The sequence below is a fragment of the Olea europaea genome, chromosome 1, assembly GCF_002742605.1.
Source record: "Olea europaea var. sylvestris chromosome 1, O_europaea_v1, whole genome shotgun sequence".
In the NCBI taxonomy this organism is placed as follows: Eukaryota; Viridiplantae; Streptophyta; class Magnoliopsida; order Lamiales; family Oleaceae; genus Olea; species Olea europaea.
In genome coordinates, this window is record NC_036237.1 from 34,480,320 (window position 1) to 34,623,977 (window position 143,658).

Below are 143,658 nucleotides of genomic sequence, written 5' to 3' on the forward strand. Positions count from 1 at the left end.
CAACTATCATAAGCCTTTTCCTTAATGTTTTAGGATCAGAAACGAACTCCCTCCGCAGACAAAAGTTTCTGCGAAAATAACGAATGTCCTGATCAGAAGACAGAAGTAGAATGGTTTGCAACCAAATTAAACATATGTATTTCTTTTACGGTCAAACAAGACTAGTCCAACTTGACACCAAAATAACAGATACTAATCATCATCATTTGCCAACATAATGCAGGGGAGGATACTTTTTCTAGAAATACATGAGTGTGTTAACCATTCTGATCTATAAAAATTAATCTCTATTATCACCTCTTTTCCATGTATCAAAAGCTCACACAACTTATTAGCATGGTAGGGTTGTGTATTGTAATTCGTAAAGCATGTGTTATATAACCTAATTGGAAATTCATGATCTTAAAATGCCAAAACATTGACCGTCAAAAACAAAGGGTCTCATCCATTTTCTTAACCCCTCCTCCCCAACCCCAAATAACCCTGCAAGAAAATGATGATAATTATTTGGTTTACAGATTCTTTTATGTGCTTCGGGGGTGGGGGGAGCTCATAATTAACCTGTCAAACATGCTCTGCAATATGCACCAATTCAAGGTCCATTCAAGTGTCTTTGTTAGCACTAGTCGATGTTGCACACCATTTGTATCAACTCTCACAGTTGGACCAGCACCTGGGACCCACCCAAAAATAGGGAAGGCGAGCACCCCTTTATTAACCATTCCAATCAAATAATTCTCCTTCCGCATCAATCGCGTCACCACATCGTGAACTGAAAGATCCTTGACCACACATAGTTGTTGCAAACTTATTGCCTCGATGACTTTTTCAAGAATCAATGCCCACGGCATAGTTTTTATTTCATTGTCAGTTACATGGAGACTGCACAAAAACATTAAATTCTTTTAGTGATTCAAAAAACTAACGGATCCTTTCATTCTAAAAGACAATCATAGATTAATGTCAAGTTGTCAGATGAATTCCATGTGCAATCCATGACTCACACTTCTTCCCTCTCCTAAAAATAAGTTTACTTATACGCAAATAAATAAGTGTCATAAAATATAATTTTTTTATCGGTTAAAATTAGAATTAATTACTTATTTTGAAGATAAAATAAGAATTACCTTCAAAATAAGTAACTCTTCTTACTTAAACTAACTTCCTCAAATTTGTTTGGAGATAAAAAAATTACTTTAAGGAGTAACTTTTACTTTCTTTTAAGCTTAGCCAAACATGCTCTCAGTTTTCACTTACTCTCAAAAAAAGAAAAATCACTTTCTTAAGCTTAGTCAAACATGTAATTTATCTGGGTACGAACCCCATTAAATTCCACATCAGATCAAGACATACCTGTTGTAGAAAAACTGACGGATCTTAAGAGTCTCCTTTAATTGCGCAAAAAACCTCAAGAAACAGAACATCCAGTATATGGAAAATATTCCAAGGTATCCTACAATTATAGCTTTGGGAAGAGTAAAAGGAGTCAATGGATGCTTATGCAAAGCTTCCTCAGAAAGATCACAAGGCTTAATTCCAGATTCCACTGCATCCATTCCACACTTTGCATTTCGAAGGCCATTCCAATCAACATATAACAAGAAAAATCCAGAGAAACATATGGTGAAAAGCAGGCTCAGAAGCTCAAAAATCCACTTGATAATAATGCACCAAAGCCCTTTCTCGCAGTAGTAGGTGTAAATCCTCTCGATAAACAGGTCCAAATCGTCGATGGGCTCTACATTTGAAGTCTCACCATCAAGTAGCCCAGACGGGCTTTCACTACAGGGGCTTGGAGCTTTACGATAGTCGGACAATTCAATTTGAGTGGGTACATCTTTAAGCAACCCTGCTGTTAGAGATGATGTACTGTGCCATTTCCATTGGAATATGTTAAAAGAATGAGCACTTATTTTCCCACTGAACATCGCTCGTACACTCTTACAGCAGGCAAAAACAACCAGTCCATTCCTAGAGTACTTCAATCAGAAAATTGTGCTGAAAAAAAAAAAAGAATCAGCGTAACCCTTAAACTTGACAAGATATCCATGCAAAATAGTACACAAATGCACTATTTTTCATTTCTTTTTCACTTAAAAAAATAAGCAATTGGCAGTTCATTTTACTGAGGGAGAGTGTAAACCAAGTAGATGCTTGATAACAGGCTTAACAGCAGTAATCATTTTTAATTTGAGTAACTAAACTATTAGATCATGCCGGTCAGTCACAATTTTCTTCAGATGTAGTAAAGGTGTAGAGATTCGATTATATTTACAGGTACTGTCAACAGTTGAAAAATCAAGATGTTTGATGCCTTAAGGCCTTCATCTTACTCATCATATCTGTTAAACTCGTATGTCTGTTCTTTCCAGAGATTTTATTTATTTATTTATTTTTATATATAATGACCTCATAATGGACATATGTATGCATAGCCACACAGTTGAATTGCTGAATTTATCCAGTGCCAATTCAAGCCACATTAAACATGCTCTATTTTGCACCAGCAAGTAGGCTCTCATATCTGAACATTGCATCTCAAACAGTCTTTTCATCTTGAAAATCGAAATACATAGGTACGCCAACTGCATAAAATATCTTATTGCCCAAACTATCTATAAAGGATTTGTAGCTTAACTTTCGTATGAAGAGTTCAATGCCAAAATTTCATTACTTCTAAAAAATAAGAAACTCATTGATATGCTTACCGAGAATTATCACTAAAATGACTTCCAAATATGATTGTTTATTCACTTGTTTTAGGTCTTTACATCTGATACAGTACATGTTATCCAGTAAAACATAGCACAAAGTAATGATCCATCCTGTTAAACTTGGCTAATGACTCCACCATAAGTTGATTCTCCCTCTTCCTCGTCTTCTAACCTTAACTCCCCTCTCTTAATTAATCCAAAAAAAAAAAAAAAGGAGAAAAAGAAAAAGTTGAATGCTCTAATCAAACATATGACAATATGGAGTATAACCTCAAATATATAATAAAATTTTCCAGGCCCAATCTTATTATTTATAGAGGTTATACTGTAGTTATACTACTGTTTAGTTAACAAAACATGCACACTCTCTCACTATAAACACTACCCATGCTCTAAACATCATATAATGAGAGCAGCACCATAATATACTAAAAGCAGTTTGAATTTAGACTATTTAGGAGATGCAATAAAACTCCTTTCTGTCCAGTGACTAAATAGAATATATTAAACTAAGATGATATTCCAAGGAAAAGCATGTAAAAAGCTTAATGCAGCAGAATTGGAAAATTATTCTGAGTGCTAACGAAAAATAAAAGTGACAGGCAAGAAATAAATTGGTTTCTCAATTGGAATTTTAGTATGCTAAATAAATTAGAAGTTCATAAGTCTTGTTTCAGGGTGTCCTTGGTTAATCAAATTTATAACTTCAGCACCTATTAATATAAAAACTCTTTATATGTGCCTATGCAAGTTTGCATTGAGAAAGTCATCACTAAAGAAGGCGTTTAAAAAGCTCAAACAAAATAAATTATACAATGTAATATTTGTGCTACATCAATGCGACAAAAACGCAGACAGATTGAACAAGTAACTACAAACAGCCACTATAAATGTGAAACTCATTTGCGGATACAAGGAACCGTAAGTAAATATCTTTTCATCATTATCCAGTTCTTCTAAAACATGTAGTCAATTTTACAGATAAAAGGACTGAAGTAAATAGTTATGATTCGGCTGCCTACCAAGATCCAAATTATAACTTCAGTTGATCGGATAGTAACTGGATATTATTTGATCCAGATTCTACTTAATAAGAACTTGTTTTTGTATTCTGAGCATAGAAAACCCAGCTAAAACAGATAATGTTCATTTAATATCTCACAGGTAATAATAATAATAATAATAATAATAATAATAATAATAATAATAATAATAATAATAAAATTCCAAGTAAATAACCATAAAACACAACGGAAAAAATAATTTCTAGTCCAGATTGTTTGGAATTTCGGATATTTTAAGTAAATAAAGGCAGGAAAAGATAAAATTTACCTGCGACCCACAAAAAATCTGGGTCCGATCAAGCCAAAACTCACCGCAAGAAATGAAAGAATAAAAAAAAATTACGAAAAAATGAAAATTATAAAAAGAATTAAGAAATTTAATACGCAAGAACAGGATGCAGACGACAAGCCTGAAGTTTTTCTTTAGAGCAGAAATCCATAGAAAGAGAAGAAGGGGTTTAATAATGTTTGCGTATGGAGCTAAGAGCAAAGAATTTTTTTTCCTTTATATATATATATATATATATAATTATTATTTTTATGTATTTGTCTGTTGTTTATTGGGTCTTCATCTCCTTTTTCCCTTTCAGTTCCGTATATTACTGTGAGTAGACGTCTTTACTGAGGATGTCTCTCTCTCTCTCCTGCAAAACGATAAGAAATTGTATCTTTCTAGCGTGAGATAGGCTGGGCCTGCAGCTGGGCCCAAAATTATCCGCTATCAGATTTTAAAGGCCCGAATTTATAGAGGTGCCCTCTCAAAAAGGCCCGAATGATGGAACCAAGCTACATGCAGAAGCTCATCTCACAATGTACTAAAAATGACGAATCGAGCCTGCTAATCTACGGCATTGTCGTGTACACCGAGATTGCTCTATATGTGTGTACGTAAATTTATTCAAGGGTACTTTTTCAGTATAATTTTTCATTGTACATTATAGTCGATTTCATATTTCATTTCATAGCATTATTAGATTGTCACAATTATGAAAATTATCTCTACAATTTATACCATTAGTGTTGAATATGATTGGTGAGTTCAAGAAAATATTTAAATTGTATACGAGATTATGAGAAAATAGTATTTTTTTAGATTTTTTTTATCAGTAAATGTAAATTTTATTGATCACTCTACATGTTTACAAGTACTTTAGACATACCTGGGCAATCATGAACAAACGATGCACAAATGAAAATGATCCAAAGACCAGACGCTAATGATTCAAACTGAATCAAAACATGAGAATACAATGAAAATATTACCTTGTAAATGTATGTTTTGATCCATCTTACAATGTTCCCAGATTGCATTTTAAGATCTTCAAAAGGCAGCTTATTATGGGTTGTCCATATGTGGTGAACGGTGCTGGCCAATGCAACTCTTTTTATCTTGCTTTGCCTAGTAGTCCCTCGTCCCTTCTCCTTCATCCATTTCAAGGCACTAGCATTGTAGTCATGGTTCTTTTGATGCCCAACCAAGCTCTAATTTGTCCCCCAATCTCCCAACTTATGACACAGTAGAAGAACAAGTGTTGGGCAGATTGAGCTTAAGTTTGACATAACACGCATGTATCGTCAATGTCCATATATTGCAGGTAGTCTCTACTGAGAAGTTTTTTTTTTGCACTAAGCCAGAGGATGAATGAATACTTGGGGGTGATACACAAGCTCCAAACGTCCTTTGCCAGCTCATAGTAGCCCTCTACGGATGAAAATAATCCTAAGCCATGGTAATGCTTATGTTATCTCCTAGAACCCAATTTGAGATTTTTAGGTTGGTTGCCTGTGATGTTCCCTAAGATTGCTTCAAAAAATCTGCAATAGAAATCAGTTTCTTGAACAATGGTGAATCACCCCCTTTTAGATGAGCATTTCCATATAGCCGCGTTTCTCAAATACACGTGGTTGATCCACCGAACCCAAAGTATATCTTTCTTATCATAAATATTCTAAAGAGATTTGGCCAGCAACGCTTTATTCCAGCATTTGATGTCACGTAAACTCGGTCCTCCTTCGATTTTGGGGAGACAAACATCAGTCCAAACAACTAACTGTTTTTTTGAGTTCTAAAGAAAGTTTCGGCAAAGCCGTGTGATTCCATCCTTGATGGTGGCTGGAACTGGGAAAATAACCAAAGCACTCAACTCCTTGCAAGACCATCCTCGCCAATTCAGTCCTACCAGCATAAGATGAAGCGCTCGTCCATTTATTTATGTACACAGCTATCTTATCCAAAAAAATGGGGCGTAATGGCTAACTTTCAATTTTCCTGCTGCAAGTGTATACCCAAGTATCTAAACGCATAGTTCTAGTTTGAATTATAATCCAAGCTTTATGCTCAATTAATCAAATCTTGTTGAAGAGACTGGGGACCCAGACTTTCTAGGGTATGGGGTCAAAAATTAATGTGTAATTGTTCAAAATAATATAATATTAATGAAAATAAGTTAATACGCATTTCAACACCTTAAAAATGTCTTATAATTATATCATTATCAATAGTGTTAAATGAATTTTGCTACATGTATAATTTTGTTTACCACATCATTTTTAGATGTTGAGTTAACGGCGAATAAATCAAATTGGGTGTAGGAAATAAATGAATTGAAATAAAATTCATATTTAATTTTATGAAGTAAATGAAATTTAATTTTAACAAAAAAATAATTTGAAAGTAATTCAAATTACATTTAATCCGTAACGATTTTAGAATTTTTGACGTCATCTTCCATGTAAAATTTCCTAATAAAATGATGTAAATTATATTGAAAAATTTACCTCACGAAAATAATAAACGTTAATGAAATATTGAATTTTTTTAAAAGGAAAACGAGTGAAACGTCTTTTCTAGTACATAGGTTTGACACGTGTTTAGCTATTTTCAATATTCATTTGGACCATTCGATATGACTACAATGTAATTCTCGAAACAAGCTTCTAGATGATGCAGGCAATTTGTGGATTCGGATAATATACGATCATTGGCAAATTTTAAAAGTTAGCATATTATCAAACTTTTCGAAATACTAATTTGGAGCGACTTACTTTGATACATCGTAACTTTTGCTACGGTTGATCATTTCACACGCCATTAAGAAGCAAAAAATTAGGTTATGAACACTTCAAAATGATATTAAAAATACAATGTTCCAACTTCATTTGGCATATATTAAAGTAGATCATAAAATGGCTAAAACAAATATATTCTAAAGGAAAAAATAATACCAAAATTTTGTGGGGTCATTTGACCCCACATGACCCCATGTGGGTCTACCGCTGGAAGAGACTACAATTATTGAATAGTATTTTTATGGCATTTAAGAAACATGAATATCTTATTTTTAAGTGACATTATCAATTTTCTTCGTATAAGTAAACACTTCTAATACCTTTAGAATACAAAGTTTTCGATAGTGCGTCTAAATTAAAACTGAAATGAAGGTTAAATAATTACTTTTGTACAAAAATAAAAAGTTTGACGACCATAGTAAAAAATATATGCTATAAATTCGATGGCTAATAGGATTTTCAATCATCTCCCCTTGATATTACATTGACTTCTACCATAAGAACTTTGGCTCTAGTGGTGTTCGAATATTTATTTTCTCTTTTATTTATCTAATAATAAAATTGACATATAGGTAGGGTTTATGTTTCTTATTTACTTATTCCCTATTTGACAATCATTAAAATGAGTTTTCATAGAAAATAAGTTTTGAAATAATGATTTTCTGTGATCTTTTTATTATTTTTGTGGAATTTTAAGCTATTTTCATTATTTGCAATTTTAAATTTATTGTATGTTTCATTTTTAAAATTAAATTTAACTGTTGTATGATTTGATAATCAATTCCTTGTGGGATCGACAACTTAGACTCGTTTGTTCACTTTATTACTTATACGCTACATGTGCCCTTGCGGAGCACTTTTTTAACGAATAATAGGTCGACTTTTTTTATAAGCTTAGTGGCTAAAATTCGACAACTTTCAAAGTTCAATGAGCAATAAAAGATATTTTTCATATTATAGCGAGCAATCGAAAAAAGTTTTCTAAAGTTTAATAAGTAATGTATTAAGATTTGAGGTTTTATTTTAAAAGGTAAACTTTGTTAAGATGAATAATCATAGTTTTTATATGTTGGTCTATATTCAGTATTTAAATGATGTGGATTCATCCCTTAACATGCCGCGTAAGATGATGACTCATTTGAGCAAATTAATCTTCAAATTCATATGCTCATGTTTCTGAGTTCTAATCGGGTCCAATTGCTCTTTGGAGTTTAATAGGCGCTCATAACATATTAAAATTTATGGTTCTATCTTAAAAAATCAATCTTGTTAAGAGGGGTAATCTAAGCAATTATGTGTTGGTCAATATTTCAGTAATTAATTGATGTAGTAACATAATGAAAGATGCTTTTTTATGTGACAATTTGATAACAGTGTGACAAAGAATCACTTATGTACTCTGTTAGCCATGTCACCAATTTCATTAGAGATTTAATACGAATGTTATACCCGTGAGTAATGTCCAACGTTTGAATATCAAAACTCAATGTTTTAAGTTTTAACGAGCAATTGAAAATACGAATATAAGTTCAATAATTATTGGGACACCAAAATTCAAAAACCAACTTGCTAACAATAAATAAATTACAAGCCTCTCGAGCATAATTCAGTGGTACAAAGGATGGGAGTGATGTAGTTTCAGCCTTACCGACAGCCGCAGTGTGGGGTTTTAATTCTTGAGATATGAAATTGGACTCTTTGTGGGCACCAGTGTATGGGACAACTTCTTGTTCTCTAGTCTGTTGGGGCACATTCCGCGATTTACTTTCCTCATGATGTTTCAGGGGTGGGACGGTGTGAGTCTTCAAGGTTGGGTTCAACCTTTTTTTTTAATAAATAAATTACAAGACAATTTAGGGTGAAATCAGGTTCCTTGGTGGACAAGCAATTCATGGTAACAATTAATTTTCCACCCCTTCCCTCCGTTCCCTTCCCTTTCCATTCCTGCGTAAAATCAACAACCCAACAAATAAGACAAAACTTTTACCCCCAAACTGAAAAAGTAAACACACAGCAAAAGGTGAAAAAGAAAATTACTTAACCCTGGAAATGGAATTCGCATGCTCTGTCATTTTCGGAGACAATCCTTCTGTACTCCCATCCTATCATCCACTGGTAAGATGACACGTGGCGAGGAGATGCTCTAAATGGGTAGATGTTGCTTTCAATAAAAGGACCAAACCGCCGAAAATACGGCGGTTGCCGGCGATTTTCTGTCGGCTTTTATTCGTAGGTCTGGTGGCCTCCGGGTTCCGCAGTAAACACTCTTTTTGGTGTAGGTAGGATTTGCAGGTTACTAGAAGAGGCTAGAAGGCGAATGAAAAGCGTCTTTTTCCCGAGTTAATTGCTTTAATGGCAAATTGAAGAAAGCGTGAAAAGCCGAGTTTTGCATTGGACTCCGACAAGACGGTGGCTTCAATGCTTCATGCAAAACATGTAGGCTGCAAGGTCTGTCGTTGATTTTGTTTGCCTTTTCTTAACCGTGGAAATTAATAATTCCAATGGTCAAGATCTTTTATTATTGAGCACAAATGAAGACATATTAGACATATTTTACATGCGAATAATGTTATTCATCAGTGCAACTTACATACAATGATTTATGTGACAGTGGAATCAGGGACGGACCCAAACTTTTTACATCGTGGAGTTAGAAATTAAAATGTAATTTTTAAAAAAATAACATAACGTTAATGAAATAAGTCTATACACTATTACAATTGTAGTCTACGCATCTTGATTATTTAAAAACGTCATATAATTATATCGTTATTGATTTTCTCAAATAAATTTTGCTACTTGTATAATTTTGGTTACCACTTCGTTGACAAATGTTGAATCGACAGCGAGTAAATCAAATTGAATGTAGGAAGTAATGAATTGAAATGAAATTCAAATTAAATCTAGGAAGTAAATGAAATTCAAATTTAATTCAATCACAAAAAGAAGTTGACAAGTCTTTTTGACTCTACTACATATATTGACCGGAATTTTGACTTTTTATCACGTTCAATCCTAAATACTACATATCGATTCGTTGGAGATGACTTCTATTTTTAGTGGATGAAATTCACGAAGAAACTATCCTAGGTCATCTTCGATCAAAAACTCTTATAATCCAACTAAGCACTTCTAAAATATTATCAAAATATATTAAAAATAATATTTAAATATTAGAAACAACTTTTAACTTTTGAGAAATTTCGCCAATCGAGTTCTATATAGTCAAACTTATAAAACATTTTCTCTTTCTCTCCTTTTAATCACATATTCTCTAATAAAATAATAGTATACATAAATAAAAAACTTCTTCATTCTTTTTCAACCACACATTTAAAAAATATATATATTATTCCAAAAATTATAACTTCAAATAATAGAGAACAAACATGGGTTAAAGCAAAAAATGGATAAGGCCACAATGGTCATTTCATTCCGTTGTCACAAAGCAATGGAACACGCATCTTGCAACAAATTGTCCTTTCATATATTCCTTTTCACATTTCAAGACAAACATCCTTAACCCCTCAACCTACCACTACGCTACTCTACCCTACACCACCTATCCCATCCCCCTTTAACCCTTTTATTTACGCCCTCTCCCTTTCAAAATCATCTCCACTTCATGTTCCTCTGCAAGCACTCCCTTCCACCAATGGCACAGTTCACTCTCACTTTCATCTTATTCTGCATTTTAACATTCTCTTTAATGTCCAATTCTGGCCTTTCACAAACAACACTCGACTCGGCCGAGGAAGAATCAGTGTACCGAGTTCTTGAATCCATCAACTCGGATATCCATTGGCGTACACTTTTCCCCGACGACCTTTGCATCTCCGCCCCGCACGGCGTTGTTTGTGACTACTTTTCCGACTCCGACTCCGCCGCCGCCGACAACTCCTTTACAACCCACATTACTGAGCTGAGCTTTGGTTTCGTTTCGGACTACTCTCCAAACCCACCTTGCAATGCTAACTCTACCCTTGACCCTTCTCTTCTCTCCCCACTTTCTCACCTCAAAAAACTTTTCTTCTACAAATGCTTCAGCCAAAAAGAAATCCCATTTCCAGATTTTTCACCATTATCTATTCAAAACTCTATTTTGGAAGAGCTAGTTTTCATTGAAAACCCGGCATTATTTGGCTCGCTCAGTGGCAAACTCAATAATTTGACGAGTTTAAGAAAGCTGGTTTTGACTGGAACCAATGTTTCTGGGACAATCCCAGGTGAGTTTGGTGAATTAGTTAATCTTGAACAACTTACACTTTCGAGAAACAAGTTTGGAGGTGAAATTTCTGCAAGCATTTTCAAGAATATAATCAAACTGAAGGTTCTTGATTTGAGTGAAAATGGGTTCAAAGGGATTGTGCCAGAATCCATTGGAAATATGACAGAACTATTGAAGATAGACTTAAGTTTCAACGAATTTTCAGGGAAAATCCCAGAAAATTTGAAGGGACTGAAGAATTTGGAATTTTTAGACCTGGGTTACAATCATTTTGCCAACTGTGGCGTGCCATTGTTTTTGGGTGAAATGTCTAGTTTGAAGGAAGTTTATTTGAGTGGCAATTTTCTGGGAGGGCAAATTCCGGAAATATGGGAAAGACTCGGCGGTATTTTGGGAATCGGATTGTCAAGGACAGGACTTATCGGTAATATTCCGGCATCAATGGGGGTATATTTGAGAAATGTATGCTACTTAGGGCTTGACAATAACAAGCTTGAGGGGATTGTACCTGAGGCATTTGGAGCATTAGAGTTTGTGAGTGAACTGAATTTGGAGAACAACATTTTAAGTGGGAGAGTCCCATTTTCTTCAGTTTTTGCATCCAAGCTTGGAAAAAAATTGAAGTTGGAGGGCAATTCTGACCTTTGCGTTGATTCAGACTCGGCTAAAGCTAGTAGTACCTTGGGGAAGCTAAAGTTGTGCAATAGAACAGAGATTCCCAAATTTGCCCTCTTGTATCGTGGGAGTTCTTGTCCAAGAGTACATGGTTCTTATGCATTAATGTGCATTGGGATTTTAATTTTCTTACGAGATTTATTTTAGTTGAGCAAAATATTAGGTGGAAAAGAAAACACAGAATAGTATATACTACTCATGTATATGATATTCAATTTCGATACATGTTAATTTACTTCGTTGAAGTTTGTATTTATTGAAGTTTGAGTAGAGAAAGAAATTTAAGTGAACTTTAGAGTTTAATGTGTTAGACTCAGTCATTGGGGCGTCCTTCATCCTCTGCTTGGAAACAAGTTCCGTATCTTCCAACAAACACGATCTTATATGTACAAATGTAGAATTGGTTATTTAAATTGTCACAACTTAGACTTTGAATCAATCAAATCACAGCATCTAGACATTCGAGGTGGAAAGAGAGACAAATGGGGTAGTAGAACCACTTGAATGTCGATGTATCGTGATTCGATTAGTTCAAGGTGCAAGATGTTATGATTTAAATGGCAAGTTCATATAAAATCCTCATAACAAAAATTTCTCCATCAGAAGTGACATTGCATTGCGCTGCAAATACTCGATATGTTTGGTATATAATATTAAATAAGATTCTTGGAATATAAAGCAAAAGGAGAAATGGAAAATTTTGTTTCAACCGAGAATGTTTTTCTAGCTACCAAAGGGGAAAAGAGGAGAAAAAAATAACATCATTATCTTAGAAATTCCCATGTTTTTCCGTGTCTTGGTCTTGTATAAATGACTCCAATCTTGGAGTTTTTGACACAGCTCATTGCTCTATTGTCGGTATCCAATCTTGAAGTTTTGACACAGCTCATTGCTTTATTGTTGGTACTACTGATTCAGCATCAGGTCCAAGATAAGATGCTTTGGATTGTGATCGGCTCGACCCAACATTGATCGACTCTTTTGACTTCTTTCTCCTCGACTTCTTTGGAATGTCCGGAAGGTTTCTTGATGTTGACTCGCCTTTGTGATTTTGTCGATTTGATTTAACATTGTCAGACGAGTCCTTGGAATGGTTCCGTCTTTGTCTTGATCTGGTTGATCCATCTTTCTTCTTTGGCGAATCATTTGCACCCTCTAATGAAGTATGACGCCTAGAGGATTTTGGCGATTCAGGTAGTTCTCTGCTTCCCTTTTTTGAATCTGCAAAAGAAAAATATGTTCAAAGGAACAAAAGTATTTGATAAAATGGTCCTAAGTCGTAGCCGTCATCAAATTTATTTGAAATAACTTTAATTTATTCTTGTTTTACTGAACAAAAAATTTCATTCGATCTATAAACAAAAGGCAGGACCAAACCTTCAGAAACCCATTTAACTTCAGGGTTCTCTTTAGAGGCTCCAGGTTCCCCTAAAGGTGCTGACTGGAATCCTCCTGTTGCTGCTTTGTATTCTTTCATCTGCGAACATAATCAACATATAAATCCCAATTAAAACATTTTTTTTAATAAATTAAACATCATTATTAATTGCTATTTTTTTCATTAAATTTATGGGATTATTGATTATTATATTATCATCCAATACAAGAAGATTTTGATGGGAAATTATACCCAGCTTGGTGCATTATCAACTGAAGCAGAAGGGCCATCCCATCCGATATGAGCGACATGTTTTACATCTGTGGGATTCCCAATTTGCATTTCTGCTTCCTTTTCCTCCTCTGCGTTATATAATTGGGAATTAAATTGTACATATAATAGGATCCCAACTCAAGAATTTCTCCATTTGACAGATCAAGATAAGAAATAGAATCGTTTTTGAAAAGAAAATATATCAAATAAAATACAGACACTCACCGAATATCTGAGAAATGTATCTAAGACCTTTCAAAAGACCCTTAATCTTCGTTCCCATTTTATTATTATCTCCTTCTATTTCAAGAAATATGCAAAGATTGATCATGGATGAATTGAAGCTAGGAAGCCATTACAAAACCAACCCTTTGGAAGAAAAATGAGTGCCATCCCATGGATTTATTTATGCCAAGAAAATCTTGTTCCAAGCCTATTATATGAAGTACAAGAGAGACTCCAAAATAATTATAAACTAGCTTTTTTCACACATATAAACCTCCTTTTTGGGTTGTTATTTTTGTATTTGTATATCCAAATGATGAGAAAAAAGATACAAATATTCCAACCAAATTGTTGTGAAAACAAAACCTTTCAATTCAATGGCATTGCTTAGTTGGTTCTTAATGGCTGTTAATGAAAACCAGAAGCGCAGAGAAAATTTAGGTGTGAAAACTTATGTCATACTTCTAATAATAAATATGGTTCTAAAAATAATTACAAAACCTCATGTTTTTATTTACTCGGAAAAGTTATTACAACGTGAGGGTTTATTTTGTTGAATTTTGCTGGAAGAACTGTCACCATGGGTGGGGTTCGGTCGGGGGGTTGTCAGCACCTGTTTTTGTAGCAAACCCCTATTTTGTTTGCTTGTTTATAGCACAATTTACACTTATACCATTTCAATTTCTAACCATTTTTATTTTAAAACTTATTAGCTTATTTATAAGTAAAACTCAAAACGATAATTCTACATGTACATTAGTGTCTATAAAGATCTCAATAATGTACATATGAAATTCCATGATTGGAGGGTTGAAAAAACTGTTTTTTAATTCTCCAATAATATTGTGATACTTGTACATTGTAGACATCCTTATGGACATAATAATATCAGGGTTGACAATGGATCGGAATTAGATCTATTCAAATTCGATCCGATCCAATAATCCAACTGATATTTGAATGTTAAATCTAAATCCGATTAGCTATGTTATCGAATATCCGATCCGATAACCCGATCCGAAATTGAAAAAATTAAAAAAAAAATTAAAATTTTATTTATTTTTTCTTAAAAAATTATAGTCTCAACAAAATTTTAATTATTTATTTATTTTAAAAACTATTTGAACTATCTTGATGGACTCGCTTATTAGATTAGAAGGCTCAAATCAAATTTTTTATCCAAGTAATGCTCTTGTTAACTCCTTTTTAAAAGAGACTCTTCTTAAAATGTTTTAGTGATATTCCAGTGTAGGATACTAGTTTTTTAAAGGATTTTCCTCTTCGAATATTTAGTGATAATTAAATTGGAATACTAATCATAATCATTTGTCAATTCTAAGTGTTTACTAGTTTACTTTATTTTTTTCATTAAAAATCATAGTCTCAATAAAATTTTAATTATAAAAAATATCAATTTGAACAAAGTAAATTATTTTGGACATATTAATTGTTAGTTTTTATGCCATAAAACAAATTACTATAGTAAATCTAATCAATAAATTAATTATCAGTTTTATCTTATTTAATTAATAAAAAAATTAAATCTCTTCAAATTTTTCAATTAAAGATATTATATTATCATATTATACTAGTTATTATTTAAAAATTATGTGTAAAGTACAATGCTATTTTCAAAATGGAAACACAGTGTCATTATTATAATAAATCGAATCATTATCGGATCGAATTGATCTATATCCATATTTGATTCATTTAGGCAATAGATTATCGAATTCGAGTCTCAATTAGGTTATCAAATTGAGACCCTAAATCCATCTATCATTAATTTCATCGGATTCGGATCAAAATCCAATCCATTGACAACCCCACATAATATACATGTTGTATAACGCAACTCAGAATGCTTTCTCATCCAGCATATTTGGTTAAACAAGTACCACAAAATCGAGAATATCCACAATAAATCAACAAACTCTCGATTTAGACTTTCCTTCCGAAGCTCATAGCTTGAGCTTCCTCAAACAAAAAACCTTATACTGTAAATTCTCATGTCGTAAAACAGGTACGCAGTACATCATTACATATGGCATAGCGCGGATCCCAGTATAATTAAGTCCAAGAACTATTGTCGAAAACATTATAAAACGACCATCTAAGATGCTTTAAGATCATCCATTCCAACGCTAGCCTGCCAGGAGAAAAAACAGCAAATTACCACACTTTATACCTGCATTATTATATAATAGAAACTTAAGATTCTGCCAGCTAGAGATCTTACCAAAAACTTGTGATTCTCCTCGAGAAATGGTGAGAAAGTCGTACAAAATTTTTCGATGTCACTATTAATATCACCTGTGCCACCTATTACATCCATAAACTTCTTCCTATCAGGAGCAAGTTTCATGGCAACCTGTAATTGCAATTTTAGGATAAACATTTTAAATGATACGTGGAACTTAAAATATTGAATCTAATAGCTTGTTTCATATTGAACATTAAGATAATATATAAAGATTAAAGTGTGTGTATTAACATTTCAACTACTGTTTGCGTAACACTCCCTTCAGAAGAAGCTAAAATCTGGCAATCACTTTTCCTCTTAGGTGTGGGGTGGGGGTGAAATATGTTGTGAATACTTGCTATATGAAAATTTCAACTGAGGGGAAAGATGATAACAATATACGCCCTGAGAAAAGATGAATGACGCTGATAAAAACCATGAATAAGAAAAGATGCTCCTGCTCTTTGGTCTATGAGCTCCAGAACTGGCACATAGAACGGCATTGCTTAGTTGGTTCTTAATGGCTGTTAATGAAAACCAGAAGCGCAGAGAAAATTTAGGTGTGAAAACTTATGTCATACTTTTAATAATAAATATGGTTCTAAAAATAATTACAAAACCCCATGTTTTTATTTACTTGGAAAAGTTATTACAACGTGAGGGTTTATTTTGTTGAATTTTGCTGGAAGAACTGCCCCCATGGGTGGGGTTCGGTTGACAGCCCTGTTTTTGTAGCAAACTCCTATTTTGTTTGCTTGTTTATAGCACAATTTACTAGGGTCGGGCAAATCTCCCGAACCGAACCGAATCCGACGATTCTTGTCGAATTAAATATCAAAACGGATATCTGAATTGAGAACCGACGGGTACGGTTCTGTTCTCGATTCTTGGTTCTAGACCAAAAATCTAATAACCGAATCTTTCTAATTTTTTTTTTATATTGAATAAATCAAATATTTTAATTTTAATTTTTTTAGACAAATTAACAAATTAAAAATTTCTAAATCCAAATTTTTGGCCCAATAATATGTTTCGTTTCTAATTTTTTAATTTTTTGCCAAATTACCCATTTTATTATTTCATTTCTTAGCCCAACAAATATCCAACCCACTAAATAACTCTAAATACCTACATTAAAGTGCATAACGCTAGCTCGACTCTCGCATTCATTCTCACAGCCTCCATGACATTCCAAAACCTATACAATCGTCGACCGACACTGTGACCTCCAATCAAAGCTTTGACCTTCGCCGATCGAACCTTTGACCGTAGCGATCATTTGAACAAGGTAGTCTACTAGTCTCTGATATTTCAAAATCATTGAATGTGACATTAGTTGTATTTATAAAATGTTGTTACAAATATTAAAAAATTTAATTATAGTACGGAACTGAACCCGAACGATTCCATAATTATATTTGGACCCGATGGTTTCATTTACTAGATACTCAAAAATTTTGGTTCGCTTCGATTCTCGACCCGCGCCCACCTCTACAATTTACACTTATACCATTTCAATTCCTAACCATTTTTATTTTAAAACTTACTAGCTTATTTATAAGTAAAACTCAAAAAGATAATTCTACATGTACATTAGTGTCTATAAAAATCTCCATAATGTACATATGAAATTTCATAATTGGAGGGTTGAAAAAACTGTTTTTCAACTCTCCAATAAAATTGTGATACTTGTACATTATAGACACCCTTATGAACATCATAATATTAGGGCTGTCAATAGAACGAATATGGATCAGATCTATTCAAATCCAATTCGATCCAATAATTCAACGAATATTTGAATGTTAAATCTAAATCCGATTAGCTATATTATCGGATATTCGATCCGATAACCCGATCCGAAATTGAAAAACTTATAAAAATTAAAATTTTATTTATTTTTTCATTAAAAATTATAGTTTCAACAAAATTTTAATTATTTATTTATTTTAAAAACTATTTGAACTATCTTGATGGGCTCACTTATTAAATTAGAAGGCTCAAATCAATTTTTTTATCCAAGTAATGCTCCTGTTAACTCCTTTTTAAAAGAGACTATTCTTAAAATGTTTTGGTGATATTCCAGTGTAGGATACTAGCTTATTAAAGGATTTTCCTCTTCGAATGATTTAGCGATAATTAAATTGGAATGCTAATCATAATCATTTGTCAATTCTAAATGTTTACTAATTTATTTTATTATTTTCATTAAAAATCATAACCTCAATAAGATTTTAATTATAAACAATATCAATTTGAACAAAGTAAATTATTTTGGACATATTAATTGTTAATTTTTTATGTTATAAAACAAATTACTACAGCAAATCTAATCAATAAATTAATTATTAGTTTTATCTTATTTAATTAATAAAAAAATAAATTTCTTCAAAATTTTCAATTAAAAATATTATATTATCAAATAATACTATTTATCATTTAAAATTTATGTGTAAAGTACAATACCATTTTCAAAATGGAAAAAAACAGTATCATAAATTATGCGATAATATAAAAAATATAATATATTATTATAATAAATCGAATCATTATCATATCGAATTGATTTATATCCATATTTGATTTATTTAGTTAACAGATTATCGAATTCGGATCTCAATCAAGTTATAGGATTGAGACCCTAAATTTATCTACCATTAATTTCATTCGGATCAAAATTCAATCCATTGACAACCCACATAATATACATGTAGCATAACCCAACTCAAAATGCTTTTTCATCTCGCAAATTTGGTTAAACAAATACCACAAAGTAGAGAACGTCCACAATAAATTAACAAACTCTCGATTTAGACTTTCCTTCCGAAGCTCATAGCTTGAGCTTCCTCAAACAAAAAACCTTATACCGTAAATTCTCATGTGGTAAAACAGGTACGCAGTACATTATTACATATGGAATAGCGCGGATCTCAGTATAATTAAGTCCAAGAACTATTTCGAAAACATTATAAAACGACCATTTAAGATGCTTTAAGATCATCCATTCCAACGCTAGCCTGCCAGGAGAGAAAACAGCAAATTACCACACTTTATACCTGTAATATTATATAATAGAAACTTAAGATTCTGCCAGCTGGAGATCTTACCAAAAACTTGTGATTCTCCTCGAGAAATGGTGAGAAAGTCGTACAAAATTTTTCGATGTCACTATTAATATCACCTGTGCCACCTATAACATCCATAAACTTCTTCCTATCAGGAGCAAGTTTCATGGCAACCTGTAATTGCAATTTTAGGATAAACATTTTAAATGATACGTGGAACTTAAAATATTGAATCTAATAGCTTGTTTCATATTGAACATTATGCTAATATATAAAGATTAAAGTGTGTGTATTAACATTTCAACTTCTGTTTGCGTAACACCCCCTTCAGGAGAAGCTAAAATCTGGCAATCACTTTTCCTCTTAGGTGTGGGGTGGGGGTGAAATATGTTGTGAATACTTGCTATATGAAAATTTCAACTGAATGGAAAGATGATAACAATATACGCCATGAGAAAAGATGAATGACGCTGATAAAAACCATGAATAAGAAAAGATGCTCCTGCTCTTTGGTCTATGTGCTCCAGAACTGGCACATAGACCATCGGATGCCCTAGGCCTTTCATGTCTGTTTCAATCTATACAGCTGTATTGAATTTATAATTATCAAGTTCCATCTGTTACAGGCTTGTTGGATGGAGCTCTGATGCTGTGGCGAACTAACCAAATCCTTTTTGAGCTATTGAGTATTAATGTCAAAACATCTATTGGCATTTGGCATAAATGACAATATCCATTAATTACAGGTACCAATTTAAGTGGCTAACATTAAATAAATCTCGATGTGACTTGTCGAGAGTAAAGAAAAACTTAAGGCAATGCATTAAAATTTAAAACATCATGACATATAAAAGCATTTACCGTAAAGCTTGAACTGGCCAGCCAACCATGCCATTTTTTCAGTGTCTTGCCATAAGAATCACTGCAAACTTGAGACATGGACCAATCCTGATGTTCCAATATATTCCGAAACAAACCCATCAAGAAATCCATGGCCCTGTGGAGTTTATGGACTAGTTAATTTAAGTCATATGAGAGTAGTATCTTTATGCAGAAACATTCGTACTCATGCTTGTAAAAATATTCACAATGTTTGTGAATGTATAACATCTATACACTTTATCATGCATACACATGTTAGAATTGGAGTTCTGGAATTACTCAAGTTGTGATGCCTTGTCAAAAATTTAGTTTCCTGATTTTCCCTCTGGACACTTCAAATTACTCAAGTTAGTCACCCAGTAAGGAATGTTTCTCACTCATTTGTAAAGTGGTTCGTGAAGTCATCAATGGGACGTAGGTATTGATTTATCCATGAAAGTACTTGCCATGTGGCTTTGGAAGAGGTTATCCTCAATATTTTCATTTTTCATGCAATGAGTGAATGGCAGCTAGTAGGCATTCCCCATTATACAGGTGAATACTAGGACAGAAATCAACCGCAAAGCTAATAGAAGCTATACCTGGCAGTGAATAGAAAATGTTGTAAATTTATGCTTACCTTGTCAACCACAAAAGACCATTGGTGCAACTGGATGAGCCTTTAGCTGTCTTAGCTTCAACCTCTTCTTGTACCATGCTGTACAAGTGGTTATATTGTGTAGGGTTGGACAAGTACTTATTTTCTAACCTCTACAGTACATATGAGAAGATATAAGTTGGTTAAAGAATATACTCAAGAAATATTTAGAGAGAAAAGAATGGGTAAACAAAAAGTTGACACGAACATTAGTTTGTTAATTTCAGTGGAAGAAATCGAAGAACTAATGCACTATTTCAAGGAAGATATCACCAAGATAGATCAATCCATATGCATAAAATCATAAAAGAAGACTAGACCACATTCAGGATGTTACATATGAGCAGCCTCCACTAACTGATACTTCGACTCCAAACATTTCTAACTAGGGTACGCAAACAAGTTTAGCAGAAAATTAACCAAAACCCCGCATTTGAAAAAGGTTTATCTAAATAACATTCAATTCAAAATATAATTCGCATGTGAACACATTTGTCAATTGGCAAGCTAAAGAAACAAAAAGAACCTCTATTTTCTATAAGTTTGGAGGGAAAGAGTCTCACGGTTATATTGCCACCAATATCAGATTTGACAAGTGTCATCGCAGCTCCAAACTTGTCTGCATGGTGTGCATGATAAAATTAGCCAAACAACATAATGCAAGCTAGAAGGACCATGACCATACATTTCAATGGAAGAGGTATTATAATAACACTTAAACTAAGAAAATTACCATGATATCTGAGATAGACAAAAGACTGAAAATAGCACCTTTAATTAGCATAAACGAAATAACATCCATCCATTCACCAAAACAGTCATTTTTTGAATTTTGAAAAGAGGTTGCAGTTGAGAGAAATTATGGGAGACTATAACAAATGGCTTCATACATGTAGAATCTCACAGCCGAACCTCTAGGCTTTTACCCAGGTTGAGAGTACAGAATGCAAACTTTCTTGTACCATTTACCAATCATGGAATGATAGTCATTGTATTCAAGTAGGTACTTTGACACTAAAAATTCCATGCATAGAGTCAAAGAATTTCGGAAATTGACATCCTTAAAAATCATGCTGTAAGAAGACATGGAACGTCATCTTAAGCATTAATGAGTAATGGCTAAAAACAGGTGACATAATTTCCACTGCCCAAACAATTGTATCCACCAGGATGAAGCATGAAAAACTAACATGCAGAGGTTATGAAAATGCCTGGATAGTTTGAATGTTAAATTAAAGATAATTAATGGCCAGTCTGATTGTTCAATGAAACAAGACAAACTCCAAATCAGAAACACGTGCTGATAAAAGAATTCACATATTATACCTATAATAGGTAAAATTTGTTTGCAAACATCCAGGAAAGGTTTGGTAAGAATCACTCCGTCTTCCGACTTGATGTGCTTCATTCCTTCCAGAGCCGGGGTGAAGACTGTCCCCTCCATTTTCTCACTTGACTACATTCACATAATTTTTGCAAAAATAAAAATCAATACTTGCAGAAGTAATAAATATTGGGACCACGTAACCTTCCAGTATTAGTCACATTGTGTTTATCTAATGACAAACCTTAGAATAATAAAGCAAAATCTAAGATACACCTGTCTCTTTGAGCAAAAAAAGGATAACTAGAACAAATTGCAAAATAAAGAGATGTAATGAAAAAAGAAAATCAAATCCAAACTTGATCAGACCATATAAAACACTTTCAATCTCAGTGCCTGGGAACTTGAATCCCAAAATCTCAATCATTAGATACGGAGATATAATTCACATGAGAAAAACAAATCGAAACTGGAACTGCTAAATTATGCACCATGCAGTGGAATTGATCCACTCAATTGTCTTAATCATTGCATCCATTTACGAACTTATTCATGCAAAATGTAGACAGAGTAACAAGAAATTGCAGAATAAATTTTATTAGTCAATCCAATAAATATAAATTAATTATAAGAAAATCAACAAAAATGAAAGAAAAAAAAAATATATATATATATATATATATATATATAGAACTAGATCGGTTTAACCATGCACAATTCAGTGAAACTTCACTTAACTGTCTAGATGATTGAGTTCATCTACGAACATAATCATAACAAATGTAGACAGATTAACGAAAATCTTAAATTGAAATAAATCCATTAAATACAAACTACATACCAAAAAATTACCCAAAAAAAATAATAAATAAATAAAGTCCATACACTGAATCAGAAAACCACGTTAGTATATATCAATCGTTAATATATTGCGAGAAATATCTGGAAGTACCTGAAATATTACTGGATCTGCGGGCTGTGTTGACAGATGAAGAGTAGAAAAGAGAGAGGCGTCTTTTACTATTGACCGCAAGCAGTTTTGGGCTTTTATTTACTTTTGTGTAACGCTACTCCATAAAAAGAAGAGAATAAACCGATTCTTCCACGTGGAAATTACATGGACGCAGATTTTTTAAATTGAAATTGAAAAAATTTAAGTTTAAATTTTGTTAATAGAAAAATCAGGTAATAATTATGAGGGTGTTTGGTAGATATTTTTATGTAAAAATGTATTTTTGAATAGTAAATTGATGGGAAATGCGTGGTTGAAAAATAAGGAAAAGTTTTTGATTTACGTGTAATATTATTTTAATAAAGAATGTGTGGTTGAAAAGAAGAGAGAGAAAAATGCATTTTCAAAAAAAATGGGTACTAAACAGGCTCTATATGTTTTAATAACACTAATAATAATAATAATTATTATTAAATTAACTTATGTACCTACCCAACCTCAATTCACCCCAAAAAATTTCCCTTTCAAACCCTACTCATTTTCCCCTTTCCCTTCTCACTCTATATTTCTCCATTAGCTCTGCTTTTTCCATCGTCGCCTTTATCGTCACTCTTTTCCCTCTCCCTCACACATGGACCGCCATCGCCAGAGACCACCATTCTTCACTGTGAGTGCCACTCACAACGATTGCTGCACAGCGATGTTGGACAAAGAAGTCACTATGCGGCATTGTGCAGTGTATAGAAGCGGAGCAGCGACACTTTCAAATCACTGCTATGTGCAGCTGATCTGAGCACCACAACTGTGATTTTGAGATTATAATTTGAACTACTCAAATCTCTTAAATATGAAATTTTCCTTTCTTCTATTCATTTTGTTGTACTATTCAAATCATGATTTTAATCAATATTTTGAAAATCAAATCAAACATGGATCTCAGAAAGTGAGGATCAAAAGATCAAAGACGTGAAAAGAATCGAACTATGCGAACTCTACCCGATAGAATTTTGTTCTTTCATTAAGCAAAATCCATTATAAATTTCATTGAGTTCAATTCAACTTTTCAAAAACCATATAACAACCATTCTTGGACATCACTAAATAAAATATTTATGTTTTTTAAGTTCAAGTACTGAGTCCTTATCAATATTTTCTAATTTAAATAATATTATGTTCATTGTAGCATATAAAGTCTCTGTGTGGCGTGGATTAAAATTTTCATAAAATTTTAAGTCAAAAAGTTAAAAATTAAGTTTAATCATCAACTTTTATCAAAATTTTTGAAAAATTTAATTTTTCACCACACCCAAAACGACAAAATACGTAATGTAAATTAGGCGATGGTCAAAAAGTTTCTTTGTGGATTGATATGCATTTGAGGTGACTAACATAATAACATTTTGGAAAATTCGTAGCACTAGTCCTATTTATTCACTTAGTAATAGATAAACCCTCAACCAATGTTTCTTTAGTTTCACTTAAAATAACAGACTGAATTTGTTGTAAAAATTGTAATGCTGCATTATACTAGTAGGTTTTTTTTTTTTAGTGTCTCATTTTATAGTTTCATTTGAATTACATTTATTTGACGTGTATGCAAATTTTGTTTGTGAGTTTATAAAAGTAATTCAAAGACTTAAAAAATAAATTAATCGTGAATGTACGAACGCTGATTGGACTTCAAGCAAGTATACGTGAACGGCGACTGATAAATGTAATATTACACTTATCTTGTCCATCAAAGGTAGCATTTGAGAAATATTATTATAAGTTTGATACTTAATTATGCTTGTTTATTGATCATATTAGGAGAAATTTTGATATTGAACGAGAATAATGTAGCTTAGATTTAATGTTTATTTAATTTATAAAAATTGATGCAAATTTGATTATATGTTAATTGCTTATTGTATGTTTAATTGATATTCAATTGCTTGATTACCAATTGTTTGATTTAAGAACAATATTGAGACTCATGTGATATATATTTGTCTAGTTCATACAATAAATGACATGGATTTCGATAAGAGATCGAAATATGATTATAGCATATACAATCTTGATTGAATTCCTACGAAATACTGTTTTTAGTTTTTACATACGTATGAATTTGCATAAAGACATAATAAATTTGGGCTTATGAATATGAATATTTTTGCTCGAAAGAGGCTATTAACTAAATTTGGTTAATTCGATTGATAATGCATATGAAAAAATAAGCTTGATGAATGTTAATTGATCTAAGCGAAATTGAAATTCCTAACTTCTTAATTCCAAAAGCTCTCCACAAATTTGCAAATAATAGACGGATTATAATATAATTAGAGTCCCAACTCTTTATTTGATAGTTGGTCTCCACGTTAATATAGATTGAAGCGAAATTAGGATAAAAACTAATAGTAAATACTTAGTCTCGGTGGGATGATAGTCGGACTCATAATCCACTTTATTAATTTCCATGATCCATACACTTGCGAAATCATGCGATTAGCAACTAATGATTTCTTACATAAACTTGGACCTTTCTCTACCAAGCTCACATGCGACACTTAGCTTCTCAAATCCTTGTCTTGTAGTCTTAGCTTAGTTAGCTTCACTTGATCAGAAGCATTGGTAACTATACTAGGTACTAGGTGGGACGAAAATATGATGAGACAATAATGAAAAAAAAAAAAAAACAGCAAATGGACTAAAGGATGCATGGAGGAAAAATATACAACTTTTGTACTGAAGTTCTTTAAAAATTACAATGTGCCTACAAGACTTGACCCACAATTAATAATTCTCAAATTAATTTGTTACTTGTGATCACCCTTAGCCCATTTACACTTTCACCTCTTTGAATGGACGGTGAAGAGGATGTCAATTTAGTGATGGCAACGGGGGGGGGGGGGGCGGGGACGGGGGAACTTTTTGTCCCATTCAATTTTTTTAATTTTTTTTTTACATTTTCAAAATTCCAAGTCATGTTCTTATTAGAGAATAAAATACAAATTCAAAATGAATTTTTAACGGGTGAATTGTCTACAATTAAAATTATTTTAATCCCTTCATGGAGCGGGTTCGGGGCAAGGCATCCTTGCCCCACCTCGCCCCGCGATAGGGCAGCCCACCATGCCTCGCTTACCCGTTCATGACGGATTTTTTTGCCCCATTTGGAGTGGGACGAGTTTTATAGCCAGCCCTATGTCAATTATATGATTACTGTATATCGTCTTGGACCTTAATAAGACATTTTCATAGAATCATTGTAACGATAATGACTTAACAATTTTCTAGATATGTTCTACAATTTTCTGTGCTATCTATATGGAATGTTTGAGATACAAGAAATCTCTAGACTTTCGCATAATTAATACTTTTCTCATAGTTGTCTATCAATTCTAAAATCTTTTGCAATCCTCTACATATTTTTAGAGTTTTAAAGTTCCTCCTATATTTTTCGAGAATTGGAGATTTAGATGCGACAAGTTTTCAGGAAGTAAATTCTCTTAAATGCCATGACTACTGTAAAGTGGAAAAGATGGAGTTGGAAGTCGTAATTGTGGTATGGGCATTGGAGATTATGGCGGTTGGGGTTGTTTTTAGTCATTTCTTCTTCTTCTTCTTTTTTCCCTATTTTTTATTAGTTTTATAGAAAAATAAAGATAACCTAGATTGCCCCTTAAAAATGTACGGCATGTTTCTTTCAATGTATGTGTGCAATTGTAGAGGATATGCATTGGCAGATTCAGGTCAGGGCTAGAACGGGCTATAGTCTGTGTCAACCTCAGCTTAGATCTAGTAGCTGCTCCTTTTATTTAAACATTGTCCCAAGCCCAAATTAATAATAGCCTGTATTGACATTAGCCTATGCGCAATACGAAAAAAGTTAAATCCCATTCAATAACCCCAGATCCAATCGAGACATTTCATCCTCTCTCTCTCTCTCTTCCTTCTGTGTTGACTCTCACTGTCTCTATCCTCTCTTGTACGCCTATACAAGTATAAAGTATACAAGCCCTCAATTATGTATAAGATCGGCTCAATTTCTAGGAATCTGCTTCTCCATTGTTCCAAGATAGGCTCCTGTAAGATTTATTTTTGATCCATTGTTTTTATGCTTTTTGGTGGTGAATGTGGTTCTGAATTTTTTTTATGCATTTAGAGGCGAGTCATTTTGCAAATTTAAAAAGAGGGGGAATGGCCAATTTTTAAAGATTGCAGATGGTATGTGGTTGTTAAACTATACGTGAGTGTTATTTTCTAGGATAAGGTTAGCAAAGATGTTACTTCTACTGATTTTGTTGTCCTTCAAATATAACAATCTAACTAAATTCTAGTATATGGTTGTTTCTGAATTATGATTTCCAGAATTTAAAATTCCTTTTGATTTATGTTTCTGCTGTAGTGGAAAGATAAAGCTAACTAATGACATGTTTTGACAGTATTCTATCTATTTCAAATTGATCTTTGTACTTTGGCTTAATTTATATTAACTAAAATTTAATTAATCCATAGGCGAACTGGAAAAATGCGTGAATAAGGTTCATTGAGATGAGTTAACCGGTGAAATGGTAGGAGAGCATATGGAATTTTGAATCATTGATGCCTCTGGAGTCTTGTCATTTTGCGAATTGGGAAAGAGGGGGAATGGCCAATTTTTAAATGGTAGAATCATTTTTGTATTGAAATGATCTAAAGACATAGATAATTAGAGAAACTGGATTCTTTCTAAATTGTGATGTATAGGGAGGGGTGTCACACCCCCCAAATTAATGTTGATATCTATATACAACATAGACATAGAATTTTATATATATATTTTTTTTCGAGTTTGTTAACTTCTAATCACCTGTGACACGATCATATAATTTATCGAAACCCAAAATCATAATGTCATAATCCAACATATATATTCAGAGCTTATAAACACGTCTACAGACCATTTCAAAAGTACACTATATAGGATTCCAAAATATAACCCTACGGATGGTAGCCTACAAAATAACCCTACAGGTCGTCATCCATGTACATCGAACTCTGGAATCCTGTAGGAGCTCCACAGCTAACCATGCTCTCTATGTAGTTCCATGTTCACCTACAATGCAAGAACTACATAAGCCAATGCTTAGTAAGCAAAATCGTGCATATCTTGAACATGAGTAATAACGACATATGACACCATGCCATTTACTTTAAATATCACGATAAAAAGTATCATATTTCAATATTCGTCAAAGTCGACTAGAAATCATTTCACTTGAAATCTTTCATTTCATTGGGCCCTTGACCCACCTACTATGCACCGGATAGAGCTCTGCATAATATCAATAATCAAATGGCCAGTATGAAATCGATACCGACAAGTGGACCATCCTCTCGTGACCACTAGAGGTCCATCCCTTGACTACCCCTATGATCACCCAAGAAGTCTCCCACCCGGTAGCGCCAATAATCATAATATCACAAGGGCACAGTCGAGTGGTTCGCCCTCCCGTGATCACCAAAGGCCCATCCCCTATCTACCTTTGCAATCACCCAGAAAGTAACACCCGCAATGCCAAACATATCACATAAGCATGCCTTCCAAGTCATGTTCTTATTAGAGAATAAAATACAAATTCAAAATGAATTTTTAACGGGTGAATTGTCTACAATTAAAATTATTTTAATCCCTTCATGGAGCGGGTTCGGGGCAAGGCATCCTTGCCCCACCTCGCCCCGCGATAGGGCAGCCCACCATGCCTCGCTTACCCGTTCATGACGGATTTTTTTGCCCCATTTGGGATGGGACGAGTTTTATAGCCAGCCCTATGTCAATTATATGATTACTGTATATCGTCTTGGACCTTAATAAGACATTTTCATAGAATCATTGTAACGATAATGACTTAACAATTTTCTAGATATGTTCTACAATTTTCTGTGCTATCTATATGGAATGTTTGAGATACAAGAAATCTCTAGACTTTCGCATAATTAATACTTTTCTCATAGTTGTCTATCAATTCTAAAATCTTTTGCAATCCTCTACATATTTTTAGAGTTTTAAAGTTCCTCCTATATTTTTCGAGAATTGGAGATTTAGATGCGACAAGTTTTCAGGAAGTAAATTCTCTTAAATGCCATGACTACTGTAAAGTGGAAAAGATGGAGTTGGAAGTCGTAATTGTGGTATGGGCATTGGAGATTATGGCGGTTGGGGTTGTTTTTAGTCATTTCTTCTTCTTCTTCTTTTTTCCCTATTTTTTATTAGTTTTATAGAAAAATAAAGATAACCTAGATTGCCCCTTAAAAATGTACGGCATGTTTCTTTCAATGTATGTGTGCAATTGTAGAGGATATGCATTGGCAGATTCAGGTCAGGGCTAGAACGGGCAATAGTCTGTGTCAACCTCAGCTTAGATCTAGTAGCTGCTCCTTTTATTTAAACATTGTCCCAAGCCCAAATTAATAATAGCCTGTATTGACATTAGCCTATGCGCAATACGAAAAAAGTTAAATCCCATTCAATAACCCCATATCCAATCGAGACATTTCATCCTCTCTCTCTCTCTCTTCCTTCTGTGTTGACTCTCACCGTCTCTATCCTCTCTTGTACGCCTATACAAGTATAAAGTATACAAGCCCTCAATTATGTATAAGATCGGCTCAATTTCTAGGAATCTGCTTCTCCATTGTTCCAAGATAGGCTCCTGTAAGATTTATTTTTGATCCATTGTTTTTATGCTTTTTGGTGGTGAATGTGGTTCTGAATTTTTTTTATGCATTTAGAGGCGAGTCATTTTGCAAATTTAAAAAGAGGGGGAATGGCCAATTTTTAAAGATTGCAGATGGTATGTGGTTGTTAAACTATACGTGAGTGTTATTTTCTAGGATAAGGTTAGCAAAGATGTTACTTCTACTGATTTTGTTGTCCTTCAAATATAACAATCTAACTAAATTCTAGTATATGGTTGTTTCTGAATTATGATTTCCAGAATTTAAAATTCCTTTTGATTTATGTTTCTGCTGTAGTGGAAAGATAAAGCTAACTAATGACATGTTTTGACAGTATTCTATCTATTTCAAATTGATCTTTGTACTTTGGCTTAATTTATATTAACTAAAATTTAATTAATCCATAGGCGAACTGGAAAAATGCGTGAATAAGGTTCATTGAGATGAGTTAACCGGTGAAATGGTAGGAGAGCATATGGAATTTTGAATCATTGATGCCTCTGGAGTCTTGTCATTTTGCGAATTGGGAAAGAGGGGGAATGGCCAATTTTTAAATGGTAGAATCATTTTTGTATTGAAATGATCTAAAGACATAGATAATTAGAGAAACTGGATTCTTTCTAAATTGTGATGTATAGGGAGGGGTGTCACACCCCCCAAATTAATGTTGATATCTATATACAACATAGACATAGAATTTTATATATATATTTTTTTTCGAGTTTGTTAACTTCTAATCACCTGTGACACGATCATATAATTTATCGAAACCCAAAATCATAATGTCATAATCCAACATATATATTCAGAGCTTATAAACACGTCTACAGACCATTTCAAAAGTACACTATATAGGATTCCAAAATATAACCCTACGGATGGTAGCCTACAAAATAACCCTACAGGTCGTCATCCATGTACATCGAACTCTGGAATCCTGTAGGAGCTCCACAGCTAACCATGCTCTCTATATAGTTCCATGTTCACCTACAATGCAAGAACTACATAAGCCAATGCTTAGTAAGCAAAATCGTGCATATCTTGAACATGAGTAATAACGACATATGACACCATGCCATTTACTTTAAATATCACGATAAAAAGTATCATATTTCAATATTCGTCAAAGTCGACTAGAAATCATTTCACTTGAAATCTTTCATTTCATTGGGCCCTTGACCCACCTACTATGCACCGGATAGAGCTCTGCATAATATCAATAATCAAATGGCCAGTATGAAATCGATACCGACAAGTGGACCATCCTCTCGTGACCACTAGAGGTCCATCCCTTGACTACCTCTATGATCACCCAAGAAGTCTCCCACGCGGCAGCGCCAATAATCATAATATCACAAGGGCACAGTCGAGTGGTTCGCCCTCCCGTGATCACCAAAGGCCCATCCCCTATCTACCTTTGCAATCACCCAGAAAGTAACACCCGCAATGCCAAACATATCACATAAGCATGCCTCACATGCATCGGTGCCCTAGTAGTGGTCAATAAAACATTTATAATGAAACTCACTTTGAAATCATATTTTGCACGCAGGATTTTCAACCATGTTACATGTCGTGCATGCATATGAAAATACTCATAAATGACGTATTTAATAAAAATTGGTGTCAATAGGTTACGTAACCTCATACTCAATGATCGTAACCACCATATGATGTGCTATAAGCCTCTTATCAAATTTATGTAGATATTTCAACATTACTATGTCACATATACTAGGTTCTTGCATCGTAGTTGCAAATGAATTTTCACTTACCTTTCGCCTTTATGTGTGTAAGCTCTTATGGAGTGTCTATCAATTTCCTTTTTCTCTCAACGTCGAAAAGTCGCTTGTATTATCATCTAATATTAAATACAATCCTCCATTTAATAATCTTAACACACACAATCCCAAAATACGTCCATTCACGCCAAAACAATTTAGACAAAATTATTATTTCAAGTTATCGATGGCATTACAAATTAATCCCATAAGTCTCGCTATCTCTCGAGTCCAATTATGAACGTCAACGTCATCCAATTGTTTTCGACAACCTAGTATTCCTTAGGATATATTTTCTAAGCCCAAGAGTTCATTAGGGGACATCTAAATGTTGAAATCACATTAAATACCCAAATGGACAGAATCTGTTTTCTAGGTTTCCATCACCGTCCACTCATTTTTCAAATTCTTTTTCATGTCCTTACCTACATTTAACGGCTCCCAAACTTTTACCACACACCTATAACATATATGTGAAGATAATCAGATCATAACGTTGTGACAAATGAAGTGTTTGGAGCTTCAAAAACAGTCCATTTTCCATTGCACAAAATCAGGCAGTTTTTCCCTTTGACTGTTTTCGGTTTCCATTTTATTATTATGATACCAACAGAATTTTAAGCCATTAAAATCATTTCTACACTCCCTACTTACATATAAAAACGTTCATATTGATATATATAAGTTAAACACTAAGTATCATCTCAAAATCAAGGTATAAATCACTCAATCCAGCAATTCCTCATCTCTGTCCAGATTACTTTCTTTCAAATTCTTGCAATTAATTATCCATATTTAGGCATCATAACATCATTAACAACACTCCAACTTAATCACAAACAAGTTCAGATGTTCAAAAAATCATAAACCCCTTAAGAAATAATAGAAACAAACCTCAAAACTGTGGAGTAACAAAACTGTTCAGAAATTCCAGCTTCTTGTTTCTATTTCTCTTTGACTGTTTCACCCTCTTTTCACTTGGAATCATTTAGGGACGAGTTAAGGGAGTTAATATATTATCTAGGAGGTAAATGAGTGGTCTTTAAATGGTTGAAGTCGTGCATATTACTTAAGGATTGAGAATATCATGGGCTGCAGCCACCTCAAGCAATCAAGGTGAGTCACTAAGCAGGAGCTGTCATCTTGGCTGCAATACTTGACTTTTCTACCATTATTTTTGTGTCCATTTATGATATTTAAGATATATATTCATCCTATATTAAGTCCTTGGGGATTAGACACGAAATTTATGCCTTAAGGTTGAAGCAATTATATATTAAAGTGAAAAGTCTGAAAAGTCCCCTAGCATGAGCTGTGCAAGTAGGAGGTGGCTTCTTGCAGCCAACTTTGACTTCTCCCTTGCACCACATGGAGCCATATGTGACTTAGAAGAGTTATAAATATCTTGTGTAAAGTTCTAAGGACTTATAGGACGTGTTGGAGGCTTAAGGTTGAAGGAATTAGAGGTTAAAGTGGCAAGTCGTCACATGTTAAGTAGGTGTTGTCTCCTTTGATTAAATTCTGATTTTACATCTATCCTTGCAGGTATAAATCAAGTGTCATTGGTTTATTTTGACGTGCTTACAATCTATTTCACTTACATTAAGATCCCAAAGTATTTTATAGATCTAATTCCTCAACTGTTCATTTAATTTCTTACCCGATTCTCAACCGATTTCAACAATTCGCACCTCAATATTTATAATGTCATATAAGACATATATTATTACGTTGTGATAATGTCACTTCATCCCTCATGTCCCAAATATGTGAATTACCTATCTAGGGTTTAAGGTGACCTCGATTAGCCGAATGGAAAGCTCGAACCTTCGTTGATACAAAATTCCGGCCTTTTAAATATTACATTACTTACCAAGCCAATCTCCAACATTTAGTTAATCTAACTTTCTATCATAGCTCAATATAAAATTCACCACCTAGATCGAAGAGTCGAAGGTTATCACCGTGTAAAGATTTTTAAAACCTTGATGATCAAATGCATCGTTTTAAGAGAAGGCAATCAGGAAATTGATACAAATGACAATGTAATTAGTATAAAATGCATGAATCATATTGGCCAAATGTAGAACGTGAAGTTCGGGGTATTACAGAGGGGTCGTGATGAGTATGTTATTCATTTTTGTATTGAAATGATCTAAAGACAAACGTCGGATAATGGATGAAATTGCATCTATTTTCTTTGGAATTTGAAATTAAACTCTTGAATAAGCTTGTTTGGCTGTATTTAAAACTCTCTATGAAAAACTAGTTAATATTTATCCAATATTTAAGTTTGGGAATGCGGTTAAACAGTAAAGTGAAGTAGACTTTCTTAAATTTTAGCCCCTATTTCCTTATTTCTTGGATCCGCCCCTGAGTATATGAATATTTAATGGCAAAATAGATTAATTTCATCCATTGGGAATCTATGATCACGAAAATGAAAGTTTGAGAATGTATATGCTTGAAATTTTGAGTGAATTGTCTAAATGGTCACTGAATTTTGTAAAAGATTTCTAAGGGGTCATTGAATTTTAAAATCACCTAAATTGTGACTAAACTTTGCAAAAGATTTCTACGGAGCCTTCGAAATTTAAAAATCACATAAATGGTTACTAAACTTTGCAAACTAAAATGAAAGTTTTTAATTCTTTACAAACTAAAATGCAAATTTTTTATATGTGCCACTTCCAATCACAATTATTTAGAACTTTGTTTTTCACGTCACCCGCTTCTTTTCTTCCCTAAAAATAAAAAAGAACCTCACCACCGTCAGCACCACCATCGCCGATTGGCCACAGCCACCCAGATTCCACTTCAAATACAAATTCATAAATCCAACAAGAAATTGTCCACATCACTGCGCATTTCCCTCCCCTAGATTTCCCCTCATTCTCTTCCTTATGCTCCTCCTTAATCTTCTCCAAAGGCAGCTCGAATGCACGCGATAAAGATAAGGAAGGCAGACGTCGACCTAAACCATTTCTTCGGCCTCACTGCAGTTGAGGCTGAAGAGGCGGCATCGAATTTAGGTTATTCAATAATTGGGTGTAACTGTCTCCTCCATGATCAGAGAATTATGCAGAATTTTAATGACTTTATGAGTAGTGGGTTATTAAAAAAAGGTCACAAAATACTGCCTAATTTGACCCATTAAATAATTTCGAAAATAAATAAAAAAATTATTTTAGTCAAAGAATCCCAAGAGCTCAAGGCTCCAATCAAAGACTTTTTAATAATTACGTGGGGAGTGATTCGAACCCCCGACATCCCACACAAATGTCACATTTTCTACTACTTTGACACTTTATCTAAATTGATTATTTTTTTCACTTTTTATATTTATAGTATCAATATATAACAACCCCTACATTAACACAATTAATGTTGTTTTGAAAGAAAATTTACACAACAGAAATGAGAATGTTCCTCAAGAACAGAGCTTTTTTTTGGAGGGGAGGGGGGCGGCAAGAGAGAGATAGAGAAAAAGAAGGCATTTGAGTCTTTCTTCTTGTTAGATATACGAAAATCAAAGTATTTAAAGGGGGGAAACGTTTCCATTTCCATAGGTCTGTCCACTACTTATTTCTTTCTTTCTTCAACAATAAAGGTGAGATGTGACCCTTGAATTTCAATTTCAAAATCTTAACCTCAAGGTATGAATTTTAAATTTGTGCTTGAAACAAAATTTGGGTGGTTATGGCGGACCGATGATGGTGCTGGTAGTGGTGGAGGTTTAAAGGGAAGAAATTTTTTTTCTTTTTAAATTTTTGGGGAAGAAGACAAAGTGGGGTGGGGGTGGAAAATGGAGTTTTAAAGATTTGAGATAGTAGGCGGTACATATAAAAATTTGGATTTAATTTACAAAAAAAATAAAAAGTTTGGGCACTGAAATTGCAACTAATCATTTCTAGTTTTGGAAATTTTTTATTGTTTTTAACATCAAATTTGACCGATCTTGATGAAGGTGAATTTTCTATGATTTTCAATAGGTAAGAGATATCGCACATGAAAACATCTCTAGGACGTTTTCTACTATTAATCCTTTCAGAATATATCCAAAACTTTCGTTTTTGGTTTGATAATTCTGAATGAGGTCCCAACTCCAAAATTCAATCCAAAATTGTAGATCATTGTGTATGGGTAGAGTTAAAGCCTCTATTTGGTAATAATAAAAATTAGATTTTCAATAAATTTTGATAAAAGCTTATGAAATGTGTGGTCGAAAATTTTTGGGACTCATGAAATACGTGGTTAATATTAATTGTTAAACTTTAATTTAAATTAAAATATGAATTTAATCAATACCAAACAGAAGCTTAATATCTCAATTCTAAGATTCGCCTGATTTGCGTTTATGTTTTAAATTCATTATTAGTTTTTAAATTTGAGAGTATGTTTTAAGATTGAAAAAATCACGTTAAATTTTGTCATTTTGGAAAACAATTTCTCAAAACAAAAAATCGAAAAGCATGTTTGATTTCTAATTTTATAAGTCGTTTATGATATTTTATTCAATGAATTTGATTATTGTAAAATAGAGCAATTTTATGATATTACATTCTCAAGTAATATATATATTTTTAAAGTTGATAAATTCAACAATATATTATTCCTTCTAGAAAAATAAAATATAAATAAATAATAAATTGACTCTGCAAAAAATAGAAAATAAAAAGGTTCACAATAAGAATATTTTTGGTGCCATTTGCGTCAATCGTAAAGGCCCACAAGAATAACGTTTATTTTATAAAAGCCCAGTCATAATCAAAACCCTATTCCTCGAAACCCTAAATCGTATTCCCCTCTCTTACGCACCCTCCTCCTCTGGTGCGCTCTCTCATAGATCGCCGAAAATGGTGAGCTTCACAAAACTCATTCTATCTTATATATGTGTATTTTTATGTATATTTCGATTATTTTATGTTGAGAATAGGTTTTAATTCCCTCATGAATGATTTATAGCCGTTCAAGAGGTTCGTAGAGATCGGAAGGGTGGCTCTTGTTAACTACGGCAAGGACTATGGGAAGCTTGTCGTTATCGTTGACGTCATCGATCAGAATCGGGTTTGTCGACATCTATTTTGGCCTTCTTCTATTCACTTTATATTTGCTTAAAATCAACTTTGTGTGTGTGTGTGTGTGTGTGTGTGTGTGTAGTTCTATAATAATTTGTCAAGGAATAGCACTTTATGATTTCTCTTTTTCTGTACCATTTTATTTCTTTCTGTATCGAATCTTTAATTGATATTGATTAAAATTTACTCTTGCGTCATTCCAATTACTACCCAGGTTTTGGTGGATAGATTTTTTTTATTTGTGAATTTTTTAATCTCAAGCGTAATGAAGTTTATTGTGCTCATAAATCGTTTCTGTTTGGGCTTTTGATATTCCTTTTTATCTTCAAGGGAATATAATCACTTGTGTGGCCTGTTGAGTGATGACAGGCAACAAGTGTAATGGGGTATGATTGATCTCAAACAATTTCAATTAAGTTATTTATGTCACACTACCGTGTCTAGTGGCACAATTTTCCTTAATATACTTCAATAGTTTGTTAACAATCCACTCCGAGGCTCCATTTAACGTATATCACAAGTGAGGCTCTTGTGATTGACTGACGGGTCCATCATTAGAGCATATTTGTCAGAGCTAAAAGTTACTTAATTTGTCAAAGGGTGCTCGGGTGTGCTTATAAGCATCTTAAGCACTCCCAAACATGCTCTCGATTTCAAAGTTTCTTTTTCACTAATAAAACTTACTTTTCCAAAATGTTACTTGTAATCATAGCTAAACACATTCCAGGTAGCTTCCTTTCTGTCTTTTCAGTTGCAATACTGTTATGCTGAGATTTAGACTTTATTTAAACTTCGTAATGTGATTCTGGAATTAAACTTAATGCAAAACTTTTATTTCAATTGTCCATTTGATTTACAAGTAGTTAGAATGTTATATTAGGTAGTTTAGTTCACGTTACAGAAATTAAGTGAAGATTCGGACTTTGAATCTGTTCATCAAACTATTTGTGAATTGGCAGGCTCTTGTTGATGCCCCAGACATGGTGCGGAGCCAAATGAATTTTAAGAGGCTGCAACTTACCGACATCAAGATTGACATCAAAAGGGTTCCAAAGAAGAAGACTCTTATTGCTGCAATGGAGGCTGCTGGTTAGCATTGAAATTTTAGAAAACCTTGCACCACATTATTATTTGACATCTTGAAATTGAAAACTTATGACTTGTGGCAGATGTGAAAAACAAGTGGGAAAACAGTTCATGGGGAAGGAAGCTGATTGTGCAGAAGAGAAGGGCCTCACTGAACGATTTTGATAGGTTCAAGCTAATGTTGGCTAAAATCAAGGTATGTTATGGCTCATGGCAGATTATTTATTTTCATGCATGCTTTCATGTGTAGGAGGATTTTACCTTTGTATGCTCTCTATAAACAATAAAGGGTTTGTTTGAGATAGATTTCTTGAGAATAGATTTTGTGAAAAGTGATTTATTATTGTTGTTGTTATTATTATTGGAGAATGTGGGGTTTAAAATGTCCACTTGCAAAATTGTTTTATTGGGAGAATGTATGGTTGAAAATAAGTTTTGAAGAATCTGTACCTAGAATGGGCAAAATGGATGCTTAGCCTCCGTTTGGCCCCCATTCTCCTCCTCAATCTTTTTATCTATCTTATTTTCAACCACACAATCTTCTATAAAATAATATTATATGTAAATCAAAAAAATTTTGTTCTTTTTCAACCACACATTTTTCAAAAAAACATTATTCCAACCATTAAATTTTGGAAAGAATGGGTCCAAACGGGGGCTTATTTTGAAAGGGGTCCTTGTCTTGTCATAGGAATAAGATATCTCGTGTTCGAAAAAAAAAAAGATGATTGAAAGTAGCTTTGGTTACCTTCGAGCTTAGCCAAACATGCACTAACTCTAAATACAATACCTGATTTATTATCACATCATTTAATATTAAGATCTAACTACTATTATTTCGATATTTGCAGAAAGCTGGTGTTGTTAGGCAGGAGCTTGCAAAGCTTAAAAAGGAGATCACAGCCTGAGAAATTTTAATCTTTTGATGTTAAGGTTTTCACTTGGTATTTAAAAAGTTGTTTTGGTTTATTATGCAAGATTTCTTCTACTTATTGATGACTTTATGGGCACATGAAAAACAGTGTTATCTTTAATTGTGGGATCAATTCGAAAATCTTGGTGATTTTTGTCGAAGGACAACATGAGCTCAAATTTTGGTATATATACTGCGTTGTCTGAATGAGTATGCTCGTGAATTCCACGACATATATGGATGTGTATGATTTTCAGTTCTTTTCAAATATGAAATTATTTCCCATTAATAAAACGCTATGTACACTGTACATATAATTTTAGGGATCCAACTTTAAGGAAAGTGCCATCAACAGTTGATTGGTGTTTCGCTCTTCACATTCATAGAGAACCATTCAGTAACTCATTCAGTTTGCTGATCGAATTTTCATGTACAAGTAGACGTGCACATTGCTTGGCTCTCACCGTGAACACCAACTAATACAACCATGGAAGCAGCTACTTCTTTGGTATGCTCAAAAGTCACACCTTCCGTGGGTAAATTCCATTTGTGTAACTGTACATTCACGTGTATTCAAATTTTAATCAATTGGATAAATATATTTATTTTGATTTTAATTGTGTAATCCTGCCTAATTTCGTTGCTTTACTTAACGAAAATCGATAGTGTGGCAAGTTATAAATGGTTGTTATTTGAATTATTTCATTGAAATTGTATATATTTCTGGTAATAATTAACGTATACGTGTGGTGTTCGTAGTTTATTACCTCAATTGAAATTTAATCAAAGGGTCGTTCGATTGGAATCAAGTTAAAAAGTATTCCAATCAAAAAGTAGTTACCTGATTGTATCCCGTTGAACAAAATTAATATACAATTACTTAATTAACACGCTAAGGTAGGCATAATATCACTTGTATTTTGATCATATACGTCTTTAAATATGTAAAGAGAAATTAAGATTTGGCTTCCTAACAATTAGTGTGGTTTTTACTCATCAACCTTTAATAGTGAGATTCTAGATCCCCAATCTATTTAAATTCATGAATCTTGGTTCTCACGTGACAGAAACAATTTAAAATCGCACTTGAAAGGTCATTCTAAATTTGTAAAGTTGGGCCATCACATGAATTTTTCATGATCTTATCCTCCAACTTTAAATCAGATGAAAATCATGAATGATTTTAACATTCATATTGACGAGTTTCATCATGTGAGGAATCATATTCAAATAAGTAAATTTAGTTTTTAAAGGTTAAAAGAGTCAAATCCACTTATTGAGATGTTATGTTGCGAAGCTAGTGATGATAACGGCTTGGGTTGAACCAATCAATGTGTCCAAATTTTAGACTCAGTTCGACTAAGCCCAGACATTTTGGCCCAACCAAGGTTGGTTTGTTGTCCGAAGTGGGCTCGATTGGCTCATAGCCTGGCTCGCTAAGCTGTAACATGGGCCTATTCGTTGTTTTTGTGTATATGTATGAAAGTCATCAATTTCTTTTTTTTTTTTTTTTTGGCCAACAAATACTACAAATAACGTATTTGTACAACAAAGTACAAATACAATGAATCAAATATAATGAATAGAGTTACAACAAAAAAATAATTATTACGACAAATTTAGTGTAGAATTTGGCGAGCCTGCTCGTGGGTCCTCCAAACGTGTAGGCATGTCTCGGCTCGTTGAGCCTTTGGAAAATTGGAACTTGGAAGTCTGCCTGGCCAATTGTCACCCCTATGTAAAGCTCCAAATTTTCATATATAAATTCGGGGAGGTAAAAGTAATTTGACCAAACTTGAAGGGGGGAATTGAAATTCTTGAAACGTCACGCGGCCGAGGTGGAAATGTAATAATATTGAAATAAACCTGCGAAATTCCGGGGTACTGACCTTGGACGGTTAAATTTTCGACACGTACGCAGATAGATACGAACAATCTCAACTTCAACGCGTATGGAAATATTCAATATTCATATGTACATACTGATTTCCTTTCCGTTGATCCGAAGAACATTGAATCCTGGGTTTTACAGCTCCATAATTCTACTAAAAAAATGAATATATTCTCCAAAAAACCTACTGCCAAAGGTTTGTTCCGTATTTATTCATACCGCGAAAATTGCTTCTTCTTTTTTTTTTCCAATTTATTAGTTTAATTTAATTACTTGATTGAATTCTCTATTTAGATTCTTATACAGCATAAAATTTTTCAATTTCGTTTTAATCAATTTGATCGTGGATGTTAAGATTAAGCTCTTTGATTACAGAGGCGCTTCGGGAGAGTAAGAGGGAAATGGCAAATGCTACTAGAGGTATATTTGTTTTTAATTTTTTTTTAATTTCAGGGTTTTATTGTAAAAAATATATTTATTTGATTGATTTTTCAGTTCAATTAATTTTCTGTGTCTGAACTTTTTGTTAGAATTAAAGAAGGGAATTATGCCTGTTTATGATTTACCTAAATAAGAGCTATAGTTGTGATATACTCAAATAAGTTTGAAATAAACAAATACGAATCATCAAATATGTTAAAGAGTATAATGTAATTCTTGGTTTTAATGCCGTAAATAATACTCACTCGTCCCATAAACATAGGCTTGCTTCCATTTTCACACAAATTAAGAAAATGTAATGAATATAATAAATATTTCTTACATTTATTCTAATATATCCCTCATTAATTAATGATAAAAATATGAGGGATTCATATTTGTTGATAACAAGATACATTAAATAGTAGCATATTAGAAAACTAAGTCAACTATATTCTTAGTAAGGAAAATGATCTATAATTTGGGATAGGCGAAGAAAAGAAAGTTTATCTTTATAAGACGGAGGAAATATGTACTTTTGGTAGTGTTTGGAAGACCCTAGAACCAATTGTCTTATTGCTAGTTAGAAGACAGATAGATTAAAATTAACTTGACATGTGGTAGATGCTAAGGATCTCTAAGTAGTTCTATCAACGAAAAGAATAGACAGACAAAGAAGAATTCGTATATTGGACCCCAAATTTATTGGGAATAAAGGCTTTTTTATTATTGTTGTTGTATATTGGTGTTGTTGTTCAATTTTCAAGCAAACTCGAATTCCATTTTATATCAACCCAATTTAAGGTTGATTCTGGTTTGTATGTATTCTAGATAGATAGGATATGGATAGCCAAAACATGCATGTTTTGATCTGTTAAAAAATCACTAAATATCTTATTAAGCTGCAATCCTAAGGTACTTTAATTTTGAGAAAAGTTGAAATAATGACATGACTACTTTCCATGCTACGTTTCCATTTTTTGTCACAATTTGTTTTGGCTCAGTTAAGATTTCAAAGAACTAATATACGATGGTCCCCGATATTTGATGTAGGTGTAGAGCGGGAAATCCATGCATTGCAATTAGAGGTATTCCCAATCTTTTTCATACATTTCTAAATATGGTTTGTACAAATAAAAATAGGATCTAAAATGGGTTTGCTTGTGATACAGGAAAAGAAACTTGTTGCTGAGATAAAGAGAACTGGGAAAACTGGGAATGATGTATATTTTCTTGGATTCTCCTCAGCTCCAGAAGACTTGAGTTTATTGTGGCTAACCTTTCATTATTTTTGCATCTCTTAGGCAGCCACTAAAATTCTTGCACGCCAACTTGTCAGGCTTCGACAACAAATAGCCAACTTACAAGGTAGCCGAGCTCAGATGAGAGGCATAGCTACTCACACCCAGGTAAATTGTAAATTCTCTTACTGGATTTGATCTTTTGTAACTTCAGTTGCCTAAGTTCATTTTGGTATGTGGGAGTTAACTAGTTTTTTGGCAGGCAATATCTGCTCATTCGTCTGTTGCTGTTGGTATGAAAGGTGCTAACAAAGCAATGTCAGCCGTGAACAAGGTTCAAACATACTTCTAATTGTAATTTATTGTTTTCATACATTAGCTTCATGCAATATCTATCATAATAAATAAGAAAAATATTGCAATGATTAGTTGGATCACATTTAAAGTAGAAATGATTATTAATCTAGACCATTGGATCATTTAATTGATAAGCCAAGTGTCCATTAAAAATAGGGAGAAGTCGATTTTTCTTGGAAAAGAGGCCAGAGTCTCGTTGAGCAGATACTAACAAATCTATGAATATAGAAAAGTTAGTAGCCAAGGGTTCAATCTTTTCCTTCTTCATTTGTCTGTTCCGTTGAGTGATCCTGTAATGACTCGGCTTATGTGGGTTCTCTTTGGGAGAACCTAGCCCATCTTATCGCTCACTGATTCTTGTCGCATCCCAAGATTCGAACCGTGATTTTTCCCTTAAGAGAGATTTAAGTTAGTAATTCATGAGGAGTAAGGTGGGTTAGACTTTATCAGAGTACACAGTATATAAGTTAACGGCTTGAACACGTCATTATAGATCCAATCTTGGCTTTTCACACTTAGTTTTGGTGTAGCAGCAATATTTCAATTCATCCTATTTTTTCAAGAATTTCATAATTGGAAGCTAAACTTTTCCAGCAGTACGAATTGCTACGTCTTGCCTCTTTCTATATGATAATATGCACTTTGGTTGTTGCGTTCCTGCGGGTAACAGCAAGAGAGTGAAGAACAAATATCCTCCAAACAAAAAGAGTTATCGAGCCTGAGTGAAGAGAGTGAGTGAAAGGCGTGGCAAGAGAGCAAGTTTGGTAAATACTCTTATGTGAACATCCATTGACAGTTACTACCTACTCCTAACTAATATATTTACCTTTTTGGCAAGCACTCTAGGAGACCTATAGCAGTTTCTTCAGCCCTTTTCTATGTGTTGGTGTTCTATACTTCTATATGACCGACCTAAGACTTGACTTGATAGATATTATGGAGGTTCACTGAGCACCATGCCAAATCTCCCTACCATTTTCTTCTCTTCCACTTTGGAGGCGTGTTGTTTACCAGGTCTTGCTTGAAAAGATTGGTCGTTTGGTTTTTTGATGTAGCAGATCATGGTATTAAGTATATTTATACTTCTTGTCACTTTTTGTGTTTTTTATGCTTTTTAATTGGACTTGATGCAGCAAATGGAACCTGCAAAGCAGGCAAAGATGATTCAAGAATTTCAGAAGCAATCGGCACAAATGGATATGACTGTAAGTTCATAATTGGCATCATATTTTCAAAAGATATAATACTTTTGCTAGTGAAGTTAACAATTCTGGCTTTCATCTCTGTCCTCGTAGACGGAAATGATGTCAGACACCATAGATGATGCTTTGGATAATGATGAAGCTGAGGACGAATCGGAAGAGTTAACGAACCAGGTATTATTTTGGCTGGGAAACAATTTTTTCTGGCGAGATGCTGAAAATTAAAGTTTCATCAAGTTAAATCCTGTTAGTTAAGTAGATCACCAAGATTGGTTAATCCAATAACTTATTTAAATGGGAGTTCAGGTGCTAGTGGCTGTAATTTGATTTTCTGTCCTGGATCAAGTTCACCATGACTACTTTTCAGAAGCCATAATTTCAAAAAAGAAAAGAAAAAATATACATTTTTAAAAAAAATTAAGATTGTTTATTTTGTTATCTCAAGATTGTAAGATAATTACTAGCAAAGATTGTGAGATCACTAAAATCTAGAAGTCATAATGTTACTTTGCTCTGACTTTTATACAATTACTAGTTGATTGTCATGTTAAACATAGAAGAATCATTAGGATCCAAAGATACGTGACCCGTAGAGTTTTGTCTCGGTATGGGTTCTTCCTGTATCAAATTTTTATCGCAGATCACTGTATTGTAGTGTGACTGGAAACTGATTACATTTTTTTTTTTTTTTTCCCAGAATGTAGAGAATTTATACCTTTCCCCCAAAAAAAAAAAATAAAAAAAAAATGTAGAGAATTTGTGAATGCAGATATTTTATTGTCATGAGATGTATTTTTCCATGCAATACATTCACTCGTTTATGCCTAACTGATGTTTACAGGTGCTGGACGAAATTGGTGTAGATATTGCCTCACAGGTTTTTTTTTTTTTTTTGTGGAACTTTTACTTTGACGCAGTGATAAGTTTCCATGTATTATATTTAAGTCGATATTCCATTTCTGATTCTTGGCAGTTGTCAGCCGCTCCCAGAGGAAAAATTGCTGGGAAGATGACCGAGGATGTTGGAAGGTACAACTTTTCAGACACAAATGCGCATTTCATTATGATACTGTAGTGTTTTTCTTATTACAAGAATAAATTTCAGTACAGTTCTGCAGACTAAATATAAAATCAGCCCCGCTTCTTACATCAAGATTAGTTAGAGGCATTTACATTAAGGAAGTACTGGTGTCTTAAGCGAGAATAAACCAATAACTAAAAATGGGTTTTGTTAATGATCTTAGTATCCTTGCTTAGCTGTGTCTAGAGATGTGAATAGGCATCGGCTATCCTGGCAGGGCTTGTGTTGGGCAGACCCATGCAGGTCAATGGTACCTAAATCTGGGCCCGAACGGTCCAGTTCAGTATTGGGCGGCTTGGTACATTTTGGCACCCACTTTCTCCCATTACCTATTTATTCTGTCTCCGTCTCTCTCTCTCTCTCTCTCCCACACACACACGTGTTACAGATTTTTGAAAGCCGAAGAGTTAATGGTTGATTGGTCACAGAACTATAACGTTATTCCTTCAACATTACCAGTTACTGACAAGGTTATCATGAGATATCTCTAGTTCTAAGTTTGGTTTATTAAAGCGTCAAAAACATAAGAGCAGCTATGATGGGTTTGTTTCTGAAACTGATTAAAGCAAAAATTGTTTCTGCCAAATTTTTGGGTATACACCTTTCTGTTATCTACCATCTGATTTTCCTTTGTTCACATTCTCTGCAATAGAAATGTAACCTTTTTTCTTCGAGTTTCCATTGATCATATTCATAGCATTGATGTTAAGTTGCACGGTTTTCATTGTCGCATGGGAGCCATGTTTTCTTATATATTGTCAGGATTAACATTTTCTACAGTGTCGTCTAGTTTTGTTCATCGTGTGAGTCACTTTCTCTTACATATTTTGCTACTTGTAGTTCGGGGACTGACGAATTGGAGAAGAGATTGGCTGCCCTCAGAAATCCTTGAGCCACGTGCGTTGTGAATTGTCAATGTTGTCCTTTCCGATTCGACGATCATTGCTTCTCCACGGTTTGAATTTCTTGAAGATATACTATCTTTGTGCATAATTCGCCCCATTAAAATTTTGCAGTTTGTCATCAACCTTGTATTGTACCTTCCCTTTCAAATTTTTGTTCTCAAGTGTTTGGAAGATCGTATTGTGATCGACATGTGAAACTATCAGGTTATTAATTTGCTCATATAGGGTTCTCTGTTCCTAGGAAAATTGAAACATATAGCTCTAAATGTCCCATTTAGCTAGTTTTACCACACTTCTGTAAACTTTTAATTGTAATACCTTGTTTACATCATATGAACTCTAAATTTTCTGCCTTGTACAAGATGCTACGAAGTAAGAAGGGTCGGAAAATGTGCTAGAATTATATTTTTTTTAGGGAAAATTGCAGTTGAGATACCAAACCTTTTGTTTATTAGTAGTTTTGACCCAAACCTTTCATTTGTGCCAACTATGATACCAAACCTTTCAAAAATTCGCAGTTGAAGTCTAAATGTATGGAAACTGTTAATTTAACAGTTAGTTGACCAAAAATTTAACATTGACAATAATTTTGACTAATTTTAGAATGATAAAATAGTAACTCTACATTTTTCAACAAAAACATAATTACAATATATTAATAATTAAATCAAGAAAATAAAATCACTATTCATCTTCTTCTCCAACCACCCCCCCCTACACCCACCCACACAAACACCAAAACCCACCAAAATCAGCACCCATAATAGCTAAGTCCTTGTTTGAGCCACATTTTTATAAAAATTCATTTTCAACCACATATTATTCAATAAAATAATATTACACACAAATTCAAATTTTTATTTTTATTTTTAGCCTCACATTCTCCATTAAATCACTATTATGAAATGCTTTTTTTTTGGGCTAAAAATGAGCATAAAGAAAGGGGATTCAAACAAGGGCTAAGTGATGAGAAAACAAAATACAAATAGAGAAATTCCTAATTTCTTATGGGAAGAAGGTAAAACAAATGCCACATTCTTTGATAAAGGTACATTGATAAGAACTACCTGAGGATAGATGAATAATTGTAGAAATTATAGGCATGTATTGATGGTAAGATGAATTATAGAAATAAAGGAAATACAATCAGCCTTTTGAGAAAGCTGCACTTTTCATAATATGGTTTTCAGTCACTAATTTGCATGCATATTCTCCTCCAACTCGTCCCTATTTATAAGCTACATGTAACTGATTTTCCCTTCGCATTCTACCCCTCCAACCGAGTTTGTTGCAGCCGCAATCTTCACCAATCTTCTTGATCTTCTTAGAATATATTTATTTAATGGGGGCCTATCATACATCTTGTGATGTCCTATGTTTGTGAATTGTACTTGAAGTATGTCTTCTGGAAAAAGCCTCAACGGCACCTGAGAATCTATCTCGAATATCTTGCCCCACTGAGAACAGGGAAATCAAAAGAGTCAAGTAATCGTCCTGGAATTTCCATGTGAAACTGAATATGCTAATTCAATTTAGGGAAACATTGAAATCAACTCAGAAATTTGACGTCTGCAAAAGCAGACAAAAAATGTATTACAACAGGGTGAAAGTCCACATGAGCTATAGTCACGCATTATCGATTCACAAGTCAAATTGTAAAACTCTTTTTTAAGTACCAGGTCATGTTTTTACCTGATGTTCTCCCTGGTCTTTCACCAGAAGGTCCAGCACTTAACCCTGCACTCCCACTGGGATTCTGGAAGCGAAGCCATGAATTAGTAAATCATTAAATCAAAGAAGATGAAGCTAACAGATAATTATAAAGCACTTACTCGTGCCCTAGAACTGGCACCAATCTGAGGATACTTCAGCATAGTCCAGTTGAAAACATAGTCAAATTGATAACCTGTGCCAGTATTTGAGTCAAGATGCAGAATATGGGAGATATGCACAATGAAGACAAGATACTTGAGGTACTCGGGCAACCAAGAACGCAAAATATTGATAAAAGTAAATCTTTGAAAAACCGAAGATTTGAGGATAAAAATTACAGGCATATCCAATAATTAATAATTTTGATAATGGTTATAAATTATAACAGCTACAAATTATATATTGTTTCCTTTATTTCCATAAACAACTTTCCTCGCATTCGTTATTACGCAAGTACATAATGCATGAACAAGGGTTATTTTTTTCTATATCCTTCTTTGACCAATGTTCTTGAATTAAGATTTATAATGCACACTATGAAGCAAGTGCCAACGATAAACTCGTCTACGCAGTGAAATTGCAAACTTTCAATGTCGCCAAGACAAAACACCTAAGTGAGACAAAACACCTAAGTCACGTAATTTTACTGTTTCCTTTCTTTTATATTTTCTTTTTTTGTCTTCATGTTCGTTCTTTTTCCTTACCTTTATAAAGACAAGAAGGCATTGTTGCAAGTGGACACTGAGGAGAAAAAATGACAAAAAATGAGCATATATTGACGATGCTCTCAAAAATCCTATTGGCAGTATTCATAAGAAACACTTTAGCCTTTTTTTGGGTGCTGACAGTAGAATACAATTTGTTAGGTGATTACTAGTTTGATGGTTTACTATTTACTACTTAAGACATATTTTTATGTATGTTTGCAAGTTAGACTTCTATTTTTGTTAGATTGTTATATTTGCAACAGTCTATGGTTTGAGCCGTGCTAGGTTACCGAGTAGGGAACCCCTACCCAATACACACAAACATGGCGGCAGGTTGGGAATTACTGGGTTAATTTTTTAATAAGGCGTGTCCTGTATGCGGCCCACCTCATGTGAGGAACCCGTGAAAGCCCTGTGAGATTTGACCCTGTACATATAGATAAATTCTTTTGGTTTTATTACAAGAACGTTCCTTGTCTCGAAAAGCTAACATGGGTTGTTACAAATTGGAACGGCCACTGGTTCCTCAAAAGAGCAAAAGACAGAAAGGAGAATAGATAACTTCTGCAAAATATTACAGGGGACCTATTGGCAGGAGGTTCGGAGGATGAGCTTGACATTTGGAGGACAATGCCATAATCCCGTAGCTCATGCCAACCCCAATCAAGGTGGATTAGAAGAGTAGTTTTCAAGATTCAAGAGCTCATGAAATCAATTCAAAGAGTCCAAATTGAAGTTTCACATTTCCATGGAAGAATGCACTGAAGCCTTCATCTATTGAGAAGCAAGCTTAGGGAATTATTTCAAATAAAAGCCAATGCAAGAACGGAAAATACTTTGCAAAGATGAAGTTACAAGGAGTTCACTACAGTGGTTGAAAGGGATATGAGAGTAATGGACTAGATAACCAAACCAAACATTCACGCTTGGGAATTGATCAACGCAAAATTCAGATAGCTTGAAATTGATGGTATTGATTTCGTAGACCCTACTTGTGGTAAATATGGTCTCATCCAACGTCATACTTAAACTCAAAATGGAACTAATTTTTATAGCCTGTAAGGTGTACGAAAAGAAGGTTGGAGTAAATGAAGCATTTTATGTACCAATGTGGTAGAGATAACGTGTGGTGTGTTCATTTACAATAGTATCCCCTAACCAATTTATTCACTTTCCAAAAATGCACTTACATAAAGCAAAACAATTACCACCATGTTCATGTTCATAAATTGAAGGTAAAGGTAAACAAGATTATCAATTGCTCATTTTCCACTGTAGACAGATGAGAGTATTAGAGATTTTTAATCTATTGAATTTCAATGTTACCATCATTACTGTATAACAAAATCACATGGTTTAGATCCTCAATTCAAAACAGCTACTTCTAAGTTAGATCCTCAATTGCAGCATTTCAAGCATAATTCGAAAACATGAACTTGAAAAGCAGACTAAATTGCCTGAATAAGCTATGCATACATGAAACCAAATGTATACTAATAAGCCCCCCATACGGGTCACCTATCAACGACGTCACAAGAAGAGCATGAAAGGAAGTTAGAAGGAATATTGGTTGTTAGATTTGTTGAGTCATGTGGTTAAGAGTCTATAAATAGTAGAGGCCAAGGTTGAAATAACCATTCAGAGAATAGAATTCTGGGTCCATTGGAGAGGAGGCAACTCTCGAAACTTGCCTTGTTACTCTCTCATTTCCCTGTAGTCATCGAGTCTGTAGTTCAATTCCATAAATTCCCTTTAATTCCAGCTCCTATGTGATTCATTTTAACAAATAATCGAACTATAATACATCTGGGCTGTTTAATTTCAGCAGGTTCTACCAAATTGGTATTAGAGCACTTGAGATTTTGGGAAACGAATGCCGGTTACAAGGATGGACCACCGAATTGAAGCATTAGAGAGTGTGGTAGTACAAATTCAACCCTTGGGTAATGCCGTGGTAGGATTGAAAGGAGATTTGGAGCACTTAAACGCACGGTTGGGAATGGAGCTGAGCAAATTGAATGATAAGATCGAAGCAAGTCTAGCAGTGGGTCGAAAGGAATTAAATGAGGGTCTTCAGATATTAGCGAAGATGATTAAGGGGATACCACAAGAATCTACCGGCGTGACCGACGCAGGTAGCGAAATGAAGTCTACTGCCTCTATCACCGAACTCACTGGATCGAAGCCCGGAGCCACTGAGAATATAGTCATTTGTGCTGCGGAAGGTAACTTTCGGAAATTGGAGCTACCACTATTTAATGGGGTCTATTCGGACTCATGGATATTTCGAGCTGAGAGGTATTTTAGCATGAACAAGTTGTCGGACGCCGAGAAGGTGTTGGCGGCTGGGGTGTGTATGGAAGGGAGTGCCCTATCTCGGTTTCAATGGGAAGATGGAAGACAGCCTATACGCAACGGGGGGGAGCTGAAACGGAGGTTATTAGAAAGGTTTCGTGATACCCAGTATGGGACCCTGCACCAGCGGTTCCTTGTGATCAGATAGACAGGAACGGTTGCAAAGTATAGGGAAAAATTCGAAGTGATGTCTGCTCCCCTGATGTATGTAAGTGAGGACACGCTAGAAGGAGTCTTCATTAATGGGCTGGAAGAAGAAATGCAGGCAGAGGTGTTAATGGCGAGACCGATAGGACTTTCACAAATCATGGACATGGCACAAAGAGTGGAGGACAGGAACAATAGGATCAACAAGGCGAAGGAGCGGGAACGCCCTCGAATCCTGGGTGCAACTGCTCCGATTCCAACTAGAGCTGAAACTCGGACAATTCCTTGGGCTTGAGTAAGGGAACCACTTTACAGGACAGAGGTGAAGGAATGGGTTTGGCAAGCCCTAATACAGGGTTCAAAAGGCTAACCCAGGCGGAGATTCAAGCAAAAAAGGACAAGGGCTTATGTTTTTGATGCGACTAAAAGTTTCATGTTGGACATAAGTGCCGCAACAGGGAACTACAAGTGCTGTTGGTGGATGAAGAAGAGCAAAACGGGGCAGGAGGAGAGTGTTCCGAAGAGGTGATTGATTGTAACGATCTGGAGAGTGTAGAGCTATCAATGAATTTCGTGGTTGGGATAACCTCTCCTAAGACTATGAAGGTGAGAGGAACGGTGGAAGGGCATGATGTGGTAGTGCTAATTGATTATGGTGCTATGAACAGCTTCATGTCATGGGAATTAATTAGGAAACTCAATCTGTCAATAACGGAGACCAGTGGATATAGGGTATAAGTGGGAACGGGTATGGCAGTCAAAGGAAAAGGAAAATGTAGGGGGGTGGCATTATACATGCAGTCCATATTAGTGGTGGAGGATTATTTACCAATAGACCTGGGGAGCTCGGACATAATACTTGGAATGCAATGGCTTAGCACCTTGGGCACGGTTCAGGTTAACTGGAAGTCACTAGAGATGAGAATCCCTTTGGGAAATAGCACTGTCATTCTGAAGGGGGAAGAAGGGTTGAGTAAATCATTGGTCTCACTAAAATCAATGATCAAAACGTTACAAAAAGAGAGAGGAGGGATCATAATAGAGTTGTGCTCAGTGCAAGTGGATGAGCAGCCAGTTGAATTGAACATTCCACTACCGGTGAAGGAGTTGATAGTGAAGTATAAGGCGGTATTTGAATCACCAGTAGGGTTACCTCCTCTGAGAGGTCATGAGCATGCAATTACTCTGAAGGAAGGCAGTGAACCCATTAGTGTAAGACCCTACTGATACCCCCATGCACAAAAGGCTGAGATTGAGAAACTAGTCACTAAAATGCTGAAGGCAGGAATAATTCAAGCAAGTAATAGTCCTTTTTCTAGTCTGGTACTATTAGTGAAGAAAAAGGATGGGGGATGGAGATTTTGTGTGGATTATAGGGCCTTGAATCGAGCTACCATACCTGATCGCTTCCCAATTTCGATTATTGATGAGTTGTTAGATGAACTACATGGCGCCACCATCTTTTCCAAACTGGATCTAAAGTCAGGGTATCACCAAATACATCTTAAGGCTGGAGATGAATACAAGTCTGCTTTTCGAACTCACGAGGGGTATTACGAATTTTTAGTAATGTCGTTTGGGCTTACTAATGCCCCAACAACATTCCAATCCTTGATGAATAAAGTGTTCACGGGGTTGCTAAGGAGATGTGTATTAGTTTTCTTCGACGACATCCTAGTCTACAGTTGAACTTTGGAAGAACATTGTGAATATTTAAGGACGGTATTTGATGTCTTACAGGAGCAGCAATTGTATGCAAATCGTAAGAAATGCGAGTTTGGTTGCACGACCTTGGAATACTTGGGGCACTTAATCAGCTCGCAAGGGATGTCAGCTGACCCAAGGAAAATCTAGGTCATGCAGTCATGCCTGTTACCCAAGGACCTAAAGGAATTAATAGGGTTCTTGGGGTTAACAGGATATTACCGAAGATTTGTGGAAGGATATGGAAAGATAGCTGAACCACTCACCAAACAACTGAAGAAAGATAGCTTCCACTCGGATCAAGAAACTAATACAGCCTTTCAGAAGTTGAAGAATGCCATGACAGAAGTTCCAGTTTTGGCACTACCAAAATTCTTCCTTCCTTTTGTAGTGGAAACTGATGCTTCAGGAGTAGGCTTAGGGGTTGTATTATCACAACAACAAAGGCCTATAGCCTTTTTTAGCCAGGCCTTGTCATCTCGAGCTTGGCTTAAATCCATTTATGAAACTCATGGTTATAGTGCTAGCAATCCAAATATGGAGACATTACCTATTGGGGAGGCACTTCATGGTGCGAACTGATCAGAAGAGTCTGAAATTTCTGTTGGAGCAGAGGTTGGTTTGTGTTGAGCATCAGAAATGGGTCACGAAGTTGTTGGGCTATGACTTTGAGATACAATACCGGCCGGGTCTTGAGAACAAGGCAGCAGACGTCCTGTCTCGACTTTCGGGATCAGCAGAACTTTCAGTTATGATTGTACCGAAGGTGCTGGACTTGGAGGACTTATAGGCTCAGATACGGATTGATGAAAGGTTGGGTGGGATTTGCAAGGCACTACTTAAGGATCCCTTGTCTATTGAAGGTTGGCCTTTAGCTGATGGGTGCCTCCTGTACAAGCAAAGGTTGGTCTTACCTCGAGGATCAGAGTTAATACCCAAGTTACTTCATGAATTCCACAGTAGCGCCCTAGGCGGCCACTTAGGGGTACTGAAAACTTATAAAAGATTATCCAAGGAGCTATTTTGGACAGGGATGAAAAAGGATATTCAGAAATTCGTAGAGGCCTGTTCGATTTGCCAGCAAAACAAATATTTAGCCCTATCACCAGCTGGGCTTTTACAACCCCTGCCTATACCAGAGGCAATATGGGAGGACATAACTATGGATTTTATAGAAGGACCGTTGAAGTCTCGAGGTTGGGATACCGTGTTGGTTGTGGTGGATAGGCTGAGTAAATATGCTCATTTTTTGACACTAAAGCATCCTTTTAATGCTAAGACGGTAGCCGAACTATTTATCTAAGGAATGGTTAGACTTCATGGATTCTCGCGCTCCATAGTGATAGACAGAGATAAGGTTTTTCTCAGCTCATTGTGGTCTGAACTTTTCCGGCTCCAGGGTACTAAACTGAAGCGAAGCACGGCCTATCACCCTCAAACTAATGGGCAAACGGAGGTGGTAAACCTTGTTTGGAGACCTACCTAAGATGCTTTGTTAACAGCCATCCCCGTTCATGGTCTGATTGGATTCCTTGGGCAGAGTTGTGGTATAACTCCTCGTTTCACACATCCACTAAAACTACTCTGTTCAAAGCCGTTTATGGGGGGGATCCTCCACCAATCATACGTTATGGAACACAACATACACCCTTGGCTGATCTTGACCAACAATTGCAACAACGTGATGAGATGATTGATGTCTTGAAGTCCCACCTAGAAAGGGCTCAGTCCAGAATGAAGAAGATGGCAGATTGTGGGAGGAGAGAAGTTCAGTTTCAAGAAGGCGATTTGGTCTACCTGAAACTACAACCATACAGGCAGAAGTCCTTAGCTAAACGTGTTAATGAAAAATTATCTTCCAGATTCTTTGGTCCTTATACTGTCATCCAGAAAGTAGGGGCAGTGCCTTACAAACTCCAACTACCAACAAAATCTAATATACATCCTGTGTTCCATGCGTCACAGTTGAGGAAGGCGGTGGGCTCTACTACTTCAATCCAGCCTCTTCCCGCACTTCTCAGCCCAGAATTAGAATGGAAAGCACAACCAGCAAGGGTGTTGGGAATTAGGCCAGCAAGTGAGCCAAGTAATGAAATGCCAGAAGTATTGATTCAGTGGCAGGACCTTCCCCCTTTTGAGGCATCATGGGAAACCTTTGAGCTCATCAACTCTCAGTTTCCGGAATTCCACCTTGGGGACAAGGTGCTTGCCTTGGCGGGGGGTATTGATAAGCCCCCCATACGGGTCACCTATCAACGACGTCACAAGAAGAGCATGGAAGGAAGTTAGAAGGAATATTTGTTGTTAGATTTGTTGAGTCATGTGGTTAAGAGTCTATAAATAGTAGAGACCAAGGCTAAAATAACCATTCAGAGAGTAGAATTCTGGGTCCATTGGAGAGGAGGCATTTCAAGCGTAATTCGAAAACTTGAACTTGAAAAGCAGACTAAATTGCCTGAATAAGCTATGCAGACATGAAACCAAATGTATACCTCTATTGTGGTTGACATCTTTTCACTAATCTTGTCATATTTCTGCTTCTTTGTGCTGGCTTTCAACCCCTGCCAGGGAAGGCTGAGACAAAAAGGGAAAAAATGAAACAAGAAGAAGCATCCATTAGAAAGAATTTTAAACCATAAAGAGCTAGTAATTGTGAGGCCCCAATTCTTGACAATAAGGGACACGAAAGGTGTGTTGGCGCAATCTAAGGATCAACAAACTAAGTCTTATTCGAATTAGAAGTAGGCTACATGAATTCTTCACCGGCGTTCCACTTGATCCAGTGCTACATCTACAAGAAGATTCATCGAATTCGGATTCTTTGCAATGACATCAATTCATGTCAACTTAGGTATACCTCTATCTCTACACTTTGATTTACTAGGACTATATCACTCTTATGAACTGCTACGTCAAAATCTGGAACAGAAATTGTTTCACAGTTGAATATTCTAAATGACCCTGATTCCTGCCTGAATGGTGATCATGATACCCAATTATTTCCATTTTCTTCCCCAAACAAACAAACCTATCAACTTGCCCAGTTCAAATACTAAGCTGGTATCTCCAGATAGACAACATAAAGAGTTCGAAAATAATGATTTTCTAGAAAAATAAAAAGATGAACATAATCCTGTAGAAAAATAATTGAGCAAAAGTCAACCATGCGAGAATGCTGCAAGAACTTTAAGAAATATCGGGAACGAACCTGTAGGGTATATGCTTATGAGTCTGGAGATCCCTATATTTTTTGGTAAGACCAAAGTCAATGGCGTAAACCTGCAATAATACTAAGCATTCACTAAAACGGCTACTCAACCCCATGCATGAAGAAATCATCCACGATCAATTAGTTAACAATCTAATGTTCGACGTCCCAAGTACATGAAAGATGAGTTTTACCTTTGAGTAATTGAAGAAAGAATACAGAAAGCAATAATTTAAAAACTAAAGAATAGTAGCAACGAAATAAATTTAGAAGATGATAATATCGCTCATTCAGAGACAAGTGACTGCAAAATGAAAGAGTGCATTCATCTCAACCCTAGCTAAGAATTGTACGTTGCCATTAGATTTTGAATGTTTTCTACCATGCAATGCTTATCATTCTCTCTACTCGATAACCACCTATAGCATGCTGATATAATCCAAGCGCGTGGGAGCAAGCTAACAAAGTCAACAAATTTAGCCTTCTTCCCTATATATTTAAGATCAGCTACTTGAATCCTTTAAATAAACTGGATTCTTAGTAGTTACTGTTTGACCATGCGGGAGATATGTTTAGGATTCAAATGTGCCAAAAAAACAAAAATAGAAGTGAGATTTGAAAATGTTTAGTAATTCTATATGTACAGCATCCAAATTAGTAGCAGAACAAAGCTGGTCCAACTTCTCATATAGAGCTGCTTTCTTTTGCTCTCTTCTATTCATCTTTCCTTCCTCTTCTTTGCTCTCTCCGTCTCACTTATACATACTCACAGAAACACACAAACAATGGACCATATAACAGGATTTGAAGGCTTTTTTAAAGGAAGACGGAGCTCTCAATCAATCTATGATTTATTTGTTTGTTACCTGCATCAGTAGTACCAGAATGGTCAAAGGATATTGTGATCTGCAGCCATGTAACAAGTGGGATCGAGTTCTGAAGTTCAATATTTCTAGTTTAGTCCACATTATTTGGAATTCTCTACCTTGCTACTTCATATGAAACAACAGACAGCACTTAGGATTCAAACTCTATCGTTAAGTATTATGGATAACAGAATGATTAGCACGAATCTGTTAGCATTGCCGATCCATTTGAAGTATCCCATCTATATTAAAATTAACTGCGTAACAAAACAAGCAGCAGTGAAACCAACGATAGATAAAGCCTTAAAATAAAAGACAAGCAAACCTCCGCAGACCATATAAGAGGGCGGTGAGAGCATGCAAAGGGTTTGGTTAAAATAGCTAGATTCCACCAACTATACAAGTGGAACCTGACCATACATGATTACGTGTCCTCTGATTATATATTCTAAATTGTCCACACCAACAATCTATCCTTTCCCGCCAAAGGGCGATTTTACTAAATAACCAAATATTATGGAAGTCCCTTTACAATGAAACTAGCCCATCAATCGATCCAAGAATTACACTCAAAACTTCATAACAAAAAAGATAAAAGAACAATAGTAAACATGCATGCCAGCTTGATGGCAACTTCTTCCCCATTTTGAATATTGACGCCTATATCAATAGAGTAACAGATTTATTAAAGATAATACGAGCAAAATCACCTCAAAGATAATCCATAAGAAAGAACAGATAAAATGAAAACAGGATCTGTTAAGTAAAAAATCTAACTAAAACTCTACCTAAATGGAGTTCACCAAATGAGCCGCTTCCAATTTTCCTACCAAGCTTAAATTTGCCACCCACAACATGATCCATGATAGATAATTCAACACAATTCGACAACCACCACTCTTCCATGAAGACTTCTGCAAATGTCAAAAATACCCACAGCTCTCACAAGCCAAATTTCCAATTGCAACAGCGATCCAAAGCCCAACAGATAATTACTAACAACTGCCTCCCGAGACATAGCCTAGTGGTGCAAATGACAGGAGTGAGGTTATCTCACGTCTTGCTGGCAGCCGCAGTGTGGGGGTTCGATTTCTGAAACATGGAATTGGACTCCTTGTAGGCGCAGTGTACAAACAACTCTTGTTCCCTGGCCTACTGGGGCACATCCCGCGATTTACTTCCCTCACAAAACTCTAGGGGCGGGACGGTGGGGGCCTTCAAGGTTGGGGTTCAATCTTTTTTTTTTATTATTATTATAATTACTAACAACTACGAAAGCAGAATCAAGAAAATTTACCATATTACCCACATAAAGGATCCAAGAAAAATTGATCAAGAAAATTCTTTGATGCTTAAGCTACATCCTTGAAATAATAATCGCTACAAAGCTCAATTTCGAGTAAATGAAAAATTATGCTCAATATGACCCTCAAAAAATGAAAATTGGAAAGTCATGTTCATCTTTTCACCACATATACAGGTCTTTTGAGTAATTTGAAAATTATCCAATTGAACTTGATAATCCATAAGATTTTAACATAACAAAGATTGGATAAAGTGATTTTAATCCAATTTAAAATTAACTCATTGAACCCATCTCCGACTCCCCTTCGCACCCTACATGAGTTTTTTGAATCAAATTTTTATCACTAATCATAGACATAACTTTTTAATTTGTCATAATGCAGACAATCCATAAAAATATATTGGAGATATTATAAGTTGTTCTTTGAAAATATTAGCAGTAAGAGTAGTTATTATTTTAGTTACTAAAATTATAATGTGACAAAAGTAAGTACTGAATAAATAAATAAAAATAAAAGTTTTAATTTAAAAATAAATTACAAGTTAATTTTTAGATTTGTCAAACGTAGGCTAATTACTTGCCCAACCCTTCAAGAAACTCATATTTTTAGATAGTTAAATTGTCCAAAATCTGACCAAATCAAACCCCCACCGCCACATCAAACACCAGGTAGATAGGGAGAGAGATAAACCAATAGAGGATTTCATAAATCTCGTCGTCATTACTTTTAGGGTTTCTCTTGTGGATTGATCGATTTTTGGAAAAGCTGAATCCCCTCAAAATTTGATACTTGAGTAAAAACCTCAAATGCATGTACCAATATTCTAATTATTTATTCCAATCGCTATTCCATTACATGACTAAACCGTATATCGTGTTTCCATGGATGCGATATTTGGATGTAAATGTCGGTTACTCTTTGTATTGAAATTGGGCGTCAGCAGTGTAATTTGTTGATGGGTTACCTTATGAGACTTTTTTTTTGTAATTTTTTTTTCTCATTATTCGAAAATTTAAAGGTTATTCGCTAATTGTGCCGTTCTTATTGTAGTTCATGGAATTTCTTTATGGTTCGGTTAAAAGTTTTATAAGCTTTCATTGTAGTTATAGGTAAGCATTTGTTTGCGTAATTGAATTGCATTAATAAATTTAATGAGTTTCTGGTTCAATAACATTGCTCTATAATAGAATTTACTCTCTGCTTTTTGGAAATTTTGTTGGCTGGATGTTTGACTTTCTTTACTTTTATAAACCCCATGTGTTGGTAGAGCATGATTCTTCGAAATCTCCCTAAAGTTGCATTTCAATGGCTGTAAGCCTCCTGAATAATGAAAGGCCAAATTCTGTAATTGCAGTTGGCATTTTTGTGAAAGCATATATGATTGAGTTCGATGGAAGAAGAGGAGGAAGATATGGTTTTGCTCAGCACTTTAGGTGTTACGTCTGCAAATCCTGAAGACATTGAACGTGACATTTTAGAAAAGGTCAGCTTGGCCTTGTTACCTTTGTCTTCGCCTAATTTATTGCATGTAATTTGTTAAACCTAACTCAGGGTGAATGAGTTTGATGGATGAGTTCTATTAGCTGCTTATCACTCTTTTGTAGTCATTTTTCACAAGTTGGCTATTTTGTAACCCTGTGATCTTGATCCAGTTTGGCTGGAAATGTGTTTGGACATCAAGAATGTGCATGTTGGGCTTATTAGGCAATCACTATATTTCAGTCACTTTATATGAGAATGTCTGATAGACCTTTCTCACGTGTTTAAATTTATGCATGAAGTTTGCATGCTTGGTGGTCTTGTTTAACAGTTAATTTGATGGTAGCTTGTCTATTGACAGGCAGGAAAAAATGCTGAAGACAAAAGTGAAACTGGAAGGGATGGAGATGAGGAGCTTCACAATCAAACCAAAAGCAACAAAACACTATCTACTGTTCATGAAAATTTGTACAACAAATTGAGAGCTGTTGAAATTGAAATAAATGCTGTTACATCTGCTGTTGAACAATTAGAGAGCTTCAAAAGACATGATGATATTTTCTCTGAAGGTGAAGACGAAAGGAAGCAGGGACCTGCAGATATTGAAAAAGATTATCTTGGGGCATCTCCAAATGATGTGACCCTTCAGCATGCTCTCGCTGCAGATCGATTAAGAAGCTTGATAAAAACAAAGGCTCAACTTGAGAAAGAAATTTTGGATTCTTCCAATGACATTAAGGATAACAAGTTGTTAAGAGATCTTGTCAAGGAAGAGCCTAAAACCACACGAAAGTTGAAGGAGATTCAGAAAACAAGCAAGAAAAAGAACAAGAACAAAAGGTTGAAAACAGTTTCATTCGTTGAAGATGATGATTTTGATGCTGTTCTAAATGTGGCCTCTACAGGGTTTGTGGAAACAGTGAGTGATTTTATTGTGGTTATTACTACTTTGCATAAACATATCTGTGTGAAACTTCTATTGTTATTAGTGTATAGATAAATCAGGAAGTTGGATATCGGGGCTAACGGTACATTATTTATCTTAGGAAAGGGATGAGTTAGTTCGGAAAGGAGTTTTAACTCCGTTTCACAGGCTTCAAGGCTTTGAACGCCGTATAGAGGAACCAGAACCATCCAGCAGGCACAGGGTAGCTGAAGATGTAAACAGTAATAACAATCTTGCTTCATCTAGCGTAGATAGAGCTCTTCGGTCAATATCAGAGGCTGCACAAGCTCGCCCCACAACTAAGTTGCTTGATCCAGAATCAGTCCCAAAACTTGAGGCTCCCACCCATCCTTTTCAAAGGCTAAAAGCTCCCTTGAAAATCTCTCAGTCCCTGGAAACTGAGACAGTGAAGGATAAAGACGGCAAAAGAAAGAAGAAAAGACCATTGCCATCAAAGAAGTGGCGAAGGCTAGCTTCTCGAGAGGAAAACGAAGAAGCTGGTATGTCAATGCTGTTAAGATTTGCAATTTTGTTTCCTGTAGCCTGCTTAAATTCTTGGAAAGACAGAATATAAGGGTTATGTTGAAATTAGTATACTTTGTCACTGCACACCTTTACGAATATGCTACTCTTAGAACATGGAAATGTAAGGATGATGGAAGTTTAAACCCCCCCAAATAATTATTTTGCCAGTACTAAGCTTGTTATTACATGAAGATGCAATCACCTCTAGTTTTGAAGAAGACGATTTGGAAGCTATCGAAGATGTGGAGGATGAAGGACCCTCATTTGTGACACTTGAAGGGGGGCTGAGAATCCCAGAAACAATTTTTAGCAAGCTTTTTGACTATCAGAAGGTTGGAGTACAGTGGTTATGGGAACTACATTGTCAAAGGGCAGGCGGAATAATGGGAGATGAGATGGGTCTTGGTAAAACCATCCAGGTTTTAGCTTTCCTTGGATCATTGCATTTCAGTAGAATGTACAAACCAAGCATTGTTATTTGTCCTGTTACCCTCTTGCGGCAGTGGAAGAGAGAAGCTATGAAATGGTATTCGAGATTTCATGTGGAGATATTACATGACTCTGCTCAGGAAATGACCAGTAAGAAAAAGCGATCAAAATCAAATGAAAGCGATAATGAAAGTGATGAATCGCTTGATAGTGATAGTGAAGGAAAAATATCTTCTAAAAGTCCCAAAAGATGGGACGCTCTGATATATCGTGTTTTGACGTCAGAATCTGGTCTGCTGATCACCACTTATGAACAACTTCGGTTGCTAGGTGATAAATTGCTTGATATTGAATGGGGATATGCCATTTTAGATGAAGGACATAGGATTCGAAATCCAAATGCTGAAATCACTCTTGTTTGCAAACAGTTGCAGACTGTTCATCGTGTAATAATGACGGGTGCACCTATTCAAAACAAACTGTCTGAGTTGTGGTCCTTGTTTGATTTCGTCTTCCCTGGAAAGCTGGGTGTCTTACCTGTTTTTGAGGCCGAATTTGCTGTTCCCATATCTGTTGGTGGTTATGCTAATGCAACTCCTTTGCAAGTTTCTACTGCTTACAGGTGTGAATGTTGATGTTTTAGAAAATCTCATTTGTTTCCTGATTATACAAAATTATGTGGAAGTCAAGTGGGGGGAGGGAATGACAGTATTCTGCCCGGTTCTATCTCTATCAGCTTTTGCTTTATAATGTTCCATTATTAAATTGGTAACGACAAGTTATAGGTACAGAAAAGAATGCACCATAAATAGAAAAGACGAACCTGAAATGGAAACACAGAGAGTTGAAATTGGCTGGAAGAAATGGAAAAAGTTAATGAATATGAAAAGATGCTCGTGATAGCAACCCCAAGGATTTTGCATTTGATATTTTATTCCTACTTGATGCACTTTGAGAAAAATCTTCTACAGTTATTGTCGTAGTGGAAGATTTTATTCTTGAAAGTATGTCATTAAGATTATTTTGTCCTTCACAGTTTTTCCCCTACTAAATCCAGATTTTTGCAGATGTGCTGTGGTTCTACGTGACTTGATCATGCCTTACCTCCTCCGGCGGATGAAGGCTGATGTGAATGCTCATCTTCCAAAGAAGACTGAACATGTCCTCTTTTGCAGTCTCACTCCAGGGCAGCGATCTGTATATCGTGCTTTTCTTGCTAGCTCTGAGGTTGAACAAATTTTTGATGGAAACAGGAACTCTCTTTATGGAATTGATGTGATGCGTAAGATTTGCAACCATCCTGATCTACTTGAGAGAGAACATTCTCAAGGGAATCCAGACTACGGAAATCCTGAACGTAGTGGAAAAGTGAAGGTGGTTGCTCAAGTGCTTAAGGTGTGGAAGGAGCAGGGACATCGTGTTCTTCTTTTTTCACAAACTCAACAGATGCTTGATATTCTTGAGAATTTTTTGGTTGCTGATGGATATAATTACAGGAGAATGGATGGTCTCACTCCTGTAAAACAGAGAATGGCTCTGATAGATGAATTTAACAATTCTGCGGATGTGTTCGTTTTTATTTTGACGACGAAGGTTGGTGGTTTGGGAACAAACTTGACTGGTGCCAACAGGGTGATCATTTTTGACCCTGACTGGAACCCCTCGACTGATATGCAGGTCTGTTTTATTCGATTGTGAATTTTGTTAACAAATTTCTCCAGATGAATTTCGATAGCTTATCATGAGTTTAGAACTTTGAGACTTCAATAACATCATCCAATTTTTGTAAATTTTACAAAAACTGTATCTGTTCCTTCTCTTACCTTCTTCTTTGGGTTCGGGATGGGATGGGATGGGAATTATCTTTTGCGACTGTTGAGGGTGTATTCAAATGCTTTTATCCGGTGATATGCTTATTATGATGCTACATTGCTTATAATAGCAGTTGTAAGACAGGCCCGGGAACGTGCTTGGCGTATTGGTCAAAGAAAGGACGTTACAGTTTATAGATTGATTACTCGTGGAACAATTGAAGAGAAGGTGTATCACAGGCAGATCTACAAACATTTCCTTACCAATAAAATATTGAAGAATCCACGTCAGAGAAGATTTTTCAAAGCTCGTGATATGAAGGATCTTTTCACGTTAAATGAGGATGAAAATGGTCTCTCTACAGAAACATCTAGTATTTTTGGTCAGTTGTTGGAAGAAGTAGCTGTTGTAGGGGCCCAAAAAAATAAACAGGGTAAGCCAGATTCTGAGAAAGCTTCCAAATCAAATCCTAATGGTTCCACAACTGACTTGGGGCATAATTCAGAGGCTAATGGTGAAGAAACAGCCGGTCCTGGTGATGTAGATGAAGATACAAGCTTTCTGCGGAGTCTTTTTGATGCTCATGGGATTCACGTACTTTTCTAATTGCTTTGTCATTTATTTTCTTTAAATATAAAAGTTATTGCATGTTTCTTCTGTTGTATCCCGTTTTACTTGGCTTACTTGGTAGCGTAATGGACGTAAAACGATATTTTTAGCTAGCTGGTACAGATAACTACACTATATATGTTCTCAGGTTTTTCACATTTGTTTAATGACTTCTGTATGTTATGAAAACTACACGGAGTTGAGGCCACATAAAATTTATCTAATGTAGGATCAATTGTATTACTGATCACTAGACCTAAAAATGAGCGTGTGCTTTAGATAAATTGTTTTTCCATTTTTTCTTGGAAAGAGATGACTCTTCTTTCTCACTTTCGTGGTTTATCCCATCCATTTCCTCTCCTTTCTATATATGTACACACACACACACACACACACACACACACACACACAAACACCAAGATTATCCTTGCAGAATCTAGAAGTCAGTACAAACCATTTGCTGGTGATATGCATACTTTTGCTTATTACTCGTCTTTCTGTTCCCCGCCACCCCAGGATGCATATGTAACCTCTCTGTTATGGTCGTGTTTTGCTTATCCAGAGTGCTGTGAACCATGACGCCATCTTGAATGCTCATGATGAAGACAAGACAAAGCTTGAGGAAGAAGCTTCCCAAGTTGCACAGAGAGCTGCTGAAGCACTGCGCCAGTCACGAATACTTAGAAACCAAGAAAGTATAACAGTTCCAACCTGGACCGGAAAATCAGGTGCTGCTGGTGGACCACCATCTGTCAGAAGGAAATTTGGGTCAACTGTTAATTCCCAATTAGTAACCAATTCAAGGCCATTGGAAGACGTACCAAATAATGAAGCCAGCAGGCCATATCAGATTACTGCTGGGACATCGTCAGGTAAAGCATTGTCCTCAACTGAGTTGCTGGCTAAGATTAGACAAAACCAAGAAACAGCAGTTGGTGATGGGCTTGAGCATCAGTTTGGCATGGCTTCAACTTCTGGTGGCCGTGAAAGATCTGCAAGTAATGGGCCTTCTAGATCATCGAACACCTTCGGATCGCAGCCAGAAGTTTTGATTCGTCAAATTTGTACATTTATCCAACGGAAAGGTGGAAGCACAGATTCAGTCAGCATTGTCGAGCATTTCAAAGACAGGATACCATCAAAAGATCTACCACTATTTAAGAATCTTCTAAAGGAGATAGCTATTTTAAAGAAAAACCCTAATGGGTCCTTTTGGGTTCTGAAGGCGGAGTACCAGGAGCAGTAAACATTCAAGTATGAATTATTTTTTCCCCTTCTCTAATTGCAGAACATAAGGTGCTGTCATCATTGTTATTCACAACTATTGCTTAACCAGAGGATCTGCTATACAGTGCTGTACAGGGTAAATTTTGCATGTCGTGGGTACGGTATCGATTCGTGTTTGTTTTTTTGAAAAGATTTAGAATAGTTGAAAACCTTTTCTTAAGGTGTGCTACATACAGGTTTGATATCTATGAGAAGCCCCTTGCAATTTTGCAATTAATCGAGTCGTAATTCCATCAGTGTATTGGAGAAATTGCTAATGTTAAGCAATCGCCTCTGAAGTGCAAATGGTATTGCCTTCTCTTGCAAATTGTGGTACCATGACTTTTGTTTGAAGGCAAGGTCAAGAATGGTCGTTTATAACTCTCTATTTTACCCTTTTTGACATAGAAGCTTTGGGTCGGCTTAACCCTCAACTCAACGATCTGTGTATGGGTATGTATTTTCCTGTTGTGTTTATTTGTCTTCATATGCATACAAAAATTCATAGATATAACTTTATGAATTTATTTTTAAATTCTTCCTTTCAAGTCTGTCGAATCTAATGTCATATATGATGAATATTTTGTGTAGAACTTTGAAAATTGAGGAAGGAAATCCTAGGGGCTATATGCTATTATTTATACGGAGATATTGGTCATTAATGATGGGAAGGGATTAATATTATTCATATACAGAGCAAATTGTGAAGGGTGAAATATTTGTCTGTTCTTGGAATTACAGGCGATTGCTCGAAAATGGTAGTTAACTTTTAAATTTTTAGTGTAAATTGTACATGGGGTTTCAAACTTCTGAAGGTCGTGACTATGGGATCTCGAATTTTTTATTTTAAACTTGGAGTTCTAAGCCTTTCAAACATTCGCACCAGAGGTCATTTTTTTCGGAAATCAGACAGTTGAGATATCAATTTTTCAGTAAAATGATGATTTTATCCCTAGTTTGATTTAAAATATGATCCATTTCTTTCCTGATTAACTATGGAGATTAAAAATGAATGGATGTTGCCAAGGTTATTATTGCTGACAAGGTGGTGGTGGTTAGGTAACGATGTGAATGGCCAAGTTTTTGGTAGGGTCTAGTAAGGTAGTGTAGGTATTGATGAAGTCTAATTGTTTTCCCAATTTTATTACAAGTACAAAAAAAATTTGACAAAATTCTTACAGAAAGACACTTGTAGTGTTTCATTGATTTTTTACACCACCAACATAGATAATGAACCATTCAGATGTTGCTAATGCAACACCTGCATCATTTTTATCAATAATTCTCTGTATCTATGGAATTATTCTTGTTTTCCCTTTTCCTTTTTTTTATTTACATATTTTTGTTACTTTTCCTATTTTGTTATTTGTAGTTCTGTGTTTTAATTTATTTCAAACTAATGGTAAAATGGACATTTTCAAACTACAGTTTTCATAATAAAATGACCTTCAACGGAGACATTTAAAATGTTCGGGACTCCAAACGCTAGTAATGAAAGATTCAGGACAACTAATGTTTATTGTCTTATCAAAGGTTTATTGTCAACATAAAAAGGTTAGTCAAATTTTATTGAGTTTGACTCATAGCGATTATTTATTAAAAAATGACTCATATTATCAAATGACTGAACAAATGAAAACAATTTACTTACGATACTTAGTTGACATTCGTAAAAAGTATCTATTAAATTAGCCAATTTAATATCGTCAAGTAGTTTTTGAGGACGGAATCAATGTTAGTGATGTAACCATTTGCAAGATTTCTAATATAAGTTCATGGACAAAGCCGGTCTCTATCTCAAAATATGGCAGAAAACCATGTCAAACGCGCATATTAACAATTTCTGAGAATCATTATTTTCCAAAAATGGAGCAAACGATGAATTTCTTTGACATAACATTTATTTTCATTCTCTCATCTTTCTTCATACAACAACCAACAAAAGTACCATTCACATTATCAAAATGCTGCCCAGCCGGCTGCAGAGGTTTTAGCAGACCCTGATCCAGCACTGGCAGGAAGGTTCCTCTGCAGATGCCAACACGAAAGACACTTAATATTTTGTTCGCTTAAAAGTTCAATGATATCTTGCATTTTCTAACTAATAGTGCACAGTAAAACAAGAAAAGATGCCGATGGAGAAAAATTTCAACTCCTAATTATGCAGAGAAGAGAATCATTTCATACAACATAAAACTAGTTCAGACAGACAGACACGAGATGCCGATAGCCACTTGAAGAACTAGCACTTATTTGATATTGGCAAGATGCAAGAACCATTTCTGGAAACTCTCTTAACTAAGTGCATGCTTGTTGTACAATATTAAATCATCACGACAGTATGATAAACAAACTTTTATCTTCTCTTTCTTGTTTAATAATGTCCAATATTGTCCAATCTAACTTGGTTAGTAGGGTGTTGTTCTATATGGTTCCATTCTTATGTCTACTTTGTTTTTCTAAATAATTCATGCTCAGGAGTATTCTTGTAATTTCTCTTCTTTGAGCCAGCTAGATGGGGATCTATGTTTTTTACTTATCTTAAGGTGTTGTTTGGGGTGCTGAATAACGTTGCTTTAAGCCTCACTTTCAAATAAGTACTTAACTTGCTTATTTTCAACTTGGACCAACAATAAATTATGTATTCTAATACTTATTCACCTCCAGGTTTACACTCGGTAAAAACTGCACGGAGTGCTTAAAGGCGACTCAGAACTTGGGAGGTCTACTTGGAACACCAAGACTACTTGGTCCCAAATTCTGTCACTCATTAGATGGAGGTGTTTAAGCCTTCATTTGGCTAATTTACAAATGACTTATATTTATAGATGGTCAAACTTCTTTTTCAACCACACATTTCAATAGACCTACAAGTAGTATCCACTTATCCACCACTCATTTCTATCTATTTATAAATCATTTATAAATCCTTCCCAAACGGAGGCTAAGTTTGTTTTGGACATGTAACGAAGAAGTATTTCAGTTCTTTTTTAAGGCGTTCTTTTTTAAGGCACAAGGGAGATGCAATAAAGTCCAATTTGGAGCATAACGTGGGGTAGCATCCAGAGAACTATCTCCACCTTCCATCTTCATTTGAAAATCCTGGTTAGTACACTTCCAACTTTACCTTTACACAAACTAGGTCCCACCTTTCTTTCAACCCCAACATATTCATCTCTCCATTTGCTATTTCGTTTCACATCACTTGGAGACCATCCCAGCTCCCTAACCTAGAGATTGCTGCCACTGCCCTTGGCCCACTGCAATTGCACCAGTAAATTCCAAACAATAAGAACCGAAACTTCAATATCACTTCCTCAACCAAAAGAAAACATCATCTCGATCGCAGGAAAATAAACACTCCTAATAGCTAAAAAAGCCACTACAATCACCAATCCTCAGCTCCAAAAGTACATCTTCATCACCATTAACATTGTTACCATCTATGCAAAATCTAAAAGATAACTAATAGCAATATGAAAAAATCCTACGAATTGCAGAAAGAATTAAGATAAAGAGAGATAAAAGCATCCAATCCAAGAAGTGCTTTGAGAGTTAGATGGTAGAATTGGTGAAATAGTTTATTCCTAGTTGCGCAACTCTATTAACAGTGACTTTAATTGAGGAGGAAGAGTAGGTGAAGATCGAAGGAGGGAATTATGTCAGTGATGGTCCCGGAGAAAAGCAGCAGTGTTCTTTGGTGTATCAGTTGGCAGTATGCTGAAAAGGGTCAGAAATAGAGAAAAAGAGAGAAGATACAAAAGTCAAAGGGAGAAAATGGTTTGTTTTTTATGATGATTCTAGGGTAAGTGAGCAGTAATTTGGGAAGTTAAAGTGGAAGAGTTTATTTATTTCAGGGAACATGGGAGTGTATTTTAAGAAAGATCCAGCCAGCTTTCAAAAGATAATCTCATAAAAACCATGATAGAGTATTTTGAGGCTTACACCACACACGAGGTTCTAATTATGTCTAGAAACTTACAACTTGAGTGCCATATTAAAGGCTCACGCCTCAACTCACATTTACTAACTATTTATTGTTGTCCTTAACTTTTTGTGCTCTTTTTTATAGCCTAGTACATAAAGTTCATGAATCTTCTTAACCACCAGTCTAAATACTCGGATTTTTTTCAACTTTTTCCAGCATCTAAGGAGAAAGAACTATTGCAAGTGGAGGACGCTGATAAAGAATAAGAGAAACTGATAGTGATGAGGAAGATAATAGGGTAATAAAATATATATTCCAGTAGTAGTAATGATACTGAAGACTTCTAGGTTGTTCTTCCTGATAATATTATTTTCTAATTTTGTTATGCGAACCTAATCTGAGAAATTATTGACAATCCGAATTAGACTTCTACTTTTCTTCATTACCCTATATATAAATACACTTAATTCTCCCCCATTGAGAGATCTTCCTCATAAAATGAGAATATTTTATCAATATAATTAACTGCCATTTGTACACATGTATAGAACTGAAAATGACACCAACATATAATGGCATGATATCAAAAAATCTGTAATGACCACCCTCAGCAAAGCCCTCTCGCTCTCTTGGAAGCTCCCTGTGATGTTATTCATCTATTAAGAGTAGATTTTTGAGATTACCAGCACCATTTATAACTGTATTAAGAAATGACATTAAGAAAAACACATAATTGCAATAGATTGGTGATTCCTGCATCAAAGTCGTGTTAAATTATGGCAGAATAATGAAATTCCATCAATTTGGTAAAGAAAAATTTTGCATGACAAATAAAATATAATTCCAAAATATTTCATCAATATTTAGTCACTAAAAAGTTGTCCGTCCATCTTAACATAGTAAAACCAGAAGTGATACAAGTTCCGGTACCAAGGAATACATGACTGTGCCAGTGGCAAAGAAAACACATTGAGATTTGGGACTTTGTTTTCAGATATAATAATTACCAAAATGCACCATCAGATCTAATAATTGATATAATTTATCACCAACTGGAACGAGGTATGGAATGGAGAAAATATAACAGCATCACCCATCCATCTCAATTTTCAAAAACTATTTCAGAAAAAAAAATTCAGCCATCGTATAAGATGTGTAGAAGCATAAAACAAGAAGTTTGGAACATTAAGATCAGATTTTTGCCACTTATATTATATTTGCCAATTCCAAATCATGAAAATCGATGAAGCAGCTTAGAGAACAGAAAATGAAGACATACCTCGAGTTGAGAGAGATCAGATAAAGGATCATTTGACTGCTTCACATTTTCCTTGGATCCCTTCACAGCAGTGTCATGGCCAGGAGAACTAATCCTACCTGCAGCAGGATCGTTGGGTGGGGGCGGAAGAGGAGACCTAATCTTCCCTCCTCCACTAGGTGGTGGTGCAAGGCCAAGGGTTTTAGATTTCCCAGTTCCAGAAAGCCCACTCGATAACCCTGCAGCTGAAAGCATGCCCGTTCCGCCAGATACTTTATTCTTTACATTTATCCGAATAGTTTCCCCTTCCTACAGATCAAACAACCAAAAACTTACATGCCATATATGAACTGTAGGTCACGCATTTATTGAAGCTGTTATCCATTTTCCCTCTAAAACCAAGAAAACTAAATTGGAAACTATTTGTCAGTTCTACAATCATCTCAAGTATCAAAATAGTCACATCAAACTCAAAGAATTATCAGCCATTAAGCAGCTTCAATAATTACTTCAAAATTTAATATTTCTAACTTAATCTCTAAGCATAATTAAGCCTTTCACAAAACTCCAGAAGTTAAAGAAAAGTTAAGAAATTACCTTCAACCTATGATTAACAGCAGGATGAATATCAATATGATTCTCCTCATTACCCCCCTCACCACCACCATTGACACCAACATCCTTGTCGCCCTCCCTCTTCACATACTTCTCGTGATCCGAAAGAGCGACATTGAAATCGAACGCTTCATTTCTCTCGTTAAACCCTAACCCTATGAAGGCGTGCTTCCCTTGCCCATCCTCGATCTTCAACACGAAGTATCTCGAAGAGTCCAATACCGATTCAACAGAGCTCTCTCTTTGACCCGGATTCACGAAACACGCGGCAAACAACTCGCCGGAATTCGGATCCTCGAGGCGGATCTCACAGCGGGTCTTGCAAGACACCACACGGAGCCGACCCGTCCAGATCTTGTCGGACTGTAACCACTCGCCGCATTTGTACCCGCCACTCGTGGATCGGGGCGGGATTTTGAAAACGGATACTTCCCGGACTACCAACAGGGTATGCTCGAAAGTCTCCTCGTCCTCCTCATATGACATCGTTTAGACCTTTGGAATGTGAAATTTTTTGCTTTTTCTGGTATTCAATTGAATTTAACTCAAGTCAGTTGAAGAAATCTGAGATTTCAAGAATTTTTGCAAGAAAGTTGTAGATAAAAGAGAAGTAGACGTGGATTCTAAGCTTGAATTGGCAAATGTAATCATGTAATTTGATGGATTTTGGAGTAACGGAGTGAATCTACAGTAAATCCGTTTTCAGTGGATTAACATGTCGCTAGACAAACATTCCACGACACCTTTTACCTTTCCCATAGGAGAAAATTTGAACCATTTGTCCCTAATTTATTGAATTTGTTATGACTTGATTTTTATGGACTATTAGTGCAAAACGTCCCTACGTAAAAAGTTTATTTTGCAAAACATCTTAATGTTACCCTTTTTTTACCACCTTTATTTTAACATTTTATTACGAAAAATCATCATTTTTATTCATTTTTATCAAATTTCTCAATAAAAAATCATGAAATATTTAAATTAAAAAAAAAAAAAGACTAGTTGCAATCATACTCCAAAATTTTTTTAAAAAGAACAAACCAAATCCCAAAATATATTATTAAAAATTAAGAAAACAAAATGAAAAATTCTCTTTTTCTTCATCCTCTGCCAGAGATAATTTAATGAATAGTTATTGAACTTCACTGTAGATTATTACTTGTTCATTGATTTTTAAAAAGTTACTCGTTATATGCTATTACTTACTCATTAAAATTAAAAATGTTACTCATTACTCATCTAAATTTAAACAAAGTTACTCATTGCTTACTAAATTTTGCAATAGATAACACTCGTAAAAATGTTATGGATGATTTATGTGTAATTTTGTTCAAATTTGAGTGAGCAATAAGTAACTTTTTAAATTTCGAAGAGTAAGTAGTAACTTATAGCAAAGTTTATCAAGCAAAGAGTAACTTTTTAAATTTCGATGAACAAATAGTACCTTATAGCAAGGTTCAATGGCCATTCATTATATTAACCTCCTCCAGCACTAAAACCACCACCACGATTTTAACATTTTATTACGAAAAATCATCATTTTTATTCATTTTTATCAAATTTCTCAATAAAAAATCATGAAATATTTAAATTTAAAAAAAAAAAGACTAGTTGCAATCATACTCCAAATTTTTTTTAAAAAGAACAAACCAAGTCCCAAAATATATTATTAAAAATTAAGAAAACAAAATGAAAAATTCTCTTTTTCTTCATCCTCTGCCAGAGATAATTTAATGAATAGTTATTGAACTTCACTGTAGATTATTACTTGTTCATTGATTTTTAAAAAGTTACTCGTTATATGCTATTACTTACTCATTAAAATTAAAAATGTTACTCATTACTCATCTAAATTTAAACAAAGTTACTCATTGCTTACTAAATTTTGCAATAGATAACACTCGTAAAAATGTTATGGATGATTTATGTGTAATTTTGTTCAAATTTGAGTGAGCAATAAGTAACTTTTTAAATTTCGAAGAGTAAGTAGTAACTTATAGCAAAGTTTATCAAGCAAAGAGTAACTTTTTAAATTTCGATGAACAAATAGTACCTTATAGCAAGGTTCAATGGCCATTCATTATATTAACTTCCTCCAGCACTAAAACCACCACCACATACAGTAAACAATCACCTACAATCAACAAAAAAATCGATAACGATTTCTTATAAAATCCTCGAATCTCCTATAAACAAGTCGGTATAATAAATAAAACTATTTTCAATTTTCATAAGAAAGACATTAATAGCAATGTGTTAGAGTTGTGTCTCAAATAGGAATCTTGAATCATGTGTTGTTGGTGTTGGGAATGAGTCTAACTGTATTCAACAACAAGGAAAACAAAATCTGTTGAAATTGGGTCTCTTAATTGTAATATATTTTATTGCCTTTTAGGACTCTTCTATGGTTTGAAACGTGGCATATAAATACAAGGCTCATCTGTCAATTTTGTTTAAGCATTATTGTCGTATCTGTAATATCCCTCCATATTGTCAGTTTATAATACATCGTTCCTCTGCGATAAATTCTCTTTGTTTATTTCTTTACTTTTAATCTTATTTCTTGTTGTGATCTTCATTACTTCATATCGTCATTAAATCTCATTCTTTACAACCCTTTGGGATCAATAAGTACTATCAGAGCTTCCGCGCCCAACAAGTGGTATCAGAGTTTGATTCTTCTTTTGTGGATTGGTTGAAGTTTATTCAGAGATGACTACCACGAGGTATGACATTCCGCTGTTAATATATTTTATTGCCTTTTAGGACTCTTCTATGGTTTGAAACGTGGCATATAAATACAAGGCTCATCTGTCAATTTTGTTTAAGCATTATTGTCGTATCTGTAATATCCCTCCATATTGTCAGTTTATAATACATCGTTCCTCTGCGATAAATTCTCTTTGTTTATTTCTTTACTTTTAATCTTATTTCTTGTTGTGATCTTCATTACTTCATATCGTCATTAAATCTCATTCTTTACAACCCTTTGGGATCAATAAGTACTATCAGAGCTTCCGCGCCCCACAAGTGGTATCAGAGTTTGATTCTTCTTTTGTGGATTGGTTGAAGTTTATTCAGAGATGACTACCACGAGGTATGACATTCCGCTGTTGGATCGCAATACAAGGTTTCTTTGTAGCAAGTAAAGATGTGGGTTATTCTGATGTAATTGGATTTGGACGATGTGCTATTAGGTTTTGAGAAGATTCCAGTTGATTGGACAACGAAGGATCGAAAGGCTTTATCGCAAAACCATCTTATTTGTCCAATAATATGCTGCAGGATGTCTTGAAGGAGAAAACAGGGCTGCCTTGTGGTTGAAACTGGAGAGTTATGCATGACTAAAAGTCTCAAGAGCAAACTGGCTCTAAAGCAGAAGCTATATTCTCATTGCATGGCGGAAGGAGGGTCACTGGGGGACCATATTGCAGTGTTCAAGAAAATAGTTGCAGGTATGGAGACGTTGGAGGTTAGATACGATGAAAAGGATCTAGCCTTGATTTTGTTGTGTTCGCTGCCTGACTCTCATGCGTCGTTTTGGGACACCATTCTGTAAAGTTGGGATACTTTGACTATAGACGACGTCTATGATACTTTTCACTCAAAGGAGAAGTTGAAGCATTTGGTTGGAGCTACAGCAATTTGTTTTGCTTCTACTGCAGACGTAAGGGACATATTCGGAAGGATTGCTATAAATTGCAGGCTAAAGGTGATTTAGCTGCAAATCGGGGAGCACAACCTTTGACTTCAGACGAAACAAATGTAGTTGATGATTTTTCAGATGGCGGAGATGTGATGTTGACCGTGATATCTAACGAAAATAGTTGCAGGTATGGAGACGTTGGAGGTTAGATACGATGAAAAGGATCTAGCCTTGATTTTGTTGTGTTCGCTGCCTGACTCTCATGCGTCGTTTTGGGACACCATTCTGTAAAGTTGGGATACTTTGACTATAGACGACGTCTATGATACTTTTCACTCAAAGGAGAAGTTGAAGCATTTGGTTGGAGCTACAGCAATTTGTTTTGCTTCTACTGCAGACGTAAGGGACATATTCGGAATTGCAGGCTAAAGGTGATTTAGCTGCAAATCGGGGAGCACAACCTTTGACTTCAGACGAAACAAATGTAGTTGATGGTTTTTCAGATGGCGGAGATGTGATGTTGACCGTGATATCTAACATAGAATCTAGACCCGACGAGGAGTGGATTCTTGATTCGGGATGGTCGCATCATGTGTTCCAATCAAAATTTCTTTCAAACATATGAGGCTGTTCTGCAAAGTAGAGTTGTAATAAGAAACAACCAATCTTGTCGTATTGTTGGGATCGGTCAAGTCAGATTTAGGCTGTGGAATGGGATGGTCAGGACAATTGATCGAGATCGACATGTTCCAGACCTGAAAAAGAATCTCATCTTGCTTAGTACTCTGGATGCAAAAGGGTATAAATTCTCCAGTGGGGGTAGATTTTTGAAGGTCCGAAAGGGTATCCATGTTGTACTAGAGAGACGGAGAATGTCTCAATTGTACATCTTGTAGGGGAGCGTAAAACCAGTTAAGAGACATATGGACAAGTTCAGTACCGTGGTGGATATTCAGTTTGGTACAGTACCTTTTGTGACGGGCTATGGGTCGGTTTAGAACATTGCTCGAGGGAGCGTTGATGATTTCGCTTTGCCACCAATTTCAATGGTTGCACTGTGTTTAGTTGTTAGGATTGGATCCATTGAGCGTAGGTACTATGGTGTCAGTGATGTTTGTAATGCTTTTGAGGACGTTAAAGGTGACAGTTCTAGTAAGGGGTCTTCTGTTAAGGCATTTTGTATGGTTTCTGATACGGAGTGTGCTTCAACCTTGTTTGGTAAACATTAATTCCCTGGTGAAATTTTGGGAACTCGAAAGTAGGGTTCAGGTGTCGATTGTGGACGCCGTGTAGAGGATGATGGTTTATATGGAGAGTTTTGTTTACTGCGTTGAGGAGATTTGCCATTTTGTTTCGATGTAAAAGGGTTTATTTCTCAGGTGGAGAAATTTTGTGGAGCTCCGCTTGTTGTACCGAAATTTGAGTTAAGGTGAAGATTGTTAGAGGTATAACTCAAATAGGAGTCTTGAATCTTGTATTGTTAACGTTGGAAAGGAGTCTAACCACATTCAACAACAAGGAAATAAAATCCCGTTGAAAATGGATCTCATAATTGTAATATATTTTCTTACCTTACTTTTCTAGGGTTTGAAACGTGACCTATAAATACAAGGCTCCTCTATCAGTTTTATTTAAGTATTATTGTTGTATCTGTAATTTCTCTTCATATTGTCAGTTTATAATATATCGTTCATCTGCGATAAATTCTCTTTGTTTATTTCTATACTTTGAATCTTGTTTCTTGCTGTGATCTTCATTACTTCACATAGTCATTAAATTTCATTCTTTACAACAATTTGGGATCAACACAATGGGGGTCTACCACAGAGGTTTTTAATGATTCTGCATCTATTGGAGGGATTGCTGTGGCGTGGGTCCTAGCAAAAAGTAGAAAATTGGCATCTTGAAGGTCAGTCCACTTTGGGTCTGATTTTGACTACAAAATTGGATCGAGGAATGAAATGGTTCAATTGATTGCACGTCCAGGATCATACGATGGTGTTGAACATTGGATGGAAAAACAGCACGGGACCATCAATTGATATAGGTGCAATTGTCTTGTAAAGTGTCTAAACTGGGCATTTCTTCATAGAACTTGCATTAGTTTTTTGGGGGTTGTTTTGATGATGTTGATCCATCAAAATGTTTACCTAGTTGAGGCGAGGTAAACGATGGTGGTTCATCGCCATGGGTGTCATCGAAAGTGGTGATTTTGATTACTGTCGGGGGTAGCTATTTTGCACCGATTTTTTGGTCCAAAGTGGTGGTTTGGATTGATTGTTTGTTGGAGTCTCTCATTCCTTCAAATATTCAATTTGAAGAAGAAATAATTAATGTTATTAATCGTATTCAACTTAAAAAATGGTGCTGCAATATGACTATTGCAGTCAACAAAGAATTCGAATTCACTTTTAGAGTCCTTATTGATTCTGGAGCTGATCAAAATTGTATCCGTGAAGGATTGACACCTACAAAATATTTTGAAAAAATTACTGATTGTCTTTATGGTGCTAGAGGTAAGAAACTCAATATTTAATATAAACTTTCAAAAGCTAATGTTTGTAATTCAAATATTTGTTTCAAAAATATTTTTAATCTGGTAAAAGATTTGGATCAAGAAGTAATTCTTGGTACTCCTTTTATTGTTCAAATTTATCATTTTCAAGCTATTTCAAAAGGTTTAACTACAAAGATTTTTGATCAAGAAATTTGTTTTAAATTTACAAATCATCATTCTTATAAAGATGTTAATTCTTTAAAAGAAACTTCAATTTCAAAAATAGTTAATAATATTAATTTCAAGAAAAATCATATTCGTTTTCTCAAAGAAGAAATTAATTTTCAAAGAATTGAAGAACAATTGCAAAATCCTTCAATTTAAGAAAAAATTTCAAGTCTTCAAAAACATATGGAAAAAGATATTTGTTCTACTATTCCAAATACTTTTTGGGATCGTAAGAAACATGTGGTATCTCTTCCATACAATTCTGATTTTTATAAATCAAATATTCCTACAAAATCTCATCATATTCAAATGAACAAAGAATTGTTAGACTTTTGTATCAAGGAAATCAATGATTTACTTGACAAAGGTTTAATTCGTCCAAGCAAATCTCCTTGGAGTTGCTCAGCATTCTATGTCAATAATTCGGTTAAAATTGAACGAGGTGCTCCTCGTCTTGTTATCAATTATAAGCCTCTCAATATTGCTCTTAAATGGATTTGTTATCCACTTTATCAAAAGAAAGATCTTTTGAATAAATTATTCAAAACTGTTATTTTTTCAAAAATTGATAAGAAATCAGGATTCTGACGGACTCAAATTAAAGAAGAAGATAAGTACAAAATTGTATTCAATGTTCCTTTCGATCAATACGAATGGAATGTTATGTCATTTGGTCTAAAAAATGCTCCTTCTGAATTTCAAAAAATCATGAATGATATTTTCAATTCGTTTTCAAATTTTATTATTATTTACATTGATGATGTTCTCATATTTTCTGAATGTATAGAACAATATTTTAAACATATCAATACATTCATGCATGTTATAAAGAAAAATGGTTTAATAGTCGCTGCTAAAAAGATTGTTTTATGTTAAATAAAAATAAAATTTTTAGGTAAAATATTCAAAATGGTTCAATTATTTCAATTCGGAGAAGTCTAGATTTTACTGAAAAAATTTCTGATGAAATCTTAGACAAATCTTTTCTTCAAAGATTCATTGGCTGCGTCAATTATGTCAGCGACTTTATCAAAGAGATAAGATTGATTTTGTGCCCCTCTTTTCAAAAGATAACAAAAGAACCCAAATTTATGGAGTCACGAGTACACATTAGTTGTCTAAAAAATCAAAAAATCTGTTAAAAATATCTCATGCTTATCAATTCTTGACCTATAGCTTCAATTATTGTCTAAAACTTTTCCTCAAAAGAATCTCTAAATCTTTCAAAGCTTTAAACATTTCAAAATAAAATTTTTCTTCATGATAAGATATTTTGTCTTATCTTTATCTCAAAAAACTATTTATTCAAAGAAAATCAAACTATTTTATTCAACTTATCTCCTAAAAAGAATACTATGGAAAGAGAGAAGAATACACAAAATTATTTAGATATTGTTTCAAGATCTTCTTCAAAATCCTTTGAAGACAAAATTCTACCAAGATATAGACCTTTCTCAATCAAAAAATCAAATTCTTTGAACAAAGGTAAATTTTCTCAATCAGATTCTTATTTAGGAACTGAACCAAAATTCTATGAGTTTAAAACTCATACAAGACTTTTCAAATTTCAAAAGGATAATCTTGATGATATTCTTACTATTTACTACCAATAAAGTAATAAGAATATTATAAAATGTCTCAAAATTACTACTGAAATTTTTTATAGTAGTAATAAAATAATAAAAAATTCTCAGAAAGATGAAAGGCTTATTTTTCAAAACGCTTCAAAAGAATTTTCTTTTCAACATATATTCCTATTAAAAAGGAATAGAAGAAATTTTATGAAGAAAGTCTTACAACTTCCTGATAATATTTATCAAAATATTATCAATCGTAATCCTACTTATGCTCAAACATTCAAAACTATTATTTTCAGAATTTTTCAATAACTTTCATTTCAATGGTTTTGCAACTTGTGAAAGTTATCATAATCTTCATTTTACCCTCAAAGGTATTTCAATAATTAATGTCATCAATGATGGAAATTTATTTCCTCGATATATATCGACTCAAAAATAGATATATCACTTTTTAATAGGTAGTTTAAAATAGTTATTAATCATCTTTTTTATTTCAAAGTCAAAACTCTCAAAATTGAATTCTCAATTATTCTCCCTGAATGGATTGCCGAAGAAGTCAAATTAATGATATTTTTTTTACTGAAGAGTATCTTCTAACCAAACAAATTGTTACTATCTGGAGTACCTTGTCAAGTATTCTTCCAATGCCAGATTCCAATATTTCTTTAAAAGTTTATAGTCCTACAAAAAAAGAAATTATTATCAAAAATCATGTAAGTGAAATTCTTACAAAAATCAGATCAAATTCTATTCTTACTGCAAATAAAAAGTTTGGAGCAAATATTGACTACTCAGGATTGCAGTTAATATTTCACGATGAACATTGTTCCATTTTTACTGATGAAGAAAAATAGACCCAAACTCAAGTTCATTTAATTCAAAAGATATTTGATGATGAATTATCAATGTCTCAAAATTGCTATGATAATTTAATTCATCAAAGTGTTATTCAAAAACCTGAAGAAAAATTCGATGATGATGATGATGAAGACTACAATTATGATGATGAAAAATTATTCAATCTCAATAATATTCTTGAAGGATAATTTTTCTTTCAAAAGAAGGATGATCAATCATAAAGACATGGTCAAAAGTTATGGCTAAAGATAATGTCTTCTTTTCAAAATGGGGGACACAGAAAAGATTCTTTTAACACTTTTCTTATGGTGGTTTAACTTTTGTAAATGAACTGTGCAAAAGTTTTAAAATGTGAAATTATTCAAGATTCCTTCTTCAAATTGAAGAGATTTTCAAGTACGGAGTTCAAGATTTCAAGTATAAAAGAAGATCAAGCATTCAAGATCTATTCAGAGTTAACTTCTCTCAAGAGAGTGGATTTAGCAGGAGATAAATCATTCTCAAGATAGTTTGAGAAATTCTTGTATTCTTTTGCTATCTTCATTTTTCAATCTTGTAATTCAAAGTTCATTTCAATATTTGTATTTTAATTTTTATATATCAATAAAATTATCTTAATTTCAAACATTTGTTCCATTTTCACTTCTACTCTTCCCCTCATGGGCCCATTATATATAGATATCGCGCGCGCACACACAAATACACTTTTTATATGAACTACACATCTATGGACCTTTTGTGTTAATAACCTTGGATTTTATTCTTTTCTCTTTTCACCACATCATTTTTAACTTATAGCTTGAGTTGTTAGTTCCCAAACGAAGAATTTTGTAGTTAATTGTGGTTCCCAAATATTGTAGAGTATCTATAAGAATACGACAATGTTAGGATGAGTAAGTCTTGTGGAACTAAATGATTATAGTGGGTGTTACGAAACTGATCGATAATTGTAAATCCAACATGAGAAGGAATTGATTAGCCTTGTGTTAACCAACACGATAGACCAATAGATATCAATCAATTGCGGAGATAATGGATTGGGATGAGTGAATAATGCTATTCTTGTAATACACGATTTATATTTAAAAATATAAAAATAAAATAAATTAAAAGTATTAGATAGGGATTGTGTTTCTTTTCATTGTTCTTATTACTTAATAGGGTAGGAGCGAAGATGAAGTAGTTTTCCATCTTTACTCATAAAGATATACTACATTTTAAATTTCTTGATACTATTCCAACCTAGAAGATAAAACTTAACTTTGTAAATATGAACATTCAAGGGCCATATCATGAAATTTCGAATTTTTCACACTTCATACTTCACACTTCACAATGCTAAATGTGCCGTCCTACTCCATTGGAGAATCAATGACAAAATATCTTATCCCACTTCATTAGGAAAAGGGATTGAGAACATGGTCGTTGCTCCGAACCAATTGACCTCTTCAACGTTGTTAAAGTTAAATCAATTAAAAAAATAAAATAATAAGTAAACAGGATATGAACGAGGGTACCTGCTCTACCTCTCAAAAATCCACGACGAGTCTTTTAACATAAGATTTTATATTTAAAATATAGAAATAAATTAAATTAAAGAAGATTTGATAGGGATCGTGTTTCTTGTCCGTGCTCTGATTATTTAACGCTGCAAGGGAGAAGGTGAGATACCTTGCCATCTCTACTCATAACCCCATGCTCCATTTATAAAATTTTGCACTATTCCAACCTAAAAGACAAAACTTGACTTTGTAAATATGAACAGTCAAAGGCCATATTATAAATTAATCAAATTTTGGATTGTTTACATTGCTAAATGTCTCGTCTTGCTCCACGGGGAAATCAACGACAAAATATCTTGTCCGGCTTCATTAGGAATGGAGATACAGGACACTGTCGTTGCTTCAAACAAGCTGACATCTTCTTTTTATTTTGTTTTAATGCTTTTAAATTTTAAATCGTATTTTTTTTAAAATATAATAAGTAAACAGGATATGAATGAAGACACCCGCTCCACCTCTCGAAATCCTCGACGAGTCATTGCCCTACTATGCCCTCTCCCCTTTGGCATTACTAATTACTAAGGATTGAATGTCCAATTATAAGCTATAACTAAAGAACTAGAACTAATTGGCTCATTTTCAAATTTCAGGGATATATGGTACCTAGTATAGAATCAGTAGTAGTTTCGAAATAATTCACTTGACTAACTTATACATAGGTGATTCTATTCAAATCATTTAATTGCAATGAAAATTTTAAACTTTTGTTCATTTACACGTCTCAACTTTTTTCACATATTTTTATCATTACTTTCTATTAATTAAACATCTTGTCTTGATGGCTGAAAATGCACCAAGAGAAAGTACAAATATTTATTTGCACAATATATTTAAAATAAAGCAAAATAAACTCGACATAATATCTTTTTTATTCTACCAGAATATATGGAAAACAATTGTCTTCGGAATTCTAATTGATGGAAGATTAAAGATGAGAGTACACTGAAAACAATTAAAGATATAAGTGCAAATTTGTGCAAAGATTAAGAGCTTAGAGTGCTTTTGATTGCCTATATTTTTCATGAAAAATGTGTTTTTTCCATCCAAATCCTACTTTTGTGCTGTTTGATTGTAATTTTTCATGGAAAATATTTTCTCAGTTTTGGTCATGTGACCATATTTTCCTCAAAATCAAAGAAAATATTTTCGTGAGAAAGAATATGATTTTATTTTTCACGAAATTCACTCTCTCTTTCTCTCTCTTATTTATCTACTCTTTCTCATTAATCCACTAATAAAAAATGGACAAATATAATATTTTCTATGTTGAAAATTAAATCAATCAAACAGATTTAATTGACAATTTCCATTCAAATAAATTCTAGATAATTGAATTATTTAAAATTTATTTTCTTTTCATGCAAATTTCAAACTTGCAATCAAACGCATCCTGTCAATGCAATTAGAACGTGGTGAAGTCAACAAAACATGGATGTTAATAACCTCACAGATGCCACGTGTGTAAACAGGATAGGGACATTTTTGCCCCTACCATAAGTTACCGGATTTGCCCCTAGCTTGGGTTTTAATCAGAAACCCTAATTGCTAATTGCCTCTGTTATTCATTCTCCATCGTAGAGTTCATATCTCAAGCCGCAGAGCCCCGGTAAAATATTACCGTTCTTTAATTTCTATTATATTGGAAATTTTTCTAACAATCCCATTGCAGTTTTCCGGTTAGGTTGTAGGGTTTAAGCTGAATTAAATCAGTGAACTCATGGCTTTGCGTTTTTGATTCAGTTGAATTATTATGTTTTCCTCCGTGCTTCTTTGATGTTTGTTTTTCCTACGATGCAGGAGGATTATCAGTAAAGATGTATCTCCAATTTTACATTAATGAAAATGGGGATAAAGTTTACACTACTAAGGTTTGCCTCTTCGTTTTCTCGATTCATGCAGCTTTTATGTAAATATGTAATTTTCCATGCTATTATCGCAGTGTTTCAGGTTATAGGCATGGTTTACATGATCAATAATTAATTCCCACTCTAGGTAATGCTGTGATGGTAAATTAAAATTCACTACCTGTTAAAGTGCATTTTGTACATTTATTTTAAGTAATTTTTCCTTGCTTGTAATTCCCAACAAAGAGTGATATCATGATTTCCCGAATTTGATGATAGATGGTCGCAGATACTAGTTTCAGTAAGTAGTGAGTTTGAGAGTTGGCTCGATGTTAATCAACATTCATAGTTGTACTTACTGAATTGCAATTTAATGCATAATGTGGGGCGAGTACTTATTTGAAAGGATTTCTCTGAACTTTTTGACAAAATTTACCATCTTGTTTTCTCCACTAAAAAGAAAAGACTTCATATATTTCGATTTTTTACTATTGCTCTTCTTCATGCAGAAGGAATCACCATTGGGGTTGGCCACAGAATCTGCTCATCCTGGTATGTTTTCTGAATCATTATGAATCTATATCTTAGATGTAATGTACCCTAACAGACTGGCCCTTTTAAAATAAATACGTGCATCGAATTGCATGTTTTAGTGTGTTATGGTAATAAAATCAATATTTTGCACACTTGACAGTGACAGAGTGGTCGAGTAATTTGCTTCTGACTAATTGATACATAATGGAATATGATTCAGAATTTGAGAATCTGCCTGTCTATCACCTGTGCAATTAAATCTTCAATTTGAGTATAATGAAGGATAAGAAATTTCTCTGAATAGCTAAGAACTTTTGTTCCTCACTATTCGATTGAAACTTTTCCTACTGATGTCAATGTATTTGTGCACTCTTATGCCATGTTACAGCATGAGGGATGCATCTGTGGATAGAGTATATTTCCTAACCAAGTCTTTGTGAAATTTTTGTCTTCTAAGGAAACTTTAAGTTGATAAAGTAGTACAAATCATATTAAACAAACATGCACGCTGGAAAATACGAACTCTTACTCCCTATTTTTTGTCTTCACACATGATTTTTCGTCTTTACAAATAACAAAAGAGCAATAGTAATAAAACCGAGAAAAACTTGCTTAGGCGTTGTGATAATGGGAAATGATGCTCTTCTTGTTTTCTGAGTTACTGCTTTGTTAAACTAGTAATCATGGTCTGGGAGAAGGTGAGATACCTTGCCATCTCTACTCATAACCCCATGCTCCATTTATAAAATTTTGCACTATTCCAACCTAAAAGACGAAACTTGACTTTGTAAATATGAACAGTCAAAGGCCATATTATAAATTAATCAAATTTTGGATTGTTTACATTGTTAAATGTCTCGTCTTGCTCCACTGGGAAATCAACGACAAAATATCTTGTCCGGCTTCATTAGGAATAGAGATTGAGAACACCGTCATTGCTCCAAACAAGTTGACATCTTATTTTTATTTTATTTTAATGCTTTTAAATTTTAAATCGTATTTTTTAAAAATATAAAAAGTAAACAGGATGACACCCGCTCCACCTCTCGAAATCCTCGACGATTCATTGCCCTACTATGCCCTCTCCCCTTTGGCATTACTAATTACTAAGGATTGAATGTCCAATTATAAGTTATAACTAAAGAACTAGAACTAATTTGCTCATTTTCAAATTTCAGGGATACATGGTACCTAGTTAAATAGAATGAGGAGTAGTTTCGAAATAATTCACTTGACTAACTTATACATAGGTAATTCTATTCAAATCATTTAATTGCAATGAAAATTTTAAACGTTTGTTCATTTACACATGTCTCAACTTTTTTCACATATTTTTATCATTACTTTCTATCAATTAAACATCTTGTCTTGATGGCTGAAAATGCACCAAGAGAAAGTACAAATATTTATTTGCACAATATATTTAAAATAAAGCAAAATAAACTCGACAAAAATGTATTTTTTAATTCTACCAGAATATATCGAAAACAATTGTCTTCGGAGTTCTAATTGATAGAAGATTAAAGATAAGAGACGATGAGAACAATTGAAGATATAATGCAAATTTGTGCAAAGATTAAGAACTTATAATGCAATTAAAACGTGGTGAAGTTAACAAAACATGGATGTTAATAACCTCCCAGATGCCACGTGTGTAAACAGTATAGGGACATTTTTGCCCCTACCATAAGTTACCGGATTTGCCCCTAGCTTGGGTTTTAATCAGAAACCCTAATTGCCTCTGTTATTCATTTTCCATCGTTGAGCTCATATCTCAAGCCGCAGAGCCCCGGTAAAATATTACTTTCCGGTTAGGTTTGTAGGAAATTATTCATTCTCTATCATATTGGAAATTATTCTAACAATCCCGTTGCAGTTTTCCGGTTAGGTTTGTAGGGTTTAAGTTGAATTAAGTCAGTGAACTCATGGCTTTGCGTTTTTGATTCATTTGAATTATTATGTTTTCCTCTATACTTCTTTGATGTTTGTTTTTCCTACGATGCAGGAGGAGTATCAGTAAAGATGTATCTCCAATTTTACATTAATGAAAATGGGGATAAAGTTTACACTACTAAGGTTTGCCTCTTCCTTGTCTCGATTCATGCAGCTTTTATGTAAATATGTAATTTTCCATGCTATTATCGCGGTGTTTCAGGTTATGGGCATAGATGGTAAATTAAAATTCACTACCTGTTATACATAATTTTCTAATAATTAAAATGCATTTTTTACATATATTTTATGTAATTTTTCCTTGCTTGTAATGCCCAACAAAGAGTGATATCATGATTTCCCGAATTTGATGATAGATGGTCGCAGATACTAGTTTCAATAAGTAGTAAGTTTGAGAGTTGGCTCGATGTTAATCAACATTCATAGTTGTACTTACTGAATTGCAATTTAATGCATAATGTGGGGCGAGTACTTATTTGAAAGGATTTCTCTGAAATTTTGTCAAAATTTACCATCTTGTTTTCTCCACTAAAAAGAAAAGACTTCATATATTTCGATTTTTCACTATTGCTTTTCTTCATGCAGAAGGAATCACCATTGGGGTTGGCCACAGAATCTGCTCATCCTGGTATGTTTTCTGAATCATTATGAATCTATATCTTAGACGTAATGTACCCAGACAGACTGGCCCTTTTACAATAAATATGTGCGTCCAATTTGCATGTTTTAGTGTGTTATGGTAATAAAATCAATATTTTGCACACTTGACAGTGACAGAGTGGTCGAGTAATTTGCTTCTGACTAATTGATACATAATGGAATATGATTCAGAATTTGAGAATCTGCCTGTCTATCACCAGGCAATTAAATCTTCAATTTGAGTATAATGAAGGATAAGAAATTTCTCTGAATAGCTAAAAACTTCTGTTCCTCACTATTCGATTGAAACTTTTCCTACCGATGTCAATGTACTTGTGCACTCTTATGCCATGTTACAGCACGAGGGATGCATCTTTGGGTAGAGTATATTTCCTAACCAAGTTTTTGTGATATTTTTGTCTTCTAAGGAAACTTTAAATTGATAGAGTAGTTCAAATCATATCAAACAAACATGCACACTGGAAAATACGAACTATTACTCCCTATCCTATGTCTTCACACATGATTTTTCGTCTTTACAAATAACAAAAGAGCAATAGTAATAAAACTGAGAAAAACTTGCTTAGGCATTGTGATAATGGGAAATGACGCTGTTCTTGTTTTCTGAGTTACTGCTTTGTTAAACCAGTAATCATGGTCCACAAAGATTATTCACCACATCCTTCTAATGTCTCTCTTTCCCAATTGCAGCTCGCTTCTCACCTGATGACAAATACTCGAGGCAAAGAGTGCTCCTGAAGAAGCGCTTTGGTTTACTTCCTACCCAACATCCACCTCCCAAGTACTGAGTACCCAATGTACTCACGTAGGCCTTTTGTATCGAGAGGAGAAATGTAGCATTCCTTTTCATTTACCCAAGAGTTACCAAATTAATCGTTTTACTATTGGCCTGTAATTTGTGTTTGCACTCCTTTTGCAATTTCTATTGATATTAAATGTTATGGTGGCTAATGCTAGATTCCTTCACCCTTTACTTTTATCCCAAAAATATTTCATTTTTATTAAAATGTTATGGTGGTTAGTCCTACAGGTTTCACTCTTGGGACGAAATGCAACCATGAGCTAGCAATTACCTATGAACACCACTGAAAGCTTATAAATGATTCATTTTGGATAGTTTGCAACAATTTCTATGTTGGGTTTTTTTTTATCACTCTCGTCGTGTCATTTAGATTGTCACAGGGACTGTACTACCATTCAAATCATCAATTTATCACTTTCGTTTTGTGTTGCTTGAGATTGTCACAAGGACTGTAATACCATTAAAATCATCAATTAGCGTTGCAAGCGGTAATGTAATGAATTTACTGCTTGTAAAAATAAGTCTCCAAGTTAGTGGTTTTTCATCAGAAGAAATTTTTAATACTTCTTTTTTAGATATGTTCTCTCGTATCTTATGCTTTTGTCTTTCATGATAAACAGAATTCTTACGAAGTGTCAATACTCTGTGATTATCAGTAAACCATGAAGCGTTATAATGCAAGAGAATCTATTTACTACGTATATCTTTTAACCATAAATACTCCTAATTAGCTTTAGATATTGCAACAGATGGGGTGACCAAGGGTTGCCATGTTATTCACTATTTGTGACCCATTAATATTCTGGATCCTATTTTGTAACGACTGAGATGTTTAGTTCATCTTATCCTTCACAGATTTAAATCTCTCATAACTCAAAAGTCTCAGATTTGAATTATGGAGAAGATGGAAATCTGTGAAGGATAAGATGAACAGACACTCTTTCAAAATTGATCATTTGTATGAGATGATGATTTGAGCATAGAGATTGGATCGTTACAAACATGCACATTTTCTTCTGTAACTAGGCAACTTCGTTGCCAAAGTATCATACGTATTGGTCGTTATAGGAGAGCATCTGTCCATCTTAGTCCTCATGGCTTTTTGTTGCGTCTTCTAGAACTTGAATATATGATCTTTCACTCAAAAAAGATTTAAATTGAATTTTGATATCAATCTCTCTTAAGATGTCATGAGTTCAAATCTTGAAGGACGTTACAGAAAGTCATAAGGAGTAAAATAAATAAATGCTCCAACAAAGCAAATAATGCGTATAATATAGCGATTTGTGCACATATGCTCGAATCATTACATATTTCGTGACTGCAAGACATTGTTTAGTGATTGTGAAATGCCTTTTATACTCTTGTATATATAGCTATTGAACACATCTTCTTTTCTACTTTTATTGTACTTGATGAAAATTTGGCTGGCACATTATTTGTACTAAAATTTGATATTAATAGCTGAGACAGTGAGTAAATGTAGAAGTCCAAATATCCTGGTATAGTAGACGAATTAAAACTAAAAATATCTTATACTTAATTTTTTATCACTTGTATAAATTATCATAAGCACCAATTAATTGGTCACTCGATATTGTAAGATCAAATTCCACCATATCACGATTTTTTATTTGCATATCAATTAAGTTAAAATCGAATAACTTATTCATATTATCATAATTTAATGAATACATCCCAACAAATTTAATTAAACAAATGCGCCAAAATATACAATATTTATGCATCAAATGCGAGTATTCACATATGTTTCATCAATGTCTTAATTAAATTAAATGGAATAATTTGGAGATTCTATCAGAATATTGATATGGATTTGAGTCTTTATTGCATTAACAATTCTTCCCTCATGCCCACAAAAATATTTATTATGTCTTTGGTTTAAATAAGCGGCTACCTTAAAAAAAGAAATCCCAACATCTTTGAATAAAAATGGCTCTAAGAAACCTTGTAAATAAACTGCCTCCAGGTCACGTGTTTGTTCCAACGGACGATGAGTTAGTGTCTTATTATCTTTCCAAAAAGAATTCTAAAGAAGAAATTATCAAAAACCCTCTGGTGGAAATTGACCTGAATACTGAGCCCTGGAGTCTCCCAGGTAGGTTTCCTTTATGTTAGATAATATTCTTTTGTTTTTGTATATCCACAGATGAAAATTAACCCTTGTTTTCAATAGGCTTTCTACTATAGATAATATTTTAGATGAAGTAGTTTAACATGATACATAGTAGATAAATGTTCTGAGAGAATCGTGGAGGTTGATCGCTTGATGCGTGATTAGCCGACTCGATAGTATTTTAGCCACTGTTTTGTACATATTATTTAAAACTCATTTTCAATTACACATTCTTTCATTTAAATAATAAACTTCTATTCTCAAAAAATCTATGTCAAACAAGTCTAGAGTATATTCTTGTAACCTTTACAATGGCATTGATGTGCTATTCTCAAATGACTTTTCAAAAGTATTAAAATGTTCATCTGAATTGAAGCCTTGTTTTAGATATTTCTTAACTTTCACCATTCTTAATTAGAATGAGAGCTAACAATGCTTGTATCCATGGTTGCCCAGATGTGGCAAAGTTGAATTCGAAAGAGTGGTATTTCTTCAGCTTCCGAGATGGCAGAGATAATAGGGCGACGATCTCTGGCTACTGGAAATCCATTGGAAAAGGTCAGGCAGTGCTTGATGAGAGGACACGAGCTATAATTGGGAAGAAAGAGAAATTAATTTTCTACAAAAATAATGGAATCAAAACGGGTTGGGTTATGCATGAATTTCTCCTTAACAACCCTCAGGTGCCTCCTAGTTCTAATACCTCCTTTAATCTTCTCACCTAATTATTTCTAAAGAAATATGCTCCCTAGAAATAGAAATAAAAGGTTAAGAAAAGTTATTTTCTACAAAATTCTCAAATTTACCAATATTATATATACACATACTTTTTCCTTCGTCCTATAAAATTTTATGTACCCTTCATAGACGACGTGTAAAAACACCTTTATTTAACTTTTACTACAAACACTAAAACTTGTCCATAAAAGAAATTGGGTTCAAATTCGAAGTATTTGATTTCTTATGTACTTTCATCACACCTGCGAATGATACATTAGTTCCATTTGGAAATCCAGTCATATCCAATATTACGACACCAATTTATCATTTGTATTTTATGGTGTCAATCTAATATTGATATACATCATCACATTGACAGGCAAAATGGGTGTTATGTAGAGTATTTCATGAAGACCAAAATATCACTTCTTCCTCGAGTGGCTCCTCGAGCCAAAATCCAAGTAGCTCTCTAGTCCGATGAAGACACGATTGACAATGAGTCGAGCAAAATAATTCATGCCAAATAGAAGGATGATTATGGGTTCATAGTTGATAAGACTTATGAAGAATCAACCTTATCGATTGATGGAATGTCTTCAAGAATGGATGGCAATCAACAATATATAACTTGTATTTTCATCTCATATCTAACTCTTTATTAGGGTTTATGCTCTAGGAGTATATTTAACAATAAGTAACCAGGGCCGGCCTTGAAATTTTAGATGCCCCGTGCGACATTTTAAAATGGTGCCCCTCTCATGTAATAAAGAATATATTATAAAAAAACTAATTCAATAACATCGTTTCATACCAAAAATATGACACTAATATTTTGTTTATTTTTACATATCGTGAATAAAAAAAATATAAAAAAAACTCAAAAGCATTCTCCGAACTTCATCAAAATTCATATATCATCAACAGAGAACCATCCAAACTATTAACCTCTTGGTACAATTTCACATGAACAAACTTTGAAATCAAAAATAGCAAGTACCACGTGTAAATCTTGAAATGCAACAAATCATGTAAAAATATTTGTTCTTGCATTTTTAGAAACAAACTCACTAATTAAAACTTTTGTAATCAATATGTTTTAGCAAATCTTTCTCAATAAATATCAAAACTAGCACATTCAATCATTCTTGTAACATAGTTGATTGCAAATAAAATTTTTATATCTTTAGTTTTGAAGAACATTTTTCGACAAATGCAACAATAACAATAATTGTCAATAGCATTCTGTAAATATATTCGAAAAGCAATCCAATCTTGTCACATAAGTCAATATATCAAAAGCTATTTTTGTTTCTTTTGGTAAAAAAATTTGCAAAAATCACCCAACAAAAACTTACCCTTCTAGAATAAAAAAAAATAAAATCATGAAATAACAATTCACAAGTAGACTCGTTCTTGTAACATGGTTGATCGCAAATAAAATTTAATAACTTTAGTTTTGAAGAATATTGTTCAACAAATTCAATAATAACAATAATTGTTAATAGTATTCTATAAGCGATAAATATATTCGAAAAACAATCCAATATTCTCAAATAAGTCAATATATCAAAAGCTATTTTTGTTTCTTCTGGTAAAAAAATTCGCAAAAAATTGAATATAATCAACTATTAGTTAACCAACAAAAATTTACCCTTCTAGAACCAAAAAATAAAAAAATCATGATATAGCAATTCACAAGTGGACAACCAGCTCCAATAAATAGATTGTACTATTATAGAGCATGTAATATAAAGCACAAACCTAATCTCTTGTCCACAGTGAGCAGGATAAAAGTCTATATATATGTAGAAGTACATATTTATAATGGTAACCATTGACAATTTAGCTTCTCGTGTGAATTTTGCACGACATGTAACTAAGTGAAATAATTGAGAGTCATCATACGAATATTGATCAATTTACCAATTACCAAAATTAACTATCTCTAAATTTATTTGAAATATCGAGTTTTGTTGGTTTAAAACCAAATTATAACTAAAGCAATGAGAAATCAACTAACTACTCAACTTTAGGAAAATCAGGTAAGAGTAAAATGTTAGGACATAAGATTTCACCAATCCAATTCAATTTTCCTTATCATGTTCGGGCAACTCATTCATGCAAATGGTCAAATCCCCTAGTTTTTCCATCTGCTAGCAATGTGGTTTGGAATCGATTCTTTACCAACGGCCCACCCTTTCTTTGAACTTCATCGAAACTCAATTGCTATGAGAAACAGAAAAGAAGTGGTAATGTAACGTTGAGAAAAGACAGGGCTCCAAAGGCTGGTAATGTCATGGGATATTTCTTCAAAATTCAGCCCCTGTTTGGCCCCCAATCTTGCCAAATTTTAATGATTGGAATAGTGTTTTTTTGAAAAATGTATGATTGAAAAAGAATGAAAAGTTTTTGATTTGCGTGTAATATTATTTTAAGGAAGATTGTGTGGCTAAAAATAAGAGAGAAAAAAAATGAGAATGAGAATGGGGGCCAAACGGGCTCAGTTTTTAAAGTGAAAGAATTTGAATTTATAATGCCATTAAGATGCGGCCCTACTACTAACCGTTGGGTTAACATCATAGTAATGAAATACGAAACACTATCTTTCTTTTTCATGGTGGATTTTCAAGTTAGAATCTATAGAATCTGAGTTATATAAAGCACATACCTAATCTCCTGTCCACAGTGAGCAGGATAAAAACTCTTCATTGCTAACGTGGCAAGAGAATATTAGTGATAAGCATCGAAAAAAAAAAACACGAAATCTTAACAAAATCACCGTATAAGAGGAGTCTAAGCATATATACAAAGCTAGTTGAATAAACCAGGAGAAACTAAACGCCAAAACCTTACTAGCAGGAATAGCCAATTGTTGAGTTATAAACCAAATGATCTACTTCCATTAGCGTATTACACGAACATGTTGCAAAAGGACACATAGTTGGGGCAAAAAGTATTCGAGAAACCTATAGTGATGGTAGGTTACCTATAATGGCCGCAAGAGGCAGTGGAGTATTGCATAAATAAATCAATGACGTTTCTATTTCACGACCTTCCCCTTGCTACAGCACCCTCGCGCTGATTCCTGAAGTGACTGAGAAGTTGTTGTGCCTGATCCATAATAAAGAAAAGACAACAAAACACGTTATGTTTCACATTATCCACACCTACATGCATCAACATAAAAGTCGGGACTTATGAAATGATGCAAGCCTTGATATATACTAGAACATGTTTGTTGCAGATTCCACCCCACCCCGAAAAAGAGAAAAAGAAAAATAGAAACCAAGAGAGGGGAAAAAAATCGATCCTAGATATCGTTGTAATTCATTTGTCTTGAAATTGCAACACCCTTTAATGGCTAGATACAGTGACAATCTCCGAATAAGCGGGAAACTTTGGCAAACGAGCTACATACCTTCTCCTTTGCTCTTGTTGTGCCAGACTGAGACAATGCAACAAGAGGTGGGACTGCTCCTTCTTGCAAAACCATCAGACAATACTTAGGACTAATGATGCATAGTTGCAAGAGTATCGAGGAAGCATTTTCCTTTCCCTGTTGAGATCCTGTTTCAACAATCTCAACCAGTAATGGAATGCCCCTTTCTTGAGCAATAGCCGAGCATCCCTCTGCAGTAGTAGACAAATTTGCAAGAACAGCTACAGCTTTATCTACAATTTCTGATCCAGGATCCATCAGCTCAACCAGATACTTCACAGCTCCTGCTTGAACTACACGAGCCTTATTTTCATGATAGATTGACAGGTTAAATAAGGCTGTTGCAGCATCTTTCTTCCCTCTTAGAGTACCGGATGCTAAAAGATCAACCAATGCTTTTACAGCACCTGTTTGACCAATCTTCATCCTGTACTCGTCCAAAAAGGAGAGACTAAAAATGGTAGCTGCAGCATTCTCTTTAGCGCCCGAATTACCAGTTCTCAGAACGTGGATAAGAGGTTCAAGTGTGCCTTCTTCCGCAATCATAGCCTTGATCTTTTCATTAATTGATAAGTTCAGCAGTGCAGTAACTGCATGCTCTTGAGTTGGGTTCACATCTGAGTGTAACAAGGAAATTAATGGAGCAATAGCCCCACAGCGGCCTATAATGATCCGATTCTCCATGTTGTACTTTGCAAGAAACCGTAATTGTTTGGCAGCTGCAGTTTGTAGTTCAAGCAATCCACTCTTCAAGTCTTTAACAAGTTTTTCAACACGGGAAGTTGTAGTCATATCGGTAGACCCTGATTCTGAAGGGAATGATAATGTTCTGGGGAGTTTATGGTATCCATTCATCTCAGCCATATCTTTCGAGGAGTGACACTGTTTTCCAGACAAAGACGGAGATACCCCATTACTCTTATTCGATGGTGGTACCCCAGAATTCTTAATTGAAGGAGAGTAAGTGCAATAATCAGATGTTACGTCCCCTGATATATCACTCACATTATCTTGCTTACTCAATATCCTTGAGATTTCAGTCGATGCTGTAGGGACATAATCAGTACTGAAAGTGGCACTAGATGCTGATTCACTCCTGCTGTGTATAGACGAAGGTTCAGGAGACGAGTGGTCAGCGATTGTTTCCTTGTACCTGAAAGTGGCACTAGAAGCTGATTCACTCCTGCTGTGTATATACGAAGGTTCAGGAGACGAGTAGTCAGAGATTGTTTCCTTGTTACTGAAGGCACCAACATCTTCTTCACCGACTCTAGAAGAATCATCGACCTTTTGCTTCTCATTACCAATTAAAACTTTGAAACAGTTTCTTGATGTTGAATTTTTCCTTTGTAAAGGATATTGGATATCATCGTCATGGCAGACCTGCTCAGAATGGGATTCGACAGATAAATTATTTGCACCGTCAACGTTGTTGGAGAGTTCTATTTTATTTTCCTCACACCAATTTGCTATCAGAGCCTTAACTGTAAAATTGGGAATCAGGTTTTGGTGTGAGAGCTTTTGACAAGTTTTAGGGCACGTGTATAACCCGTGATCGAACCATTTTTGAATGGCACCCCTCTCGTATGTTTGGCCAGATGCAACAATTACTGGATCCAACATGAGTTCCAAACATAAAGGACATCGGAAATAAGGAGGGACCTTAATGCCATTTATAGCCTTATAGTTCTTGAGTTTAACAATGCAATCACGAATATGAGACATAAGGCACATGGTATCATGGATTTTATCTAAACCCCCTTTCAATTTATTGTCTTCAGCTTTCATTCTCTCCTTTTCCAATGCAATAGACTCATTCATGACTTCATCATCTGATGTCAAGTTTAGGTACTGGATTATTGTCATAAGATGTTCTGAACGAGGAATTTTCCCTTCTCTTTGGCTTTTAAGAACCTCTTCCATCTCTTGGGACAGTTCTTCTAAATGCAGTTTTCGAGATTCCTGCATACAATACTGGAACAGAATCTGAATATAACTCACACTCTTAACGCCATTAAGATGAAGCCCAATTAGTAACACCATGTGAATGAAAACGGACGTAGTTCAATGGAAAAAGAAACTAATTGAAGGAGAAATCAGAATTAAATGGAAAATATTCGAGCCATATCACTACCTGAGTATCAGATACAATCGAAGTAGACGGTGATGATTCAATTAGTCTACACAAAATGCAACAGATCTTTACAGAGGAGATCCGTATTCTTATGACCAAGGGTTCACTTTGCAGCACCTGAAAGTAATAAACAAAGGAAAAGGAGATAGTGAGCTTGTGAAACTATGATCAATAACTCGTGATATAATTTACAAATCATAATTGTTTCACGGACGTTAAAAAATGTCAATATAGTCAAACATTGAAAGGTCATCTTCTTATTGGATTCCACTTGTTTATGAAATTTTTTTATGATCAATACTTGAAAGTTTTAAAGACTGAAAAACAGTGGCTCACTAGATGTTACTCACGAAAAGAATCTTGCTCATTTTTGGAAACCATTTATCAAGGAATTCCATGGCCTCGTGGATGGCTGCATCAAGTTCTTCACACTCTTTAGTAAAAAAATCATTGGGATGTACTTTGAGGTCAGCAACATTATCGAGTAATGGTTTCAAATGCTTCAAGAAAGAAACAAGACTTCTGTAATTCTTCTCAGCTGGCATAGTCTTCAATACAAGACATGATACCAGGTGATTAAATCGATAAATATTATCAGCAAGGCATTGTACAGATTTTACGTCCATTGACCTGTTTAAAGAAGTCGAAGAATGACTAATCAGAATAACATATGTGAACAGATTGTAGTTCATTATGTTAGAAAGATGCCCATGTTTCACAATAATGGTGTAAGGTGTTTCTTTTGTTTTCTAAATAATTTTTATATCACTTAGATCACTTTTTCTATTAATAATAAAAACAAGAGTCAGCCATGTCCAAAATATAAGGACAAAACAACACAAAACATAAACTAAAGCAATAAAAACAATGTTCCATTTCTTATTTGACAGGAAATTAAAGTCATTTGCTCTGCTACATGAATCCTATTTAAAAAATTTAAAAACTCGAACGCCATTGAGATATACAACTGATTAAAAAGCACGTAAAGAAAGGTCAAGAAATATATATCCTTATTATGTAATCATATGCATGTTCCTCAAATCCTTATCATCACTCGAATAATATTGATGCATCCTCACAGCGGTTAATCGAAGCTGGCCTACGAAGACTAGTAAAAACTACTTAGAACTTCTCAGCTTGAACACTGTTAAGCCGATTTCCTTCTATAGGCAGTATGTGACAAATAACCTTTTGCCAAATATAGAGGAAAAATGTACAAAACTTAACAGCAAAGGCTGAATTTCCCAGCTAAATCAATAATTATTTGCTCAAAAAATACTGTGATCATGTTTCACAAATTTACATCCATTCTCTTCAGTCTTCAGTCACCAAAAATACAGGCAGTCTCAACTACAAATAAAATTCAACTTCTTGGTCATTTCCACCATAGAAACAAAATTGCATTAATAAACCCAAGAAAATAGAGAAATGACAGTAATAATCACAAATGTCCCTGAATCTAATTCGATTAAACCTACCCTGTAAGCTCAAATGCTGAAATTTAACCAAACCAAGAACAGCTCAAAAGCAAACACATTTTTTTCTCTTACCCACAAAAATTTCGCGAAGGAAAAATTATAAAATAAAAATAGATTTACTTATTAGTGATATTTATGTTAAAATATTTAGAGAAATACACAATGCACTTGTACCTGGCGCGAGAAATTTAGATGGATGAAACAAAAACTGATCTTGATGAAACCCACAAAGCAAAAGAGTTTTAACATGAAAATTTCATGGTTGTGATCTTAAAATCTCCAAGAATGACTCCCTCTTCACATTGCTTCATTAAAAAGAGAGAGCTGGGTAAGTGAAAAAACAACAAAAAAAGGAAACAAAAGGGGCCTGGTTGAATTTGTGGGGTCCTTTTCCAGCTTCAGATTTGCCGGGAAATTAATTAATGAGACAATTATTAGAGAAATTTGTTGTTAAACAACAGCAGGCAAGACCAGAGGTGAAAGAGAGGAATTTTTGGTTTTTCATTTTTTTCTCCTTTCCAATTAAACTTCACTGAGCACTATTATATCTTCAACAAGCTGGAGAAATAAATAAAGACGTACCATGAACCCAAATCTGCAAAACTGAATTGGGACAGTTTTAGCAAGGAAAATAAACTTAATAGGTAATCATTTCCTCAGGTGACACAAGAAATAAGAATCAACGTCTACTTCTTTTAAAAATGTCATAAAACTGAAAGTATTGAAAGCAAGAAATGAAATGGTCTGTCTACTCTGAATAATCCGCAGTGCTGCTATATCAATGTAATGGCAGAGTGGTAAAGATTTCGCCATTTTCAAGACTAGGAAACCTACGAGGTATGAATTTTTAATCATGATTAGAGTGCTACATAAAAGTTTGAACTTTTCTTAATAAAGTAATAAAGAAAGAGCTGATATCCAAAGAAGATTTTGCAGCCAAGTACCGTGATTATTTGGCTTCAAGATTCCAAACACGTGCATCTAGTTCAACCGACACGCTACGCAATGGAAATTAAAATGATTAAAAATTTATATTCAAGAACTCTAATTGTAAATCTATTCACCCCTTTTACAATATTCATTCTTTGATTGACTATGCAAGAGATGGAATAAATAGTAAGCAAAATACACAAAATATGAAATCATATCGAGTCGAGCTACATGAACAGAAGCTTGACACATTCTGTGTAGTCACACATGATCAAACAAATGCATATTCGATGTAATTTTTTTTGAGAATAGATTTTGTAAGGATTGATGTTTTTGAAAAGTGCGTGATTAAGAAACGGGCAAAATTATTTTATTAAAAGAATGAGAAATTAAAAATGAATTTGGAAAAAAAATTTGTATTAAAGAATATGTACCAAACGAGTGCTAAATAATTTTCAAAAATACAATTTCATAATAGTTTTTAAAATACAAAAAAGAAACAAATTGGTAATGATTCTTCAAATCTTTTTATAATTTAATCCCTATTTGGTATCGTCAAAAATCAAATTTTTAGTAGATTTTAATAAAAATTAATAAAATATTTAGTTGAAAAGTTGATAAAAATTGCGACTTTTATAAGAGAATGCGAAAGAAAAAGCCTTCGAATACAAAGAAATTCTCTGAAAGTAACTTAATTTTATTATTAATGCAGAATGTTGAAAATTAACCTACAAGTCGGGTTAAATAGCTACAAAAAATACGAAATTATCGAAAAATTACCAAAAATAGCAAAATCTTAACGATCATACCAAAATAAAATATGAAATAAAAGAAGTAAGTTGCCAAAAATTTGGCTCAATCCGAATTCTCTAAAAGGAAACGAAATATTACCATAAATAGTAAAAAATAACTAAAAATTAAATTTCGAAAAGAAGAACTGAGGATTTTGGGCTTGAAATTGACACCCATCGAGCATAGCTGGGTGACCACGACGTGCGCGCTGAAGAGGGCTTTCCGGATTGGGGTCATGATAGTGATTCTAATAATCGTAGCCAAAGTTATGATCAAATTACCAAAAACGTGCCACAATTTCCCCAATTAAGGAAATATTGCATTTATTTTCCATCTTTGCACCGATCCACCATCTCATGGTATCTCAACTCCATCAACAAGCTATCTGACAGATCAGCATCACTCGACTCGAATCCTCCAACACCATTTACCAATTGGCAATATCTAATATCGGGTTAAATACCTCAATTGTGGAGAACATAAAGTCGGCAAAGTGGTAGACAATCGTTCAAGCTCGAAATCTGCCATCCAATTCAAAGGGTAAAAAGATCCGCTTAAGTATTTTCTTATGGTCGGTTTTACTATGAGATTAGTATTTAATGACAACCAAATTGTTACTACAATTTGATCATGAAAATCTATAGAATAAAATGTTAGCTTATTTAGAACATAATTGGTATAGATAAAATGGGATCAACACATAAATCCGAGTTCAAAAAATTGCATTTCATAAATAACAAACTCACAAAAATATTTCAAAAATCAAACGGTAAATAAAATTATTAAATATTAAAATATAATATAATATACATTAATTATTTCCACCCCATGCCATCTTACCCTACTATACCACCTTCCTTTCACATTTCCACCGAAGATGGTCATCGGATAGTAAATAAATTTATTAAATATTAAATTATAATAAAATATTTATTAATTATTTTTACCCCATAGTGGTGGCAATGGGTCGAGCCGAGTCGGCTCGGCTCGGCTCGCACTCGTGGCTCGTTTTCAACGAGTCGAGTTCGGGCTCGGCTCGTTGAATTTGGGCGAACTCGTGGCCGAGCTGAATTTTGGCTCGTGGGCTCTTTCATTTTTTTTAAAGAGTTTTACATATAAATAAAATAATAGAAAACACTTTTAAAAAATAAAAATAAAAAGTGTTAAAAAATATAAATAATTTAATGAAGACAATTTTTTATTTTTTTATTTATATCATATTGTAATATTTTTTATAAAGTATAAAATATTTATATAATGAAGATGAATTTATTTTTTGAAATATATTTTTACAAAAAATATATATTTTTGATTTCTTGTTAAAGTAGATAAAATGTAAATCCTCATTCTTTATCTGGGTTTGGGACCGGCTACATCAATTTTAAGTAGGCGGAGTTAAAAATTGTACACAAACAACTGGTTGTAACGTGTACAATTTTTTAAAGAAAATTAAATTTAACGATTAAAAAATAAAAAAAATTTGATTAATATAATTAAATCAAATATTACTTACCTGACGAAATGCAATTTCAACTTATTTATCTTGTAGTCGAAATTGAGTGTTCTGCCAATCATTTACGCACATTAACGCTTTCAAAGCATGTTCTTTCAATTGGTTCTTGACATCGGTCAAAATCCTTTTACTTGCACTAAAAGTAGATTCCGAAGCAACGGTGCTAACCGGAGGTATCAACAGATCTTTCGTAATTACAGAAACAATTGGCCAACGTCTTTCATACTTTCGTCAGACTTCTATTACTTCTTCTGAACTTTTTTTAATTGTTCTGTCTGTTGGTATATTATAATTGAAATAATCAATTAATTCGATAGGCATCGCATTTTGAGTTTCGCCCAATGTTTGATGAGATGAAAATGTAGATGACATGGCACTAGATGAACACGTTGCAGTTGCATCATATCTAAATGTATTGATGCCTTGAAATAAATTCATTAATTCGGCATCATCTTCTTCAATTTTAGTCGAAGGAGTAAGTGCAGAGAGTACCCAACTAACATTCGCACCCATTCTTTCCACATATAAATCATACATTCCAAATAATACTTGCTCTAAATTCTTATAGGTGATAGGTGTATCAAGTATTAAAGTTTTATTGATTTGAACAATTACGTATTTAGTTCCCAAAATATTATATCGGGGGTCCATTGCGCAGGCTAAAGGAAATAACATATGCAGTTCTTCCCAATATTTTCTAAACTTTAATTCCATAGCAATTATAATTTCACTAAAAGTATGATCATTTTTATATTTAAGGAATGTTCCTGCAATTATATAAAGGTATTCAACCACCATACAGTTTGTGAGATAATAAACGTCAGATAAAATTTTTGTGGTCTTATAAAAAGATGTCAAAAATCGTTTAACTTTCAAAAGTAAAATCCAATCGGATTCATTTAACATACCATCGTCATTACTTCTAACGTGTCTATTGTTATTGAAATATTGTATTGTATCGGCATGAAGAGTGTTTTGACTTACCCCAACGTACCTCGATTGCAGATATTCTTTCACGAACGAGACGAAATGTTGGTTGTCTACAATAACCAGAGGCAACTCAGTGGCGGCAACAAATTTCACCATTTCGGTTCGAGTATTATCCTCCGAATACACCCACGTGGATAGGGGTGAAGTTGTAGAACAGGCGTCTAGACTGCCAAATTGCAATTGTGTTTGACTAGCTGGAAGAAGCCCATGTCTGGAAGCACATTCTTTGTAGTGGCGGTTGGGATGGGTGGTACCAATTCCTTTTTACCATACCAATCTTTGTTGGCAGTATTTACATACTACTTTAGATTCTGCAAGGCCATCGACGACTTTTCCCGTTGAAATCAACTTAAGGTGATCCTAACATTTTGCTTGTTTTTTGGCCTTTCGCTTTCCCCTCGCATCTGGGATGTTTAATTCGGCATCTTTGTCTTCATGTTCCGTTTCGGGAACGTTAATATCATCCAAATCAATTGGATTGTGGCTTCCCCGACCGTGAATGTGAACATCTTCAGGTATGGGTATATCATTTAGACTGACAAATTTATTTGGAAATTGACTTTGTGGCGTCCTAGGCGATTCGTCATGACGTGGCCCACATCTCGTATCGAATAAGCTCTCAACAAATGAGCGTTGATCCATTTGTTTGATTGTTTATGATGAAATCTTAACTAGAATAATATAAATGTAGCGAGATTGTAAGAATTGAGAATTGGATGAATTGAAATTGTAACTAATAAAATGTAAAAATTGAATTGATATTGTATATTTTACAGTACAAGAGAGTAAAAACTCAATAATTGATATAATAAAAGAGAGTTAGAGATTTGGAGTAGATTGAGTAATTGATATGGAAAAAAATAAAGGGGGTTAAGGGCTATTTATAGTTGGGATAGAGTTTTGTGAATAGGGTAAATCACGGGATATATTCCATCAGGTCAGGAAACAAAAGCTGTCTGAACACTGCGCTTACAAGGAATCCAATTCCATGTTTCAGGAATCCAACTTCCACACTACGGCTGTCAGCAAGGCGTAAAATAATATCACTCATATCCTTTGCATCACTGGATTATGCCCTGGTGGGCATAGTGCTACTATCTCAATGTGATGGCAGAGTGCTAAAGATTTCGCCATTTTCATATAAATCATCTAAATTCATATAAAAAAATTAATTGTTACTTTGCTTTAAATTTTTGTCAATATTATAAAACACGCCAAATAGGGACAATATTAAAATTTTACTGTCATAAGATAAATATTTCAATCGATATACTTATTTTATTTTATTTTATTTTATTTATTATTACAAGAAGGGAGTTACATTATTTTGAATATGTGTAAAAGTGTTTTTGATTAATGGGTAAAATACGAAGTATGGTGGTTAGTACTTAAGACACCATTTTATATGATCATAAAAACAACTAATTGTTTATGATTGTAGAATAAGGGTTGGTGCTCTATTCTGTTAAGGTTTTAATAGTTGTAACTCTATCAATTGAGATACGATTTGTCCTAACTAGGACGAAGGATCTCGAATTAGTGACATCAGTGTATTTGGAAGTGTATTGAATTGAATCATTTTGTATAAAAATTTCATTCTAATTGATGACCATGCTAGAGAGAATTAAACTTCACGTTGTCTGCTTTATGAATTACATTAACTTAGTACAAATTATTAGTTCTATTTGCGTACTTTAGGATCTTTGATTTACCAATTGACAATATCTAATATCGGGTTAAATACCTCAATTGTGAGAACATAAAGTGAGCAAAGTAGTAGATAATCGTTCGAGTTCGAAATCTGCCTTCCAATTCAAAGGGTAAAAAGATCCGCTTAAGTATTTTCTTATGATCGGTTATAATATGAGATTAGTATTTAATGACGACCAAATTGTTACTACAATTTGATCGTGAAAATCCATAGAAGAAAATGTTAGCTTATGTTAGAACATAATTAGTATGGATAAAACGGTCAATTTAGCCCAACGCCAATTATATGATATCCGACAACGGTAATGAATTAAGATAGCAAGTTAAGAAGATTTAATTCTAGAGAACTGAAATCGAATTACTTCTATAATTTTACGGATCGTGCTACACGAACATAGAGATTAACACAACGGTTGACATAGCACACACATGGGGAGGTCGGCATTATTTAATTCGCACGGGACCCATGCCTCGATTGTGAGTGTGGTGTCATCCTTTGTGTCAAACATTATATTCGTTTAGTATTTTCCTAATTTTATATATTTCAAAAGGTCAACATTGCGCCTTTACTGGAATAGTCCAAACTAATAATTAGACTGAACATATTCATAGCTCCAAAAAGGTTTGTTGACTTAATGTATTATAGTGTAAGGGTTGCACTTGTTGTTCGGTATAAGTTTGATCAAAGTTATTAAATTAAAAGTTGGTCAAACTCAAATTTTAATTAAATAAAAGTCAAAATTTCTCTTTTAACCACGAGGGTAAGTTCGATCAAACATTTTTGAAGATTTTAGATTACTTAAAACTCAAGTTTCAAATTTCTAAGATACTACACTAACCTAAGACTTCTTGGAACAAGTTATAAGACTCGTTCAATTCTATTTAAAGACTTGAAGACTAGATTATTCAGTACAAGTTTCAATCTCAGGCTTGAGTTCTTGAGAACGTCTTTGTTTTAGCGTTCTTGTCAGATCTTCGTGCCTAAGCAATTCGAGAAGATCAAATTTATCCCTTGTTTGGTATTAATTCAAATTAAGATTTTAATTTTAATCAAAGTCAATCATTAACTTTAACTACACATCTTATAGGCCCCAAACTTTTTAATTACACATTTCATCAACTTTTTTCAAAATCTACTAAAAATTCGATTTTAATTTCCATCAAACAAGAGCTTAATATCCAAAGCGAGAGGTTCATATTCTTCAACCGGATGAAGTTAATCACTAATAAGGTATTTTGCTATAAATGATCATGTGATTAATTGTCTTGATTTGTTCAAAAAAATATAGTTATATATAGAAAATATTAATATCCCAAATTAAAGAAAATTTTTGTTTTCACATTTTTCGGGATTAAATTTCCAACAATAATCTTTCTGGTTAATAATGAATTAAATTCTAATTTGTGATTAATAAACCTTGAATCAAATATTCAAATTTATTGGGGAGATTTTTCTAAATGACCTGCCACTATTCATTTTTGATAAAATATCTATAATACCCTTAATGAAAGGATTTGTCATATTTTGCACAAAATATCCTAAATTTATTGGGATAGTTCCAAAATTTCTTCTATTTCTCCCATTTCGAATTTTAATATATAGTTCCATCCTTTGATCTAATAAATTAGCATAATCTGTAATATAATTGTCATGTAATTCACTAAGATTATCATACTCCTTAGATGAAATATCCATAGTCTCTAGTTGAGCAAAAATATTTCTTATTTTTTCTAATAGTTTTTCTAACAGATTATCTAATCCTTTAATTGTATAACCTAGCATTATTCAGATAATTCTTTGCAAGCTTTATGAATAATAATAACATGTTAGATAAGGTTTTTGCAAACATGAAAAGTAATAATCCCTACGATCCTTTCAAGATATTAGAAGAATTCTTTTTAAATTTAACAAAGACAATAATTTTACCTTACTTTTGATCTTAAATCTGTATTCTTAGAACCGAGTAACCTTCAGGCTCTGAATCTGCAAACTGCTCCCTCAAACGGCCTCTTGCCTCAATGGGAATTCTGCTATTTCAGCTTCTTGCCCTCACTGTATCTTTTCTTAGAATTCAGAATAAAGATCTTAAGTAAAGAAAATTCTCTCTTTGTTAAAGTAAGAAAGAAATTATCTTCTTCAATCTATCAAGAATCTATGGGATAGGAAGTTTAGAAACTCATATATTTCTGATATCAAAAGATTGAAATTTTATTTTTATAATGAATTATACAAGATTTATATTGTATACAAGGGGTTTCCAGAAAAACTGGTTTAAGGAAAGAGAACTAACTCGAGATGATCCATTTTTTCTCCAAAGACCTCTATTTATACATGACTCGAACTTACTATTATTGATCTATTACATCATTGCATACATCAGAATTTTGAAAAAAGGCTCACATGCTTCTCTATTCTTTTCCTCCTGGGGTCTACATTTTCACATGCATTCTTTGCTTTTCCATCAAAGGGGCATCTTTTTCTCTATTGCCTTTCCATATTTGGCTCCATATGCAGCTGGCTAGATGCTTTGATAGTGGTAGGTCCCTTTTATCTATCTCCATACATCTTTTATCTTGAAGAATCAATCTTTTAATCTTGTCTGCATGTGGGGCACTCCCTCAATCTACATGATTATTGGATTGTTGTAGGACTTCCATTAATTTGATGAGTATCAAATTTTTGGATATATTCTTTCAAAATGGTAGATTTTTCTTTTCCATTATTCGTAAGGAGTGTCCATCCTTCATATTGGCACAAGTATCTGAATTTTTTATCATATAAGTTCTTTGCAATGTTGTAAAGAACTTTCATCCCCAAAACTCTTCGAGATTTTATCCATGATTTATTGATTTTAGGCAATGGTTTATTATTTCGGCCAACTTCAATTTGGAAATCTCGGCCAACATATCCAATTGTAATAATATGTTCAGCAGGATAATATATCCTTCCATCAACCTCAGGACTTATTGAATAAAATTTGATATAAATTGACTTCCCTTGGGCAAATTTTGAAACTTCTGCCCTGAATATATCATCAAATTTTTCAATTTCTTTTAAATCTTTTCCTGGATAGATCAAATCCAGAAATCCATAATCTGCTGCCATTTTGACCATGAAAGGGTCTGCATCTTTGGTAATTATTAATCTGGGATAAACATGATCTCCCGATGCAATAAAATATGATTCATTTTCTTCCAATTCATAAACAATTTTAGCAAATGATCTATATTCTTCTTCTTTTGATGATAAAGGGGTATCATCATCTTCATCAGTTTTGATTCTTATAATTCTTGTATGTTCATCACCATTTTTTATAGTCACCTTCCGGGGACTTGCTATGTCTCGTTTGATATTGCTGGGTCCACTACTGCTTCCTGGCTGTGTACCTGTTTGTATTTTTGAGATTGTATCAATTGGCATTTCCTGTTTGGTATCTAATAACTCAAATTGTGAAGTAATATCAACAATTCTGTCATTCAATTCTTTGGTATATTTGGAATGAGAATTAGAGATTTCCAACAACAACTTGACATTTTGTTGGATAGTTTCTGCCATTTCCTCTAACTGCTCAATTCCAATTTTCATATCTTCAGATTCTTCCATGAGGAATTTCATTCGTCTGTTGACGTCTATTAATGAATTTTTGATATTATCCATCTCCAAATTCGATATTCCTGATCAAAAAATCTGCAAGATAGTTGTTTATTCATTTAATATGAATAATATCAAAATTGTAGAATTATAAATATGCTTGTCATCTGTGTAACCTTCTATATTGAGGTTCCATAGGTAACTTATTTCTAATAAGTCCTGCAACTTGAGAATTATCAGTTTCAACAACAAATTTTTTAGATAAAAGGAATAATGAAAACTTTTTTATTCCTCTAATAATTGCTAATAATTCTTTTTCATGAGTAGTATAATTTATTTCTGCTTGGTTAAAAGTTCCACTTGAATATCTACATATTTCATTTAAATCTGTTTTTAATATAGCTGCTCAATATTTATCTGAGGCATCAGTATTGACAATTAGATTATCTTTTTCATCTGGTAATCTTAATTTTGGTAAATTTTTACATTCTTCTTTTAATGATTTAACAATTTCAGTATGTTCTTTATTCCAACCTTTAGTATTTGTTTTCCTAAGTAGAATTTGTATCTTATGTCTCTTTTTTGAGAGATTTTCAATAAATCCTTTGGCATAGTTTAAACATCCTAAAAATTTTTGTATTTGTTCTTTAAATTTTAATTCATCTGGAAAGCTTTCTATCTTTTTAGATATATGAGTTTGTAATTTTATTCCCTTTCTATCTATTGATAATCCTAGAAAATCTATTTCTTGTTTTTCTATTATAGATTTCTTTTTAGAAAGTACAATCCCTTCCTTTTTGCATTCATTTATGAATTGTAATAAATGATTCCTATGCTCTTTTTTATTATTAGAGCATATTGGTATATCATCAATATAAACAATAAGAAAATCACTATACTTTTTGAATATATTATCCATTTTTCTTTGAAATATTTGTGGTGCATTTTTTAAACCAAATGGTATAACTAACCATTCATATTTTCCTTGAGGTGTACTAAAAGCTGTATATTGTATACTATCTTCTTCCATTTTTATTTGCCAAAATCCTGATTTACAATCAAATTTGGAATAATATTGTTTTCCTTTTGCAAGGTTTATTAGGACTTCTTTATTTGGTAAAAAGTAACCATCAAATTTAGTATACTTATTTAATTCTTTATAGTTTATTACCATTCTAACTTTTCCTCTAATCTGCTCAGAATGTTTCATAATCATAAAAGTTGGACTGCTATGAGGTCCATTACTGGGTCTAATTAACTTTTGTTCTAATAGTTCTTTTTTTTGAACTTTAAATTCTTGCATATCCTGTAAAGTATACATCATTGGTCTAACTCTTATTATCACATTTTCTGTTAATTCTATTTTAGCTTTAGAATGATATGGTTTCCAAAATAATAATGGGTTTTCTCCATAAATTTTCCCTAATTGTTCTATGATTTTTCCTATACTTATCTCTATTTCTATTTTTAGGATCTTTTTATATGATAGTTTTTTTATTTTTTAGTTCATCTTGCACTATTGGTCGTTTTTCCCATTTATCACCACGCTGGGCTGGCTGAACTCTGTAGGGTCTAAATTCTCTTGGTATTTTTAATAGATGTGCACAAGGTGTTTGTAACATTATCATGTAATTATTTTGTTTGTAATATTGAAATTGTTGGATAAAATCATTTCCTAATAATATATCACATTCTAATTTATTATAATTATATACTTTATTTATTATAACTTGTTTACTACCAAGTATTATATTAACTTTTTCAGCACTATCAATTATTTGAGTACTTTCTCCAGTCACTCCTGTTATTTTTATTTTACTATTTTTATTCCATGATTTTATTAAGAAATTTTGAAAAATTGTTATACCACTTCCTGTATCAATTAAGGCACAAGTTGTTATGTTTGTTTCTACTATAGTAACTTGTATATATACTGCCAATGGAAAGCTTATTTAATTATTCATCCACTTCCTATTTTACATAATGTAGTTTGTCCTTTATGAGTTATATATAATCCTTCTCTTTTTATACTATAATCTTCTAACCCATTTAAGAAACTCATTCCTAATAATAGATGAGGTTCAATATCCATACTTTCATCCAAATAACATGGCACTAAAAGATCAATTCCACCTATTTTTATTGGTACTTTTACTTTTAATTTTGTGATATATAGTTGTCCATCAAAATTCCTATATTCATATGGTTCTATCTTGTAAGTCATTAATCCTTCATTTTTATTTGCAGCCATATGACATTCACCGGCTCCTGTATCTATCAATATATTTGGTCCTTTTATATACCTTTTACCATTGAAATATTTTCCTTCTATTTTCATATTTCCAATATTTCCATGAGATTTTATTTCTTTTATACCACTAGTTTCTCCCAAATATTCCTTTTTATTTGGTAGTTTAAGACTTTTTGATTTCTTTATCAACTTTCCATTATGAAATGTTATTTTATAATCTTCTCCTTCTCTTAACTCTGTTATTTCAGGTTTATTTTTAGTTATATTAAATTCATATTCTTCTGGAATAAGATTTATTTGTTTGTTTGGTTCCACTATTTTACTAATATCCTTGCATTCCTTATGAATTTCTATGTATGGTTTATTGGAATAAATATTTCCATAATTAGAATTAGTAAATGTGTATAATGCCCTATATTTCATAGTCATAATTTGATCTCCTGATTCCATTATATCATTTCTATGTAATTTGAAATGTAATCCTAAAACTTCATTAAAGTTTTTATCTTTCAATGAGACACAATATTTTGGGTAACAAGTAAATATTAACTTTTGATATGCTAAATTTCCTTCTATAGTTCCTAAATGACCATCTTCCATATTTATAATTCTTCCATCATGTAAACTTACAGTTAATGGTGAATCTATTCCTTCCCTAAATAAGGATTTAAACGTTATTTGTATTCCTGCTAAATAAACATATTGGATCTTTTCACTATGTTTTTTTACTTATTTTTTATAATAATTCTGATACCGTATTTTTTGTTAAAAGGTTTATTTTATGTGTTCCTTGAGTAGTTCTAACATCTATAATTTTTTCAATCTTATGGTATTCATTTATAGCTATTCTTTCTCTTCTCCATATTCTATCTAGAATTTCCCATTTTCCTATTTTCAAATCTAAGGATAACTTTTGTATTTTCTTAAATTTATTATTATCAAAAGTTACTTTTAATCCATAACCTTCTATTCCCTCATATTCTTGGATTTCTATGTTATTATTTTCTATTTCTTCAATTTCTCTATTCAGATTCTGATCCATAATCTTCTGAATCTACTTCACTTATAAAATATTTCTTGATTATTATAATTTTCAATATCAGATATTTCACTTAATTCGCTTTCTATTTCAAAATAATCCTTTTGTAATATTCAAATTTTTTCTTTGTGCAATCAGGACTTATATGACCTATTTCTCCACAATTTCAACACTTACATTGTTTTTATCTTTCTTATAAGGTTTATTTTTCTGTATATTATTTTTCCTTTTATAATATTTCCTTCCAGGTTTTATGTATTTTTTCTTAAAGTTTCTATATTTTTTAAACTTCCTGTTTTTATATTTTCTTTTATTTCTATTTTCAGAATTACATACCCATCTTGTAGGTTTTTCCATATCTTCACAACATATTCTAGTTAATTTTTCTGATTTTTTCAATAATTGTCTTTGTTGACATATATATGCAAGTCTTTCAAACAAGAATTTTATTCTTGATTCTAGTGTTCTAGGTATTCCTATATTTTCTTTAATATATTTTTCAAATTCTATTTTAAAATATATTCCCCATGAACCTGGTAATTTATTATAATACATATCTTGATATACTTCTTGATTCTCATTACTATAAAATTGAGTATAATAGTATTCCTTGAATTCACAAGTATATTCTTTTATTTTACACATATCACAAATTGTTAGATTAATTAACTTAACTCTTGCATTATCTTTTTCTCGTATCGCTTCTTCTTCATAATTTCTTAACCAATTTTCTCCTAAGAATTCATCTGCAATATATTCTACTAATCTTTCAATTCCTAATTTATCTGACTTTATTATTTCTGTTTGTACATTTCTTTTTATTAATGATTTTGTATCACTACTAATTCCTTCCCACCAATTCCTAACATTTCCTTCAAAAGATGCAATTAAAAAATCTATTCCCCTTTCAGTATTTTCCCATGTATCATCTTTATTATATAAAAAGAATAATATCATTGAGTCTGCCCAAGTTATTAAGGCTTTCTTAGTATCTATTTTGCAATCTAAGTCTAATTTTGTTCCTCCATGGTTAACAGGTTTATCATAATTATTATTTAATTCAAATCTATTACTATATTTATTTCCTTTGGACGGTTGTTTATCTCTTATTTTATCATAAAATTGTCTATATGATTTATTATACATCGGAGCGTAGCTTTCATCTCGATCTATTGATTCTTGTTTAGAGGTTCCTACGGGATTAGGTCCTCCTCCAGTATTCATTAAGATTTGGTATTCATCATCTATACTTTCTAAACTTAAATGATCAAAATTATCTATAAGTAGATCTAATTCTTTATTCATCTTCTTTGTCTTGATTTTCTTCAATTTTTTGTTTACTTAATATTTTTTCTCTAGATTCCTCTTCTTTATTATTTTAGGTAATATATTTTTTCTAAAATCATCATCCATGCTTCCTGTTTCTATTATTATATTTTTCCTATCAATATGTTTTTTCCCTATTCTGGTTATTTCTTTTTCTATAAATTTTTTATCTACTCTATTATTCTTTTCTTCATTTTCTTTTAATTTTCTGACTTCAAGTTTTAATATATTTATATCATTTCTAACTTCTTTTATTTCATTCTTAATTTCTTGTACATCATTAATTAATGTTCTTATTAGATGTTTTAATTCTTCCATGTGTTCACTGATTGACATTTTATCTATTTTTTGATTGACAATAATAAAATGCTATACACTCAGTATTTTTACACTCTTTTATCATTTTATCATATTTTTGTTTTATAACTTCAGGATTTGTTAGCTCTTTTAATNAGTAAATATTAGCTTTTGATATGCTAAATTTCCTTCTATAATTCCTAAATGACCATCTTCAAGATTTATAATTCTTCCATCATATAAACTTACAGTTAATGGTGAATCTATTCCTTCTCTAAATAAGGATTTAAACATTATGTGTATTCCTGCTAAATAAACATATTGGATCTTTTCACTATACTTTTTACTTATTTTTGATAATAATTCTGATATTGTACTTTTTGTTAAAAGATTTATTTTATGTGTTCCCTGAGTTGTCCTAACATCTATAGTTTTTTCGATCTTATGGTATTCATATATATGCAAGTCTTTCAAATAAGAATTTTATTCTTGATCCTAGTGTTCTAGGTATTCCTACATTTTCTTTAATATATTTTTCAAATTCTATTTTAAAATATATTCCCCATGATCCTGCTAATTTATTATAATACATATCTTGATATACTTCTCGATTCTCATTACTATAAAATTGAGTATAATAGTAATCCTTGTATTCAAAAGTATATTCCTTAATTTTACACATATCACAAATTATTAAATTAATTAGCTTAACTCTTGCATTATCTTTTTCTCGTATTGCTTCTTCTTCATAATTTCTTAGCCAATTTTCCCCTAAGAATTCATCTGCAATATATTCTACCAATCTTTCTATTCCTAGTTTATCTGATTTTATTATTTCTGTTTGTATATTTCTTTTTATTAATGATTTTGTATCACTACTAATTCCTTCCCACCAATTTCTAACATTTCCTTCAAAAGATGCAATTAAAAAATCTATTCTTCTTTCAGTATTTTTCCATGTATCATTTTTATTATATAAAAAGAATAATATCATTGAGTATGCCCAAGTTATTAAAGCTTTCTTAGTGTCTATTTTGCAATTTAAGTTTAATTTTGTTCCTCCATGGTTAACAGGTTTATCATAATTAATATTTAATTCAAATCTATTACTATATTTATTTCCTTTAGACGGTTGTTTATCGCTTATTTTATCATAAAATTGACTATATGATTTATTATACATCGGAGCATAACTTTCATCTGGATCTATTGATTCTTGTTTAGAGGTTCCTACTGGATTAGGTCCTCCTCCAGTATTCATTAAGATTTGATATTCATCATCTATACTTTCTAGGCTTAAATGATCAAAATTATCTATAAGTAGATCTAATTCTTCATTCATTTTCTTTATCTTGATTTTATTTAATTTTTTGTTTACTTAACATTTTTTCTCTAGATTCCTCTTCTTCTAATATTTTAGGTAATATATTTTTTCTAAACTCATCATCCATGCTTCTTGTTTCTATTATTATATTTTCTCTTTCAATATATTTTTTCTCTATTCTGGTTATTTCTTTTTCTATAAATTTTTTATCTATTCTATTGTTCTTTTCTTCATTTTCTTTTAATTTTCTGATTTCAAGTTTCAATATATTTATATCATTTCTAGCTTCTTTTATTTCATTCTTTATTTCTTGTACATCATTTATTAATGTTCTTATTAAATATTTTAATTCTTCCATATGTTCACTGATTGACATCTTCTGTTATCGATTTTTCGATTGACAATAATAAAATGCTATATGCTCAGCATTCTTACAATCTCTTATCATTTTATCATACTTTTGTTTTATAACTTCAATATTTGTTAGTTCTTTTAATTTTTCTTAATACCTTGCTTTTTCTTTATACCTTTCTTGTTTTAATTTTAATATCTGTTTTTCTTGAGTTTTAGTTATTTCTCCAGATATTTATCTAAAATTTTATTATTTATCAATCTTATTCTTTCTAACTTCCTTTCTAAAATATTTTTAGTTTTTTCCATTATATTTTTATGATGATTCATATATTTCTCTATGGTATAATTCATTTTCAAATACTTCGATAATTATTTCATATGTACGTCTATCTTTGATAAATCCTACAATTAATTTATGTAATATTTGTTCCTTTATTTCTCTAGGTAAATTCCTAGTTATAAATAATGTTATTATTTTTAATTTATTAGGGATAGGGTTGTAAAATATATAACATCATTTTTCTTCAATACACTGATAATAATTATTTATTTTTATGATTTCCATAATAAAGTAATAAATTTTTTTTAAAATTTTTAAAATTTTTTTTTTCAGATTACTATGAAATCTATTTCACTTTGGATTACTTTTAATATATATGCTTATATTCTTTAAATAATATCTTTATTTTCTCTTCTAATAAAAAATTTATAATACTTCGTTTATATTTTTACTATATGTTCCAACTATATTATCTTCTTCTATATAACATTCTATGTCAGAACTATATTTTATCTGGTACCTTAGTCTATTTTTATAAGTATAATGTTATTATTTTTAATTTATTAGGGATGGGGTTGTAAAATATATAACATCCTTTTTCTTCAATACATTGATAATAATTATTTATTTTTAAGATTTCCATGATCTCTATGACTCTGATACCAAATGACGGGTGCTACTATGAGCGAACAAAAATCTAATAATCTAAAAATCTAATAATCATGAAACTAAAAATCTAAAATTTTAACATTCCAAAAACTTTTTTATTTTTGCTATTAGGTATTATATAAAATCTTAAGATAAAGACTAATTTTTTGTATGCTTGTGGTAACCTATTTTTTATTAGTCTTCTCATAAATTTTTAAGTAATTCTTCAAAGTCTAGTAATATCTGAGAATTTATAATATCAATATCTGTTATCATATCTATGTCTGTTCTAAAAGGTATGTCATATTTTAAGATATTTTTCTTTCTTTTTTCTAATTTATCTATTATATCTTGTATATCTTTTATGATTATTGATCTTACAATTCCTTTAGCAAAATTTTCTAATAAGTTTTCTTTGAAACATTTTAATATTTCTTGTGATGCATATAATTGTTCTTGATATCCTATCTTATTAATTTCTTTTTCAAACTTAATTTCTTTTTTATTTTTAACAACCTTTTTTATATTATATGGTCCTCTCTTATATTTGGGTTTTTCTATTTTATAATTAGTCATTAATAATTCTTTCAAATTATTTGCTAATTTTCTAAGGACTTAAATAGAAGGATTTTATTATGAAGTAGGTTGTTGTTAATATTTATTTGAGGGTATATTAGGTAGTTTCAAATGTTTGGAAAAGTCAAAGGTCATTCTGGAAAATGGCTAACATATTTGGGTTATTTCCATGCATTTCCCAGTTTATTGAGAAATCAAATTAGACCCATCTAAGTTTAATACTTTGATAAATTAGAAACTCTTTCAAAAAAACATTTTAAGCTTGTATTCGCAACATGAAATTCGTAACTCTGAAATCAGAGGTAAATGTCCTTTACACCCTTCTATAATCTTGCATAGCCAAATCAATAATACTGTATGAAACTAGTGAATCATAAGTTACTGTAGACACACAAAAAGTTCAGCCCAAATCGAATAGCCCAAGGAATGAAGCCCAATTAGAAAATCCCCAAATCAGATAGCCCAAAGAACGGCCCAATTAGGCACTTTAGGATAAAGGCCCAAATAGGGAAGCCCATGAACACGGTAATACCATCGTCCAAACTTGCAAGTCGCCCAAGATTTGAGCGAATGGATTACTATGCAGTTGCCTAGAGCTGTGACCCTGTTCTCGCCCAAACCTTCGAGTCGCCCAGGATCTTAGCAAACATAAGATGTTATGATTACCCAAAAGTGCGGTTAATGAAGCAGTTATTGAGTAGCCCTATCACGTTCCACGATTCAAGGAATTCAATTGAAGACGGTTGAATGACCAAAAGTAATGGCAACAGTTAGAGAATGTAGTTCCATGACAAGTTGGCCACCATGAAGAAAGTGGACAGTTATAGAGCGATCAAACGGTTTTTAAGCGGTTGATCACGAAGAGATCGTCCAGGGAGTATAAAAGGAAGAAAAGACATAAAGCAAAAGGACCCCGAATCAAACACTCTCAAACAGAGAATATGTAACTTTCAATTTCTTAGTTTAGATCTAAACACTTCTTTTCAGTAACTCGTGTGCTTGCGCCCCTTGGAGGCATTCTGTTTTATTTTCCAATTGTAAAGTCATCGCCAATAAAAACACCCCTTTTTGAGACTTTGTCTCAAAAGGTTTGTCCCTTATACAATCGTCTGATCCCTTTTTAATTGTTAGCGACTAACCCGTGCGAAACAATTTGGCACGTCCAGTGGGACAGTGGTGTTTGGTGTTGAAGATACAAAAGGTGAAACAATATGTCTCAGAGATCCGATAAGGAAGCAGTAAGTCAGGGAGGAGTCCAGTCTGTGATCGAGCGATATGAGGAGCAGCATAGCTCTCCACGAACAGATGGACAGAATTAGAGTAGTAACAGTCGTTACGAATCAATGACAGAGTTGAGTCCTCGAACTATGCGTGCACTACTTGGAGAATTCACACAAGATGTCGTTGAACAGGTAAATCTTCGAAATATTCATAATATGGAAAGATTTACCCAGAATGGGAATTCACATTATAACAACATGACCAAACAACTGAATACTTTGAACGAAATAATGAATAAGTTAGTATGCCAAATTTGTCAACCAGTTATGCCTCTTGCAAATCACTTTCAAACTAGGACAATTGTGGAACATAATCCCCCAGTCCTAAATCCAAATCAAGGGGTAAAACCACCTTTCGGTCCCTCTACTTCAAACCAGGGGGATGGTGTAATGCCAAATTAGAATAATGGTAGTGGTGCGCCTAACTTGGGGGGTAATCCAAATGTAAGAGATAATGTCCTAAATAATAGGCAAAATACCTCACGTGTTAATGAGGGAATAAATGTTCAGGCTAATGGTAACAATGGCTCAAATCATGGTAACTTTGTTGCCAATCAAGTAACCAAACATCAGGCCTCAAACAAATCAACCGGTTAACCAACCTGTAGGAATTCCATATGACCCCAACGTCATGTTGAGGAATCAAATTATGGAAATCGTACAGGATCAGATGGCTTTTGGGGTACGTCCTGTCATTAGGCCGACTTACACAAAGCCATATCCTGATTGGGTAGACCAAGCATATCCATGGCTTAGAGGGTATAAAGTGCCAGAATTCTCACTGTTTACCGGTTTAGGGTAGGTGTCTACTCTAGAATATATAAGGCGATTCACACTGTAAAGTGGTGACGTAACTGATTATCATAAAATGAGGCTTTTCCCTAGTTCGTTAATAGGAGTAGCTTTCTCCTGGTTCATCAATTTGCCAGCGAACTCTGTTCAAACATGGCAACAATTGGAACAATTATTTCACGCTCAGTTTTATAAGACTGAGTCTGAAGTTACTTTGGCCGATTTGGCGAATCTACGTCAAATGCCAAACGAATGGGCAGAAGGTTTCCTCCAAAGGTTCAAGACATCAATAAGTAAATGTTTTGTACCTTTGCCCGAAAAAGAGTTTGTCAAAGTCGCTCAAGGTTGTTTGAGCTTTGATTTGAAAAAGAAATTCCAAGACAAGAAATTTCCTGACCTTTTCCAATTGAGCATGAACGTGATTAGGTATGAACGATTGATAAGAGAAGAAGAGCAGATAAAAATTCTAGCAAGGGGACTTATTATAGAGACCCAAATTTTGATGTTCATACCATCAATAACAAGGCATACGATCAGACCGAAATATGTTTGGCCGAATTAGTCAAAGGAGACACGTATACTTGATCTATAATGGCTAAGCCTAGACCATCGGGTAAGGATGAGCCTATGAAAGATGAAAACATAAAAGCTAGAACGTTCTCGTTCGATGTAACCAAAGCTAACCTTATATTTAATAAATTATATAAGGATAAGCAGATAAAGCCGAGCGATAAGTATAAATTGCCAAGCCCCGAACAAATTAAGGGTAAAAAATATTGTAAGTGGCATAATGCATGGTCACATTTGACTAACAATTGCTTGATTTTTCGCCATGTGTTACAGGATGCCATTAAATCAGGATGAATTATGTTCAATGATAAGAAGAAGATGGCAGTGGATGAAAATCCTTTTCCACAGCCACTTGGAGTGAATATGGTAACGTCTGGTTTAAAAAACAAGTTGCCAAAAATCAATTTGGTTATAGATGATGGAGAAGAAGACCCTGAACCACATCCCAGTGTCTTTGAGCATATTAAAAATGAGGAGCCAAAAAAGGATGAAGATGTCTTGTGTGCAAGATGTAAAAGAGAAGTGAGTGGGAATACAGAGAAACCAGGGATATGGCAGCATCTCCACCGCCCTACTTTTTTCCTAAACGCTCAACCTGGTAGAGGTCGAGGTACATCGTTCTGTAGGGACCGCCTTTTGAGAGGCAGTTCAGGTCAGTAAATAATGGGAGAACATTCAGGCCGCTACCTCGCCAACCGAATGTATAGCATTCGTTCCAATATAATGCAGGAAAGACGATACCCTTCAACGAGATGACTAGAACCCAACAAAAGCGTTTTCAACGAAATTATGGATGAATGATGAGGCAACAGCAGGGAGTGCCACGTCCTAAGGTGCCTAAACTACTCAAGGTAGCCAATCAAAATGTTCCCAAAGACAGTGAAGAGACTGGTACAGATGAATCAATGAAAGAGTTGCCAGAAACTTCTTCTGGGAGATCGAAGTTTGAGTGAGACAGAAGTGATGGAGAAGATCCAGATCAGCCCCTTACTATTTAGTTCGGTACGTTACCTCCTGTCGTGGCTAATAACTATTTACTAGCCAATGAGTTCAAGAATAAAGAGAAAGAAGAAGAAGAAAGAGAGAATAACGAAGGAGAAGCATGCGTGCTGGAATATGAAGAAGACCAGACTTCTAGAGAGGCCTACAATAGTGAGGAAGATGATGGTATGACAGACATTGAAGAGAAAATCGATCTGGAAGCAGAAAGAAGAAGAAGTGGAGTATCGTACAATACTCTGTTGAAGCAACTACATTGAGAGGGAGTTTGTGAAGTAGACTTATTGGGAGAACCATCTGGGCGTTCTTTCAATTTTTATGTGTTGTACGGGATGCCCAAAAGGAAGAAAAGAGTGTCTCGCTTTGAAAAGTATGGATCACCTTCAAGAATAATGCCTCCTCCCACAGGTTGGGCAACTGAAGATGAAACATTAGAAAACAGTAAAAAAGAAATTCAAGAGACAGAGGCTCAGTGCGATATGCTGCAAGTTGACTTATCACAAAAGGATAACTCGACAGAGGACAAGCAGGAAGTAGAAATAGAGGCTACCGAAAAGGTTATTTTTAAGCGGCCAGCCATGAAATTGACTAAACACTTGGGGCCATTGTACGTTAAAGCTCTAGTTAACGGCATATCTGTGGCAAAAGTGCTTGTCGATAATGGAGCAACTATAAACACCATTCCATCTAGGATGATGAGGAAATTTGCAAAGACAAAAGGGGATGTGATTTCAACAGAAGTCATCCTTACAAGTTTCAATAGAGGAGCAACTGCAGCTAAGGGAGTTATGCCATTGGACATAACTATAGGGACAACTACTAGGACCACAGTCTTCTTTGTAATAGATGGTCCTACTAGTTACAATGTGTTACTAGGAAGAGATTAGATACATGGAAGTCACTATATACCCTCATCGCTCCATCAATGCCTAGTTTTTTGGAATAACAAGGGTAAAGCAGAGGTGGTGCAGGCCGATCATAGCCCTTTTGTCACAGAAGCGAACTCAGTGGAAAGGTTCATGTACGAAGGAAACTATGGACTTGTCAGGGTAGTCCAAGATGGGGAAGAAACTCAAATTGTCACGCAGAGTGAAGAGCCATTTTCAGTGGACGCACTCACTGAAATGTTCAGTCAGATGAGGCCAAATATAGTGGCCCTAGAATAGCCAGTAATTGGCAAAAGAATAATCAATGAGTCTTGAATGAGTTCTAAGCAACAAAAGCAAATAGCCGATATTCAGGCCTTCAAAGCCAAATTAATGACTTTCAATAAAGAATGCAAGGACAAGACGAAAGAAGAGGTAGCCCTAAAAGCATTGAAAGACAAATTAGCAGTATTCGAATTGGAACAAAGTATTGGCCGAGAAGTCAACAAGGTGGATTGTTTAGAAGAAGAAGTGCCTACAAGGGAACTGGACGATGAAGTAATGCGGATCATCAAGCCTGGATACGCTCAAGTACAAGACCCTCTGATTAAAGTGAATATTGCCAATGAAGGATAAGATCGTCCACATTCATCAGCCAGATGCTCGATCAAGATGTTAGTGATAAATTAATCGCTTTGTTAAAGGAGTATAAAAATTATTTTGCTTGGGAATATGAACAAATGCCTAGTTTAGATAGAGACTTGGTGGAACATAGATTACCAACTAAGCCTAATTTTAAACCTCATAGGCAACCTCCCAGACGTTTTGCTCATAATGTACTCCCTGAGATTAAGAAAGAGATAGAGCGATTATTAAAAGCAGGCTTTATTAGAACAGCCAGGTATGTCGAATGGTTGTCCAATATCGTGCCAGCACTAAAAAAGACTGGTAAACTAATGGTGTGCATAGACTTTAGGAATTTAAACATAGCCACACCCAAAGATGAATATCTAATGCTTACGGTAGATTCTTTAGTAGACTCAACTGCCGGACACATCATGTATTCCTTCATGGATGGATATTCAGGATACAATCAAATTTATATAGCTGAGGAAGACATACACAAAACTACATTTAGATGCCCTGGGTCTCTAGGATGTTTTAAATGGGTAGTCATGCCTTTTGACCTGAAAAATGCAGGAGCAACTTATCAAAGAGCAATGAATTTAATTTTTCATGATATGATAGGCAAGTTTGTTGAAGTGTATGTAGATGATATAGTGGTCAAATCCATTAAAGAAGAGGACAATTTCGAACAGTTAAGATGTTCATTTGAGCGAATGAAGCAATATAAGCTAAAGTTGAATCCCTTGAAATGTTAATTTGGTGTTAATGCAGGGAACTTTCTTGGTTTCTTAGTACACAAAAGAGGGATTGAACTTGATAAAAATAAAGCGAAGGCCATTTTAGAGGCCAAACCACCTAACAACAAAAAAGAATTGCAAAGGTTTTTAGGCCAAGTAAACTTTTTAAGACGCTTTATTTCTAACTGTGCAGGGCGAACTAAAGTCTTTTCGCCACTTTTAAAGTTGAAAAATCAGGACGAATTCGTCTGGAAAGAAGAACATCAAAAGGCTTTTGAAAGTCCGAAGACATATTTATCAAGTCCACCAGTGTTGGTGTCACCAATCTAAGGACAGCCAATGAAAGTGTATGTATCGGCTGAAAAATAATCAATAGCTGGAATGGTCGCGCAAGAAGACCAATTTGGTGAAGAGAGGGCGATTTACTACTCGAGTAGACGGTTAACAAAATGTGAATGTAATTACTCTGCTATCGAAAAATTATGTCTTGCATTGTATTTCACATGTACAAAATTAAGGGCTTATTTACGGCCCGTACCCGTTTATTTGATTTCTAGAGTAAATTTGATTAAGTATATGTTCTCTCGCCTTATTTTACACCAAAGGGTAGGCCTTTGGACGTTAGCTTTATCAGAATTCGAAATACAATACATACCCCAAAAGGCAGTCAAAAATCAGGCTTTGGCTAATTTTCTAGCCGATCATCCACGCCTTGACATGCTTGAAGAAATTGAATTAGAAATCAATTCGTTCGAACTAAAACCTTGATGTTGTATTTCGATGGATCAAAAACCTCTAAAGGTGCAGGAGTAGGAGTAGCATTGATAAATCCTTTAGAGATTTGCTACAAGTTCGCATTCACTTTGGATAGGATGTGTACCAATAATCTGGCCGAATATGAAGCCTTAATCGTGGACCTAGAACTAATGATAGATATGGGGGTAAAGAATGTAATCATTAGAGGTGATTCTCAATTGGTAATTCACCAATTGATTGGTGATTTTAAATGCCAAAGTGATTCCATCACGAGTCAATATAAAATCACCCAAGAGCTGTTAGAAGAATTCGACCAAGTAGAATTTCAATGCGTTAATAGGATATATAATGACGTGGCAAATGAGTTGGCCCAGATGGCCTCAGGGTACTCAAAGATTTTAAATTGGAAGTTTACTTGTGAGTATGGAACCATATTGCCCGTGATCCAAAGAAGGGCGAGAAGGATTGAACTTCATTGCATACAAGATGAAGATACAATGGATTGGAGGACAGAGATTAAAAGGTTCCTTAAAAAATCTAATAAAGGAAATAATAGAAAAATAAAGCTGCGTTTGCTAAACTATACACTAATAGATGAAGAGTTGTTTAAGAAACGCTCTGATGGTATATTGTTAAAATGTGTAAGTTTGCAAGAAGTCAGGACGATTATGGTTGAAGTGCACGAAGGGATATGTGGAGATCATCAAGCTGGCCAAAGGATGAGATGATTAATTATTAGGAGTGGATATTTTTGGCCAAATATGGGAAAATTATGCGTTCAGTATGCAAAGAGTTGTTTAGCATGCCAAAAGTATGGTCCAATACAAAGGGCACCAGCACGAGAAATGACACCTATTATTAAACCTTGGCCATTCAAGGGTTGGGCGATAGACCTGATAGGGAAGATTTATCCCCCATCGTCCAAGCAACATACTTTTGTTATAGTTGCAACTGATTATTTCACTAAGTGGGTAGAGGCGGTACCTTTAAAGGAGATCACCCAAAATAATGTCATAGAATTTATCCGTGATCACATCATTTATAGATTTGAAATTTCACAAACTTTGATGGTAGATCACGGAACATCTTTGAATGGGGATCAAGTGAATAAATTCTTGAACGAGTTTGGGGTTAAATTAGTGAACTCCACACCATATTACGCTCAATCCAATGGACAAGCAGAATCTTCTAATAAGATTATAAAAAATATCATAAGGAAAATGATAGATGAAAATGCCAGAAATTGACACGAATGTCTAAACAAGGCCTTATGGGCTTATATGACGTCGCCTCGGTCAAGTACAAAAATTACTTCTTTCCAAATTACTTATGGACAAGAGGCTATTTTCCCTATGGAAATCAACGTGCAATCGATCAGAGTGTGTTTGCAACATAAGTTAAGTGGTGATGAGTATACCGAATCACTAGTTCAAAACTTATTGGAGTTGGGCGAATTAAAATTAGACGTCCTAGATAGATTGCAAGTTCAAAAACGAAGAATGGCTAAATTTTATAATAAAAAAGTTATAGCCAAGTCGTTCAGCCTGGGCGAATTGGTTTGGAAAACAGTACTCCCTTTGGATAGCAAAGATCCAAAGTATGGCAAATGGTCGCCCAATTGGGAAGGACCATATAAAGTAAATAATGTGTTGCCTAATGGAGCCTATCATTTGGAAGATTTAGACGACACCAAGCACATGAGGTTCATTAATGGCAAATATTTAAAAAAAATATGTTCCTTCCTTATGGGAAAGTGAACAAATAAAAACGTAATCAAATCGCATTGAACGATGTAGAGTAAAAAGAGACAGAGTGAAATACGTTCAAATAAATTCCTTTATTATCAAACGTTCATTACAAAGTTGCAAAATACAAGATGCTAAATGCTCTATAAACTACAATTAAGAGCAAACTAATCTCCCGGTCGATCGTCGAGTAAGAGGGTGTATTGGCCTTGATCGGCATCCCGATCGCACTGCTGCAAAGGCAACCAGAGAGGCCGAGAAGCACTCTCAGCAAGCAGAAAGGAAGATGAAGTGCCTTCACATCGCCTTCCTAAATACATCGCTGTAATGACAGGCAAGGAGGCTGAGAAGCACTCTCAGCAAGCAGGGTGGATTGCAGGCGTCCTCAAAAATTATTTTCCATCATCGAACTCCTTGTAAGGAACATGGAGATGATGGGAAGAACTTTGCTGGCCAAAGAATATTTCCTATATCTCCCATACCAAAAGTGACATCAAGAAAGATGGCAAAATGGGCGGATCAAATAATTCATTTCCATGGAAAACGAAAGTTTTGGATTGATTATTAAAATGCCAAACAATGGCAGCAAATTGGTTTTTTGAAGAAGAAAATGGAAATGAAGATGGAAAGTGTGAAGTATACGTGCATTTATAGGGGGTGAAGGTGAAAAGACAGAATATGAACAGCTACATTCGTGCCTAGTAAATGGAATTAAGTGGCCCAAAGTCTTGGAAAAAAGGCAGAAATATCAAGAAAAAATGTGCGAAATTTTTTTAGCATAAAGCAGTTAAATGCTTGAGCGATTGACAATTAAAAGACAAACGTCAATAAATACATAAGAAAACTAAAATAGTTATTCATTAACGATGATGGCTGCTGTTATGATCAAAATTAGCAATGGATATCAGTACAAGGTTACAAAGGGAAAGTCAATACGAAATTACAAAAAGAAAAAGTTAAGGCATTATATGTCTTAATTACAATTCGGCCCATACTAAACGAATTCTTTCTCTAAGTCTCCCCCAGACCTCGCTCTGCCGAGAAGAAGTGATATTCAATTCATCCACAACATCATCATCAACTTCCAGCTTCTTGTACTGCTCTACCAAAGATTTGGTTCGTTCAATTCCTTGGGAGGCATTGCATTTTTTGGCAGCCATTCTCGCCTTGCAGTCGTCCATCTTTGCTTGAAGCTCCTTCATCTGTGCAGCCAAACTGGTCATCAAAGAGTCTTCAATCATGACTTCAGAAGAGATTTCTTTCAATTCGTCCTCAGCTTTGTTGATCTCCAAAAGCAACGATTCTCTTTCAGATACAGCGCGAAGATATTGAGTACTTTTGGCCTTCAGTTCAACATTTTTGACCAACAAGGAGAGGACCTCGGAATGGACAACTTTCAGCGTCGCTTTAAAATCAGCAGAAAGATTGAGCGACGGAAGTGTCAGTGCTTACTCCAATTTCGCACTCAAATGCTCAAGCTTATCCTTATGCTTAGCAGCACTAGCCTTACCGATGTCCATATCCATGAAGGACACATACTCAAATATCGACTGCTTGAGAAACTTCATATCTTCCTCTGAAGAAGCAGAAGGACGACTAGCTGAAGCAGGGCGAGATGTCTTGACTTGCTCCCAGGAAGTGAACAAGTCTTGGATGGAACGCACAATTTTATCAGCATCCTGCAAAGAAAGTTGCCAACATTGAAGGTTTTCACTACACTAAACAAAGTGAAAGTAAAGGAGAAGCAAAGATTGTCTCATCAGCAATCTTGGAAGGTGGCATAACCCCAGCCAAATCTACCACCTGTGGCTCCACCATTCATGAGGACTTCCCCTTGTCTAAGCAAGAAGACCTTGCTGCAACGGGCAGACTCATGGGAGCATCTGCAGAACTCAAAAAGCAACAAATCAAAAATCAATAGCACAAGCAAAGGTAAAGCATCAAAAAATGAATTACCTTCTGCTTCGATGTTTGGGGGGTCAACGCCCTAGGAAGAAGGTGGCTCATCCATTAGTTGTGATGAAGATTCTGGGATTGAAGATTTCTCTTTAAGCGTAGTCCCTTCATCAGCTGGTTTGGACGAAGCAGCCTCAGCAGAGGATGATGGAGCAGGAGCTGCCAACACCAAAGCCTTCAAAGGAGAGGCTGAACTTTTCTGAGAAATCCAAATAAACCATCAGCACATAAAAAAGTTTCAAGTATGGAAAGGCATGCTTGTGAGTAAACCAATTTAATTATTTTCCTCCTGATGATGAGAGGAGTGTCATCATCATCATCATCCTCCAAAATGGGAGATGTTGAGGCTGGTCGTTTACGGCTTGGGACACTTTTAGCTGCAGTGGGCTTGGCAGGAAGAGAAGTCGATGGACGAGCAGACTGTTTAGCACGAGCAGGGGAAGAAGGACTCCTAATGGACACAGGAGTGACCAAAACAGGAGAGGTGGAAGAAATGTTTGGCTGGTCCAGTGAATGGAAAGCACGATTGGCATCAGTCGCAAACAATCTGCGCTTCACTGACGGCCAGAGTCGTTCAAAAGGGGATGGATGGCACGGCTAGGATTGAAGGGGGCTAATGAAAAGTTGCTCGTCAAAAGAATATTGCGAGCATCTATAGCTTCTGCCTCTGCCTTATTAATGGTGTGGAAACGGTCTATCAAATTTCTTGAATAACAAGGAGGAACAAGCCAAGTTTGGCCAAAACCAAGTTGGGGAGCATATATTTCAACCCCAGCTTTGGCATTGGTCCCAGTCAAAATATCATGGAACAACTCCCTCCCGGTCAAAAACTGAATCCAAACGAACAGAGAGGTGTTCTCACTATCCAGAGTGGATGGAGGTTGCACATAATCTAGAGTCAAAAAGAGAGGAAAAGGAAAGAAGGAAGGGATTGAATCCAGAGTATAAAAGAATAAAAAAATGTCCCTTCTGGACATATTTACAGGAGTCAGGGGATCAATGGCTAGCCCATCGTAGCTAGTAGAAGGACTGAAAAAGGATGGAGCACCAAGAGATGGAAAATAGGCCCTCAACCACATTTGAGTGAACCAAAGAGGCCCACTGCCAGTGGGAGATGCACCATTCTTCAATTAGGATTGAAGAGAAGCCATGGTTCTATAGAGGGCAGTTAAAAAGAAAGAACACAAATTTAGAGGCCTACCACGCGTCAATTCGTGCGCTATAGGTGAATAGCTCATGGAGGGCTTTATGCTTGGCACACACAAAATGTATTTACAAAGCCAAATCTGAAGAAAGGCCACACGTTCAGCATGGGAAGGCTCAGCGCTCGAGTGGTTATGACAGGTTTGCAGGCTTGAATAAGATTCGGTGAGTTTTTTATCAAATTTTGGGGCCACACCAGAAATCAAAATACCAGGAAAAATGGTATCGTCCAAAGGTGGCAGATTTACTAGGGCCCCAACATCCCTTAAGGTAATGGACATGGGACCAAGAGGGAAAACAAAAGTGTTATACTCAGAAGACCAAAAACTTAAATCGATTGGAAAAAGTGCTGGGTCAAAAATAGGGGGTTGAAGAGAGATTTCTAACAAATCAGAAATCCTACCACTATCAAAAATTGCCTTAGTAGGACCATGGTCCACAAGGCGAGCATGCCATCTATGGAAAACGATATCAGATTTAGGCCAAGTGCGAATACCTCTTTCACGAAGCGGCCTCAGCGGCAGAGAGTTTAGAAACGGAGGGCCTTGAGTACAAGGGAACAGTTGACCGACCGCCGCTTGTTCGATGGCCTCGGCGTTGTTGAATGAAGGGCCTAGATAGAACTTATTGAGTTCGACATTGGCTGGTGCAAGGAAGTTCGGAGTTATATATGGCCGAGTGAGGAGTTTCTGGAAGTCTTCGAAACTGAAGGAATCACCAGACTGGGATTGTGAAGCAGCTATTAGGAACGAAATAGAGTTTATCGAAGTTTGCTTAAGAAATGTAGCAGAGAAGTAAGAAGATGAACAGTAATATTGCGAGAGAGAAGCGTGAAATAAAGAGGCGTGATTTAGTGGTGCAATGAAATGGCGTGTATTTAGGGGTTATAAGGGTTTGCAAACGTCGCACCTTTTCAGGCTATAGAAGAAGACAATGATTGAAATTCTTGGAAATTTCGAATGTTGCTGGGAAACACAAAGTGAATATGGCAAAAAATTAATAATTGGTATTAATTCTGCCATATTGGGGGGTAATTGTTGACACACAAAAAGTTCAACCCAAATCGAATAGCCCAAACAATGAAGCCCAATTAGAAGATCCCCAAATCAGATAGCCCAAAGAACGGCCCAATCAGGCAATTCAGGATAAAGACCCAAATAGGGAAGCCCATGAACGCGGTAATACCATCGTCCAAGCTTGCAAGTCGTCCAAGATTTGAGTGAATGGATTACCATGCAGTCGCCCAGAACTGTGACCCTGTTCTCACCCAAACCTTCGAGTCGCCCAGGATCTTAGCAAACATAAGATGTTATGGTTACCCAAAAGTGCGGTTAATGAAGCAGTTATTGAGGAGCCCTGTCACGTTCCACGATTCAAAGAATTCAATTGAAGACGGTTGAACGACCAAAAGTAATGGCAGCAGTTAGAGAAGGCAGTTCCATGACAAGTTGGCCACCATGAAGAAAGTGGACAGTTATAGAGTGATCAAGCAGTTTTTAAGTGGTTGATCACGAAGAGGTCATCCAATGAGTATAAAAGGAAGAAAAGATATAGAGTAAAAGGACCCCGAATCAAACACTCTCAAACAGAGAATATGTAACTTTCAATTTCTTAGTTTAGATTTAAACACTTCTTTTCAGTAACTCGTGTGCTTGCGCCCCTTGGAGGCATTCTATTTTATTTTCCAATTGTAAAGTCATCGCCAATAAAAACACGCCTTTTTGAGACTTTGTCTCAAGAGGTTTGTCCTTTACACAATCGTCTGATCCCTTTTTAATTGTTAGTGACTAACCCGCGCGAAACAGTTACCATCATATGTAAATAAAACTTATAAAAGCTAACAGCGGCATTAAAGCGTGTTAATATTATCTACCAACGATGTATGATCCTTAAAATTTTTTGCATTTGATGCGAGAATTTTAAACCTTCAACCTAATAGCATCCTGAGGATTTCTGCTCACTGTACACTATCAAAGGAGAAATCATAAGATCTAGAGAAAAGTGGCAAATCGCTGTGTCCGCATTCGAATTTACCCAGGTGGCAAATCAGGGGAAAGGTCGTCATTCCTCAGGATTAGTCGGATGAAACTCGGACACCTAAGTCATCCAAAAAAAAAAAGGCAAATCTAGAGTTCTAGAGTTAGCCAAAAACCACTACCAAGACAAAAGTAGACCAAAAATACTATCAATGACTACTCCCTTATCAAGTAACAAAATCTTGATCTTTAAACTGTAATTTTATCAAGAAGTGAACAATGAGAATTATTTTGTAAAAATGGCAAACCTAGGTATTGGTAGAAGTATGGATTAGGGCTTGAAAGAAGTTGGGAGGCAAAAAGTGGAAGACAAAAACTTGTGCAAATGGGAAAAGTGAAGAAAATATTTCATAAATTTTGTGGTGTCAGTTGACCTCACATGAGCTCATGTAAATCCGTCCATGTGTAAGAAAGGGAAGCTACGTACCCGCACCAAACTCCAAATGACTATTATACTATTAAAAACGATATTTAAATAAATACATGTACTCATTTTCTGATAGCTAATGTTTTCAAATGAGATGTTTAACACATCAATCAAATTTATACTTACAATCAATTCCAATGCTTGCTTTAACACATCAATCAAATTTATACTTACAATCAATTCCAATGCAATTTTATTTTTAAATTAGTACATGAACATTTACAATCGAGCTTATGTTGTACATGATTTGGGCATATACGTATTAACTCATTACACAGTGTATAAAATTGATGAGTTTCTTGTAACTTAATTAGTATTTCATCGTCAACCGCAAGTTACAAGCTACTACGATTATATTGTGTTGGATGTCTGTTGGTGTCTTTGGACTCCCTGGCTTTATTGTAAACCTTATGTATTGATTTAAGAATTTTGACCCTAATTCTTTTTTAGTTGTCAAACTTCTTTCAAACTTTAGTATCGCTCAACCATGTACAAGTACATACTGTCGTATATCGTGTTGATACATGGGATAAAGTTCATGTTTGGTTTCGATGCTATGGGTAAAGTTCATGTAGAATTCGTGTAATTTACTTTCCAAGTGTATGTGATGTCATTTCCATGTTGGAATTCCATTTTTCGCGTAATATCCTGTTAATTTTTGACATAAACTGAAGACCTCGAACTAATTAACATTCTACACTTGCCAAATATCTAAAACAAAATTACTCTTGTCAACCATTTGAAGTATAATCTAGGGAAAAAATCATAAACCAGGCTTTAAGTATGGCTACTTCAAATATCAGGCCCAAAGTTCTAAAATGCAAAAATCAGGTTAATTAAGAATATTTTATTAATAAAGTATATTAAGATCACATATATACGATTCATGGTCACATATACGTACTTAAAGGTCACAATGTCACATATTATGAAATTAATTGGTCACAGATCGAAAATATTATGCGTTACCATTTTTTTGTCGGTCACAGATTTTCATATTAGTTGTTCACATATTATTTTTAAGTCACAAGTTATCAAATTTTTAGGTCATAGTTTATTTGTCCATCACAGATTTGGTCACAAATTATTTTTAAATCACAAGTTATAAAATTTTCTGGTCACAGATAATCAAATAATTCGTTACAAACCACCGTCACTTGCCACCACCATCGCCAGCACCACAACATCAACATGATACCACCATCACCACCATCGCACCACCAGCAGCACCACCACTACCCCAACACCGCACCACCACCACCATAGCATCAACACTGCCAAAGGTACCATACACAGTACCAGCAACACAACCACACATACCATCACAAGCAGATCACACCAACTCGTCACAGACTCCCCACTACCGCCAAATCCACCCTAAATCCACTGCACCACCATCACCACCGGTCCACCACCAACACCATCAACATCTGCGACGCAACTGGTCACGATTCTTGCAACAAATTGTCGTTCAACGTTCTGCAAAATCGGTTGCCATCTTCGGTCTGAAAAGCAATGGCGCAGCATATCTTCTCGGCGGCGATTCTTCACCCGACGGCGCTGCTGAAATTATTGGAGTTTGGAGGATTGGGTGGAGATATTTGGCCGTCGAGCTCCTGGCCGGCAATGACGGTGGGCGGCGATAGCGGGAAATGATTGCCGGAATGGTACAGACGGGAGAGAGAGGCGAGGGTGTGTTTGAGCGAGAGAGGAATATGAAATGAAATGAATTAGGATTTTAATATATAGGGACCTGATTTGTGCACAACGAAACTTCATCTCAGACTTTTGAACTGTGATCTCTAAGTACCTGGATTTATGTAATTTCCACTATAATCTATGTGGGGAAGCCCCTTGTCCAGGGCCACATGGGCCTGAACAGGCCCCGCAACCAATAGGGGGTGCCATTTGTGCAGGGCCCATGTGGCCTTGGACGTCAAGCCTATGTCAATCTACGTAGTGCACCTATAAGTTTGTACAAGATGGGAAAAGAGGAAAAGCGTACAACTCTAGCTTATATAAAGATGGTTGAATCGTTGGTCATTTTTTTAAGCACCACTGGACAATATATATTAACCTTTCTTCCTTAATATGGTCTAATTTATATATATTGTACATAGCATTAGATAGTATAATGTACATCACACTAACATTGACTAGTCTGTGTTACCAAATAATTCTTTAATGTTTTCTTAGTACAACAAAATTATTGCCAAACAAAAGTCCATCGCTGGCTGAAGAGATGAATTACACCACAACTTTATAATTGTAGAGGGTTCCTGTGGCGAAGCTAGAATTTCAAATTAGGACGAGCTATTTTTTATTTTTTGAAATGAGCAAATATATCATTTTTTTTCATATATGAATCCGTGGATCGAGCCATGGACCGTCCATGGGTATTCGGTTAATAGCTACAAAATATGTTGAATATACACAGTGCTTCGTAATAAATCGTTATAAAGTAAATATTTACTACCTTTAAAACAACTAGGCACCCGTTTGGTATTGATTAAAATTCGAATTTAAATCTAAATCAAAGCTAACAATCAATTTTAACCACTTATTTTATAGGTTCCACAACTTTTCAATCACTTATTTAATCAACTTTTATTAAAATTTACTAAAAATCTAATTTTAATCCCTATCAAATAAAAGCTAAAATAAAAGATAATTGAAACTTTAGAAGATCCAAAGCACATCATGAGCAGTACATTATATTCTGAGTCTTTTATGAGTGGGAAAGAATGGAAATCAAGTCTAGAAATGTTAAGGTCACAAACTAATAAATGCACACTTGGAAAAACACGCAGATATCTGTGTAAGAATGTCTAATGAACCTACAAGTCACGCAGAAGTTTCAAAATTACATCAAATCAAAACCGTTTTATGGTGTGCTTGACAAGACTTCGGTTCTTACTCATACTTGTCGAAGAGTTTCAAGAGAAAATTATGTTATGTTAGCCTCTCAAAAATCCTTCTAATTCAATAAAGCACTAAATCCTTCTAATCCGATAAAACACTTTCAAAAAATTATCCAAATATTTTAAAAATTAATTTCGGGAAACAATACTAAACAAACAACAAAAAAAACTAAAATATTATACATCGTACTGTCTAATCGTATTTAGTACTAAGTATGAAACATATATTAAGGTTTTCTATAACTATTCTACTTATAATATCCAATGTTAATACAAAATCTGAGAAAACAATCATAGTGGATAACAAGTTTCTGACAGCAGAAATTTTCTAAGGTTTCCAAATGCATATCATGAAAGTCCGCAGTAGTAATTCAAAATTTGACAGAGTAATTTTCACACACAATATAAATCTATGTGTTTGTAATTATAACTCGAACCCTAATTCTTCATGAATGCTGAACATATCTGAAGGCCACAGATTGAAAGTCATCAAAATCATTTGGATATGCCCATTGCCTGTTATTTGATTGCATTTCGAGTGAATCCATACTACCATATGAAATGTTTTCTTGTGGAAAAACAGGACTTTCACACTTCACAATAGGGTTCATTGTGCCTCTTTGAGGATACAATATGTCTGTCAAACTATTGTCTATGTTTGTGCAATATGTGGGCATCGTGTCTTGATTTTGGCAGGATTGAAACCAGCTTAGAACGTCTTGTCGGAAAGAATGGCTTTCATCGTAAAATTTATCATTAGGGTTTCCATTGTTGGAGCCATTTAAGGACTGAGATGCTTGTTCCTTAAGAGAAGCTAATTGGGCTTGGAGATTGACTACCTGAAAAAATAAAAATGGAACAAAATGTCAATGAATTTGGGAATATGTAACAACAATAAGTGCATTTGTGACACGCAATATTGAACATGACTCTAGTGTTGTCAGCTATTAATCAAGAATCTTCATCCCCAAATATGTCATCACGATTGGACAAGAACGTTGCAAAAAATGACATTAGTAACATGAATTTATTAAATGTTGCTAAATCTCAATTATGTTAACCAATGACATCGTTCACTTATAAGAATGTTGCAGTAGATCCTTTTAACAACATTCAATTAACGAATGTTGCCTTTTGCGTGTTGCAAAATGCCACTTTTATTGTAGTGCTTTAATAATCAACGAATGCTAAATTGAACAAGATTCGCAAGATCATCAAGATTGAAATTTTTTTCTTATTTCATAGTGTTTAGTACAATTCAATAATTGTCCCCTGCCAAACACACTATTAGGGTTGAATTAACACTAATCTTGATTTCAACATGAATGAACAAAAAGAAAATGCATACCTGTTGTTGGAGGGCAAAGATATGAGAAACACAGCCATAAATAGGATCTTGAAGCCTAGCCTGAGCTTCATAAGCAATCGTGATGGCCGCTTCACACCGATCGGTCACTGGAAGGTGAGCAAGGAGTTTCGACACATTGCTTGCACCAAAAACCTTATGGATGGCTGCAAAATGTGAAACACCTTGTTCATGACAGAAATAAGGTGCAAATACACAACCCTTAGCACATTTTCTTCTTAAGAATTTGCAGGCACCACAAGGGGAACCAGATCCTGACATTCTTGATCTTGATCTTATTGCTTTTGATTGATCTTATTTGGGCTAATTCACTGATAATTTTATGTTCTTAGCTTATTTTCAAGTGCTATCTCCATGTTTATAAACACCAGAGGGGAATAGGGGTGTATCATATAATATTATTACTTAATTAAAAATGGTTCCCTTGTTGGGTTACAGAATTCATTATTTTTTTCCTCTTAGAAGCTCTCTTTAACCCTTCAATTTTTATTTATACTTTTATTCAAGATTCATTCTCTTTGTTGATTGGATTTTACTCAGATCTTCTGGGTAGAAAACTGAATTGCAGGTATTAAGAATTGAACAGGAGTTGTCCTTCAGGATTATTTCAGGAATTTACTTATTTAAGTTTTAACCTGGCCCTTCATGTAGAGGCTTTCTTCATTTTTTTATCAATTACCCGATATCTGAAATTTTCATAAAGTAAAACTCAAAAGCATGATATTTATCTGTCGTTGTTAAAAAAAAACTTATCTAAAAGTTTTAATAAATAAAGAAAGGAGGTACTTAATTATTCATATATAATTAAATTAAATACTACTGTTTTGGTGCTTTGTCTTGAACCTAGACAAGGAATTAAAGTGCTGCACGATTTAAAATGCCCTGATATATAATCATTGAACAAGACTTGAGCTGGCAGTGAGCGACAACAAAAATGACAGGTGAAAATTTAATTAAATTTATTAATTCTACACATTTTAATTAACTCATCCAATACAAAATTTGTTTATGTCCCTCCAAATATCATTTAACCTTTGACCACTATATCGTATTGTAGTATCAATGAGCTGTTATCATTTATGTGTAGATGGAAATAAGATAAAAAAATTTATTTCATTACAATATTATACATTTCGTATAAATAATATTTCCTATTATTTAAGAATGAGATATTAGAAGCATCAATAAGAATTATAAATTCTTATCACCGCCACCCTCAATCTTGCATAGACTCTATTAAAAAAATTATTTCATTACAATATTATACATTTCGTAGAAATTATATTTCCTATTATGTAAGAATGGGATATTAGAAGCATCAATAAGAACTATAAATTCTTATCACCACCGCCACCCTCAATCTTGCATAGACTCTATTGATTTATTAAAATCAAACATGATAATTTAAGCCCCCATTTGGCCCCCATTCTTGCCAAAATTTAGGCTGCGATTGGTTTGACGTTTCGGGCCATTTTTCGTTCCGTTTTCAAAAACGTGGAAAACGTGTTTGGTCCATAGTTTTCGAAAATGCAATAGTTAAAATTTATAACTGAAAACGCAAAACAACTTTTTATCATTTTGAGCGTTTTCAGTTATAAATTCCCAAAATGTGGAAAATGTCTAAAACACGTCGTTTTCAAGGAAAACTAAAAATCGTTTTGAAACCGAAAATGGAAAATGGAAAATGGAAAACTAAACCAACCGCACCTTTAATGGTTAGAATAGTGTTTTTTTGAAAAATGTGTGGTTGAAAAAGAATAAAAAGTTTTTGATTTACGTATAATATTATTTTATGGAAGATAGTGTGGTTGAAAATAAGAGAGATAAAAAGAATGAGAAGGAGAATGAGGGTCAAATGGGGCTAAAAGGATGTAAAAATGAGGCCTTCAATATGCACGAAGAACATATACTTGTTTTATAATCTGTATTTTCTACGTCGTCTCACATTTTCAATTGATTTGAATATAAACACATGCACTTATTGGTTCCAGCATGAATGAATAATATAAGATAAACTTTTTTCCCTAGAACTTAGAGCTTTTAACTTTTACTCTTGTTTTCGAGGAGAAACAGAACAATAATAATGTCCATATCATGAGCAATTGTCTAATGTTTAATGCACTAAGCACTACATGATTGTTCACTGCACTTAGTCTTTGTTTGTTGATCATTTTACAACATTTTATTACATTATTTTTTATATAGGATTCATTTTCATTTATACATTTTTCATTAAAATAATATTATACATAAATTAAAATTTTTTCATTCTTTTAACAGTATATTTCAACATCAATCACTATTCCTTTTTTTTAACCACACATTTTAACATCAATCACTGTTTCATAATATACTTTTGAAAATTAAAGGGACACAAACAGGCCCTTAAATGTTGCAAAAAGTAAATGATAAAATTAATAATTAATTTTAACTATACATTTCATCAATTATTCAATCATATATTTCATCAACTTTTAACAAAATTTGCTAAATTATTATAAGAAAAATAATTTGTCAAATGACTAGGGATAAAAATTAAGGGGCTGTCTGGTAGTGCTTTTTTGTTGATTTTGAGCAATTATCTGATCATTACCCACTAACATATGAGACCCACGTTGACAGCAATATTTAAAGGTCTACTAGTGAAATACCTAAATTGCCTATTCGTCATAAACAGTGATTATACTGTTTAGGAAAAAATGATCATTCTACCCTAAATTGGTCCAACATTGAGACTGCTATCTTTGATTTCTTGCCATAAATGTCTGTCAAACTAAAAAGCTACGGTCACAATTTCCCTACAAATTAAAATGAGAATTTCTATCAGACAAGCGCTAAATGAGATAAGAACGAGTTGGAGAGTACTCAAAATCAAATGAAACAAAAGATAGTGACAGAACCACCTAAATACGGAAAACACTTATTATTTGTTTAAGTTTAGCAATTTACAGTTTGTTGAGCAATAATTGTAGTATGATCGTTAACTAATTGTATATGTAAGCGTCTCTTTGGCTCCATTATTTCACATTATAATGAGAGGAATAGTAATATTTAAAAAAAAATGTGTGATTAAAATAGAATGAAAAGTTTTTGAGTTTACGTATAATATATTTTATTGGAGAATATATGGTTGATAAGAAGAGATAGAAAATTGAATTATAATTTAATGATGAATAATGGGCTAAATATTAAATAATTTGAATCACTTTGTTGTGTCACATTTAGGTTCCAACAAGTGGACATTGCCCAAAGCTGCATTTATTCCCTCACTTCCAACACTAACAATGACCCAGCAACTGAATCTTGAGGAGAGGGTAATGCAGCTTCAACTCTTGGAAAGGCTATGGCTTAGAAAGTGTTAGGTGAATTTTTTTATTTTATTTTATTTATTTATTTATTTATTTTTATCTTAAACTGATCGACCTTTTGATAAGGTCAACTGTACAACATTAAATTATACTAAAAAGTGAAATAATTTAGATATCATTATAATGGTATTGAACTTTTAGGTCTCTCTTCTCATAGGATAGCAAGCTCGTGATCTCCCTCTATCATCATATGAAGGTAGCATAGGAGCATAGCCGCACTATCCTTCTTTTAAGACTTACATGTATTTCTTTCCCTTTAGACATGCAATGTTCAGTTTAATTGCCCTAAATGACATGACATTTATTTTACACTAAAAATTAGTACACTCACTGATTGATGCAAGATATCATTTACTTATTTTAAGGACTAAATTTAAGTAAATGCATTTCATATGTCTAACATCTTAAACTAGAAATTGGATCATTTATTATAGAAACCTTCTTAGCGTACAAGTAAGAATTCGCAGAACCCCTAATTGACACCTCACATGGGGGTGCGTGGGTTAATTTTTTACCATTTCTTATTCAGATGGGCCCACGGATTTGTGAGTTATCTAGTTGGATTCTGTGAATCCGGCCTCTGTGCACGATGAATTTTTCTTCATTATAATTTTAAATAAAGCCTAGGTTAATAGGACTGATGACAAGTCTAATCAATGGATTGGATAACACATTTGGAAATACAAATAGATTCATTCATAGATGGCAATATTATTGCCTCCCTGGCAGCCATTATCCCTGCACAGAGAATCAATGGCTTTCAGTCGTGTGTACTTGTTGGCCACTTAAGCATGAAAAGAGGAGATATTACAGACAACAAGCTATGTTAACTTAAGCCCTCGATTGGCTCCCATTCTAAATAAATTTTAATGGTTAAAATAATATTTTTTTTTAAAAAATGTATGGTTGAAAAAGAATGAATTTTTTTTATTTACGTGTAATATTATTTTATAAAAGATTGTGTGGTTGAAAATAAAAGAGAAAGAATGAAAATGAGAATAGGAGCCAAACGAAGGTTTAATGATGTAGAGAATTTTCACCTACAGAAGAATTCCAGATACTCACATGGAGAGTGGGCCTAATGTAAGTAAAATAATCCAAAAAATAAGTCACCCATCCCATGCTGTGTGTATTCTGTAAGATATGTGTAAAAAAATTATTCTGTACGTGTAGCAGCACTCTAAAATTCATTATTTTCATTTCCTAAACTCTATCATCAAATTAATAAAAAATAATTTTAGGAAGGTTATAAAATATTGAAAAATAAATAAAATACTGCATTTGATTCATCGAACATCGTAAAATGTAAATAAAAAATTCTTAAAGTATATCTTCTAATTAATAATATTAGTTCAATGAGTCAGTTAAGATAATTTTTTATATCATCATCATCATCTTATAGCCAATATTAATTCCTTATTTATTTAAGCTTATTATTTATTTTTATTTTCTCTAATTTGTAGAAGAAAAACATATATAAATATCGTTAATAAAATGTATGATTATAAAAATTAAAACGGAAAAAAGTTATGCAAACATTGCAGTGAAAAGTTATTCAAACATTGCAGTGTGCCTCTATTATTTAGTTAATACCTCTTCACTGGTAGTTGACCTTGAGCACGACAAAATAAAGGTCCATTTTGTAATTTTAAATCAACATATAGAAAGGAAAATTGTTTATTCAATAATTACAAATGACACAAGAAACTCTTAAGGCATGTTTACTATGGTTCGAAATTTTGAGTGTTCTAAAATTTATCTTCTAATACTTCTCTGAAAAATATTAAGAATTACAAAGCTATATATAGGATCTTGTCACTTGCACAACTAACTCCCCTATTCATATGGCGTAACAAGATTGCTAATATCTATTCATGGTCTAAATTATCCGAAAGTACTAACGGTGTCATCATATGCATGTTTAGTTGCAAGTTTCCTATTCATAGTATCGTGAGTGTTAACTTACGTTTATGCTAGTAGTCCGTGTAGAGGGGGAGGCTTTCTCGGGGCACGGGACCTCAAGTAGGGCTACCATTAAGAATAAGCTTGGAAAATAATAAGATATCACCACCTTATCAAAGGATGTCACTAGCTGATAAGGATCGATCACCTCAAGAAAAACAACACCTTATTATTTTTATTAATTATAAAAATGTAGAGGAATACGAATAGGTGGACAATTATTAAAAATAGTACAATAAATGACTAAAAAACTACAAATAAACTTATATAACAGTGACATTTTAACTTAAAACTTCATATGATTAAATGCTTCTACTTCAGTTCGTCCAAGTCTATAATAAAAACTTTTTGGGAATAAAAAAAAAAAAAAACAAGTACAACAAGAGATACATACTAACCATACATTCAAATCTATCGTTGTTATGCCCCCAGGGCACATCTCCAAGTAGTAAAAGGGTGCTTGAGGTGCCGCGTCAAGTGTTCGAATCCTGAAATATGGATTTGGCTCTTGGGTAAGTGCAAATGTACGAGCAGCCTTCCACCACGTACTCTTGGAGGCATAACCTGTGATTTACCTCCCTCACGATGCTCCAGGACAGGGACGGTGGGAGACCCTTAAAGTTGGGGTTCAACCTTTTAAATCTACCGTTGTTATTAAAGAAAAGAAAAATGTAGATTATTTATCTGTGTCATATTCAGCCGAATTGGGTTGAGTTCAGTGTACTAAACACACCTCACTAGTTTTCTTAGTGTATAAATAAAATATTAATTAGCAGCTAGGTAGGGTTTTTGAAGCTTGAAAGAAAGGTGATGCTTGGTTGAAATGGAAAAAGATTGTGTTGGAAAGTGATAAAGACGTATGTCCATTTCATGACCGGTCAATCCGACAGAAGTGCTGCACGTGGGACCATCGCACGTGTGTTGATGATTATTTTGTATATAGGGTTTGATTTATATATTTTACATTTTGTCCTCTCAATCTAGAAAAGAAATACACCTTTCATTATTCGGTTGCAGATTTGCCTTGATTAATTTGATTAATAGTTTTCTAGGAACCTGGGGGGGGGGGGGGGGGGGGGACTATAATTAAATCGCAATTATATATCACTTTAAATTTTAAGAAGTACGAATATGTCGAACAAATATGAGCTATAAATGATATTATTTAATTCGATGGGTAGGGTTTGAAATATCTCTTATTGAAAAGCACTTCATGATAGTCTACGATCTATTACTTTACTAACGAATTGGAAGTATCTCCATAATCTATTGATATGTTTAACTCGATAATGAGCTAGAGTAATTTATTGTTAAAGTTGATTCCAAGTGTAGAAAATCACGTATGGCTTCTTTGGATTCTCAATGATAAACCAGACAAAATTGAAAAATAACACAAAACCCATATAAGTAAATAAAATCCTAAAATAATAAATGTAGTTAATATTAAAATTAAAATTAAAATCACAAGAGACAAAATAGAAAAATTCATTTCAAGAATTAATGCAAAATAAACCCATTATTGTATTCAAATTAAGCTAAAATGTAGTTTGAACAGCAGACAATTCTTCAAAGTCCAAACCAGAATACAAGGATTGATGTGAAATTTAGTATAAATACTTAAGAGACAATGAAGATGTCACCATTTCTAGAGGGAGAAATTAAGTAGTAGAGTGAGAGTGACTTTTTAATTTTTTTTTTCTTGATTTAAAAATTAAGTAATGTAATAAGGACAAGTATGTGTCAATTACTAGGATGAAGCCACAAAAGGTTAAGACACAGAGGTTAAGTGTTTTTGAAGTTTTATTTGACCACGACCCAACATGTAGCCGCATATGTAGAATTACAGTAATATATTTTACATAATTTGTCTATCTATGTATAATGGATTTTAAGGACATGTATTTTGAGAAGTGAAAAAGAGATTTTGAGATTCAAAAACTCTTTTTTGACCCATTTTATTAAGCCATTGTCTGGTAGCCATTCTTTTCTTATAAAATGGGGTCTCGAATAATATTTTTTAGAAGAATGTATCATTGATAAGTATGAAAAATTTTGGATTTACATGTAAAATATTTTATTGCGTGAATGTGTAACTAAAAATTGGTACGTAAAAAAGAGAATTTTAAATATTAAAACAAGGTAACTTCTTTATGAAATTTTTTTATAATAAACAAAATAAAAAGTCATGCCAACGGACCTCAAGTTCTTCACGTTGATTTGCGTAGAATTCAAATTAAAAGAAGAAAAATTTGAAAAAGAGAACATCCATCAATAAGTGGTACCGTTAGTTACTGAAATTATTTGGCTCTATAATTTAGTCTATCTTGACTAGCTATATGCCAAATGTACTATGCCACTTTTTCTTGGATCTATCAATCTTAAGAACAATATGACAAAATATAGCCAATCGCAATGATCAAGGTAGCCATTAGTGGCTTATCCATACTTTTCCAAACAATATTAGTAATTACATGGGAAAATAGAACAAGTGAAAATTGCGGAGTTGTTCTCTTTGGTGTTTTCGGGCTGTTTTTCGTTTTCGATTTTTTCAAAACGGTGAAAAAATGTTTTCTTTCCCATTTTCGAAAACACGTTTTCGAAAACAATTTTTTTTTTTTTTTTTTTTTTTTGTGAAGAAAATACAAAACAACCAAAATGTCGTTTTGGGTGTTTTCTGTACAAAAAACGTAAAAAATGGAAAACGCGGAAAACAGCCTTTTTCCATTTGGGTAATTGGCACAAAAACGTCTCTACCTTTCAAATTTATTGTGAAAAACATCCTTATCTTTCATTTTTTGGCACAAAACGTCCATACCTTCCATTTTCTTGGCGCTGAACATCCTTTTCATCAAATTTTGACGATTTTACCCTCCATTCAAATAAAATAAAAAGAAAAGAAAGAAAAAAAACCAAAAAACTAATTGCAACCACATTCCCAAATTTTCTGAAAATAGCAAATGGTAACTTGATAATAACCATATTAAATAAATTGAAAAAAAATCAAAAAATTAAGAAAAAAATTAAAAAAAGGGGTTATCTTCTTCACCACACCCCACCCCACCATACAAAATCTCTCTGCACAGCAAATCCTTCAAATCCGAAACCCCATTACATCTCTTTGCACAACTGAACATGATATAATTCATAAATCAAACTACATGCAGCTTTAGAAAATTAAAAAACTAAATTACAAAGAAAGATTAAAAAATAAAATGAAAATACAATGTAAGAGAGTGCAATATCAGGGTCAATGGTGGAATCGTCACCATCATTCTAAAAATAGCCAGCCTTTCCTTCTTCAAGTTCGTTTTCTTTCATTTCTAATCCTAAACCTGATAAATTTCCCCCATCTATACTACCCACAGAAATCATCAAAACTGAAAAATAACAATAATAGAAGATAAATAGCAAAAAAGTAAGCTATTACCAACCCTCGAGAGATGTAATGAGGCTTTGGATTTGGAGGATTTGCTGTGCAGAGAGATTTTGTATGGTGGGGTGGGGTGTCGTGAAGAAGACAACCCATTTTTAAAAATTTTTTTCTTAATTTTTTGATTTTTTTTTCAATTTATTTAATATTTTAATTATCAAGTTACTATTTGCAATTTTTAGAAAATTTGGAAATGTGGTTGCAATTAGTTTTTTTGTTTTTTTCCTCTCTTTTCTTTTTGTTTTATTTGAATGGAGGGTAAATTCGTCAAAAATTGATGAAAAGGATGTTCAGCGCCAAGAAAGTGGAAGGTAGGGACGTTTTGTGCCAAAAAATGAAAGGTAGGGATGTTTTTCACAATACACTTGAAAGATAAGGACGTTTTGTACCAATTACCCTTTCCATTTCTTCTTCACTATGCGTGAGAGAACCATGAAAGAACAGTCATTTCTCCACCGTCTCTTCTTCCTCAACAATCGACCACCGCCGTCTCTTCTTCCTCAACAATCAACCACCATCGCTGCTTCTTCCTCAACAATCGAACCCCCTCACACCGCCACTATCAGTCACGGTTTTGGGCATAAATTCATCAAGATGCGCTCATAAATTCATCAAGTTCTGGGCAAAATTGAGGTTGACCCATGGCTGGACAAGGTGCGCCAGGTGAAGAGGAGTTCAACACATGTGGTCCGCGACCATGGGTCCACTGGACGGCGCCAGAATCTACAAAATTGTACCTAAAACACCAGAAGAAAGAAATAGAAAGCTTTATTGTGGTGGTGGTGGGTGTGTATATGGCGGTGGTGATAACTATTATGGTGCAGTCGGTAGTCATGGTACAAGCGATGCCGTTGCGATGGTGGTTTTTGGTGGTGGGAGTTGGTTTGTTTGAGACATAGATGACAATGGTGGTGGTTCCAATGAGAGTGGTGTTGACGAGGTGATCTTAGAAGCAATGTTGAGATGATGATCATAAATTATTTGGTTGATATTGATCAATAAATTGATTAATATGTGTTTAATTAAATAGATAAATTATAACCAATAAATAATGTATTTGTTAACTTGTAACCAATAATTTGAAAATTTAAGACCGATGAATAAATTGTAATCTATAATTTTTTTAATTTGTGACGGTGAATAAATTGTTACATATAAACCAATAATTTAATAATTTGTGATCGATTAATATTTGATTTTTGAAGTTTTTTAAACCTGATTTCTTAATTTTGAAATAGGTCATACTTAATCTCTTAAATACGAAAATTTTCCATAAAATAATCATTTCATAAATAAAAACAAACATCAGTACAAAATCAAAACTTCAACTTCCCACACACAGGAAGGAGAAGAAAACAAAACAAAATGAACCTTATTGCTTTGGCTAGCAATGACTGTCGGACGAGCAAAGAGCAAAAACTGAAAACTGAACAAGAAACCTCAATGCCAGAAATAAATAGCAGTCGAGGTTAGTTAGCTTTCCTCGGCTGCAAAAGATGCATTAGTGACCACAATACATCCATCCGATGCATGCTTCGACTCTTCTGTCCCTGCGCAAAAGTTTTCGCGTCAAAATTAATATTTTTCCACATGTAGCAAGAAGTTAGGTATAACACAGAATTTAAACTCAATTCTACACCCAAGAATCGAACTTTTTAAAGATGAAGAAATATTTCCATATTCTATTCTCCAGGTTTCGTGAGATTTTTATTTTTTATAGATGTCACTGATCATTATCGTTGTGATTCTTAGATAAAAAAAATTACGAGTCATATTATTCCTCTAGCACAACTTGTAGTTACATTTTTACCTTGACCTCAAAGCACATCCACATCTTATTTTCGTAGGCTTCTGTTACACCTTTTAAGATTATCAGACCCAAACTTCTGATGGTTTCAGCTATATCAAGAAAATGGCTGTGTTCTTCACATATCATCTGCATCATTCAAACAGGAAGTCGTGAAATGGAAAACAAAATGTGCATTATAGATAATTCAATGTCAAAGATTCGGTCATCTCTGATCATTGTGAAATAAAAACAACAATAAAATGTATGTATTTAACGTCAAAGACTCGTAATATATTTGGCTAAGCTTAAAAGGTTCACTTCTAAGTAAATAAGTTTTAAAATAAACAGTTGTTTTAATTGGTCAAAGTTAGAAATAATTTATTTTTACAGTAAGGTAACAGTTACTTTCAAGTAAGTAGCATTTTTCACTTTAAAGAAAAAGAATAGCAGCTTATTCAAAGATTTATGGAAAAGAAAAGTTATTACAAAGTAACTTTTATTGTTGCCAATGAGGGTGTTTTCATTTTTCTTTAGTTATGGAATACTAATTAAAACGCATCCTTACCTTCACCAGCATTTGCCCATTCATATTTATATTTTCTACTACTATCGGGAAAGCCTTCGGGTTATTTCCCACTTCCATAGCCCAGCTCAAACCTTGATCATTACAGGAAGATCCTATACCCATGTCCTTGTCAAGCAACTGCAAGATCACAGATTATATTCCTAAATCTTTAATGAGGCATAAATTATTGTCATATTTTTCTAAATCTGATAGATACTCTATTCTAGTGCTGCGTTCATGGATTTTTCTTTTTTTCTTTCTTTTCTGGCATAAATGGTTAACAAGATAGTAATATTTTTCTATATCTGCA

At 33.9% G+C, this 143,658-nt stretch overlaps 12 protein-coding genes, 1 long non-coding RNA gene and 1 pseudogene across 25 annotated transcripts in view; 6 read left to right on the forward strand and 8 right to left on the reverse strand.

The window, feature by feature from the left end:
- Positions 1-4,277, reverse strand: part of LOC111402417 (autophagy-related protein 9-like) — an 8,585-nt gene extending 4,308 nt beyond the window's left edge. The window contains exons 1-4 of one of the 2 annotated variants that reach the window (XM_023030711.1): positions 4,047-4,277; positions 1,354-1,998; positions 562-882; positions 1-68 (exon numbers count right to left, since the gene is read on the reverse strand). The exon at positions 1-68 is cut by the window's left edge and continues 155 nt beyond it. In XM_023030711.1, the coding sequence (XP_022886479.1) occupies positions 1-68; positions 562-882; positions 1,354-1,928 (964 nt within the window). In that variant the 5' untranslated portion in view covers positions 1,929-1,998; positions 4,047-4,277. Of the gene's footprint in view, positions 69-561; positions 883-1,353; positions 1,999-3,736; positions 3,865-4,046 lie in introns of those variants that run through there. The other variant, XM_023030718.1, reaches the window with a different exon arrangement.
- Positions 4,278-10,421: 6,144 nt separating this feature from the next.
- LOC111398981 (piriformospora indica-insensitive protein 2) lies at positions 10,422-12,030 on the forward strand. The gene has a single exon (XM_023026201.1). The coding sequence runs from the start codon at positions 10,473-10,475 to the stop codon at positions 11,895-11,897; it is 1,425 nt and encodes a 474-aa protein (XP_022881969.1). The 5' UTR covers positions 10,422-10,472; the 3' UTR covers positions 11,898-12,030.
- A 368-nt stretch (positions 12,031-12,398) lies between these two features.
- LOC111399058 (CRIB domain-containing protein RIC6-like) lies at positions 12,399-13,870 on the reverse strand. Its single transcript, XM_023026314.1, has 4 exons — positions 13,627-13,870; positions 13,381-13,490; positions 13,128-13,227; positions 12,399-12,971 (listed from the first exon to the last, which is right to left on the reverse strand). Exons 1-4 carry the CDS (start codon positions 13,730-13,732, stop codon positions 12,637-12,639), a joined length of 651 nt encoding a protein of 216 aa, XP_022882082.1. The 5' UTR covers positions 13,733-13,870; the 3' UTR covers positions 12,399-12,636.
- A 1,573-nt stretch (positions 13,871-15,443) lies between these two features.
- LOC111402432 (glycolipid transfer protein 1-like) lies at positions 15,444-22,838 on the reverse strand. 3 transcript variants are annotated; one of them, XM_023030745.1, is made up of 7 exons: positions 22,729-22,838; positions 21,779-21,908; positions 21,016-21,071; positions 20,435-20,565; positions 19,795-19,930; positions 15,866-15,997; positions 15,444-15,775 (listed from the first exon to the last, which is right to left on the reverse strand). In XM_023030745.1, the coding sequence occupies exons 2-7, from the start codon at positions 21,894-21,896 to the stop codon at positions 15,740-15,742; spliced, it is 609 nt and encodes a 202-aa protein (XP_022886513.1). In that variant the 5' UTR covers positions 21,897-21,908; positions 22,729-22,838; the 3' UTR covers positions 15,444-15,739. The 3 variants fall into 3 exon arrangements, with proteins under 3 accessions (XP_022886513.1, XP_022886498.1, XP_022886505.1); XM_023030730.1 differs by lacking the exons at positions 15,444-15,775; positions 15,866-15,997 and adding exons at positions 18,574-18,885; positions 18,976-19,107; XM_023030737.1 differs by lacking the exons at positions 15,444-15,775; positions 15,866-15,997 and adding exons at positions 18,574-18,885; positions 18,976-19,107 and having other exon boundaries at positions 22,662-22,838.
- A 13,123-nt stretch (positions 22,839-35,961) lies between these two features.
- On the forward strand, positions 35,962-38,521 carry LOC111402451 (60S ribosomal protein L14-2). The gene is made up of 5 exons (XM_023030758.1): positions 35,962-36,070; positions 36,177-36,278; positions 37,249-37,378; positions 37,459-37,571; positions 38,227-38,521. The coding sequence occupies exons 1-5, from the start codon at positions 36,068-36,070 to the stop codon at positions 38,281-38,283; spliced, it is 405 nt and encodes a 134-aa protein (XP_022886526.1). The 5' UTR covers positions 35,962-36,067; the 3' UTR covers positions 38,284-38,521.
- Positions 38,522-40,180: 1,659 nt separating this feature from the next.
- Positions 40,181-45,746, forward strand: LOC111402455 (vacuolar protein sorting-associated protein 2 homolog 3). The gene is made up of 11 exons (XM_023030771.1): positions 40,181-40,375; positions 40,555-40,599; positions 41,653-41,687; positions 41,772-41,822; positions 41,904-42,008; positions 42,103-42,174; positions 43,331-43,402; positions 43,493-43,573; positions 44,241-44,276; positions 44,373-44,428; positions 45,321-45,746. The coding sequence occupies exons 1-11, from the start codon at positions 40,342-40,344 to the stop codon at positions 45,370-45,372; spliced, it is 639 nt and encodes a 212-aa protein (XP_022886539.1). The 5' UTR covers positions 40,181-40,341; the 3' UTR covers positions 45,373-45,746.
- Positions 45,747-46,597: 851 nt separating this feature from the next.
- Positions 46,598-47,287, reverse strand: LOC111399128. Its single transcript, XR_002703590.1, has 3 exons — positions 47,218-47,287; positions 47,078-47,141; positions 46,598-46,842 (listed from the first exon to the last, which is right to left on the reverse strand). It is a non-coding gene; the product is annotated as an uncharacterized LOC111399128 (long non-coding RNA).
- A 10,686-nt stretch (positions 47,288-57,973) lies between these two features.
- LOC111402459 (protein CHROMATIN REMODELING 8) lies at positions 57,974-65,006 on the forward strand. 5 transcript variants are annotated; one of them, XM_023030783.1, is made up of 8 exons: positions 57,974-58,060; positions 58,747-58,875; positions 59,233-59,790; positions 59,918-60,317; positions 60,535-61,393; positions 61,839-62,448; positions 62,728-63,177; positions 63,755-65,006. In XM_023030783.1, the coding sequence occupies exons 2-8, from the start codon at positions 58,783-58,785 to the stop codon at positions 64,436-64,438; spliced, it is 3,654 nt and encodes a 1,217-aa protein (XP_022886551.1). In that variant the 5' UTR covers positions 57,974-58,060; positions 58,747-58,782; the 3' UTR covers positions 64,439-65,006. The 5 variants fall into 5 exon arrangements, with proteins under 5 accessions (XP_022886551.1, XP_022886577.1, XP_022886549.1 ...); XM_023030809.1 differs by having other exon boundaries at positions 58,003-58,200; positions 63,709-64,567; XM_023030781.1 differs by having other exon boundaries at positions 58,006-58,200.
- Positions 65,007-66,226: 1,220 nt separating this feature from the next.
- LOC111402476 (uncharacterized protein At1g03900-like) lies at positions 66,227-71,013 on the reverse strand. Of its 2 annotated transcripts, none has more exons than XM_023030822.1 (3): positions 70,242-71,011; positions 69,666-69,953; positions 66,227-66,486 (listed from the first exon to the last, which is right to left on the reverse strand). In XM_023030822.1, the coding sequence occupies exons 1-3, from the start codon at positions 70,743-70,745 to the stop codon at positions 66,418-66,420; spliced, it is 861 nt and encodes a 286-aa protein (XP_022886590.1). In that variant the 5' UTR covers positions 70,746-71,011; the 3' UTR covers positions 66,227-66,417. The 2 variants fall into 2 exon arrangements, with proteins under 2 accessions (XP_022886590.1, XP_022886599.1); XM_023030831.1 differs by lacking the exon at positions 66,227-66,486 and adding an exon at positions 68,881-69,026 and having other exon boundaries at positions 70,242-71,013.
- A 13,724-nt stretch (positions 71,014-84,737) lies between these two features.
- Positions 84,738-86,628, forward strand: LOC111402487 (H/ACA ribonucleoprotein complex subunit 3-like protein). 3 transcript variants are annotated; one of them, XM_023030843.1, is made up of 4 exons: positions 84,738-84,800; positions 85,014-85,084; positions 85,547-85,589; positions 86,312-86,628. In XM_023030843.1, the coding sequence occupies exons 2-4, from the start codon at positions 85,031-85,033 to the stop codon at positions 86,407-86,409; spliced, it is 195 nt and encodes a 64-aa protein (XP_022886611.1). In that variant the 5' UTR covers positions 84,738-84,800; positions 85,014-85,030; the 3' UTR covers positions 86,410-86,628. The 3 variants fall into 3 exon arrangements, with proteins under 3 accessions (XP_022886611.1, XP_022886619.1, XP_022886627.1); XM_023030851.1 differs by having other exon boundaries at positions 84,748-84,823; XM_023030859.1 differs by having other exon boundaries at positions 84,769-84,818.
- A 1,748-nt stretch (positions 86,629-88,376) lies between these two features.
- On the forward strand, positions 88,377-89,285 carry LOC111407794 (protein CUP-SHAPED COTYLEDON 1-like). The gene is made up of 2 exons (XM_023037476.1): positions 88,377-88,542; positions 89,017-89,285. Exons 1-2 carry the CDS (start codon positions 88,377-88,379, stop codon positions 89,283-89,285), a joined length of 435 nt encoding a protein of 144 aa, XP_022893244.1.
- A 2,733-nt stretch (positions 89,286-92,018) lies between these two features.
- On the reverse strand, positions 92,019-97,168 carry LOC111402503 (U-box domain-containing protein 3-like). Of its 3 annotated transcripts, XM_023030884.1 has the most exons (6): positions 96,506-97,168; positions 95,204-95,483; positions 94,854-94,970; positions 93,873-94,693; positions 92,699-93,785; positions 92,019-92,391 (listed from the first exon to the last, which is right to left on the reverse strand). In XM_023030884.1, exons 2-6 carry the CDS (start codon positions 95,477-95,479, stop codon positions 92,326-92,328), a joined length of 2,367 nt encoding a protein of 788 aa, XP_022886652.1. In that variant the 5' UTR covers positions 95,480-95,483; positions 96,506-97,168; the 3' UTR covers positions 92,019-92,325. The 3 variants fall into 3 exon arrangements, with proteins under 3 accessions (XP_022886652.1, XP_022886645.1, XP_022886637.1); XM_023030877.1 differs by having other exon boundaries at positions 92,020-92,391; positions 92,699-94,681; XM_023030869.1 differs by having other exon boundaries at positions 92,021-92,391; positions 92,699-94,693.
- A 33,946-nt stretch (positions 97,169-131,114) lies between these two features.
- LOC111399176 (LOB domain-containing protein 29-like) lies at positions 131,115-132,612 on the reverse strand. Its single transcript, XM_023026471.1, has 2 exons — positions 132,217-132,612; positions 131,115-131,707 (listed from the first exon to the last, which is right to left on the reverse strand). Exons 1-2 carry the CDS (start codon positions 132,493-132,495, stop codon positions 131,315-131,317), a joined length of 672 nt encoding a protein of 223 aa, XP_022882239.1. The 5' UTR covers positions 132,496-132,612; the 3' UTR covers positions 131,115-131,314.
- A 9,646-nt stretch (positions 132,613-142,258) lies between these two features.
- LOC111407805 overlaps positions 142,259-143,658 on the reverse strand; it is a 9,502-nt pseudogene continuing 8,102 nt past the window's right edge.

Coding starts and splice junctions, on each gene's coding strand:
- LOC111398981 (XM_023026201.1), top strand. CDS start 10,473: ATGTTCCTCTGCAAGCACTCCCTTCCACCAATGGCACAGTTCACTCTC.
- LOC111399058 (XM_023026314.1), bottom strand. CDS start 13,732: ATGATCAATCTTTGCATATTTCTTGAAATAGAAGGAGATAATAATAAA. Junction 13,228..13,380: donor TTGATAATGCACCAAGCTGG/GTATAATTTCCC, acceptor TTATGTTCGCAG/ATGAAAGAATACAAAGCAGC. Junction 12,972..13,127: donor AGTTAAATGGGTTTCTGAAG/GTTTGGTCCTGC, acceptor TTTCTTTTGCAG/ATTCAAAAAAGGGAAGCAGA.
- LOC111402432 (XM_023030745.1), bottom strand. CDS start 21,896: ATGGAGGGGACAGTCTTCACCCCGGCTCTGGAAGGAATGAAGCACATC. Junction 21,072..21,778: donor ACAAATTTTACCTATTATAG/GTATAATATGTG, acceptor CACACCATGCAG/ACAAGTTTGGAGCTGCGATG. Junction 15,776..15,865: donor AGGAGAATCACAAGTTTTTG/GTAAGATCTCTA, acceptor TTCTCCTGGCAG/GCTAGCGTTGGAATGGATGA.
- LOC111402451 (XM_023030758.1), top strand. Junction 36,279..37,248: donor ACGTCATCGATCAGAATCGG/GTTTGTCGACAT, acceptor GTGAATTGGCAG/GCTCTTGTTGATGCCCCAGA. Junction 37,379..37,458: donor TGCTGCAATGGAGGCTGCTG/GTTAGCATTGAA, acceptor GACTTGTGGCAG/ATGTGAAAAACAAGTGGGAA.
- LOC111402455 (XM_023030771.1), top strand. CDS start 40,342: ATGAATATATTCTCCAAAAAACCTACTGCCAAAG. Junction 41,688..41,771: donor TCCATGCATTGCAATTAGAG/GTATTCCCAATC, acceptor CTTGTGATACAG/GAAAAGAAACTTGTTGCTGA. Junction 42,175..43,330: donor CAATGTCAGCCGTGAACAAG/GTTCAAACATAC, acceptor GACTTGATGCAG/CAAATGGAACCTGCAAAGCA.
- LOC111402459 (XM_023030783.1), top strand. CDS start 58,783: ATGGAAGAAGAGGAGGAAGATATGGTTTTGCTCAGCACTTTAGGTGTT. Junction 59,791..59,917: donor CTACAGGGTTTGTGGAAACA/GTGAGTGATTTT, acceptor TATTTATCTTAG/GAAAGGGATGAGTTAGTTCG. Junction 60,318..60,534: donor AGAGGAAAACGAAGAAGCTG/GTATGTCAATGC, acceptor TATTACATGAAG/ATGCAATCACCTCTAGTTTT.
- LOC111402476 (XM_023030822.1), bottom strand. CDS start 70,745: ATGTCATATGAGGAGGACGAGGAGACTTTCGAGCATACCCTGTTGGTA. Junction 69,954..70,241: donor CTGTTAATCATAGGTTGAAG/GTAATTTCTTAA, acceptor TTTGATCTGTAG/GAAGGGGAAACTATTCGGAT. Junction 66,487..69,665: donor CTGATCTCTCTCAACTCGAG/GTATGTCTTCAT, acceptor TGGCATCTGCAG/AGGAACCTTCCTGCCAGTGC.
- LOC111402487 (XM_023030843.1), top strand. CDS start 85,031: ATGTATCTCCAATTTTACATTAATGAAAATGGGGATAAAGTTTACACT. Junction 85,085..85,546: donor ATAAAGTTTACACTACTAAG/GTTTGCCTCTTC, acceptor TTCTTCATGCAG/AAGGAATCACCATTGGGGTT. Junction 85,590..86,311: donor CACAGAATCTGCTCATCCTG/GTATGTTTTCTG, acceptor TCCCAATTGCAG/CTCGCTTCTCACCTGATGAC.
- LOC111407794 (XM_023037476.1), top strand. CDS start 88,377: ATGGCTCTAAGAAACCTTGTAAATAAACTGCCTCCAGGTCACGTGTTT. Junction 88,543..89,016: donor TGAGCCCTGGAGTCTCCCAG/GTAGGTTTCCTT, acceptor ATGGTTGCCCAG/ATGTGGCAAAGTTGAATTCG.
- LOC111402503 (XM_023030869.1), bottom strand. CDS start 95,479: ATGGACGTAAAATCTGTACAATGCCTTGCTGATAATATTTATCGATTT. Junction 94,694..94,853: donor CGATTGTATCTGATACTCAG/GTAGTGATATGG, acceptor ATTCTGTTCCAG/TATTGTATGCAGGAATCTCG. Junction 92,392..92,698: donor CAACAAGAGCAAAGGAGAAG/GTATGTAGCTCG, acceptor ATTATGGATCAG/GCACAACAACTTCTCAGTCA.
- LOC111399176 (XM_023026471.1), bottom strand. CDS start 132,495: ATGTCAGGATCTGGTTCCCCTTGTGGTGCCTGCAAATTCTTAAGAAGA. Junction 131,708..132,216: donor TCTTTGCCCTCCAACAACAG/GTATGCATTTTC, acceptor TTATTTTTTCAG/GTAGTCAATCTCCAAGCCCA.